The sequence below is a fragment of the Mauremys mutica genome, chromosome 3, assembly GCF_020497125.1.
Source record: "Mauremys mutica isolate MM-2020 ecotype Southern chromosome 3, ASM2049712v1, whole genome shotgun sequence".
Classification (NCBI taxonomy): domain Eukaryota; kingdom Metazoa; phylum Chordata; order Testudines; family Geoemydidae; genus Mauremys; species Mauremys mutica.
The window spans coordinates 194,988,003-195,128,985 of record NC_059074.1 but is presented as its reverse complement, the minus strand read 5'-3'; the positions used below and the strand labels follow the sequence as shown (position 1 = coordinate 195,128,985).

Genomic DNA, 140,983 nt, shown 5'->3' with positions numbered 1-140,983 from the left:
AAAATAAGGAAGCTAGCTAAACAGAAATTAAAAGGTACAGTCCCAAAGGTGAAATGCCTGCAAGCCGCATGGAAACTTTTTAAAGACACCATAACAGAAGCTGAACTTAAATGTATACTCCAAATAAAAAAAACATAGTAAGAGGACCGAAAAGGAGCCACTGTGGCCAAACAACAAAGTTCAAGATGTGGTTAGAGGCAAAAAGGCATCCTTTACAAATGAATGTAAAAGCCTTATTTAATGCTTTACATTTCAAATGCCTTAACTTTCCCCTTTTCTGTATCTTTAATAAAAGATTAAAAGGATTTTTAATAGTGTGTTTGCCATGGTACTAAAGAGTCTGAAGACTCGGTGTACCAAACCCCCAACCTCATTTAAAACTGTTTAACGTTGGCCAATGACTGGGTTACGTTAACACCTTTAGGGCATATATTACATCTAAATCAATACAACAGACTCAACTCACCCTCAAACCCCAGCTTTCCACTGTGGTTGAAAGACCACACAGTAGCATACCTTGCTCGTCCTATGTAGTCCCAAAATGACACCACTTCCAGGAAGCCAACCACCCCATCTTCTCTCCTTATACAGAGAAGAAACCCCCATATATCTTCAATATTCTCTGAGACCCTGATCCTCTGGATACAAATTACACATCTATTTCTACTGAGTCCACTACACACGGAGTTAGGCCTCAGCCCACAGAGTCCTCTTCATTACATCAGACCAGGATATTACTGTCTCTCTTGGAAAAGAGAAGGAAGTGGCCATATTTGTACAAATATATTATGCTCTCGTTTGTAGTCAATGTTTTAAAAAATTCCTGAAGTTGTAGGCGTTTCAGTATGAATGTATGACTGGTAGGGGCTGGTGGGAAGGATCAGGTTATGAGTGGAGCTTCTACTCTGAATTTCTTCAGTTTCAAATGTTTGCGGGTTTTATAAGTAGGGTAGAGCAGTGGTTCTCAAACTTGTATACTGGGGACCCCTCTCACATAGCAAGCCTATGAGTGTGACCCCCCCCTTATAAATTAAAAACAATTTTTATATATTTAACACCTTGATAAATGCTGGAGGCAAAGCGGGATTTGGGGTGGAGGTTGACAGCTCGCGACCCCCCCATGTAGTAACCTCGCGACCCCTTGAAGGGTCCCGACCCCCAGTTTGAGAACCCCTAGAGTATAGTAATAATGCTTTAAATTAAGGAACAATACAACCTTAACTCTAATTTATGAGGGGTTTTGGCTGGCACTATAATCAAAATATATTATAGTATTTGATCTTAATGAGATCATTTACCTTGAAAGTTTACAGGTTCTTCAAATGGTGGTCATAAGTATGGGCTTTCAGTTTTAGGGCCAAATTTTCAGTGGTGTGCACAATAGGTGCACCCACCAAAAGTTTGTACTCGTATTTGTCCCCAGAATGGGAAAATGCACACATTAGAGTGGGTTTCTGCATGCAAATAAGGAGGATCTTTTTTGCAGGCATCTTCCTTTAACATGTGACCTCCAGTGAAGATCCCTGGCTCACCATTATATTTGTTATATTAGTGTTGTGTCTATAAGGGATTATTCTGGATGGCCTAATCAGCCTGGAAACCTATTAAGGCTTCCATGGGTAAGGCAGTTATTAAGATTCTAATGAACTTAAGTCTCTGAGGGATGTTTACTCAGTCACACCTTGCATGATCATATGAAAAAGATCAAAGAGTCTTGGAAATGGGTCAGCACTCTGTGATATGACTGGAATCAAATTAGGAGAAAAATGAAAACAGTGTACCTTTCTAGAGAAAGGATAACAATACATTTTAGTCTGAAAAATGCAGTTGTGATTGTTCGCTGCCAGGGAGGTAAGGTGCGACATGCTTTTGCAATGCAATTGCGGTTGCACGGTACTGGGGAAGTAATGACCAACGTGCTAAGGAAAATGTTTGACTTCTGAATACAAAACCCAGAAAGGAATGCAAACGAAAGCTCTGTGTACTTATATGGAGGGCTAACAATCACTCACTGACCCTCTGTGTAACTCAATGAGCCAGTAGACAAAATCAGCTGGCTACCTGGACAGGCTTACCGGAGGGGCGGGGGGGGGAAGGGGGGGCGTAGAGCAAAGGCAAACTAACTCCCTAAGATATTAATATAAATATTGAAAATCCTGTGTGCTTACATAATAAACGGTCACTGAAAACATCTGGCCTAGTTATCTAAGCTTACTACAGTGCTAGGCTAGCTGGGTTCTAGGCAAAGAAAGATGATTTTGTGCCTAATGCACTGGACTGGGACTCAGGATCTACACAGACACCCTGTGTGACCTTGGGTAAGTCACTTAGCTCTTTGGGTGACAGTTTCATATCTGTAAAATGGGATAATAATACTTTCTGTCTTGGCTTGGCTATTTAGACTGTAACTTCTTCAGTACAGGGTTGTTCCTTTACAATCTGGCCCAATGGGATCCTGAACTCAGATGAGGTCGCTACATGTTACTGTAATAAAAATAACAATTGGCAGCATTGTATTCAGTGTTGTTGCAGCCATGTTGGTCCCAGGATACTAGAGAGACAAGTGGGTGAGGGCCAGGGGCGGCTCCAGGCCCCAGCACGCCAAGCGCGTGCTTGGGGCGGCGTGCCGCGGGGGGCGCTCTGCCGGTCGCCGGCAGGGCGGCAGGCGGCTCCAGTCGACCTCCCGCAGGCACACCACCCTGCTTGGGGCAGCGAAATGTCTAGAGCCGCCCCTGGTGAGGGCATAGTTTTTGCTGGACCACCTTCTGTTGGTGAGAGAGAGACAAGCTTTCGAGACACACACAGCTCTTCTTCAGGTCTGTGTAAGCTCCACAGCTTTGTCTTTCACCAACAAAAGTTGGTCCAATAAAATATATTGTTTCACCTACCTTGTCTCTCTAATTACCAGCATCGGTTTTCTAATTTCATCTGTTTTACTTTAACAATACTCCCCTCCCCCCCCCGGGCCATACGCATTTCTGTAACAGCCCAAAATTCTTAGCTGCTTTTCCGATTCTGCTCTAGGATGCTTTTCCACTTGTAGACTAGACCTTGGGTTTACACGTAAACAAAGCTGTACATGAATAGCCCATTTGCTGACATTCTCTGGTGCAATAAATGAGTTGATGCAAAGTAACCAGAGCATTGGAATAAAAGCTTTTTGTAGCATTGTGGTTATTTTACATTGATGCATAATGTCCACAGGCGCTGTCATTATATTTCATTTTGGTATAGTCCATTCACTTCATGTTACTGCTTTTAGACATAACTGATGGATACATATAAATTACTTTTTAGTAGGGCTGCCAAGTGATTAAAAAAATTAATTGTGATTAATCGCAGTTTTAATCGCACTGTTAAACAATAATAGAATACCATTAATATAAATATTTTTGGATGTTTTCCACATTTTCAAATGTATTGATTTTAATTACACCACAGAATACAAAGTGTATAGTGCTCACTTTATATTTATTTTTATTATAAATATTTGCACTGTAAAAACAAAATAAATTGTATTTTTCAATTCACTGAATACAAGTACTGTAATGCAACCTCTTTATCATGAAAGTTGAACTTACAAATGTAGAGTTATGTACAAAAAATAACTGCATTCAAAAATAAAACAATGTAAAACTTTAGAGCCTACAAATCCACTCAGTCCTACTTCTTGTTCAGCCAATCACTCAGAGAAACAAGGCTGGTTACATCTGCAGGACATAATGCTGCCTGCTTCTTGTTTACAACGTTATCTGAAAGTGAGAACAGGCGTTCACATGGCATTATTGTAGTCGGTGTTGCAAGATATTTACATGCCAGATGCACTAAAGATTCATATGTCTCCTCCATGCTTCAACCACCATTCCAGGGGACATGCTTCCATACTGATGATGGGTTCTGCTCTATAACGATCCAAAACAGTGCAGACTGACGCATGTTCACTTTCATCATCTGTGTCAGATGCCACCAGCAGAAGGTTGATTTTCTTTTTTTGGTGGTTCAGGTTCTGTAGTTTCCACATTAAGACTTCTGAAAGCATGATCCACACCCCTCCTCAGATTTTGGAAGGCACTTCAGATTCTTAAAACTTGGGTCGAGTTCTATAGCTATCTTTAGAAATCTCGCATTGGTACCTTCTTTACGTTTTGTCAAATCTGCAGTGAAAGTGTTCTTAAAATGAACAACATGCTAGGTCATCATCCGAGACTATTATAACATGAAATATATGGCAGAATGGAGGTAAAACACAGAGCAGGGGACATACTATTCTCCCCCAAGGAGTTCAGTCAGAAATTTAATTAACACATTTTTTTAACAAGTGTCATCAGCATGGAAGCATGTCCTCTGAAATGGTGGCCAAAGTGTGAAGGGGTGTATGAATGTTTAGCATATCTGGCATGTAAATACCTTGCAATGCTGGCTACAAAAGTAAATGTAAATGTAAACACGTTTGTTTCTCTTCGCGATTGGCTGAACAAGAAGTAGGACTGAGTGGACCTGTAGGCTCTAAAGTTTTACATTGTTTTGATTTTGAGTGCAGTTATATAACAAAAAAAATCTACAACTGTAAGTTACGCTTTCATGATAGAGATTGCACTACAGTACTTGTATGAAGTGAATTGAAAAATACTATTTCTTTTATCATTTTTACAGTGCAAATATTTATAATAAACATGAATATGAAGTGAGCACTGTAGACTTTGAATTCTGTGTTGTAACTGAAATCAATATATTTGAAAATGTAGAAAAACTTCCAAAATATTTAATAAGTTTCAATTGGTATTCTATTGTTTAACAGTGCAATTAAAACTGTGATTAATTGCGATTAATTTTTCTGAGTTAATCGTGTGAGTTAACAAGCCCTACTTTTTGGCAAGAAAATTGGAGCCACTGTAGCAACCGAAGCAAGCAACATAAAGCCATATCTGCTTCAGGATCGGTCACACCTTACGGGCCCAAACCTGATAATCAGCCCATGGATTCTGGGATGATTTGCAGCTTTGGCTTTGTGTGTGTCTGGAAATATTAGTTCTTTTGCAGATGATTTGATCAGCAGTGTTATGTTTAAAATATGCACTGACTCTCTAGGAGCATGCACACTGGTATAAACTGACTGACACACGACTGTTGCACCATAGGGCCAGAACTCCATGCTGAGTCATTGTGCTTTAGGCACAGACCACACAGGGCATTATGCTTAAAGATAAGTAAGTCAGGGCAGAGTTTCATTTGGAACAACCTACCAGAGCAAAAGACCCTTGCTATGGGAGCCTATCTCCAGAGTGCAAGCTACAGGACGAGGCTGGCCGTCATCAGAAGAACATGTCCTAAGCCTAGAGAAAAGAGGTGGGGAGGCTAAGGCATTGCAAAGGAAACTGGGACAGCAGGAAGTTGGAAGGGGCAAGTGAAAGAGATGGGCGAGACTCACAGATGGGATCTGATGGAGAACCTGCCTTGTTTACTTAGGGATGTGGGAGTCAACAAAGCAGGTTCTCCATCTGTGGCAATTATTTGCCCAAGGCACAAACACATTAGAACTGGCCCCGTTCTGAGTTATGTGCAGTAAGTTGTGTTAGACTCTGCCCTTCCCTTTGAAGACTTCTCTGGATACTCTTTCCTTTCTACGGATAAATTGGGCAGCCCTTTCCCTGCACTTCCATGCTATTTTTCAAGGATATAATGGGAGAGGAAGAAGCCTGCCTTGCCATCAGACGGTTTTAAATTGACAGACACTCTAAAAATTACTTGACTGCTCAAAAAGCGGATGCCCCTATTACCAGCTCCACAATGAACAGAGTTATGGTTTTAGAAAAAACTATAACTTAAGAGCTATGTTCTGTTGAGAAAGAAATTCGGGTACATTTTGTTCACAGCACCCCGTCCTTTACTTTTGTGTGTGGTCATTATTCCCTGGCCTGAGGAAATATATTGATAATGGATGTGTAGGTCCTGTGGATTTACAAAAGGACCCAAAGATCTATGATTTCCAATAACCAGCCTTCTGAATGGAGTCCCACATTCCTGATGAGTGATCTTCTTCTATGAATGTGTTGTAACAACGTAGCCAGGATTTGCTTTCTTAGGCGGTTAATCGCTTTCATTTGAGAACCTCTCTGAAGTCCCACTGCATCCTGCGGGGGGGGGAGGGGGGGGAATGACTTTGTCTGGCAAAACTCTTGCCTGTGACTCGATTGTGATGCAGCCCTAACGCTCAAATTGGTGTTTAGTGGTTTTGAAGAGGCAGCATTTTTCAGTGCTTAGAGAAAGAGGCTAAGAGCCTGGGCACTTGATTTCTCTGCTGGGCCCTGCCATCGACTTACAGGTTGACCTCACACAAATCCCATAACTTCTCTGTGCCTCTGTCTTCCCATCTGTAAAACTGGAATAATAATGCTCGTCTTTGAAATCCTCCTATCAATGATCGTGCCTCTGGGCCCCACCACAACATTAATATTAAATACCATAATGATAGAGATGCTGCTGTTAGCATATAGAGTGCATGATATGAAGGGCACAATGCAACACAATATTTAAAATATAAAGAAGAAAAGTGTTTTCAGATCACATGGTGTAGCTGTAATTATTAATTTGAGTGGCAAATATATTATACATGTCTGTTCCCAGCTATTGCAGTACTCGCACATACGATAAAGAGCCTGCAGTGTTTGCCAGTAATACTAATTTGCATTGCTATAGTGCCTTTCATCTGAGGATCTAAGAAAGCTTCATGGGTGTTAATTTATTTAATCCTCACAGCACCTACATGAGAATGCTGTTCCCATTTCATTGATTGTTAAGTTGAGCTACCACAAGGGTGCTTAAGGTCATAGCGAGTCCGGGGCAAAGCTAGATGCAGGAGAATACAATGCACTGATTACTTTGTATCAACCCACTCATTGCACCAGAGAATGTCAGCAAATGGGGTATTCGTATACAGCTTTGTTTACATATAAAGCCAAAGCCTAGTCTATCACACTGCCTACAGCACAAAAAATATCAGGTCCAATAAGATTAGGGTGACCAGACAGCAAGTGTGAAAAATCAGGATGGGGGTGGAGGGTAATAGGAGCCTATACAAGAAAAAGACCCCAAAATCGGGACCGTTCCTATAAAATCGGGACATCTGGTCACCCTAAATAAGATGGTTAGTGAATGTTTCTTGTGTGAGTAAGCATGGACTGAGAAGACATATAAATTATCCTCCTTGCCTAGGCCTGGCAAAACAACCCACCCCCACCCCAAATTCAACATTTTATTTGACTCACAGTCCCCTGCTCTAACCATTAGACTTCACTCCCTGAATAGCCAGGATGAAGAGAATTTGCTTGAACTGTTACATTATTCTTATTAATTACTATCATCATCATCATCCGTATTGCAAGTACTTCCAAATCTAACAGTAAAATATTCTGATTCTCTTGTGGTGCATCGTTCCTTTAAGAGACATTTCAGGGTTAATATGCAAACATGTCCCTGCCCTGCTATCCAATTCTTAATACACTTGTTTGAGGAGATAAGCGAAAATGACAGGTGATGCATTTTAAAGTTAATGAAAAAATTATGCTGCGATACATTTCAAAGCAATTACCAGGAACACTCAATACTGCTCACAAACACGTATGGACAAACACGTTCCCTGTGTCCTAATGACATGGGCTCCACTGTTGCAAATGATAAGCATGGGATGACTGCTGAAAATGTGCCCTATCAATTGCAGGACTGGGTGCTTGGCGGTTCTTTTAGGAATATTTGGCTAAATTGGCTTTCTGGGTGTAGTGCAGGGAGAACCCCATTAGCCACTGGGAATGAAACCCCAAAGCTGCCATCTGTGTTCCAACTCCATTAGTCTTCTGGGTGGGAGTGACCCTCAAATCTAAGCAATGCACAATGGAACCAATACGTTCAACAGAAGATTCCTAAACACTCTAATAATGTTTTTTATCCCAAGCCGTAGTATAGTCAAGGGTAAACATTACCCACTTCTCATTTAGGGAATATGGAGTTTAGTTTTAGTTAGTTTACCCTCTTTTTTTTTTTTAAACCACTCCATGAGGAATTCCCAGACACATTTTATAAGCCATATATCTAGGGATCTCTCGCCCACTGGAGAAATAAATGCCTCTCACTGAGATCTAATTTAGTCAGTAAACACTCTCAGTGATCCATCATCCTGCCCCTGCTGACCCAGTAGTTCAATCTGTCTCTGGTGGGGTTGAGGTGGCCAGCATATGGCTTCATGAGCCAGGGGAGCAAGGGGCAGGCTGGGTCCCCCAGAATCACTACTGACATTTCAGCATTGCCAATGGTAAAGTGTCGCTCAGAGAAGAATCTTCCCACTTGCAGCTTTTGGAAAAGTTCTGAGTTCTTAAAAACATGCATGGTCATGCACCATCCCCACCCAGTGCACATGGATATCAGCAGTGGGATAGTCCTACATCCATTCTCAAGGCTACCAGAATGGCAAGGGTGGAGCACCGTCCTCTGCAAAATGGCATCCTCCGTGCAGTGCATGTGAACTGCTACTTTGGCAACCTTCTGAAATAGTACTGGAGTGGCATTCCAGGCTGTTCCCACTCCACTTCACCACTGGTATCAGTGAAGCACCCACAGTGATCAACTTGGCCTGCTGGGTGACCTTGAGCAAGTCACTTTACCTCTCAGAGCCTCTGTTTCCCCATCTGCAAAATGGGGATAATGCTACTGACCCCCTTTGTAAAGCACTTTGAGATCTACTGATGGAAAGTGCTGTATAATAGCTAGGTAGTATTGTTATAAGTGGATCATATGTTTCTGTGTTGCTGCCTTTTCTTCTTTGTTTACTCTTATCAGAAAAATGTGAAAACCAAAAAAATTTTTAAGCCTAAGGTGAGATAAGGCTGTAACACTACATTATTGAAGGAAAATAAAAGAATTCAATACCAAAAACCTATGTTAAAATACAGAGAAACCTGTTTTACACAGTCACCGGTAAATCCAGCAATACTCAGTTTCTTAACAGATGTGGGCCCAGTTCCTCAGCCCTGCTCCAATGCTTTGCGAGCCTGATCCAAAGCCCACTGAAATCAGTAGAAAGACTCCCATTGTCTTCAGTGGGCTTTCCACCAGGCCATGGAATCCCCTGGCTTCATTGGCAGGGAATCCTCAGGTTACTTGTGAAAACGTGGCACTTTTGTACCCAACGTACACACTCCCCGTGTGCCAGCAGAGCCACAGCTGCCATCTTCCATGACTCAGTGAAATTGTTACTGTGCCTTCATTCCTGCTAGCCTTGCAGATCCTAGGAAGATAAGAGAAGCAGTGGGTTTGCACAGCTGCAACTGAAGGGAGAATTTGCCCTACAGAACCTTTATTACGGATGATGATGTGCAAGACGTAAAGATCCAGCTTGACTCCCAGATTCCAGGTTGAATTTGCAGGGCTGGCCATCACAGGGAAAAAAGCACATTGGCACTGGAGTCTCTGAGACAATAAACATGGAATCCCAGGATGTTATTTCTATGCTCATTTTTCAGAGCAGAACCACACTTAGACCAGGGCTTGTATCTGAGGTAGCACTATGATGCATTGTCAACAGGAACGGTGGTCAACAGAGGCCGTAGTGGTGGCCTGTAAAGCTGAGGAGGAGGTTAAAAGTTGGGGGGAATTTTCAGATGCATCAAAGTGAGTTAGGAGAACAAGGCCCAGCCTCAGACTCCAGCTGAGTTTCCATCCACTCTAGACAAAGCCCCCCTAGCTGTGAAGCATCGCACATTTTTCAGTTGCAACCTCCAGAGCCATTTAAAGATATGAAGGGTGAGGAAGAATTAAAATGAGGAATTCTTGGAGCTCCATATTTTTGTATTATGCACAAAGGCCACTGGACATCCCACAAAATGTAACTAAAAACCTGACAAACATTTTTAAAAGGCCTCATTGTCCGAACCTAGCACAACAACAAATAACCCAGCTTCCAGTATCTATTAATAAAATAACCACCCGCCCAGCTAAAGCTCAATGGTAACAAAAAAGTACTGAGGCTTGTTCAGGAAGATGTCACTAGACATGGACCTGAAAAGCCCTGAACGGTGGGGAAATTCACAGCCAGATGCAGCTCCAAACCTCACAGCTGGAGCCTAGCTCCAGATGCCATAAATATGCACTATTTATTGGTGAGGAGAAGATTCTACACACATGGGTCTTCAATGGAGAAGCGGCTACAATACTCTTGAGCTTATGTTGGGGGGCTGCCAAGAGCTTCAGTCCTGCCATTTCCAATTATTGTAAAGGAACACAGAAAGCAACAGGTTGTCTCTCTCAGGCAGAGTGGTCCTAGAGTAATTTATGATGTCCATATTGAGAAGTACAAGGACCTTTTTGTGCACACTCATTAGACAAAAGGCAGCCAAGGAGAGTTGTGGAGCATGGGCTTCACTGACACTCATGGGCAAAAGCTTGTTAGCAGGCATGCTTCCAAGTGCTACAGTAGCTGCAATGCAACTGCCAAGCCCAGGCATTCAAAATTCATGAGTCAGGCCACAACAATTTATGAGATTGGCTTAAAAATCATGAAAAAAAAAGAGTTCTTTTTATTTGCCTTCTGGTTTCTGTCCCATTCAGGAGTCACATTTTCAAGCTTTTCTCCACACCTATGAGGGCCAAAAACTTACATTAAAATATAAAAGCTGAGAGTCTCGTGAAATAACATGACTCCAGGAGATGAGGCTTAAGAAAAGAGATCAAATACCATGAGACTAATGATAAAATCGTGAGAGATGGCACCACAGTGTTTTTCAAAGTAAGCCCCAAATAAAACACAGTACAATAAATCTGCCTTGAGGGCACAAAGACATGGTCCACCACCTATGGATCTCCTGATTCCTATCAGATCTTTGCAACTATCACTTCTGCCCACCCTATGCATTTGGAAGTTATGGATGTGGCTGCGGGAGGACTTTGAAGATCCAAAAGCCTCCTGCCCATGACTGCTATTCAACCAATAGCTAATCCCATATCTGACTTACATTTATGCACATGTTCTCAGTTCAAGGTGCCTTCTTCTATTTATCAAACACGCTGCAGGATCTATAAATATTCTGCAATACAAATGGACACCAAAGAGTATCCTAACTGGGGATTAACAGTGTGTGTGGTTAAATGACTCATTCATCTGACCCATCTCTTCATATAGGTGTTTGTTTGGTCCCAGTCAGTGAGAGCTTCGGAGGGCTGATTTCTCCACCACGCACATGAGGAAAATGTGAACCACGAGGCGATACTCATACCAAAACATTTCAGTGAGCAACAAGAAAAGGTTCATAGCGTGAAATAAATGATCCTTTTAATCTGAAATTATAAAACACTTTGTATAAATAATATGTCAGCCAATGATGAAAAACAAACAGCTGGTGCTGGGGTGGATCCTGGACTCCTTCATCAGTCTGTCAGAAAGGAACACAATTAACGCACGACAATACACAGTCATGTTAAATACCCGTCCTGTTCTGTTTGTTCTGCTGCTCCGTCAATTGCATGGCTTGGGGTGAGTGTGGGAGGGTGTGTCTATGAACACACCAAATGGTATGTGATGTGTGGAGAGGTCACTTACCCAATTCACCTCAACCATGACACGCAGAAGGGAGAGGCTAGGGAACCCAGCACTGTCCTGAGGAAGAGTAGTTCCACTCACATCCAAGCTCTTACAATGCTGCCTACATTTATACACAACTTTTATCTAAGCAAACAGCGTTTTCTCTGAAGCTGCTGGTACTGGACACTGTAGGAGACAGGCTGGACCATGGGCCTGACTGCAATTCATATTGGGTGCGCCTCATTATCATCCAGCTTTACACCTTGGAAGTAAATTCAACTAAATTGAATGAAGGCCACTTTAATTCTGAATGACAGTATCCACACGGGGATTTAATGCAGTTTAACTAATCCACTGTAAATTCACACCTTTAGTTAATGCAGATTAACTTTCCTGAGTATCCCCTGTAAACAAACCCTAATATAACAGCAACAGCAGTGAAGGGAAAGGAGAATCAGGCCCCGTATAACACTACACCAGGATTGCTCATTCCAGTACACTCCACTGAGGTACCAGTACAACAGGAAAAACCCAAGGCAATGAGCTAGGTTCCGGGCCCCTTCGGCTGCACACATTCTCCTTCTGTAGCAACATCTTGATGCTATTCAGCTCCAGTGGAAAACAGAAACGTTGAGGCCACTTTACAACAATGTACAGTCCCACACACACACCACCACCCCTCCATCACCTCCTGTGTCGTGAATACATGTGAATAAGAACTGAAGGCAAATTTTCTGCTCAATAATGATATAAATGCATATAGTTTTGATGTCTTCCATACCTATCATACCAGTACACAGTGGGTTCTCCATCTCCTGAAGTCTTCAAAATCAAGACTGGATGCCTTTCTGAAAGATATGCTTTAGTCAAACACAAGTTGTTGGGTTCAGTACAGGAGTAAGTGAATGAAATGATATGGCCTGTGTTATACAGCAAATCAGACTAGATGATCTAATGGTCATCAAACTCACCTATAATCTACACTAGCTACAACAGACCAGAAACCCTACCAAAAAGGAACTTAGGACTTTTTGTAATCATAAGAACAGCCATATTGGGTCAGACCAAAGGTCCATCTAGCCCAGTATTCTGTCTTCCGACAATGGCCAATGCCAGGTGCCCCAGAGGTAATGAACAGAACAGGGAATCATCAAGTGATCCATTCTCTGTCTCCCATTCCCAGCTTCTCGCAAACAGAGGCTAGGGATACCATCCCTGCCCATCCTGGCTATTAGCCATTGGGATGGACATATCCTCCATGAACTTATCTAGTTCTTTTTTTAACCCTGTTATAGTCTTGACCTTCACAACATCCTCTGGCAAGGTGTTCCACAGGTTGATTGTGCGTTTGTGAAGATCCAGGCAAGAAGTTTTCACTGACCATTGTGAACACAGCAAATGCATCACCAATGAATGCTGACTCAGTAGCTCATTAGAAATAAATCTCTTACTTACCCATGCCACATTGCGTACTCAGGTACTCTCCTGTTCATCCTAATACATGAAAGTCTATTACAGCCCAAGCCCCTGAGGGAGATGCAATATCTTCCACTCTTCTCTCAAAGCCAGTTGCTGCCCTTCCTTAATTATCCCACTGTTTTGGAGTGTATGTGGGTAGATGAATGAGTAATGACAGGAGTTAGCCTCAGCTGGCAATAAAGACATCCCATGAGATCCAAATGCATGACAGGTGGCAACAGCCTCCTCAATAAGTACTGTGCAAGAGGACAGCTTCAGTATTGGAGCAGCACTTTGACGGGTGCATAAGAACTGGTGGGGGTTTGCACTGCCATGGTAGGGCCTACAGAGGGTTGTGTCCTCTACGGACTGTGACGACTTTCTGCATACAGGTGTGACAGGCATTTTCCTGTGGTTGCAGATCGCTTGAGACATCTCAATAGACTTATGTGTAGTACTGGGGAGGAGCTGGTAGCCATGGTACATGTAGGTACCAGTGACATAGGAAGCGAGGTCCTGGAGGCCAAATTTACGTTGCTAGGTAAGAGATTGAAGTCCAGGACCTCCATAGTAGCATTCTCTGAAATGCTTCCAGTTCCATGCGCAGGGCCAGTTAGACAGGCAGAACTGCAGGGTCTCAATGCATGGATGAGACAATGTTGTAGGAAGAAGGGGGTGAGATTTATTAGGAACTGGGGAAACTTTTGGGAAAGGGGGAGCCTATACAGGAAGGATGGGCTCCACTTAAACCAAAATGGAACCAGACTGCTGGCACTTACAATTAAAATGGTCAGAGAGCAGTTTTTAAACTAAGGGCTGGGCGAAAGCCAACAGGTGCGGAGGAGCATGTACTTCGGACAGAGACATCCCTTAGGGGAGAATCTATTAATGGAGATTCTCTATGTCCTAGTACGGAGGAGAGGATGGAAGATGATAAAATACAGGTAGGATCTGATGAGAACCAGTCAAATGAAAGAGAGTCCTATTCAATCACATCATGTAATGGCAGACAGGTAAAAAGTGACAAGTTTTTAAAGTGCTTATATACAAATGCTAGAAGTCTAAATAATAAGATGGGTGAGCTAGAATGTCTCGTATTAAATGAGGATACTGATATAACAGGCTTCACAGAAACTTGGTGGAATGAGGATAATCAACGGGACACAGTAATACCAGGGTACAAAATATACTGGAAGGATGGAAGAAATCGTGCTGGTTGGGGAGTGGCACTATATGTGAAAGATATCGTAGAATCAAATGAAGTAAAATCTTAAATGAACCAAACTGTACCATAGCAACTCTATGGATAGTAATTCCATTCTCTAATCATAAGAATATAGCAGTAGGGATATATTACTGACTACCTGACCAGGATGCTGATAGTGACTGTGACATGCTCAGGGAGTTTAGAGAGGCTATCAAAATAAAAAACTCAATAATAATGGGAGATTTCAACTATCCCCATATTGACTGGGTACACGTCATCTCAGGATGGGATGCAGAAATAAGGTTTCTTGACACCTTAAATGACTGCTTCTTGGAGCAGCTAGTCCCAGAACTCAAAAGAGGAGAAGCAATTCTTGATTTAGTCCTAAGTGAAGCACAGGATCTGGTCCAAGGGGTGAATATACCTAGACCGCTTGGTAATAGTGACCATAATATAATTAAATATAACATCCCTGTGGTGAGGAAAACACCACAGCAGCCCAACACTGTAGCATTTAATTTCAGAAAAGGGGACTACACAAAAAGGAGGAGGTTAGTTAAACAGAAATTAAAAGATACAGTGCCAAAAGTGAAATCACTGCAAACTGCATGGAAAGTTTTTAAAGACACCATAATAGAGGCAGAACTTAAATGTACACCCCAAATTAATAAAACATAGTAAGAGAACCAAAAAAGTGCTACTGTGGCTAAACAACAAAGTAAAAGAAGCACTGAGAGGCAAAAAGGCATCCTTTAAAAAGTAGAAATTAAATCCTAATGAGGAAAATAGAAAAGAGCATAAACTCTGGCAAATGAAGTGTAAAAATATAATTAGGAAGGCCAAAAAAGAATTTGAAGAACAGCTAGTCAAACACTCAAAAAGAAATAGCAAAAAATTTATTAAGTATATCAGAAGCAGGAAGTCTGCTAAACAACCAGTGAGGCCACTGAATGATCAAGATGCTAAAGGAGCACTCAAGGACAATAAGGCCATTGCGGAGAAACAAAATGAATTCTTTGCATTCATTTTCACGGCTGAGGATGTGAGCGAGATTCCCACACCTGAGCCATTCCTTTTAGGTGACAAATCTGAGGGACTGTTCCAGACTGAGGTGTCATTAGACGAGGTTTTGGAACAAATTGATAAACTAAACAGTAACAAGTCACCAGGACCAGATGGTATTCACCCAAGAGTTCTGAAGGAATTCAAATGTGAAATTGCAGAACTACTACTGTAATTTAAATCAGCTTCTATACCAAATGACTGGAGGATAGCTACTGTGATGCCAATTTTTAAAACGGGCTCAAGAGAAATTACAGGCCAGTGAGCCTGACTTCAGTACCGGGCAAACTGGTTGAAACTATAGTAAAAAAACAAAATTTTCAGACACGTAGATGAATACAATTTGTTGGGGAAGAGTCAACATGGTTTTTGTAAAGGGAAATCATGCCTCACCAATCTACTAGAATTCTTTGAGGGGGTCAAGAAGCATGTGGACAAGGGGGATCCAGCAGATATATTGTACTTAGATTTTCAGAGAGCCTTCAACAAGGTCGCTCACCAAAGGCTCTTAAGCAAAGTAAGCTATCATGAGATAAGAGGGAAGGTCCTCTCATGGATCGGTAACTGGTTAAAAGATAGGAAACAAAGGGTAGGAATAAATGGTCAGTTTTGTTCTGGGACCAATCCTATTCAACATATTCATAAATGATCTGGAAAAAGGGGTAAATAGTGAGGTGGCAAAATGTGCAGATGATACAAAAATACTCAAGATAGTTAAGTCCCAGGCAGACTGTGAGGCGCTACAAAAGGATCTCACAAAACTAGGTGACTGGGCAACAAAATAGCAGATGAAATTCGATGTTGATAAATGCAAAGTAATGCACATTGGAAAACATAATCCCAACTATACATATAAAATAATAGGGTCTAAATTAGCTGTTACCACTCAAGAAAGATCTTGGAGTCATTATGGATAGTTCTCTGAAAGCATCCACTCAATGTGCAGCGGCAGTCAAAAAAGCAAACAGCATGTTGGGAATCATTAAGAAAGGGATAGATAATAAGACAGAAAATATCTATATAAATCCATGGTATGCCCACATCTTGAATACTGCGTGCAGATGTGGCCGTCTCATCTCAAAAAATATATATTGGAATTGGAAAAGGTTCAGAAAAGGGAAACAAAAATGATTAGGGGTATGGAACGACTGCCATATGAGGAGAGATTAATAAAACTTGAACTTTTTATCTTGGAAAAGAGACGACTAAGGGGGGATATGACTGAGGTCTATAAAATCATGACTGGTGTGGAGGAAGTAAATAAAGAAGTGTTATTTACTCTCCTTCATAACACAAGAACTAGGGGTGACCAAATGAAATTAATAGGCAGCAGGTTTAAAACAAACAAAAAGAAGTATTTTTTCATACAACACACAGTTGGTCTGTGGAACTCTTTGCCAGAGGGTATTGTGAACGCCAAGACTATAACAGGGTTAAAAAAGGAACTAGACAAATTTCTGGAGGACAGGTCCATCAATGGCTATTAGCCAGGATGGGCAGGGATGATGTCCCTAGCCTCTGTTTGCCAGAAGCTGGAAATGGGCAACAGGGGATGGATTACTTGATGATTACCTGTTCTGTTCATTCCCTTTGGGATACCTGGCATTGGCCATTGTCAAAAGACAGGATACTGGGCTAAATGGACCATTGGTCTGACCCAGTATGGCCATTCTTATAGTGCAGCCAGGATTAATGGGAATATATTTTCCCCAGCAATGATCACCACATAGTATGGAAAAGTTGGGACCCATATCCTCTAGGAAAAGCCAGTCTTGGCATGATATCCTGCATTATTAGAAGGCAAGACCAAAGACTCATCCCCAACAAACCCCTCCCACTTTTGGAAGTCTAGCACTGCTAGCAATGCTAGCACTATGGACTCCTTGTACATCCTGCGCACAGGAGCTGGGACTGGTCCCAATCCGTGCACAAAGAGAAAGGAAAGTACCTTTTACCCTTCCCCCAACTGGCACACCAGCACAGACAAATTACACAGAATTATAGACGGTCTGTCAAACCTCCGTCAGGTAGCAGGTTCCAGCCCCATATGATTTACAACGGCTGAGTTACAAAGCTGGGGATGAAAAGCCAGGGACCCTGACAGATATATAATGATACCGTGAGAGCCTTACTGTCATTCGTCTGAACTCGTTCACATGCAAAACATGATTAAAAGATTTGGCTCCAGTCAGTTTGCTTATATGAGTAGAACTTGTTGCTATACTTTCTCCTGCATCTGCTTACTCATTGCTCAGGCACTCCAGGTTGCTACTAAATATGGACCCTAGTTCCTTTCCACCCTGAAACCAGGCGAAGCTTCCATGAAACCGGCAAACACCTCACATCTTGACAGCAAATTCATAAACCCACGGCGGCAAGACCAGTCAGTCTATAAACCTGTAAATGAACACAGCCATGTCAGATGTAATGAGGTGAGAAACGCAGGGTAATTATGCCACACCAAAACTGTAATCATGCTGCATTCCTTTCCAGTGAAGGACAACTAAAAATGAGATACACCTCTTGAATCCCCCAGGGGAGTAGCGCTTGAGATGTGCGGGGTTTACAGGCCCCCAGCAATGGCCTTGTTGCCTGGGTGAAGGGATGAGAAATGTTCCTCAGTTTTGTTCCCACCATACCACTTCCTGCCTGGCTTTCATGCCTACTGGTGAAGGAGGATTCAATATTCACTTCTCCGTGCAGTAGCTAGTTTGGGGCCACATACCGCTCACCTAGCCCCCGGTTTGCAGTCAGGTTTGCGAGGTCAGACCCTTGTGTCTGCGCAGAGCTTCACTGACTCCAGTGGGGCTGCACACAGTCACAAGGGTCTGTCCACACATCTGCCAGGGTCCTTTTCCGCAGAGGAGTTAATGGAGCTGCTCATGTAAGGGGAGCAGACTCGGCTCAGAGTTCTCTTTACTGAGGAACATTGTGGGCTCGACTGCAGTGTCTGCATCACAGCCCTGTGTAGAGGGGGAACTACATGATTCCAGAATGAGCTGCAGGGAGGTCATTTCTCAAGCAACCACGCTGGACTGTAGGACTTTTTTGTGTGCACAAGTGGATCACAAGCCTGGAGCATATAGCTTCTCTGCTGGGCCAGCTACAGCGGCTGGTGTAGAGGGTGAGGCTAAGCCAGAATCCTGCCTCCTCCCTGCTCCATCTGGTGTCTTGCTCCCCAGAGGGAGGAACAGGAGCGAACCTTCCCTCAGCAGTGGAAGGGGGTGAGGTTTTCGTGTGGCTCCCTCACCTGGCACAGTCCCACGCTGGCCCTGTGTGTAGCATGAAGCATGCCTTTCAGCGTTCGCATGGGCCACTGTGTAGGGGAGGAGAACGTGGGAGAGAAAGCAAAAGGCACAGACTGTCGTGTCCTTTCCTTCCACCTAAAAACGTAAGGAATTTGCTCCTTCATTACCACAGTGCACGTTGTTTAAACCAAATCCTTCCAGGCCCGAGAGAACAAATGCGACATTTATTCTAGCTTCTGTAAACAAGCCAAAACAAATGTAGCGCAAAGAAGCTAGAGGGGCCACGTTTTTATTATTTAATTATACCGGAATGAAAGATTTAATTTATTTTTTTTAAAAGTTGTAATAATGACCATACTTCCTGCTAGAGCTGACCTCTTTCAACGTTTGGCCTGAAGGATTTGCCTATATGATTTTAAGTCAGCTACCTCAAATCTTTTTTAAAGGGTTTCCCTCTACAATGGGAGCAAGATGGAAGGAGGTGAAATATTCCACAGAAGAGCTTCTCATGCACAGTGTATTGCTGAATACGAGTCCCTGCTCCGTTAAACAAAATTAAAACCCTCAGAGCAAATTCTGCTCTTAGTTAGACTGGTACAAAACCTAACGGAGTCAGTGTGGCTGCATCAGCATAACAGAGCACAGACTGGCGTCGTAGATGGACTGACAAAACCATAAAACTACCTCCCACTTAGAAAATCCTCTTTGTGATTATCTTCTGATTATTCAAATGCACTAAACTTACCACAAAGCCAATAATTTTTAATATATGATGGCACCATGTTACTGAACTGTTTACGAGTTCAGTTTCCTAACATGATTTGAGGAAAGTGTTTTTCCAAGCGGTCAATGCCCATAGCTGAACAAACCGGCCCAGATTTGCTCCTGCACTGAGATTTGGCCCGTTATGACTTCCTGATTCTTTACCCCAATTTGTGCCAGCCCCACTCGGGAAACCGTGAGTATGAAGTTCAGCAGTGCTGAGTGCCTGCTGTTGACTGCAGGTGCTAAGGATGTCTGAAAATCAAGCCCAAGATGTCTGAAACTGGGCATTCAGAAAGTAAAGCACCCCCAAATCATCAGCCATTATTGAAAAATTTGGTTCAATAATTTAATATTTTCACAACATTTGCTTGTGCCTAACAGAATCTTGATATCCTGATGTGAATGAAGATTTAGACAGAGTGAATATTATTATCCAGCCACTTTATTTCCTAGGTGCCTCTCATTACGGTATCTAAAACCCAGATAATAGTACAACTACGTGCTCACTCAGCACTTCACAAACTGCAACTAATTAATCTTAATAACACCTTTGTGAGGAGGAGAGGGAGGTAAGTGCTATCAACCCAGTTTTACAGATGGGAAAGCTGAAGCACAGAGAAGTGAAGTGACTTGCCCAAAGCCACAAAGCACAGCCAGAATCAGAAGTCAGGTCTCCTGATCCCAAGTCAGGCACTCTGAGACCATGATAATGGGAGTGGCATAAGAACCTGAACAGAACAGGAAAAAGTCCCATCCTCAGCCCACTATACCACGCTGCTCATTATGGTCCCTGCAGAAATTATGTTCATCTGTCCACATTCATGTCACCAAATCCTAGCAGCGGGGGCGGGGGAGGGGGGGGGCTCTTTAAATCCAAGTAGAACACTGAGCTCATGAATAATGCAGTTACCACACTGTCCCAAATAGAAAATCAATCATTCTATGATAAATACAGTGAATTCAAACAGTCACAAGGCACTAAGAGCTGTGATTTCCTTAGTCAGAGGTGGCTTTGTAATTCTCTCATTCACACGGGTGCAGCATCATTAAGGTGTCCTTGACTTCAGCAGATTTGTACTAGTGTAACTGAGAGCAGAATGGGTTCAAGAGATTTTATTTTGTGGAGCTAGGATTCCCTATTGCACCACCTTCTGTAAGCAAGAACTCTCCACGTGAGTAGGTGTTAGCTAGGGTTTGGGCCTCTGTAATGAGCAATAAACACCCTATTGATTCACTCAGTTAGCTTATGTCATTAGAAAGTTTGTAGGGAAGAATTCAAAACACTTGCTATATGACATGGGCAAGAGACTACTAATATATAGGTATATATTACCTAATACCTTGTAGCATCAAATACATACTGAGGGCCTGATGCTGCAGATCTCATTACCATTCAATGAGAGTTTTGCTTTAGTAAGACCTGAAAGATCAGGCCCTTAATATATGAAATTACTTAAAGCCATTGACTGTAAAATGTAAATAAATGTAGCAATAGACATTTGTTTTTCAGGGATGCACCTTTACATAGGCACAGTAGATCTCAGACTAACTCTGAATCAAGTAGAAAAATACCACCCTCAAAAAATCAGTAACAAAGAAAATAAACGTAAACAAAATAAACATAAATCTGTATCAGAAAAAGGCCTAATGTACTTACCTGTAGCAGTGTCAAAACCAGTTCTTGCTCCCACTAAAGTCAACGGCTTAAACTCTGACTTCCATGGAAGCAAGACTGGTGCCAAAAATGTGGGATGGTAAAAAAGGCAGGGAGGTGTCTGTCACCTCCATTACAATATCCCTCTCTGCAGAAACAGATATTTAGAGGGCCAGGGTTCTGCCCCTGGATAGGGAGTGGGACCATTAGACGTGTCTGATGACTCCGTGACCTCCTTTCTTTCCCCACCCCAAGCCACTCAACTGTGAAGGCAACAATTTTAAAATAAAATGAATCAAACTGTTCAAACAAAATGAACAGCTCTCCAGCTCAACTGCTCCTGATTTTCAGAAACCTCATCTTCAAATCCCCCTGCCCTGACACCTTGGGAGCTGATTCAGGGCCCAGCTCTAAGTACAAGCAAAGCAAGAAAGAAGCAAGCACTTGGGGTCTTGTTGTCTTCAAAGCTCTACAGCCAGGCACAAAGCCTATCTCCTCCTTCAGCAGCATGACCAGATGGAGAGAGAACAGCTGGTCACTCACCAGAACCTCTTCTGCTAGGGCATGGGTGGGCAAACTATAGTCCGAGGGCCGGATTCGGCCCACCGGCCATTTTAATCCAATCCTCAAGCTCCCACTGGGGAGCCGGGTCTGGGGTTTGCCCCACTCCAGCGTTCAAGCTGGGGAGCAGGGTTGTGGGCCGCTCCGCGTGGCTCCCAGAAGCAATGGCATGTCCTCCTTCTGGCTCCTACATGTAAGGGGGCTGCCAGGGGGCTCTGCTCCACACACTGCCCCTGCAGCTCCCATTGGCCGGGAACTGCAGCCAATGGGAGCTGCAGGGGCAGTGCCTGTGGACAGGGCAACGCTCAGCAGAGCCACCTGACTGCGCCTCTGCATAGGAGCCAAAGAAGGGAGATGCCGTTGCTTCCAGGAGCCGCTTGAGGTAAGTGCAGCCTGGAGCCTGCATCCCTGAGCCCCTCTCGCACCCCAATCCCTTACCCCAGCCCTGATCCAAGCCCAGAGCACCCTCTTGCACCCCAAACCCCTCATCCTCAGCCCCACCCCAGAGCCTGCACCCCCAGCCGGAGCACTCACCCCCTGCCTCAGCCCTGAGCCCCCTCCTGCCCTCCAAACCCCTCAGTCTCAGCCTGGAGCACCCTCCTACACTCCAAACCCCTCATCCCCACCCCCAGCCCAGAGTCTACACCCCCAGAGTCCTCACTCCCTCCCGCACCCCAATATCATGAGCATTCATGGCCAGCCATACAATTTCGATACCCAGATGTGGTCCTTGGGCCAAAAAGTTTGCCCACCCCGTGCTAAGGGAACCAGAAAGGGGCCAGCTCATGACTCAGTTCACCCTCCTCGGGAAGCTTGGGGTCTAGCAAATGAAGAGCTGGCTCTTGGCGTCTCTCTGGAGCAGAGAACTCTTGGCTTGGGGGAATATGATGGAAGCAGAGCTGCGTCTCCAGCAGGAAGGAGCAGAGATCTACGGGGTGGCAGAAGCCACAACATCTGAATCCCAGCTTCCAAGACCTCGAAGCTCGAGGGGCATTTGGGACTGGGCTTTGGATCTGTCCCCATTATAAACACAGGGGCTGTTTGCAAACGTCTGGTCCAAGCCCCGGCTGAGAGAGGTGGCACACAGCAGGGTGGAGGGTGTTCAGAGTCGGGGTCTCGGTTTGGGAGAAGCCCAGGTGACAGAGGAGACGTTTCGGGGCCCCCATCCCTGACCGCGCTGGAGTGTGTGAAATCCACCCCCCCCCCCTTCCTAAGGCGCTGAGCCAAGCGCCCCTTCTCCGTGGGACCCTCATCCTAGGCGGGAGGCCTGGGAATCGCCGCCCCCCGGAGCCTGGCGTTGGCTCTCAGCTGCTCGCCTCCCCTTCCCGGTTGGCGGCGCTGCCCCGGCCCCCTCCTCTCCCCGCCTCACAGGAGCTGCAAGTGGAACACGCTGCAACCGCCTCGCCGAGCCGCGCCGCCACCCGGCCCCTGCCCCTGCCCCGGGCTGCCCACGGCCGGGGCAGGGCTTTATATGCCGCCTGCCTGGCGAGGCGGCGCAGCCTTCGCTGCTGCCACCTCCCCTGCCACTGCCGCTGCGGCGGCCCCAGCCTGCCGGGGTGCACGCGAGCCGGCGGGCTCCGGGTCCAGCGCCGAGCCCCCGCCCCCTCTCCCGGCCGGGTCAGCGCCCAGCCCCGCGTCCCGCTCCCTCCCGCCTTCCCGCTCCAGCTGATCCAGCCCCGCGCCGGCCGCCTGCGCCTCCACCACTGCACCGATTCAACAAGATGGCGGGATCGGTGGCGAAGAGGGACGCGCTGGTAAGTGGCCCGTTTCCTGCCTGCTGCCGGGGACGACACGGCCCTGCTCCCGGGGCCATGCAGAGCCCCCACCCCCGGGGCTGAGCCGCTGGGCGTCTAGCGCCGCTCCGAGCACCGGCCGCCGCGCCTCCCGCAGACCTGTTAGCAGCACCGGCGGCTGCAGCAGCAGCAAACCCCCCGGCCGTGAATCGGCCCGGCTGGCTGCGGCTTATGGGTGTGTTACGGTCAGGGAGGATGCGGCGGCGGAATGGGGGGAGGCAACTCATCCCCTTGTGTGGCTCTCCCCCTCCCCCGCCAGGTGGAAGATACTGGCGTGTCTGTGAATGCTCCTGCATGCAGCTGGACAGTGGTAGGGGCGGGGAGCGGGGTCGGGGGACGGATTGTGCATAGCTAAATATTGCCTGGACTCGACGGCTGGTTTTTTAATTGGAGCCCGAACACTTCCCGGGAAGTTAAGAGAAGCACCCTCGGAGAGCAGGAAACACCCTTTGTTTTGCAAAGGAGTTCGGAATATGGACCATATCGAGGAGGTGACTTGAAATTAAATTGGCAAGCGGCAGAGAGACCTCCCCGAGCTGTTATGTGCTGCAAACCGTCCCAGTCGCAGGCAGGCTCGGTCATAAACGCACAGAAGGAGCGGTGGTTTCTCTGTCTCAGTGTGTGTTTGTTTTGTCTTTAGAAAATAGAGGATGGGCATTTAAACAACTCCTTGGGATCGCCAGTGCAAGCAGATGTGTATTTTCCACGGCTGGTAAATGATTTTGACTTGCTACCCCTCCCTTTCCTATAATTGTGCTTGTGGTCTGGATTTGGCCCAGTCTGTCTCCAGCTTGAGGGTTCCTCCCTCTGATTCCCTGCTGTTCTTTTCCAGATCGTCCCATTTTGTGGACACATCAAAGGAGGAATGAGGCCAGGAAAGAAGATCTTAGTTATGGGCATGGTGGATCTCAATCCCGAGAGGTAATAACACAGAGGCAGAGCTTGCTTCTGGTTGGCAGGGCTGCTCCAGTCCTGTCTGCATTTTCCCAATGAAGAGCTCCAAGAAAGTACTATGTTCCCATGACAAGAATTTGCCCGAAAACATCCATCATTTCTGAAGACAGCTATTTTTATCAGAGATTCTAGAGTGCTGATTTCTCCTTTGACCCATAGAGGGGGGCATTTCTTAAAAGGATCGTTGTTTCCCAACATTTTAAAGGAGGCCACAATTTAATATAAGAGAGTGTATATTGTGTCACGGTCCCTTTCTCAACTTTGGGGACTAGCCATTTCCCATTACCAGGTCAGATTTGCTTGTTGAATAAGCTTAGAAATCAGGCATGCTGCATTTTGGATTTGTTTGCTTCTTTCTTGCCAAGTGAGAGCAGCTTTATTCCTATTTCAGCTTTGACATCAGTCTGACATGTGGAGAATCAGAAGATCCTCCTGCGGATGTAGCCATTGAACTGAAAGCTGTCTTTACAGACAAACAGTTCCTCAGAAACTCTTGTGTATCTGGCGAATGGGGCGAAGAACAATCATCAATTCCTTACTTTCCATTTATTCCAGACCAGCCATTTAGGGTGAGTACCACCAGCAGAAGAATATACCTCATATTTGACAAGGTGTTACTTGATGCATGTGCATGTTCAGAAATCACATTAAGGTACAAGAATTTCTTCTGTTGCGGTAACAACTAACAGACCTAAAGGCATTAAGGTATTGCTCAGCAGTTGTGTGTATTCATGCATATGCTCATTGTAGACATGCAGACTCACCCCTGTGGCGCCTCCTGCTGGTTGTCCTCGGGAATTAGCTCTTTTTCCAGCCAGGAGCACCCTCTGTGGGCTGGTGATCTGCCTATCCTCTTGGCCCCGTCTCTCTCCCTGGACCCCGGTGCCCTTTTAACTGGGGTGCTGCTCCCTGGCAGTACCCCACCAATCTGGGTTTCCCCTCCCTGGGGAACCCCCAACCCACTATCCCCACTTTGCCTCAATTTTGGCTACTGCCCAGTCTCCATCTAGCCCCCGTTCACTGGGGCAGACTGCAGTATCAGCCACTCATCATAGGCAAAGGGGTTTGGACCTGCTGCCTTTGCCTACCCCTGGGCTGCTTTCTGCAACCCCCAGTACCTGATGCCTTCTACTAGGCCGCAGCCTGGGGCTTTCCAGGCCGGAGCTCCCCAGCTCCTCTGCCTTTCCCCAGCCCTGCTCCACTCAGGTATCCTGCCCCTAGCTCCCTGCAGCTAGGCCCTTCTCTCTCTACAGGCAGAGAGAGACTGTTTGGGCTCCTGGCTCCCAGCCTCTTTATACAGGCCAGCTGTGGCCTGATTGGGGCGTGGCCCAGCTGCGGCTGTTTCCCCAATCAGCCCAGCTTTTAGAGCTGCAGCCCTCTCCAGGGCTGCTTTTAAACCCCTCAGGGCAGAAGCGGGTAACCAACCCGCTACACTCATACTTGCAGCTATAGAATATTTTCCCATACAGGCTATAAAATCATAGTGGACATAGTATTTGTAAGTTTTATAGTTAAAGAGGGCTTTATTCCGCCTTGTTGTAACTGTTTGTCCCCAATGGAGTTACTCCAGGGTTGATTGTGTTAATAGATTAAATATATATATACGCTACTACCTCGGTATAACGCCATCTGATATAACACAAATTTGGATATAACGCAGTAAAGCAGTGCTCCGGGGTGGGGTGGAGCTGCGCACTGCAGTGGGTCAAAGCAAGTTCAATATAACACGGTTTCACCTATAACGTGGTAAGATTTTTTGGCTCCCAAGGACAGCGTTATATCGAGGTAGAGGGGTGTGTGTGTGTGTATCATTAGTAATTCTGTACCCTGGAGTTAAATCTTATACAATGTAAAGATGTAGCAGTTTGAAAGTGATATCTAAGGAACAATCTTGCACTGGCAGGGAGATGGACTGGATTGACCTAATATACTTTCCCGTCTCTAATTTTTATGATTATATGAAGACGTCTTCGCTAATCACGGCCAACAAAGGGTGCCTCTGCACAGGGCCTTGCTCTCAGCAACCTCAAAGTGCACAGAGAAGGCAGGCAGGCGGTCTTCTCCATGCAGCTAACCCAGAAAACGCCTCACCTCTCTCTCTAGTAATAAAGCCTCTCTGACCCCCATAACAAATCCTCCTAAACCATCCTGCCCTAAGATAATCCTCCTCCAATCCGAAAAGCTAACAGTCTTCCACACAGGGTAGGCTATGGAAGCATGCTTCAGGCACTGCCTGTCTGATTTTGCACAAGGCCCCAGAAAGCCTGAGGGTGCTTTGTTTGCTCCTATTAACCTTTAAAAATCACGATTAGACCATATCTCTAGGATCTCCAGGGATCTTTGATGGCCAGGATCATATGGACCCACTCTGTGCCCCCAGCAATCTCACATCCCTGCATCCTGGCAATATGGCTCTGATGGAGCTTAGTTACCGGTGACTCCAGCTAGATTAGGGATTCCCTTAAATGTGAGTAGTCACCATGGACAATGCTGTGCAGAACAGATGATACAGCACTAGGCTACAGCACTTTTCCAAGGTGTCTCCATAGGGCAGTAGGGGGAGATGATGTGCATCCTTCCCTGACCCCAGGCACACCCAGTGTGGTACCATCCTCTACCTGCTCCAGCTTAAGCAGTCCCTAATTTCTTCCCCTATCATGAATTTCAACACCCAGAGAGTCCTTCGAAGGGAGGGGCAGTGCTGTGGAAGCAACTACCCTTCTTATTCTGCACAGAAGGGAGTAGAAATCCACACATGACCTTGGAGGTATCATCCATCCCTCTGTAATTACAGGTTACTTAGCATATGGGGCCTGTTTTTTGCCATTATTCCGAACTGGGAACTCCCATTGAACTCAGTGGAACTTTTGTGTGCAGAACAATAGGACTGGGATCCAATATGCTTCTGACTGTACTACTGTACATCTAGAGTAACCTCAAGGATCTCTGTGAAGTAACTCCAGATCTCTGAGAGTAATGGAAGGCAGAATTTGGCCACGATGCCCTCACTGGTACATGGTACTTCGGTAATAAAATGGCCAACAGTTATCATGTAAAGAATAATTGAGTGACGTCTTGTGCCCTGGGAAATGAAGCACTCCAGTTACCCTGTGAACCTGGTTCATCATTTTTATTTTTTACAGGTTGAAATACTTTGTGAGCACCCACGTTTTAGAGTATTTGTGGATGGACATCAGCTTTTTGATTTTTACCATCGTATTGAAACACTGTCAGCAATTGACACAATAAAGATAAATGGAGATCTTCGTCTTACTAAACTTGGCTGACCTGGTGAAAACTGTAGATTCCAAACTGGCTCAGGTGCCATCTTCTATCTGGAAGATCAGTGACAGCTGCGTTTGGACACAACTATCATAGGCAAGCTTCACTGTTTCTTTCCTGTGTGCAGTAAAGAATATGTTGATGAATTGAACTGATCTTTATCCTACTGAAGAAAGCTGTTGATTTATAGACACTGAGCCATTTTTCTTCAGACTGACTAGCCCCTCCATGCAGGATAATCAAATTAGAATGGATTCAGAAAGATTTACAGTCTTGTCATAAGTTGCAGCAGCTATTAACCTTCTCAGAGAGAGGCAATTTCTGAAACAAGTGCTAAAGCCAGCGATTGATCCACGATTTAAAAAAAAAATTTTTTTTTTTTTTTTTGCAAATAGTTTCTGCACTGAAGTGGATTAGTGTAGCACAGCACAGCGCCAAATGCTGACATCCTTATCCAGGGCCTGATCCTGTCTCCATTTAAATCAATGGCAAAACTCCCATTGACTTCAATGGGCCATGACTCATGATCAAACTTTCAGTCCTTCAGTTGAGCACAATTCTCATTGATTGATTTCTATGAGTTTTGCTGAAGAAAGGGGCAGATCCTCAGCTGATGTTAATCAGCATAGTTCCATTAACTTCAGTGGAATTAGGCTGATTTATGCCAGCGGAAGAGTTCACCCACGGACTGTGCAAAAATTGAGTAAGGGCTTCAGGATTTGGCTTGTATATTTTAGTCAGGGTATTTGTATAGAATGTAGATTGTTACAAGTTTTTGCACAATGGAACGTTAATACAGACTTTGACGCTTACTCGTAGTTTATTTATTTATACTCATCTCTGTATGTATTCTTAGTAAAAACGAACGATTTTACTGACAGTTAAGAACAGCAAAGTATAAGTATTTTGAATGTACAAATGTCTTAGATTCTTTGGGTAAACTTGACATATCAGTATTGAAGCACTACAGGTGTCTTGCTGAACGATCGGTTACATTCTAATTGTGCCCTCTAGACCCAGAAAGGTAGGGGGTCTGCTCGTGTATTCACTATAGACTGTTTTTCAGGACTTTATAACTTTGCTGTAAATGTTAAGTCTGAGCTAAAGCGATTTTAAAAAAAAATCTTATATAGAAGGTTTGTAGGTTTAATTGTGCTTTTTGAAACTTAGCCTGCAGAATTTAATTCTGTTCTCATCCGTTCATAATGGGCGCTAGCCTTTTTGGGGGTAAGTGGGAAATTCTCTGCTCGCATTGAAGGGCAGAATTTGGTCTTTGGTATTAAAATTTAAAATAGTGTGTGGACAGCCAAGTTATTAGCACTTGAAAATCAGCTACTGCACATGAATAATTTTTCCAAAGCTTTTTAAATAATAGGTATAGCTCTCTAAACACTGTAGCTGCTCTACACTACGAATGAACACGGTAACTTTTCATAGTTTCTTTAGGACTTCATACACTTTTCCTTGGATGTACACAATGGACTACAACAAGTCTTTTTGAGATGTTCTAGTCTGTGAAATAAACGTTTATTTAGACAGTTTATAAAAATGTATTATAGGGACTTTTTAAGACATGTATTTTGAAGCCTTTTTTTGTAGTACAACATTAAAAAAAAAAAGAAAAAAAGGAAGAATAATCTCTGAACTGTGTTAAATTTATGATAAAGATCTGGTTTAAGCCAACCAAAACTGAAACATCCAGAGTTAAGGCTAGAACACCAATTGTCAGTCAGTTCATTTTGTCCTCACTTTGAGCTAATCTGGCCCTGAATCAGGAAGCCTTAGACAGTGAGCTAAAATTCCAACTATGGCCCTGATCCAGAGCTTATTAAAATCAGTGGGAGTCCTTCTGTTGACTTCAGTGGCCTCTGGATGAGGCTCCATATAAGCTAAAAACATAGAGGCCTGATTTGTATCTCACTTACACTAATATAAATGAAAAGTAGCTCTATTAAAGTCTGTGGAGTTTTGCTGATGCAAATGAGATGAGGATTGGGCCCCTAACCCAACAGTGCAAATTAAAGATGGAGTTTTAGCCTTATCTTTGAATTTCTGTGATTTCTCCCCTCCCCGCACCCACCGCCCCTTTAAACCAGAGCCTAAATGTTATTTTCAGGTGATTTTTCTGGTGTGTGACTTTATATGTAAATTGGACTCTGTTTGTACTGCAGGTTGATTCTTGATATGAAATGTTCCTGTCTTGCTTTGTTTTTATCAATTTTACATGATACATAAGTAATGAAATGACTGTGTCATTTTCAAATGTGTTAAGAATGCTGGCCGTGTTTCAGTACAAAAATATATTCTTAAAAATAAAATCCTAGGAAAAGATGCATTTCCATGAAACCTCTGGATTATTCCCCAGCTTTGAAACTGTTTACAGTTGCAAGGCAGATGCAGGTAGAAGATGAATTATGCTTAGGAAGATACATTAGTAGCCATCTGGTCCAGCATTTTCTCAATCTTGAACATTTAGGGGCAGGCTCTTGGGTGTGGTGCTACTTCTTTGTGTCCTGTCACCAGCAGAATCCAGTCATATTGCTCATGTAACTGGCCCAAGGAGGCTATCGCCGAAGAAAGAACAATCCTCTGCTAGCACAGAGCCAGTGTAGGTGCTCTTAGGCCGCTTCCTGTCCCCACTGTTCGCATAGCTGGGGCCCAGAGGTTTGGCTGGGCTGTCACTGTGCTAAGCTGATCTCTGACTGCGTTTTCTGCCCCTTGGGACTGCCTGCAGCTGGTATAAGTTATAGCAGCCCCCAGACTGCTGTGACCCAGCACTAGCCCTGTACAGAGCAGCAGCAGGACCAGAGAGTGCAAAGGTGAACTTCAAGCACATGCCCCTGCCAGGTGCTCTGTGTGGATCAGCAGACCCCAGGATGTGGCCCATCCAATTCCCCTGCCCTTATATGGCTCTTAGTGCTGTACCAGTCCCTTTAAGCTGCTGTTTTATGGCTCTCAACTGCATTCAGGTCCCTCTTTACAACATATAATACGTTTCTGTCCCGGGAAAAGGCGTATAGGGCCTGATTCCAGTCTTGCCTAGTATAATTCCATTGACTTCAATGGATAGCCTCCTAATTGACACTGGTATGAGTTTAGAAGCAGGCCCGGAGAGAGGGAAGATCATAAACACATTTCTAGTATGTTTGGACTTAGCTTAACATAAAGATCTGCAGCCTTTGATGCTGAGGAAACCTGCAGAAAGTTTCAGCTTCCATGCCCATTAGTCTCTCCAGTAGATTCTTGGAAGCCTTTTCATGTTTTGTCATTAAGCAGTTCCAGGCTATAAAGAATCAAGATGGCGTGTAATTAAGGGCCAGATTCTGATTTCCTGGACTCTGGATTTATACCAGCTAACTCCGTTGAGGAGCTACTCTTAACTAATTGATGTGTGGTATAAGTCAGACAAGAATCAGGCCCTACATGTTTCTATTCAGTAAGCTTTAGAACCAAATCCATCACCAGGCCCTTATGTGATTTGATGGGAAAATGCAGAGTATTAATTAGAGATGGGACTATGCTGCAAAGCTTGGGTCTGGATTCAAGTTTCCCTGGAATTTGGGGAGTATTCAGCTCTGGGAGTTTTGTTTAAACCTATCTTTAGTATTAGTCCACTGATGTGCTGGATGATCTAGCGTGCAGCCTCTGTGGGTCTGACTCTCAAAAACCTGACCCACTGGGAGGTTTTCCAAAGAGTTCCACTGCAAGCAGCTTGTATTGTTCTCAATAGGAGCTCCTGGGTGCTGAGCTGACCCACTTGGGGTGAGCAGGTTAATAATCTACTAGAGAAACATTTTGCTGTAATGTATCTTGTAAATTTCTGCCTAGTGCCATCAGTTATGATGAGAGGAACCTCATGTTGAATGACTAAAGCCCCATGTGATTAAATACCAGTAGGAGTAGATGCTATCCTCTTAACTAGTATAGCTTTAAAATCCACACTGTTATGTTTGGAATTGGCAGTGATAAAACACAACATGATTTCATTACTGTTTTTTAAATCCGAGAATGTTGCCTACTCAGAAACAGCCTTGGAATAATTCAGCATTATGTAGAGATAGTGTTTCTCTGAAAATACTTCATGGAAATGTTTTTTCTTGGCTAAGCTACTTAAAATGTTGCAGTATGTCTTCTTACGTTTGTCTGTCACAGTTAGAGATATTTGCACTAAACTAGAAGAACATTTTGTACTAAATATTCTCACGTTGTATAAGTGAACCTCCAAATTGTGTGTGAGATGTTGAATTTCCTCTCGTTTCCATGGCCAGCTTGTAAAAAATATGCAGTCACTAAACCAATTCAGTGTAAAGTCTGCTTCAAGCAAACGTCTTGCTTGAGGGCTGTTTTGAACATAGTGTGTGTGACATGAGCGAGGGCCTGATTCTCCATTCCACTAGGCCAGTTTGAGGCCGTTGTAATGCCACTGATATCAGTGAAGCTGGTGCAACCGAATGGAGAGGCAGGCCCAGAGGTTTTGGTGATTACCGTTAATGTGTAGGAGCAGGGTTAGATTTCATCTTCCATTATTTAAAATTGTGCGCAAGGAGGAAATGAGAACCAGGGAGCCATCACACTGGCTTTCTAGTGGCACAGTGGTAGCACGCGGTGTTGAAATGCTAATGGAGTGTGAGCTCAAAGGCAGAGTTCAAGTTCTGTCCCACAGCCCACCAAAGCATAAGAGAGTGAGTGAAGCTGAGTTTTCTGAGAAGGTATGTTTGCCACATGCTGTAAGTCCTACATCTCCCCCATGCGCAGATGTCCCTGAGGCTAGTTTTGGAATTTAAGTGTGGAAGACCTGACCTTACTTAAATTCCTAGCTTCCTTGTTTGAAACGGGGACTGAGGGTAAATAAGAAGATAACTTAGGGGGAAAAAGCATGGTAGCCATTCTATTGCAGTAGTCTGTGATGCTGACAGTCATATGGTACATCTGACATGGGCCTGTAGCTGCCACGTGCCAAATGGCTCTAGGAGCAGACCCATAGTGCACTGTACCTTGATCACTTAGGTCAGTGACGCTGACTTTTCTATATAGAGAACTGCAGCACCATGGGGCCTGAGTCTGCTCTCACCTAGGTGGAAATCAAGAGGAACTTTCCTGAAATCAGTGGTATTTCACCAGTGTAAGTGACATCAGAATCAGGCTGATGGTGACTGCAGGCCAAATTCTGACCTTGGATACCTAGGCTGTGCTCAGCTCCTTAAAATATATGAACTAGATCCGCAGCTGGTACATGTAGGCATGACTTCAATAGAGCTTCACCAATTACACCAGCTGAGGATCTGGCCCTATAGGTCAATTTGCATACACACGTCCCAAGGCAGAATCTAGGTATCTCCTCCCCTGCCGCTTTTTGAAGATTGCAAACAAATATTTCAAACTCGGTCTTAAACTAAACTGAACTCTACTAATGGATTCCCTGCTTTTTGCAGAAAAAGTAAAGATTACTCCTTGGTGCGAGGTGCATATTTTTCTGTTTGTGTTAAACTATTTTCAGGGATGTGTTTGAAAATTGAGCTGTGTAGCTTGTGTGATGTGCTAAAGGAAAAGGTCCAGATTCTGATCTCAGCTACACAATTAATTAGAAAAGTTGTATCTGCATTCATAACTAGGGCCAACCCAAATGAGGAAAAAATTAGCTATAGACACTTTGTCTTGCTTTGATACACCCTTTCAGCTCCTCCCAGCAACCAGTGATTTATATGAAAAATACAATTAGTACAACTAGGGATTGCCTGCTGTATGATAATCAAAACTGTGTGCAACATCAAAATAAAGACGCCCACGTTACTACACATCTTCCCTAGTTTCTATTGCTAGACCTATTGGATCTGTCTGTTAGCACAGAGCTGTATCATCCTCCTTTTGAAGTCAATGACAAAATTCTCTTTGACTTCAGTGGGAGTAGGCCCATAGGAATGAGGATATTTCTATCTTCTGCACCACAGTCCTATTATTCTGACCCGAAACGTACAAAGTTTGAGCATCAGTTTATAAATATATTTTATTCTTCTAAATGTACTTTGAAATATGAGTAGGGGAATATTTCTTGCCTGCAGTATGTATTTGAATAGAACCATTAGAAAGCACAGCCTTTCCGTTCTGCGGTAATACTGGTTTGGAGGTGAACACAGTGGAAAGCTTCACGTAAGTTACATTCTGAGTTTAAAAAGAGGTGTGCATGAGATGATCTGGCAATAATAATATGTATTGTTCACCACAAATCTATTTTTATGTGTTGTGCCAATTTGATAATGAACTTTTAATAAAAATAAAACATGAAACTGTTAATTATAATTGGTGGTGTCATTTGCCTGGATGGTTTATTCTAAGTACACAGCCTCTTCATTTCTTTCAAACATCATCCTCGGACAATTTTCTAGATTCTTCCCCTAATAAAACAGCAATGTGGGTTTTTGAAATGAGACTTGCTCCAGATTGCAGCTTTGATAGCGGCTTGGGTGAAATGACTTTTCGGTTCAAATGCACCATCCTGGACAGTCAGGTAACATTCTTAAGGGCAAATCCCACTTGCCTTACTCATGCAAAATTCCCATTGACATCGAGCAATGCAAGATGAGCATGACTCAGCTCTTAATGCCAGGACAGCAGGTTTTCTATATGGATGTTTGGCTGTAAGATTTAGGGGTCTGAGTCTGTAAAGCATCACCCAAATGAGCAGTCCTTACTCATGCATGTCGTCCTGTGGACTTCAGTGGGAATACGTTCATGCATAAGGATTAATTCTGTGAGTAAAGCCTGCAGGATTGAGCCCTGGGTCTATGCCAGAAAAGTGACACTACAATATTTCAGCTTTTGACATGAATGATGCTGATTAAAAGCTTGTTTCAGTGCCCACTGAACTCCATTAGGCATCTTCATATTGACCCAAATGGGCCCAGACCAGGCCCGAAGGTCTCATACTGTTACTATTAAAGTTATTGTCAAAACTCCAGTTGACTTCAAGGGGAGAAGGATTGGGCCCTATAGCAAACTGTGTGCTGTAAAAGGTAGAAATGGGTCCAAGTCAAAACCCCAGATCCAAACAGCATTGAACAGCTGGGGAATTTGCATTCAGACGTAGCCATTGTAACCCTTTTCCAATAAAATGTTACATTTTGGCATGGAAAGGAGGTTTTGGAACTGGGAGATTATTTGCCTTTCCTGACCTTTTTGCAGCTGTGGACCAATTTTACCCCTGGCATAAGTCATTGCAATCAAAGGGGCTACCAGCTTGCCCCCACTTTGAAGCTGGCCCTATCTTTTCCCCCACTGTTCTAAACAGAATTTGTATAGTATGAAACCCCAGCAAGCCAGGTGAAAGGGGCACTGGCAAATAGTCTTGGTGCACAAATTAGCCTTTGTTAATAAATAAGTACGTTTCTCTCACATATGGTGGCCTGACACTTTGTACTGCACTGAATTATTCTACCACTGGGGCCCGAAGCTAATGGGAAGCTCTCCCTTGACTGGTGGGCTTTGGATCTGGCCTTAAATGCCAAGGTTCACATTGTGGACCAAGTGCACTTCCTGAGTAAATTAGCTCTGTGCTGGCACGGGAGGGAAAGTAGCCCTTTCAGAGTGCAGAGCAGCAGCAGACTTAGGGTTTCATTAGCCCCTGGGGCTGCCACACCCTTATGTGTAAGACAGGGTGGGGGTGACAAAGTTGGCTGGTAGATCTGCATAGGTGTGGGTTCACCTTTCCTTTCCCCAGACCTGTCAGGACGCAGAGAGCCCCTGCAGAGCACTAGTTCGTAGGCAGTACAAACCTCATGGGCCATCTCCCTATGTCCACCATCCTCACACCAGTGCAGTGGGACTATTGTAGCTCTGCTGTATTGAGGGCCCTCAGCACTTGAGAGGGGAGCAAGGATTTCACTAGATGAAAACGCCATATTCTATCCATCTGTGCTCTTCAGCATATGTCTCAAATGCTGCCCCTGAGAGCTGGATTTTGCATTTAGCTCTCTGATTTAATTGAAAGGCACATCAAATTATATGTAGCCAGCCAGTTTCTGCGCATTGATTATTCCAGCAAAAGTACAGTATAAATTACACTTAAGACATTTGTTCCTGATCAGTTTGTATTATACAGATAGGGGGAATATAGATGCTAAACCTCCCACGTCAGGTCAATCCACACCCCGTTTTTGTTGTCTTCAGGCACAGACATTTTAGAAATGTGTCTCTGTCTTAGCACACTATTTGGAGAATGCCAATATCTTGGCGGCAGCCCCCAACCGATGCCACAGCAGTGAGTGTGATATAAGTGCCCGGAGGGGGAAATTTTCAAAAAGCAGGAATGGGAATTAGATGTCTAACTTCCAATGATTCTCGATGATAGTTGAGTGTCTAACTCCCACGTCAGCCTTGGAAAGTCTCCCGTCTCGATCTAAAGCAGTGGTTCTCAACCTTTCCAGACTACTGTACCCCTTTCAGGAATCTGATTTGTGTTGCCTGCCCCAAATTTCACTTCACTTAAAAATTCAGGCTTCGGCTTTAGTCACGCATGGCAGGGCTCAGACTTCGGCTTTCTGCCCTGGGCCCCAGCAAGTTAACACTGGCCCTGGTGAACCCCATTAAAACAAACTCACCCACAGTTTGAGAACCACTGATATAGTATATAGAGTAGTATAAACAAGTCTTTATATGAAATTTTAGTTTGTACTGACTTCACTAGTGCTTTTCATGTCACCTGTCGTAAAACTAGGCAAATATGTAGACGGGTTGATGTACCTGCTGGAAGATCTATGGCGTCCCCCCAGGGGTACATGTACCCCTGGTTGAGAACCAGTGATCTAGAGAATTGATTATGTTAGTCCATGTTTTGTTGGAGTGCATCTGAAGCCCATTCATGTGGAGGGATTTACATGCAGAAATACCATTAATGCAGCTACTTACTGCAAATACAGCAACAGGTTTTTTTTAAAGTATGAAATCTGTTCACCGCTCATCTAAATCTGGCTCTGAAATTTCATGTACAGATCCTCAAAAGGGTTCTAAATTCTTCTCTTATGCAGGGATTTAGGTAGGAGTTCAATTCCCAGACAGGGCTTGTTGGCACAGATAGAGAATTCTGTGTGGAGGCAGCCACCTCAGACTCTGAGTAGGAGGGTGTACCTCAACAAATGCCCCTGAAGCTAACTAAAGATCTTGAGGAGGAGGAGGAGGTGTGTTGCAGCAACAATCCTGGCTAATTAAAGACCTGTGTCGATGTGACAAAAAGAATCCCCATCCTGTTCCCTGGGCTGACCAATGGTAATGTTGAAATAGAGATTCAAGAGTGGCGTAGCAGTAAAGGTTTGGGACTTCTCAGGATTTAGAATATGGCATGAAGGAATTGGCTTGCCCCAGTAGAATGAAGGTTGGGTTAATTAAAGAAAACTTTCTGTGAGGCTGAATAGTATCGCCTTTTGGTTGCAGCAATTTAAGTGGAACAGAGAGGCCTTCAGTACTAGATTATAATGTATCAATGACATAGGGCCATACCCTGCTTGGTTCCCTCCTCTTGTGCACAGTATCCAAAAGGCAGCACAACAGAAGTGGTTCTGCTGTACTGAAAGTGGGTGTGTGGGCCAAGATCAGCCCCTGGTGGGTGATCCTCACCCCCTGTGTACCAGGGAAACAATGTTTTGCAGGGACCTGATCAGAGTTATTGTACAGGAGATTTCAGAGACATGCCCAGCAGCTCTGTGACTGCACAGATCCATTGGCCAAAAGCCACTATGTATGGGGAACAACCAGTATTATAATCCATGACAAGTTTAGTAGCAGCTGCAAAGTTGCTGCATGGTTGATTCATAGCCTGGGATAGAGGATTCTCTCTCTTCCCCACACTCACTCTCTCTCTCCTCCCTCCCCCGAGAAACTTCCCATTTACTCTGCCTTTATGCGTCATGAACCCTATTCAAAGTCCACAGACTGGAGCCCATGAGGATATTTCACCCATAGTAAAAAAGGAATTTTTTAAAAAGCCAATAGGTTCATTACTTACTAGAGATGAAAACAAGATATTTGAATTAAAGAAACACAAAGGTAGCATAGATGATGGTGCAGACGGGTCTCCTTTTACCTCCCAGCACATGGCGAAAAAGTCACAGGGGGCTGCACAAAGTAAACAATAGCCCAGCTATACAGATTTTGGGTTTGCGGGGCTGGTGCTCCAGTGCTAATAATAGCAATGCAGATATTCCCATTTGCACTGGAGCTTGGGCCTTGAGCCCTATCCCCCTCGCCAGATTTCAGAGCCAGAGTGGGAATGTCTACACTACTATTATTAGCACCATAGTGCAAGCCCTGCGCGCCTGAGGCCGTAGACGTAGGCTCCGAGACTCATTGCTGTGGAGGGGGTTTTTGTTTTGTTTTGTTTTTTAGCAGTGTATGCAAATGCACAGTCAGAGAAAGCCAACCCAGGAGTGATTAGGTATCATTGTACTGAAAGCATCAATAGAAATGTGAGACTTTTCTTCATTCATCACCACTCACCTTCACATACTTTTCTCAATGGTGACAGATAATCTGCACCAGAGACAGACCTGGATGGAAAATCCTGGCTCCAAAGGAGTTCAGATCTGGATCTGGATCCCAACTTGGAGACACAGACCCGTCTCTTTTCTCCACACAGCATCTGAGGCACTTACAACTTCATTCATACCTGAATATGTATATAACAGTGTTCACTTACATAGCACCTCTCACAGATGAATCTCAAAACACTTTACAAACCCTTAATAAGTTTCACAAAATATCATTTGATTTTTATTGTGTCATTTTACAGTCAGGAAAACTTAGGAATTAGGTTATATGTGGCTTTCACAGCCATCAGTCACAGAGCTGGAATAGATCTATTTATCTAGCTATATTTTAGCACACCCATCACTGAGTGAACCTCTGAATGCAGGCTCCAATCACCAGACAACACTGTTCATTAGGATGATAAATATTTAGGGCCAGATTCTTCCGCCCTTATTCCTACTGAGTAGTAAGATACTCTGCAAGTACTTCCGTTAAAACGAAGGAGACCATTTGCGGAGTAAAGCGCTGCTCACAATGAGAACAGAAGTTGGCCCTCAGCCAGTGTGGTCTCTATAGACTCAGTCTCAAGGTTCCATAGTATGGAAATGCACATTTTAGTATTAGAATTCTGCAAAAATGCTGGCATTTGGTGCAAACATTTTATCCTTTAATTCTGGGCCATTTTGTGACCCCACATTTTTGTTTCTTGTCATGAAATGGCCTTTTATCACATCAAACACATTTAACGTTCCACATATTTTTATTCTAATTGAATTTTGTTCAAAAGAAAATGTCAGTTCAAAATTATGAAATATTTGTGTATGTCATACCTAAATAGAGCCAACCAGAACCTTCTTTTTCGTTCAAAAATAGTCCACAATGAAAAAAACAAAATTTCAAAGGCACTTTTTCTCCCTCCCTCAAAATCAGCCTGTTTTAGAAAAAATAAATAGACAATGATAAAACCTTGCAAACAGAGGTTTTTGACATTATGTTAAAAGTGTTTGCATACCACTACTGAAGCACGTTTTAAAATACAATATAAAGAATACAGAATTAAAGATAGAGCATGGAAAATCAGGCCCAAGAACAAGCAGTAGTTTGCTGCACCTGTCTTTCAGAAGCTGATGCAGCCAACATAGACGCACAGTCCCACAGACAAAATGATTGGCTAGATCCTCAGCTGGTACAAACTGGCATAGCTCCATTGATTTCAATGGAGGGACACCGATTTATACCAGTTGATGATCTGATCTAATATGAGTTTGTTTAGGGACTCACAATAAAACTAATTACTTTATACTGTTCAGAAATGCTCTCAGGCAAAAAAACTAAAAAGATTCTAATCAGCATATGCAAAGAGAACCATGTGAGAATTTTAATTCATTGTGTGAGTAAGGGTGTTATACTGCAGGATAAATGACGATGGGTTTCTTTAAGGCGGAAGCAAAAGGAAAATCAGCTACAATTACTATTGTTTTTTATGTTAACAGCTGTATTGATTAGTTTCATCCTGTATGTCACTGGTAACTAAGAAACATGACACATTATCTTTTGCTATTGTTGGAAGGTAACAGAGACTGCAATATTTTTAGAAACAGAGTCCCACAATGTAATTGTAGCAACTGGATGATCATGTACTCGCATATTAAAACACCAGTGGAAGAATTCATGGGCAACACCACCAACAGTTCTATTTGGAGAGGCGCTGGATAGCTCAGAAGCTTCACAATTGGCGAGGACAAAGCTGTTACCTCTAGGTCTCCAGTTTGAAACTGCACTGATCCTGCACTGGCCAGTATGGAAAAGATGTGGGAGCCAATGGTCCTTACTTGCCACAGCAAAGAGATGACCCATATGCAGTCTTGCCAATCTGCTCCCAACATTCCTCAGTTTGCACCGTAACACATCAAAAAATACATCATGGTGTTGGTGGAGAATAATGGTGGTCATGTGATACCCTCCTTACACAGGTGGCCATCAAACTCTGGAAGGTAATAGCTATTAGGGGCAAACATAGATACTTGGGTACACTCGCAGGAGTAACAAGAGATACATGCTTGAGGCAACCGCAGTCGTTAGAGTGAGGAGTCAGACTGTCACTTGTGTATCTTCCATTTCTACATCCTGGCATCTTCTTCAGCCGCTGCATGGTCTGGCCACAGGTCAGTAGACTCAACGGAAAGCCATTACTCTCTGAAGTAAAGGAGATGACAATCTCAGTCCATCTTAGGAACCTATGAGTTGCTATGTTGGATCCAGCCATTGGTCCTACTAATCCAATATCATTTCTGGCAGGGGCCACTACCAGCTGCTTCAGAGGATGGGGTAGGCAGTGAGTAGACAGTTATGGGATAACCCACCCCCAGGGAAAGTTTTCTCCTAATCCCCGTTAATTAGAGGTTAGTTTCTGCCCTAAAGCATGTGGGTTTATATCCTATTCAGAACTCCTGAGTTTTATGTATTTAGGCTTGGTCTACACTACGAGTTTATTTCAAATTTAGCAGCATTAAACCGAATTAATGCTGCACCCGTCCACACAACGAAGCCCTTTATTTTGATATAAAGGGCTTTTAATATCGATATCTGTACTCCTCCCCGACGAGGGGAGTAGTGCTGAAATCGGTATTGCCATTTCAGATTAGGGTTAGTGTGGCCGCAATTCGACGGTATTGGCCTCCAGGCAGTATCCCACAGTGCACCATTGTGACTGCTCTGGACAGCATTCTGAACTCGGATGCACTGGCCAGGTAGACAGGAAAAGCCCCGCGAACTTTTGAATTTCATTTCCTGTTTGCCCATCATGGAGCGCTGATCAGCACAGGTGACCATGCAATCCCAGAATCAAAAAAGAGCTCCAGCATGGACTGTACGGAAGATACTGAATCTGATCTCTGTATGGGGAGATGAATCTGTTCTATCAGAACTTCGTTCCAATAGACGAAATGCCAAAACATTTGAAAAAATCTCCAAGGCCATGATGGACAGAGGCCACAACAGGGACTCAACACAGTGCTGCGTGAAACTTAAGGAGCTGAGACAAGCATACCAGAAAGCCAAAGAATGAAATGGATGCTCACGGAGGGAGGGGCGACTGAGGACTGTAGCTATCCCACAGTTCCCGCACTCTCTGAAAACTATTTGAATTCTTGGCTGAGCTATCAAAGCCGGAAGGGTCAAAAACATTGTCGCGGGTGGTTCGGAGTATATGTCATCAGTCCCCGCCCTCCCTCCCTCCCTCTGTGAAACCAAAGGGAAAAAAATCGTTTTTCACCTTTTTTCAATGTCACCTTATGTCTACTGGATGTTACTGGCAGACGCGGTGCTGCAGCGCTACACAGCAGCATCCCCTTCCCTTCCCTTCCCTTGCGGACAGCAGACAGTGAAGTATGACTGATATTCATCATCATCGTCCCGTGAGTGCTCCTGGCCGGCCTCGGTGAGGTCGGCCGGGGGCGCCTGGGCAAAAATGGGAATGACTCCCGGTCGTTCTCTTCTTTAAGTTTTGTCTCCTGGAGATTCACTCCTGCCTGGAATATCATAGCAGCTGGAGGCTGCCCTCCCCTCCCCACTTTGAGCTCTACTTGCAGAGGCAATAAAGTCAGTGTTGTTTCTTATTCATGCATTCTTTATTACTTCATCACACAAATGGGGGGACACTGCCACGGTAGCCCAGGAGGGGTGGGGGAGGAGGGAAGCAATGGGTGGGGTTGTTGCAGGGGCACCCCTAGAATGGCATGCAGCTCATCATTTCTGCGGGATGTCTGCGGCTCTGACCCGGAGTGGCTGTTTGCCTGTCTGGTTCTTTAGTAGGCTTGCCTGATACTCTAGGCAGGACTGACTCTCTCTTTAGACAAAAGTTAAAGAAGAGAATGACCTGGGGAGTCATTCCCATTTTTGTCCATGTGCCCCCGGCCAACCTCACCGAGCTGGCCAGGAGCACCCATGACAGCAGCAGACAGAACAATATGACTGGTAACTGTCATTGTCAACTTGCAAAGCAGCAGACGGTACAGTAGAGTTGGTAACCGTCTTTGCTAACTTGCAAAAGGCAAGGGGATGCTGCTGTGTAGCACTGCAGTACTGCGTCTGTCAACAGCATCCAGTAGACATACGGTGACGGTGAAAAAAGGCTAAACGGCTACATAGTTGCTGTGCTATGGCATCTGCCTGGGCAATCCAGGGAAAAGGGCACGAAATGATTGTCTGCCTGTAGTGAGGCGGCCTGGCTCCCAGCCGCCCCAGAGAGGGACGAGCCCTTACGGATGCCAAAGTGGGCGGAGCCGCAGGAGCCTGTGCCTGCCCCTCAGAGGTCACAGCGCAGGGCAGGAAGTATAAAAGTCCAGCCCCAGGGCTCAGAAGCTGCCTGGCCGCCGGAGAGGCCAGACACTGGTGCCCTAGCTCCCGCTGGGGAGACTCCCGCCGCCTGCGACCGACCTGAGGACTGGCCGTACCTGCGGAGCCTGGACGCCGACCAGGCGCTGGAAGAGTCCCTAAGCCGACCGGTACAAAGGGACCCCAAGGAGCTGCCCAGTTTACCCCTCGCTCAGTATCCCGAGGAGCCCATGGTGTAGGACGCTGAGACACAGGTACCGGTAGAGGGGGAGGTCAGAAGTAGCCTGGGGGGAGGGATAGCTCAGTGGTTTGAGCATTGGCCTGCTAAACCCAGGGTTGTGAGTTCAATCCTTGAGGGGGCCACTTAGGAATCTGGGGCAAAAATTGGTCCTGCTAGTGAAGGCAGGGGGCTGGACACAATGACCTTTCAAGGTCCCTTCCAGTTCTAGGAGATTGGTGTATCTCCAATTATTCCCTTTTTTTTTTTCTTTTTTTTTTCAACAAGGACAAGTGCAGAGTCCTGCACTTAGGACGGAAGAATCCCATGCACTGCTACAGACTAGGGACCGAATGGCTGGGCAGCAGTTCTGCAGAAAAGGACCTAGGGTTACGGTGGACGAAAAGCTGAATATGAGTCAACAGTGTGCCCTTGTTGCCAAGAAGGCTAATGGCATTTTGGGTTGTATAAGTAGGGGCATTTCCAGCAGATCAAGGGATGTGATCATTCCCCTCTACTCAGCACTGGTGAGGCCTCATTTGGAGTACTGTGTCCAGTTTTGGGCCCCACACTACAAGAAGGATGTGGATAAATTGGAGAGAGTCCAGCGGAGGGCAACAAAAATGATTAGGGGGCTGGAGCACATGACTTATGAGGAGAGGCTGAGGGAACTGGGATTGTTTAGTCTGCAGAAGAGAAGAATGAGGGGGGATTTGATAGCTGCTTTCAACTACCTGAAAGGGGGTTCCAAAGAGATGGATCTAGACTGTTCTCAGTGGTAGAAGATGACAGAACAAGGAGTAATGGTCTCAAGTTGCAGAGGGGGAGGTTTAGGCTGGATATTAGGAAAAACTTTTTCACTAGTAGGGTGGTGAAGAGCTGGAATGGGTTACCTAGGGAGGTAGCGGAATCTCCTTCCTTAGAGGTTTTTAAGGTCAGGCTTGACAAAGCCCTGGCTGGGATGATTTAGTTGGGTTTGATCCTGCTTTGAGCAGGGGGTTGGACTAGACGACCTCCTGAGGTCCCTTCCAACCCTGAGATTCTATGATTCTATGACCCTAGTCTGGCTGCAGCACACCCAGAGCCAATGTCAGTGTGTTGCGGCCAGGATCCCCACTGACACAGCAGCAGGCTGCCTGCCGCTGTTAGGGCCCCGGGCTGGGACGCAGTGGAGCGAGTGGGCCTGCGCCCCCTCTGCCACCCCACTCACGGGTGGCAGCCTTCCCCTCGCCCCGATGCTCAGGCCCAGGGGCCTGGGTTTCTTAAACTACTAAACTGTTTGGTCAGCCCCTGCCTGAGGGTCTGAGCCCTGAACTGTCGTTTGTTGCCCCGTGTAGTGAGGAGGCCTGGCTCCCAGCCCCAGAGAGGGGCGAGCCCCAACAGTGGACGTTTACACTGCCGTTGCTTTCACGGAGGATGGATTGAGTGACGACATTTACCCAGACTCACCCGCGACACTGTTTTTGCCCCATCATGCATTGGTATCTCAACCCAGAATTCCAATGGGCGGGGGAGACTGCGGGAACTATGGGATAGCTATAGGATAGCTACCCACAGTGCAATGCTCCAGAAATAGTCGCTAGCCTCGGTACATGGACGCACACCACCGAATTAGTGTGGCCACATGCACTCGACTTTATACAATCTGTTTCCTAAAATCGGTTTCTGTAAAATCAGAATAATTCCGTAGTGTAGACATACCCTTAATGTTATAACTCTGGATATTCTTGTTTCATTTAAAAGTCTAATTCACTTTGGAATCCTGCTGCACTTTCGGCACAATGATGTCTTGTGGCAATGAAACTAATCTGCACTGTGTGAAAAAGTATTTTCTTTGATCAGTTTTGAATTTGCCACCTTTCAGTTTCGCTGAATGCTCCTTTACACTTTATTAGAGGACGGGGTAAATAGAAGATCCCAATCTACTTTCTTTTTGCATACATTTATCATGTGCCCTCTTATTCATCTCCTCTCTGAGGTAAATCATCCCAATCTTTTTTATCTCTCTTCATCTGAGATTTTTCATAATCCCCAGCAGCACCCTTTTCAGCAGTCTCAGCAAAGGACGGGATGGACATGGATACTGAATGACTGCCTGCTACCCTAATCAGCAGTCCTTCCTGGTCACAGCTGAGACACTCTGCTGGACACTGTCCTGTTAATGTCCCCCTCAAACACTCTTACTGACTTTATTACCTATTATTATTATTTGCATTACTACCATAGTCCCAAGGAGCCCTAGTCCTGGATGAGGCCCCCACTGTGCTATGCATTGTACAAACACAGAACAAATAGATGGTCCTGCCGAAAAGAGCTTCCAATCGAAAACGCCAGTGGATTTTAATCAGGACCTGAATGCAATCTCATTCCTGTTCTGTTTTCACTTTTTTTCTTTAACCTGGTGGCTTCACTGGTTCTTTCTGCCTCTTACGTCTCCCTCAGTCAGTAAGGTTCTGTGGTCAGAACTTGGCTGACAATTCTATTTGAGTGAGGCAGACCAGATTCCAGCTCAGTCTTCTACACCTGGACTGGCTCTGATCTGCTAACAGTTTTGTCAGATAAGCAAGCAGCTGTGACTCAAACACACACAGGAAGCATGTACACCTCTACCCCGATAACACGACCCAATATAACATGAATTCGGATATAATGCGGTAAAGCAGTGCTCTGGGGGGGGGGGGGTGGAGCTGCACACTCCAGCGGATCAAATCAAGTTCGATATAACACGGTTTCACCTATAACGCGGTAAGATTTTTTGGCTCCTGAGGACAGCGTTATATCGGGGTAGAGGTGTATGTGGAGTCAAAAATTGCCATTTTTATATAGTTGCCTTTCTGCCACAATCACACTTCAACTCCTTGCAAGGGAACCACACTTCACTAACCCACAAACCACAACACTCCCCGCAAAAATCAGTTTGATCTAATTTCCCAGCAAAGACTTAACAGCAGAGTCATATTGCTAGGACTCATTACCTGTACATCATATCTTAAAGCCAATTTACCAGAGGATATTATCATAAATAACTTAAGCTATATTCAGTAAAATAAGTGAACAAAATATACTGAGTTTTTATGCCTATGTTCCCTTACTAATTTGAAAAATTTAATCATTTGCAGTGGGTCTCCTATTCTTTACTGTGAGCTAGCGATAGCCAGATCCTTTGTAAAGGACTCTGAGACACATTGAGTATGGAAGCTCTTACCATAGACTCCTGTTCTATTTTGTTCTATTCCTGATGACCTATACATAGATATTGACTCATGTTATCACTGGAGTTATTTGAGAATCTACGGAATGATGTTGTGTGACATGAAATGTGTATCCATGACAGCAAACTTTTTTTTTTTTAATAAAATAATAGAGATATCCTGTCTTCTAGAACTGGAAGGGACCTTGAAAGGTCATAAAGTCCAGCCCCCTGCCTTCACTAGCAGGACCAAGTACTGATTTTTGCCCCAGATCCCTAAGTGGCCCCCTCAAGGATTGGGCTCTCAACCCGGGGTTTAGCAGGCCAATGCTCAAACCACTGAGCTATCCCTCCCCCTTGAGTTAAATCATGTTTAAATCAAGTTAAATCATGTCCATGCAAACCGCACAATTCGAGTTAACTGGCAAAAGAACAAAGTGTCTCTCGGACCAAGAAAGGTGAATTTCAAGAGATTAAACACTAACACCCACCTCAGATATGTAAATGTAAGATGAAGACGCACCTATTGAGGCAAATCCTGATCACCTGTGTAAAGCCCAAGGAAACTAATTTGGCCCAGGAAGTGTCTGGCCCCAACTTAGGCCAATTTAAACAACAGTAGGCATGTGCTTAAGAGCTTTTCTGAATCAGGGCCTTTGTGGGAAAACAGGGAATGGAATCCCTACAGTTACTACTGCAGCCAATGGATTTTACTAGTGGCTCCCGTCCTTGCCTTCTACGTACATGAGGGATTTTAAACAGTGGGTCCTTGTAGTCATGGTATTGGACCTTAACTGTCCTGCATCTCCTCAGCTAGCTCTGACCTGCCTCCAACCATTCCTACTGTGTGAACTCTCCAAAGCCTGCTCCCCTGTGTACAGTAAACCATTGTTACTTCCTCTGTATTGAGGCCAGATTTTTAGCCCACAATGCTGGAGTGGCGTGGCAAGATTTGGCCAATGGTTTTACTGCTATTTTTTAAGTGTTTGACTGCCAGAGCATAGCACAAAAAAGTCCATTCCATTCCTGGGAGAGTTTGAAACGAAGACATATAATTCATGACTTTCATGAGAATGTGGGGCAGAGCGATGTGAGAGCTGACAACTCCTCACCTAGAGATTGCAACAGATGTTGAACACACGTCAGGTGTGTTTACCTTTACCTGAGCTATTCATCCGATTCGTCAAGCCTGTCCAAAGGGAAACTCTGGATACCTTCACAGGTGAGTTTCCATTTATGGTCATGGAGCCACTGGCTGTGATGTTTGGCAAACAGATATAAACAGTGTGCCAACACTTCCTTCCGTGAGCAGCAACATGTAACTAAGGCATATAAACAAAACTACATGTGCATTTATTGGGAAAAGATAGCACCCTGACTCGAACATGTGTCAACAGCTTCCCAAGGCCAGGGCTTCAAAGAGCAACTCTGACTATTCAGTGTAGTGAAGTCTGATGCTTAAGCCCCAAATTCTCCATTTCAGATTATACCAAGTGGCTGCCTAAATTAGTGAGCAAAGTTGAGAATCTTGTTTGAGTGACTCCTACTAGCCAAAACCTTGTGTCCAAGATTCACAGAAGAATAAAACCAAGCATGCCATAACTAGTGGTGGATGTATGACTCTGAGATACACCTCCTTAAATACCTAAGGGGAAAAAAAACACCACATGAGTGTAAGCAATAGAATCAGCTTTTGGCTGCCAAAGGCAAATGAGAATACATCATTCACATAATGTATTCCACAGAGGACCACCTGTTCTGACAATATGGTGGCTCTGAATGGAAAAAAACCCTGGAATTAATGGATGGACAGCCTACCTGTGCAATATATACATAAACTACCTCCTTTTCAATCTGACAGAGAGATGCAAAGACCTTTTACTAGGGTTACCATATTTCATGTCCCAAAGAGAAGACACTGCCAGGGGCAGCGGGAGGGGTAACTGGGAGGGGGGTACAGTTGGAAAGTGCTGGAGGGGGCATTTGGGGGGTGCTGGATGGGAGAGGGTATTGGGGGGCACTTGAGGGTTGTGTGTGTACTGGGAGGAGGTATTTGGGGGTACTGGAGTGGTGTACTGGGAGGGAGTTTTAGGGGTGCTGGATGGGTGTGTACTGGGAGGTGGTATTTGGGGGGTGCTGGAGTGGTGTACTGGGAGTGGGGATATGGGGGTGCTGGAGTGGTGTGTGTGTACTGGGAGGGGGGTATTTGGTAGTGCTGGAGGGGATATTTGAAGGGCGGGGGGGTACATGAGGCCCTCAGTCACACTCGAGGTGGAGGGCAGTGTTGTACTCCCTGTCACGGTGGCAGGGAGGCTGCTGCAGGCCAGGGACACAGCACCAGCCCATCAGTCAGCACCTCCCTGCGGTCCTCTCCCCCTTCCCAAGGTGGGGACCTAGGGCCTGGCCGTGTCACCCCTCCCGACTGGGCTCTGAGGCCCCACGACGGGGCAGGTGACCTGGCCGAGAGGCACTTGACAGCTTCACTTACCTGGCAGGCCAGATCCAGCAGCTGCAGACACAGGGAAGGGGCCAATCATGGTGTGGAGACTGCTCTTTCTGAGCTGCAATGTCTGCTCGGCAACGAAAAATCCCGGACAATTCCTCTTATTTAAAAAATCTGCCTGGACGGAGAGAGGAGAACCTAAAAAGAGGTCAGGTCGGGGAAAACCCAGACAGATGGTAATCCTTCCTTTTACACATAAAGAATACAACCAACTCTATTAACTAGAATCTCCATATGATGTGGAAAGAACTTAAAGCATGTAGGGTTTACTTCAGAACTTCTGTTTCATTGCTTTTTGGAACAGAGGTCTCTAAGAACCTGATCCAACACCCACTGAGGTTAATGGGAATCTTTCCATTGACTTCAATGGGTGTTAAATCAGGCCCTAAATTATTAAAAAGAGGTAGACCTCAGAAGAGGCAAGGGGAAATTTTCAACCCCAAAGGTCTGGCTCATCTTTGTAAAGAAAGATAAAGCAGAATTGTATCTACAGAGACTGCATAGCTCACTTCAGACTGAGCTCAGACTGGAGAAATTTTTAACTATACCCATTTCTAACTGACCACTGTCTTTCTCCTGTCTCTGAAAGGAGGAAAAGAGAAACAGATCTCAGAATGCTAGATATTCTGGAAAGCGGTGAAAGTCGGTCCATGGCACCACTTGCAAGAACAGGTGTTTTAGCTCCTGGATGTCCCATCTAAATACCAATTGGGTAACTGAATTACAACCTCCTGTGCTAAATTCCCTGGCAGTTTATATGTAATAAGACAAAGTCAAATACACCCCTTGCATAAGTGTGGGGGGAGAGATAGCTCAGTGGTGTGAGCATTGGTTTATTAAACCCAGACTCTGGGAGTTCAATCCTTAAGGGGGCTATTTAGGGACCTGGGGCAAAAGTCTATCTGGGGATGGCCCTGCTCTGAGCAGCAGGTTGGAGTAGATGACCTTCTGAGGTCTTTTCCAACCCTGAGATTCTATGATTCCATTGAAGTTGGTGGGTTTACACAGGGGATGAATTTTGCCCACAGTCTTTCTTTTTTGTTCTGAACTGTTTTGGGTGCAGCATTCTTGGATGCTGTTTAAAGCCTGCCACCTTTTCACTCAGAAGTGGCTTAACATCAGTGATGAGTGAAGCGATCCCTGTATATAACTCTGTTTGTCTAACTCTTGGGAATGTTTAGCTAAAAAGTATAAATATCAGTTACTATTATTAGATGGACACCTCAGGGGTGAATGTACATCACAGGAGCAATGTGCAGGTCACATTCTCATAATAATCAACCAGCATCAACCCTGACTGGCTCTGCCATGATTCCCTGGCAAGTTACTCACAACAGCCTCTCTACTAAAAAGAAAAAGCAAAAAACCTACAGTGCCTCTGAAAAATAAAGGGGAAAGGACCACGGTTTCAGTGAAGAGTAACAGCTACTCCAATTGCTTACTCAGCCTTTAGTCTGTGCATTATTACATTGAGTGCATTTGCCACCACCCAGGGAAAAGCATGAGCATGAACTCTATTACTCAGCAGATCGGGAATGCAGGCTTTTCATTTTCTTACAGCTGTGTTCTTTATATAGACATGTTAAGCCAAATCCAGAAGTCCTGCTGTGTTCTTACTCAAGCAAATCTCTCACTGACTTCAATGAGAGCTTTGTGCAAGTAAAGACTGAGCAAAGCCTTCAGGATAAAGGCTGTGAGAGTCGTGAATACGGGTGTAATGATCACCTAATAGGGCTTGTTAAACTGAGGAACTTCAAATAGACACTACTTCCTGGTTCTAGTCTTTCCTGGGCATATGCTGCCAAGGTGATGGTGGAGGGGCAGGACAGAGCTTAGAAATTCAGTGCCTGATTCTCTTCCCACTTTGACCCATTTCATATCACTGTAACTCCATCACTGCCAGTGGAACTATTTTTGATTTATACTAGTATCTGTGAGGGGAAAAAATCAAGCCCTCAAATTCCTGCTTAGATTAGGTTTGGATTACACCATCTAAAGGCACAAAAGTGAAGATGATTGTTTTGACAGACAGACAGTTTTATTCATATTAGAAGTGCAGTTTAAAGAGAAAGCCCCCACTTTTAGGATGGGTCAGGGAAGGGCTTGATGTTGCCCTTCTGAGTTGGAGAGGTACATGGTCCCCTCTGGAGTAAAGTTATAAAGACATTTCATATAAAAATAGCCAGTTAATTTTAACCCCTGACACACAACAATCTGAACAACAGCTTGGAGATAGAATTTTCATACAGACAAACAAAATTAGTCACAAAGAGTATGCTACGCACTCCATATTTGGCTAAATGTATATACATATATCTGCATGTTTTATGTGTGTGTGTGTACACACCCACACATCTCTGACATTTGAAATGTTTTGACTTTTAATCAATACAATAGGACAAGAGTGTATGTGAGGTGAGTTAGATGTTGCCGCATAGGCATGATGAGTTGCTGAGTTCTTTGATCATGGAATAATATTTTGGTAATGATCTCCTTGGAGGCCTCTCTTCTAGCAGTCATCTCCTGGTTAAGAGTCACCTTCTTTTCCGGTAGTCAAATGATAACAGGCAGTGATAAATGCAAACAGCACCTCTGTGTGCTGGTGGTGATGTTCACTTCATAGGAACTGAAATGGTCAAATTCAAGAATAATTTATCAGCCCAAATAAACAGAAGTGCAGGAATAAAACAGGATTCAAAATCTCAGGCAAATAGAATGCATTTTCTGTGGGTAGTGCTAGCCTGTTAGGATTACAGAGACTATCTGCTCCTTTCCAGATTACATACTCACTCCCCATAGCATCACTAGGAGGAGCTTCCCCAACAACCTGCTACAATTTGCCATAGCACTTTGTAGAGCCCCATCTGTGCTAGGAGTGAGCTCTGGATCTAACACAGGTGGAACCTTCTGCCCTTTTCTTAGGATTGATATGAGGAGTTAGATGGAAGAGCAGGCAGGGACCACACCAGCTACAGGCAAACTAGGCAGCTGCCAAGGGCAGCAGGTTTTGTGGAACTGGGAGGCCATAGGGGCTAGCACCCCTGCAATGGAAATATTCTGGGGGCTGATCTATGTCTCCACCCTGCAATATTTCCTCTGTGTGAGTTGAGAGATGAGAGCGCCTAGGTTCTGCTCCTCCTCCAGCCCGAGAGCTTGAAGGGAGGGGGTGGGCAGGGAAGAGGCAGCTGGGTGGAGCTGCATCATTTTGGGGATGGAGGGAAAGTTGTTCCCACTCCAGGGCAGGAGAAGCTGCCAGTTGTGCAAAAGCAGCAGTGGGGGCAGGGAGCTGGGCAGGCAGCTGCTGTGGGTGCGGAAGCGGGGACACTATGCGGCTGCTGCCACCCTGACCAGGCCACTGCCTCAGCCTGCTGCTTGTCTCCGAGACCAACATGAGTGCCTGCCCTGCCACCCTCTGCCATTGCCCTGGGTGCTGCCTGAACTCCCTCAGCACCACACCCCCAGCCCCAAACCTCAGCCCCCCCCATCAAGGTGAGCTTCTGCCGCCCCTGGGGAAAAGCGTTTGGTTTTTTATTTTATTTTATTTTTAAGATCAACACGATGAAAGATACCCTTGGCGATTCTCTTGGGTGACAAGGCTGTTAGGAACACATGAAGAACAAAGTAAGACAGTGACCACAAACACAGCCACAGACAAGTAAGGAATCTTGTCTGTATTATAAGTTTCACTAAAGCTAAGCAGATGATGAAGGCTACAATCACAAACAAGTCCACAAAACCTGAAAGAGCCAATGCAATAGCCAACGCTGTTGTCGTACTCACATACCCAAAGAGACCCTGGCATAGAGTCTGCTGGAACAGGTTGTCATTGATAGAGGAGTGATTCCTGCTGGAGTCTTCCCACCCTATCCATCCCAGGGGACCCTTTTTATCCTGTGTCATGACCCTATCATATGCATGAGGGTTCCAATCTCCTTTTCCTTATCTGTATTTCCACAACCCCATAAACTTTCAGGTGGGCCTTGTTTTTATAGGATGTTCTCTTAATTCCCCTTATTCTCATTAGCATCTTATTAGTATTTACGTAAATATGTTCCCATGATAACCTGCCGTGAAAGCAGAAATGTCCATGATGTTACAATCAGGGGTCTTGCGGTCTCTATGGGTACACTGCAGCATATTTTCCCAAACATCACCTATTGGCACATTCTTTACAGTAATCTTGTAACTTTGCTGGCAGGGGGTTACTTCTGGGTCACCTACATATGTCAACCTCCTTAGGCCTGAGACCTAGTATGGCTAAGCTGAAATTTTACAGGTCTTAGTTGTAGGCCTTGTATTACAGTCTTACTTTACTTATATACCTAATACACACTCATCACTTCTAAATACTTGTTAACCTCTGATCCTATCTTACTTTTATCTACAGCTTAACTTTATGCATCACACATTAATTACATATGAAATAACGTATGAGTTAACCACAACAATAGACAGCACAATTAAATGATAAAATGAACTAATTGGCTACACATTGTTGGTAGGAGACACTCTGCTTTCTAGTTGCAGCAAAACTGCAGCTTTGTCTGCCTTAATATGTATTGATCTGAGAGGATGAGCTTCCAAGGGGATTGCCATGCTGTAAGCAAGCACTGCAGTATGAACAGTCAGCCGAGTCAGGAGACGTGTAAATGACGCAGGTGTCTCTGAAGTTTTATAAGGGATTTTATCCACATCTTAATGGTGAAATAACCACAGAATAGAAAAAATCTCTTCAACATGCCTTTATGCAGTGCTGCCTCTGAAGATGCTGATATGGAAAAAGACAAAAAGAGTTCACCCCTCTTTCAGCCATGGAGAGGTTATAAGTATATTCCAAGTTGCCTGAGCATAGGGGCAATGGGTTAGAACAGGTGGTACTTTTTCCTGAAGTGGTCCAATACAGGGATCTCTAAAGGATTCATAACAAAAAAATAATTTTATTTCAGTTCTAATTCAGGCCCCATCATCTCCTCTGCTGGGCAGTGCACATGGAATCAAATGAGTGTAATTTCTGCCAGACGTACTCCAAAAGGACAGCCAATGAGGCATTATCTCCCTAGTCCTCAAGCCTCCAGAAACACCCACCCACCCCGCTGAACAGCTCCCAGTAGGAGTTCCTTCTAGTTTAGGGGGCATGTCAGGTTGGAGGAGTCATCGTTCCCTGCTATTTCCATCTGATTTCTCATCAGTGCTATACAGAGAAGCATTAATTCTTTCCATGCAGGTAGCCCACAAATAACAACATGGTTCCTAAGTGAGCTGTGCTGTCAGGATGGGTTTTACCTGTGGATCTTGGGCATAACTGTGTGGGTGGAGGGCCAAGCATCTTGATTCTTCTGTGGGGGAACAAACTCCATTTGAGAAGATGAAGCACAGTGAACTTCACAAATTTTCACGAGTACATTCCCTCCTCCATGGGGCTTTCTATGGGAAGAGACAATAGGGTCCTTCACATCTAAATGGTTTTGTGGATACACTCATTCCAGCACTTCTAAAATCAAATTGCACAATTATGCAAATAGCACCAATACAATTTACATATAAATTGCTCATCAGAAGCAATTAGTACTTCATTAAATGCACAGAACTGCTGATTTGGGCATTGACCAAGCAAACAGTAAAGACCATATTGCCAAAATATATAGCAGTTGTAAATAATTCCTTAAACACATATGGAGAAATAAATACAAAGCTACTCTTTGAAAAATGTATGTGTAACACAATATGTAATACATAAGTGTATGTTCTTCAGGGCTTTTGTCACCATGCCTGTGCCTTCATCACACATAAGAAATGTGCATATTGACTGATGAACCAATAGTGTGTTATTGTAATTATCAAATAGTTATTGATTTTTAAAAATTAAATAGTTAATATAAATAAAAAACCTGATCTAATGTGGTTTCAGAGTAGCAGCCGTGTTAGTCTGTATCCGCAAAAAGAACAGGAGTACTTGTGGCACCTTAAAGACTAACAAATTTATTTTAGCATAAAAATATGGAACGCTTCACAAATTTGCATTGACTTCAATAGAATTACACCAGAGAGGATATCATGGGGCAGGGCTGCTCTGTAGCAACCCCTACTGGTCAAATGAGGCACTACAGGTATTCCCTGCCTGAGTTTCCTTCCCTGGGGTAAGGTGACCAGACAGCAAATGTGAAAAATTGGGACAGGGGGTGGGGGGCAATAGGAGCCTATATAAGAAAAAGACCCAAAAATCGGGACTGTCCCTTTAAAATCAGGACATCTGGTCACCCTACCCCGGGGTGGGTCTCATCGGTTCTCCACACATGCCAGTCTGTGCTGCAGATGTGACTTAGCCCTCTGGCCAAGTCACAAGCAAAACTTAGCTGCTTCTAGGGTAGTAAAAGTCCAGCTAAAAGTCCCAACAAACAAAAAGGTTCTTTTTCCCTTTGAGGGCTTCTCTTCAGCTGTACCTCTGGGCCCTATTCCCAGGCCTTTTCTGTGCTACCTTTAAAAGTCTATATTTCTGGGATAGAGTACTCAGCCTCCAGATTCGTTCTCTTGGAGCACTGTTCTCAGCCTCCGCTGGGCTCTGTTACTTGTGTCCTTCCCTGCGCCAGTATAGAGCACACAGTCCCTAAACTCAGGGCCTTCCACAGGAGCCTGTCCGCTCCCTGTGGTTCCAGTGTGGAAACTGATCTCTCTCAGCCCTTTCATAAGGCCCACCTCTCCCTTAAGCTAACATCTGACCCTCCTTAGTCTCCTGCCCTCCTCAGAATGGGAAGCAGCTAATTAATTATGGCATGAGTGCAGCTGACTCTATTTCCCATTAAAGGGGTCAGCCGCCCTGTGACAGCTGGATTTGGCTCATCGTTTTTGTGATGCATACATGTCTTAAAAAAAAGTAGTCCCTCTTTAAATCGTATGGGCGCTGTTTTGGCTCTGCTATGGATCCAGAGCTTTGCTGGGAATGCTCAGCACTGCCTGAGTGGGGGTCCCTAGAGACTGGGGGCCAAATGAACAGCCTCATCTAAGTCAAAAGAACTGCTCTGTGATGGGGCAGCTGCCACTCACTGGTATATAAGGAGTTAAAGCAACCCTGGAGAGGCTGCGAGGGAGGCAGCCAATAAGGAAAAGGCTTGTAGTGGCAGCTAATTAGGGGAAGGTTTATTGGAGGAGCCAATCAGGGCCAGGCTGGCCCATATAAGAAGGGGCTGCTGAGCAAAGCAGAGGTAGTCACTCCTTGGAGTTTGAGGGAGGAGGATCATAGATAGAGCTGTGCTGTGCAGGGTCAGCAGAGTATGAGGAAGCTCTAGGCTGACAACTGCCAAACTGAGGCTCTGATTCAAGGGCTGAGGAGGTGCTGGGGCTGTGGGGAAGTGGCTCAGGGAAGGAGATGGCGGAGTTGGAGGAGGGGCTGTATTATATGGCGGCCAGCTATAGGGTGCCTGGGTTGGGACCCAGAGTAGTGAGCGGGTCTTTCCTCCTCCCGCCCCCTTTAGCCTCCACTTGCCACTGAGGGAAGTGGCCAGTGCATGGACTGCAATCTGCCACTGAGATGAGTGGCTAGAACATGGACTGCAGATTGCCGCTGAGGCAAGTGGTTGGACTGAGAACTGTTGATCCCGTGGAAGGGGGGAAAAACCGAGTGGGGCACAGCTGGAGGACTGTGTCCATAAGAGTATGATGTGGTCCGGGGAGCGACATGGGTCCTGGATGAGGAGACAGGAGTGATGACAGGTGAGGCACCACCTGAGGAGGGTGCACTGGCAACCCTGAGCTAATTCCCAGGATGGCCAGCAGGAGGTGCCGCGGTGGAGAGTTGAATGCCCCTGTCACAGGCTCCCAATTACAATAGTTGAGGATCTGGCCCATTATGCCTGCCCAGAGAAGAGAACAGGTGTAATGTTGCAGGGGTGCTGAGGTGAGCATGCTTAGGAGTGGTAGTTGCTACATCAGTTCTACAGATATAGCCTGTGCTGGCCTTCAGTACTGCTCTGCAGCTGCAAGTGAGTGTGTAAGGAGAACTAGGGTTGTGATCATACCCTAAAATGTTCTCTCTAGGGCCTGGAACACTGCCATAAGCACTGGCTGACTTCTTGTTCCTCCCACCAAGCACGAACAGCCAAACCTCATGCAGCAGCATGTGCTTTCTCTTCCCTCTAGTACCCAGATGGAGTCCTACAACTTAGTGCAATACTGATTAGTTAAAACAGAATTTGAAAATGTTTGGAATGCTTGGTTCAGCTGCCTCTCATCTTTTCTAGTTACCCCAGCAGCAAGTGATTCTGCCACTCCATGGGAATTGTTGATTGATCATGTACATTAAGTGTGGGGGAAGCTTTCAGCTCAGGACTTCCCCCACTGCTTCATCATTCTCAGCCCCAGAACCTCTGTTCTAGTGTCGCTTTGATTGTCCTGCTTGTTCCTTGCTCCATCTTCTTTGTTCAATCCTCTCCTCCTTCCACTGCTGCTCCATTCTCCTCATTTATTCCCAAGCCCTTCCTCTACAAATTGGGCTGATCTTGCTCCCATTTACTTGACCTAACTCAATAATATGTTACCTTTACTGCCATTTCTAGGTTAGTATGCAGTGTTGTTGTAGCTGTGTTGGTCCCAGGATATGAGAGAGACAAGGGGAGTGAGGCAATATCTTTTCTTGGACCAACTCCTGTTGGTGAGAGAAAGAGAAGCTTTGGAGCTTACGCAGAGCTCTTTTTCAGGTCAAGGAAATGTGTTCAGGTTTCTAAGTCAGGGCAGTGGTCTTTGCTAGGGATGTGACTCCACAACAGCTGGAGTAGATGGCATATTCCCAGATGAGATGTATTGATATTTACAAGGCTAAGTTACACAATGCTAACTGATGTGGGGGAAAATGTCCAGAAGCTCCTACATCAATATTAATATTCTTGTGAATCAACATCAAAGCAGAGCATTTTAGTCTCCAAAGGCAGATTATGCTTTGAAAATGTATACACTCTTAAAGTTCAGAAAATGAATGGATGATGGTGCCAGCATTACTGTGTATTGTTGAAATTCAAATAAGCTTCTAAATAGTTGAAATATCTGCAGTTTACACAGTCACTTTTAGCAATTTCAGCTCTTCCATGTCTTCAGAATGCTCATAGCACATAAAGGTCAGCTGTGAAAACTGCTGACACTTTTCTCCATTGCCTCAAAACCCAGGAAGAACTGATTGTTGCAGCCACAGAATTCTCCTTCTGTGACAAGAGAATACTCATGAACTAAGGAAAATGAATGTCTAGAAAATGTACAATGTAATGGTTGATCACCTATTTCTGTGCATGCTGATGCATTTATCTGATTGCCTGACGCAGATAAACTAAAACTATCACTACAAAGCCCAGATGTATACACTCCCCTCTATTTTTCAGTGTGGAGAGCAGCAATTTGAAGTAAATTACTCCACCAATAGGTAGGCATCCCACTGTACAAGCGAGTTTTGTCTAAGCGTCTTGCCGTCATTAGGAGTTCTCCTGACAGCAAAAGAGGATGCATGATTAGAACTGGGGCCAACCTCCTGTTAATACATATAACTCAGTATCTGTGGGTGTAATGGTTAGAAACTTATTACAAGTTATTGCTGCACATTGGCCTCTGTGCCATGAATCAGGTGTCTGGATAGGTTCATGTGGTGCCCAATCAGAAAAGGAATAGGTGTCCCGCTTGTCAGTCTGAGACTGTGGATGGATATTCATTGAGGATATTCATTGAGGATATTCATATAGCTCCTATAATTCCTCCACGTTTAGTTGCTCTGTCCTACATGTCTATAAATCCTAGTGTCAGGATAGATTGCTTCCAAAAGGCTTTTTAGCAGTGATCTTTCGTCTCTGCATCCGGGTGCTGTACCAGGCCATGTTGCTTCCTCATCGTCTGCTGATCTGTCTGTTCAGTAAGGAGGTATCTCGACCCTATTGACCACGTTTATAATGGGAGACCTGATGGGATCACAACACAATGTGATTTGGCTGCTGACTAATTTTTCTTTTTTAATGTTTAAAAGGAAAATAAACCAGTTCAAAAACTCAATATTAAATGGCTGCTGCACCTATGCAGAAAGTCTAATTTCTAGGATGTGAAGATGCCTATTAAAATAAATGTTAATGAAGATTAATGGGGTTTGTATTACTATTCAAAGCAGCTCAGTTTGAAGGAAACCATTATAATACTTATCACTTACACATGTATAGTACTTTACATCTTTAGAGTTCTATACAAACCTTAATTGTGAGGTATTTAGGTATTATCCCCAATTTACAGATAAAGAAACCAAGGCATAAAGAAGGAGAATGATGGTTGAAATTTGTTGTGTTTTGTTTAATAAGTAAAATAAGAAAACTAAAACTAAAACAGAACAATTGTCTTCCCACATTTTCAGTATTGCCAACCCCAAGTGTTCAAAAATCATCAGCCAAGCCCCATAAATTATGAGATTGGCTTAAAAATAATAAATGTTGAGTTCTCTTTTTGTCTTGTGGATTTTGAGCCTTTAGAGTAATCTCGGTTACATCTTCAAGCTTTTCTCTGCAGCCTAGAAACGTGCTGTTTTCTTAATGAAAGCTGAGATTCTCACTATCCCATCTCTCTAGGAGTTGGGGCTTTAGGAAAAACAGCAAATTATGGTGAGACTCAGGAGAAAATAGCAAGAGTTAGCAACATTGCGGTAGGTTTAGCTATACGTTTCTTGATCAACTGAACATCCACTAACCTGCATTTTGCATGTGATGCTTAACAGATGAAGTATGCACTGGGGCCAAATTCATCTGTAGTGTAACTCCTCTGAAATCAACAACTACTACCTCTTTGTGTATGTGGAAAGGGAGAATGGGTCTCTTACTTTTTTTTATCCTTTTGTGCTGGCTCCAAGATGGTTATTCCACTGGGCTGCCCCCTGGTGGTCAGCTTGAACTGACGGTTCAGTGGAGGCTCTGACAGATGATTGATATTCAGAAAGAAGCTCACAAATATTAATGCAACCCGTTTCAGTTAACTTTTCCCCATCCTGGCAAAATCAATCTGAGCCAAAATCAAGGAAGCCACAGGCCTGCAGCCCTCAATAACTTCTGGGTTCCGTATAAAATAATGGCAGGACCATAAGTATCACTGGATATTTATGGGAAATGATGACGGACTTTCAACTCGAGCGGCTGGTTTACATTTTGAAGATTATCTTTGCAATTAAAACTACTAGATTTACTTGCTTTCTAAGTGCCAACTGCAATTAACTGTGACATTTTTAAAGGATCCCCAAAACAAGGAGAACAATGCTTGGTGGCTCTGCGGGCCCAAAGGATCAGGTCATCTGATTGGAGGCTGCAGTGTTGCAGAACAAAACATTTTGACATTAGTGAAATGAAACCATTCAACATTACCGAAGCAAAACAATTAGATGGTTCTGAATTGAATTTTTTGGAACTTTCATTCCAGGAAAGTTTCAGCTTTTTGTTCCAATTAGGACAAAATTTCCTGCAGAACAAAAATTCTGGTTTTTGACCAGTCCTATTTGCAGCCTTCGCAGAGAGGCCAATGAAGGGCGATAAAGAATGATCTATCCTTCAATTAGAGGTGGTTTCTTCAAGTCAGGGTTAAGACACATGGGGGGGATGTGAGGAGAAGCTGATGTGCCACATCTATTCTATAATAATGAAAGAGAAGACTGCAGTATCCAGGGCTGTCAAGCCATCGTCTTTCATGAACACTAAATTCACACCAGAACGTTACAGGCTCCAAAGTGGGCATCAATTAAACTGCAGGATTTTTATATAAAATTGCCATTTTCTTAAGACTGACAAATGGTTGGGTTTTATGACAGCTAGGCAAGTGAATCATGATGGTTTGTCCTTGCCATTTCCAATTCCATTTTCACAGGCAGCGCCTGACAGACAGATTTTATAGTTTCAGAATTACTGGGGACAAACTTTCTAGGCCTCCAGATATCCAAATACCAACAGCTGCAAAAGATACTTTTGACTCTGGCTGGTAAGGAGACTAAGGTCTCTCCTGTCAGGTTAGGATTTAAATACAATGATCCATGAATTCAAGACCTCCAGGCTTCATTATTGTGCTTCTCTTCACCTAGGTATGAAAACACATACCTCAAAAAAGCTATAAACCTTTAACAACACAGCAGTACATGCACTTAGCAACCCAGGTCACTGGCCGCATGTTACCTTAGTCCTCCGCTGTCTTGCCTGGCAATTCATGACATATCATGTCAAAAATCAAGCTTCCAATTCTCATCTTCAAAGCTTTCATGGGATTAGGCTAAATTACATGAGGAACCATCTCACCCTCCATGCTCATGTGCTTCCACAATAGCTATATTCTACTGGAACAACTGAATTATTATCCTCAAGAACAAAACTCACATATGCAGGAATCAGAGCTTTCTCAGCAATCAGCCCACAAAATCTGGAACTCCACCCCAGAAGATATCAGGATGACCACAAAGTTCTGAGACTTTAGAGAAAATTGCACACTTTGTCTAGGTATCCTTCTAACACAAAGACCACACAACAAACAAACAAAAGTAAACAAAGTCCAGTCCCTGCTGGTCAGAGAGAAGAAAGATAGAGCAATATATCTTTATATTAATACTTTATAATTCAGCGATGCACAGAGGTTCTGTCTGTGCCATAGTATTTTCATACTGCCAGAGCTGTGGCAACCCCCTAGCAAGTCTCTAACATATTTTGAGTCCACTCACAACAGTGCCTACAACAGCATACAATAGATCAACCAACTGTTATGACGGTACATGCTCTGAGCCAGGCTAAGCAATGTTGTATCCATCATCATGTCATTCTGAACTGTTACAATGAGAGTGCAGACAGCACGTGCTAGTGCAGCAGCTGCAATGGTGCAATTAGTCCTCCTAATGCAATCCCACAATGCTCCTGTCCAGCCTTCAGTGACAGTTATGAGAGCACAGAGCACTAGTTTCATTACCTGTGAAGATTCCCCCCTCACTGCTACATGCAGCCCCAAGAAGAGCAGAGGTGGTCTTTGGCTGATCCTGATTCTGCCCTCTCCGACCCTGAGGGGCACATCTAAACAGCCAACTAGATTTTTTTCAAAATGGAAAAACAATGTTCCCAATTTAAAAAAAAATAAATCTTTATTGATGGAGTCTCCCATTGAGTTTGAAGGATGAGCTACAGTCACTTCTTGTGCATCCTGAGCTGAGACCAAAGACCAGTTTCATACCTGCAGCCCCATCCATGAGTGCCACAGGTGAAGACCATTGTAGGTGAATGTGTACTGCTTTTAGCTTTATGCCTTACATATCTATCCTTGATTGCAGCAATCTGAGAACTCTCAAAATCTCTGTCCAAGCTGGCAGAGCTGCCTCTATCAGATCTTGTCATGGGATAAGAGCTCCCGGTGTTTGAGGTCAACAGTGCAAAATCAGAGGTTGGGCTGGAGAGTGTCTTTGTAATTGCTTTATTGGTCTGAGCCTAAATGAGCTCCAGGCTGCAATTCTCCATAAAAGACAGCCTTGGGTATTCTACTGTCAGACATACAGATCTCATGACCACACCATCTCAGCTGTGGTCGCACTATAAAAGCTTCAGTAACTGTGATGTTGCAGCACTCAAGGACCTCGACGTTTGGAACCAAATCTTGCCATTTAATTTCCATTTTTCACTATAGGTGGAATTGGATCAAGTGTTTTATGTGGCACTGATAAGTAGTCCATGTTGTGTATTTGGTTGTCATGGGTTTTGTTACTATGGCAACTGAGTTAGACTATTAAGGGATAGCTCGGCCGGTTTCAACCGGCTGAGTGAGCTCTCTGTGTCTGTAAATAAAATGGAGGTTTTGGTTAGCTGTCTGCTCTCTGGCCTCAAGTGATTGCTTCCTACACCGGCTGCCCCTAGGACTTAACAGTCCAGGTATTGCAGTCATAGAGGAATGTGAAACAAATATAGACATAACTACTTTATAGAACAGACTTTGCATTTTTTAAGTAAATACTTTTAACAGTATAACCCATTTTTTTTCTTTTCTTTTAACCTTGGTATATTAAAAAAAAAAGAGAGGAAAACAAAAGGTTAGAAAACAGTACAACACTGTAGGCCTGAGTTTGAAAGTGAAGCACAGCTGAAATAAATGTCTGTCCCTTGCTATGGGCTTAATCCTGATTCATGGTTCTGATCGTGTGAGCTGTGAAACACTACCAACTCCCATTGACTTGGAGGCCCTCCGCACCTCATAGGCTCAGGCCCATACCTATGGAAGTCATGGGCATGGCATATTATCAATACATATAGTTCCTACAGTAAGTTTAAAAGATTATTGGATTTTTTTTTTTAGATTAGCACCTGTAGTTATACTAGCTAGAATTAAATTATTATAAGAACTATCAACACTTATGGCTGAGGCCATAAACTGATCACAGCTGGAGTCAGAACTGAACCAGTCATGGTACACTGCTGTGCAATTAGGTACATTATGGAGCCTTTAAGACTTTAATAGCCATTGTCAGATATGGGAAGAGATGGGCTGCTTGTCTGTTTGCTTACAACCATTTGCGTTTTCCTGTTCTTAAAAGATTTTTTCCTTCCTTGCTTCCAAACAGAATAATCTAAAATGTTTTACCCAACCTTTTGTAGAGTGTTAAATTATCCTGCTTCCTGTTCTCCTCCTCCCCCAATTTCATTATTTTCTTCCTTTCAGATCAACAGACACTTTATACGTGATTTTAGACAGCTAGCTGAAAAAACTAGAATAGCCACCAGGGGGCAAAATATAATAGCAATAAAACAGCAAATGAATCACATATTAGTGACTCCAGCTACAATAACAACATTCCTAACCTAACTGAGAATGTAATTTATCATATTTTTACAATGATTTTATATTATTTATTACATTTAGTAGATTAATTAGGATTACTTTTAAATTCATTTTATCATTTTTTTTATTCTACATATGGGCCCCAAACCTACAAAAACTTATGCATATGCTTATTTTTAAGCATGTGAGTTCAATGGGATTACTTTCATACTTGAAATTAACCACATGCTTAGGTCTTTCCAAGATCAGGGCCATAATAGTCCAAATTAATCTTTTTTTATGATTATGAGTTTGTATAGCAGGGAAACTGTGCTAGGTGCTATACAATATATAGTTAGTTCACTGAAGTCAAAAGAGTCGCAGCAGGGAAGAACTGATCTCCCATTATACTTTACTTAGAGTCAGACTATGCAGTTGAAATAACTTTAAGTACTTTAAACTAGGAGAATATTTACTAATACTATGTGCAGATTTGCAATTTTAAAAATCTGAATATATTAATTTTATTGCTACTTACATAGTGTGAATACTTACTGTTTTTTCATCAGTGTTCTTTCATGTATTACCTCTTTGACTCATTTTCCAAGGGTTGTTCTCTCTCCATCTCTCTCTCAATCTGAAAGAGAAAATAGAAGATTTTAAAGTAAAATAGCCTAGAATCCTCTCTCCCTGACTCTTTATCCTCCGCAAAACACACTTCTCCACAGAGGTTTCAGTATTCTTTCTGAACAACAAATAAATAAATAAATAACATTGTAAAACTGAAACTCTGAACAAGCATGGATTACTCAACTAAACTACAGCCTGATTACAGCATGATTACTGTAGTCACTCTTGTACTCCCAGCTGGGTGTTTGTACCCTTTCTCTTCTTCTCCTTAACCTCTAGACATATCCTGAAAACTCTTGTGCATTTTTTGTAATTTCACATTTCAATCTTCTCTCCTCCTCATCCAAATAGCATGCTTGCATCCATTTATTCTTTGACACTGGCAGCTCCAGCAGATTCTATTGCTTGTGAGGTGTATGGACCTAAATCCTGTTGTGAGCTCTGTGTGCATAGGCCTATGGGGATTCAGCTGGGCTGAGCTCTTTGCAATACTGGAGCCTAAGTATTGTGCCTAAAGTCACAAAGGGTCCAAGTGGAAAGTGGAGTCCTGGATCCTTTCCTTGAATAGATTTAGAAACACAGGAATATAAAAATTGACATACTGGACCATACCAGTAGTTCATCTAATCCAGTAACCTGTCTCTGACATTGTCCAGAACACTTTTCCCTGCACCTCCTAATTCTTGCACACCCCATCTGTGGTCTCACAGATTCACAGAATGTCCTCGTCAACCTCCTCTTGATGCTGGCCAAGATGGCCATGCATCACTCCCAGAGGAAGCTGGACAGGGGGAGTGGCTCTGGCAGACCAGGTGCCAGCTTATATCAAGGCTCCAGACCTCACTGAACACTTACAAATATATACTGGTAACTGGAAACCAGTCTTGTTTACCTGTCTGTTAGCCCTATCAAAATCAATATTAGATGTTAAGTTGATAAGAATGTGTTTAGTGTTTTATAAAATGCTTGTAGGATGCTGCATACCGTATATTTTTCTCACTCAACTATACACCATATAACAGCAGACATACGCATTGTATATACCCCTGTCAATACGACCCATCAAACAAGAAAAAAGCCTTGTGTAATGCAAATTATGGTCTTTTACAAGAAGTTGTTAAATCCTGTTCATTAAACACAAATGTGTCATCCTGCGAGATCAAGCATCAGACTTTAAGTGCATTCCTCCTCTCCCGCAGCCGCTCCATGAAGAAAGGACCTTCATGGGAACTGTTGCTGTCCGCTTGGGTTCTGTGAGAAGAAGCTATAAATATGGACACAAGGAAAATTCTCTCTCTCTGGACTGTTTGGGTTCTAACAGGGTAGAATAACCAAACAAGACAGAGGTCCCTCAAGTTACTCTGGGTAGCCCTAAAAGACTTTTAGGAAACTGGCAGATTAATCTCTAGCATGGGTGGCAAGTTTGTAGAAATTTGGGTGGTGCCCAGAACCCGCCCCCCCAACTCCACCCCCACCAAACTCCACCCGCACCTGCCTAAGGCTCTGGGAGGAGGTTTCGGGTGAGGGGGAAGTCTGGGGTGCAGGTCCTGGTCTGGGGATTAGGGTGCAGGAGGGGTGCAGGGGTGCAGGCTTTGGGATGGAGTTTGGGTGCTGGGTGCAGGCTCCAGGCTGGGGCACGGTGTGGGTGTGCAGGAGGGGGTGCAGGGTGCAGGCTTTGGGACGGAGTTTGGGTGCAGGCTCTGGGCTGGGGGTATAGGAAGGGGTGAGGGGTGCAGGTTCTGGGAGGGAGTTTGGGGGTAGGAGGGAGTGCAGGAGTGAGGGCTGTAGGGCTGAGGATGAGGGATTCATGATGCAGGAGGGGGATCAGGGCTGGGGCAGAGGATTAGGGTGTGGGGGAGATAAAGGCTCTGGCTGGTGCTGAGGGGTTCATAATGCAGGAGGGGGCTCAGGGCTAGGGCAGAGGGTTGGGGTTGGGGTGAGGGCTGTGAGGCTGAGGATGAGGGGTTCATGATGAGGGGGGGCTCAGAGCTGGAGCAGAGGATTAGGGTGTGGGAGGATGAGGGTTAGGGCTGATGATGAGGGGTCATGATGTGGGGGGGCTCAGGGCTGAGGCAGAGGATTAGGGTGCAGGGGGATGAGGGCTCTGGCTGGGGCTGAGGGGTTTGGGGTGTTGGGGAGGCTCAGGGCTAGGGCGGAAGGACAGGGTAAGGGCAGCCTGCCTTGCCATTAGTGAATGGCAGGCACTAGGACCCTGGGGCAGCAGACAGCACTTCTGCCAGGAGCCGCTCGGCAGGGGAGAGGCATGCGCTGCTTTCGTTCAGGCAGGGACACGGCGGGGAGGGGACACTCAGGAGGAGGGGTGGCAGGCAGGGGCCAGGGCCCGATCCAGGCAGGGCCGGGGGAGAGACCCAGCTCCAAATATTGCTGGAGCAGGGCCCCCAGAATATTCCTGGTGCCCGAGCACCACAAACGTATATAACCTGCCGCCTATGATCTCTAGTACCACCTGATCGGCCTCCAAGAAGATGGGAAGATGACATTGTAAAATGTTTCGGACGAACGTGGAGAAGAAAGGTAAGAATGCGAGAAGAATGGCGGACGTGTTGTGATCGGTGGAGTATTAACGACGGCTGAAGATCTACTGCACCGATCACAACACGTCCGCCATTCTTCTCGCATTCTTACCTTTCTTCTCCACGTTCGTCCGAAACATTTTACAATGTCATCTTCCCATCTTCTTGGAGGCCAATCAGGTGGTCTTTTCTGTTCTCACAGGTATCACTCAGTAATGATTGCGGTCCACCTATTGTCCGTGAACCGAGCTATGTGGCCCGCCCATCGTATCTTATTATATCTGCTTTCCACAATAATATCTTTCACACCACTGCATTCTCTAGTCATTTCATTTGGGATATGATCCAGAAGGGAAATTCCCAACTTAGCTCGTTCCATTGCCCTTTCAGCTACCGACAGCCGCTGTTCTTCTCTCTTCGTCAGTGCCCACGTTTCACTGCCATACAGCATGGTTGGCAGCACTGTTGAATTGTAGATATTTGTACGTGTGGTTTTGTCAATTTTTCCTTTGCGGATGTCCTTGATGGAATTAAACGCACACCGTTATGCCCGAATCCTTCATGAGAGTTCTCCGTTCATGTCTTGGTGCATATTAACTTCTTGGCCCAAATATATTTACTGTTCCACTTCTTCAATTTCTTCTTCTGTTACCATTATTCGGGCTTTTCGTAAGATGTCAGATTGCATGTATTTCGTTTTGCAACGGTTCATTTTCAGACCGACCTGACTGCTTTTCTTGTCGAGTCTTCGTAGCATGCTCTGCAGTTGGTTGGTGCTTTCAGCAATTAGTACGATGTCGTCCGCGAATCTGAGATGAGATAATCATTCTCCATTTATGTTAACACCACTCCTCCAACTGATCTTGTTCATAACCATTTCAAGGCAGGCGGTAAATAGTTTCAGTGAAATCGTATCTCCTTGCTTTACGCCTTTCTCAGTTGGGATACAGAGGGGAGTTTTGAGGAGAGTAATGTCTGTTGTACATCCAGTATTCACTTCCTTCAACAAACTGATGTACTGCGTGTTAATGCCCTGTTCTGCGAGCGCCTTTAATATTACATTGAACTTGACGCTATCAAAGGCCTTTTCATAGTCGACGAAAGCAATGCACAGCGGGAATTTGTATTCCCTCACTCTTTCTAGGAGCTGGCTAAGGGTAAATATATGGTCAATCATGCTGAAATTTCTTCGAAACCCCGCTTGCTCTCTCAGCTGTTGTTCATCCAGACTCTGCAAGAGTCAGTTCGTTATCACCTTTGTAAAGAGTTTATAGATATGAGAGAGCAGGCATATAGGGCAATAGTTCTTAAGATTTTCTCGATCCCCCTTCTTATACAGCAAGATGGTATTTTTCCTTCTTCGGGATATCGACTGAATCTTAAAGCGAGGGCCTTCCAGAGTTTTTCGCCTCCTGCAGAAATCATTTCTGACGTTATTCCATCTTTGCCTGGAGCTTTTCCCTTTTTCATCTGGTGTAGTGCGCTTCGGCCTTCACTGACGATTATTGGGGGGACGCGTTCTTCTGACTCTTGGAGCGTTGGGAGAGGGACGTTGATTCTTGATTTGAACAGTTCTGTATAGAAGTCCTTGCAGACCTCCTCCATTCCTGCTCTGTGAATTACTGTCTCTCCGTCCTTGTTCTTCAGTGCTGTTATGCTCAATCTATACTGCGCCAATTCCCACTTGCATGTCCTGAGGCTCTTGCATGATTCAGCTGTTTTAAGGAGCTTTTCTTTCCGGAAGTTCTCAAAGTCATCCTTCAGTTTTTGCCGTATAAGCTTGCACAGAATGGAGTACTCGAGGTTGTTATCTGAGCTCCTTTACATATTTCTCCACTTCCCTAACAAGCTTTTAGTTTCGTTCAAGATTCTTCCCTTTGCCTTCTTCATCTTTTCAATTTCAGCTGCTTTTATGCAATGTATCAGCTTGTCAGCAAAGATACTATAGTCCTCATCACACTTTTCCGCCTGGCTCCAGTCAAACCCAGAAGTCGCTTTCTTCATCAACTGTCTTCAAGCACTGTTTCCTGTTTGCCATTTGTAAAGCTTTCTTTTCCACTGCTTCATCGAAAATCAACTTCGCTCTAAACAGCCGATGGTCACTGCCGGTGTTGAAGGGCTGTACCACAGAGACGTCTTGAACGATGCACCATTTATTGACTAAAATATAGTTGATTTCATTCTTACTCTTCGCGTTTGGCGCGATCCACGTCCACCTTTTTGCAATCTTTTTGTACCAGGAGTTTGCCACGTACAGTTCTTTCGTTTCTGCCATAGTTACCAGCCTTTCTCCTCTTTCATTTCTTTCGCCGCTGCCATATCTCCCTATGAACTTTTCACCAGCTTTCCCTCACCCGACCTTAGCATTGAAATCTCCCATCGTGACAATGTAAGTGGACCTTTGCATGAGGGCTCTTTTGAGCTCTTGGTAGAATTCTTCCACTTCTTCATCCTCACTTGCACTTGTGGGAGCGTAGGCCTGGATGACCTTGAGGATAGCTTTTGACTCCATCTGAAGATGCAGCACACCAATATGTGATGATATTAGCTGGCATGATATGACTTTCAAAACCCAATCCTTACTGACGATAAATCCGACTCCTCCAACATTTCTAGTGCCATCTCCCTTTCCGAGCCTCACAGTGCTTCTATCCCTCCAAAAAAAAACAGGAGTACTTGTGGCACCTTAAAGACTAACAAATTTATTTTAGCATGAGCTTTCGTGAGCTAAAGCTCACTTCTTCGGATGCATAGAATGGAACACACAGACAGGAGATATTTATACATACAGAGAACATGAAAAGGTGGAAGTATGCATACCAACAGGCAGAGTCTAATCAATTGAGATGAGCTATCGTTAGCAGGAGGCAAAAAAACTTTTTGAAGTGATAATTAAGATGGCCCATAGAAGGTGTGAGGAGAACTTAACATAGGGAAATAGATTCAATTGGTGTAATGACCCAACCATTCCCAGTCTTTATTTAGACCACAGTTAATGGTATCTAGTTTGCATATTAATTCAAGTTCAGCAGTCTCTCTTTGGAGTCTGTTTTTGAAGTTTTTTTGTTGCAAAATTGCCACCTTCAAGTCTGTCACTGAGTGGTTAGAAAGGTTGAAGTGTTCTCCCACTGGTTTTTGAATGTTATGATTCCTGATGTCAGATTTGTGTCCATTTATTCTTTTGCGTAGAGACTGTCCGGTTTGGCCAATGTACATGGCAGAGGGGCATTGCTGGCACATGATGGCATATATCACATTGGTAGATGTGCAGGTGTACGAGCCCCTGATGGTGTGTCTGATGTGATTAGGTCCTGTGATGGTGTCACTTGAATGGATATGTGGACAGAGCTGGCATCGGGCTTTATTGCAAGGATAGGTTCCTGGGTTAGTGTTTATGTTGTATGGTGTGCGGTTGCTGGTGAGTATTTGCTTCAGGTTGGGAGGCTGTCTATAAGCGAGGACTGGCCTGTCTCCCAAGATCTGTGAGAGTGAGGGATCATCTTTAAGGATAGGTTGTAAATCTTTGATGATGCGCTGGAGAGGTTTTAGTTGGGGGCTGTAGGTGATGGCTAATGGTGTTCTGTTATTTTCTTTCTGCCAGCAATGCCCCTCTGCCATGTACATTGGCCAAACCGGACAGTCTCTACGCAAAAGAATAAATGGACACAAATCTGACATCAGGAATCATAACATTCAAAAACCAGTGGGAGAACACTTCAACCTTTCTAACCACTCAGTGACAGACTTGAAGGTGGCAATTTTGCAACAAAAAAACTTCAAAAACAGACTCCAAAGAGAGACTGCTGAACTTGAATTAATATGCAAACTAGATACCATTAACTGTGGTCTAAATAAAGACTGGGAATGGTTGGGTCATTACACCAATTGAATCTATTTCCCTATGTTAAGTTCTCCTCACACCTTCTATGGGCCATCTTAATTATCACTTCAAAAAGTTTTTTTGCCTCCTGCTAACGATAGCTCATCTCAATTGATTAGACTCTGCCTGTTGGTATGCATACTTCCACCTTTTCATGTTCTCTGTATGTATAAATATCTCCTGTCTGTGTGTTCCATTCTATGCATCCGAAGAAGTGAGCTTTAGCTCACGAAAGCTCATGCTAAAATAAATTTGTTAGTCTTTAAGGTGCCACAAGTACTCCTGTTTTTTTTTGCGGATACAGACTAACACGGCTGCTACTCTGAAATCTATCCCTCCAGTTGACTTCCAACTCCTTCTTTGGTCGGGTTTTGCAGATACCGAGTTTATCGCATCTTATTCTTTTCTTCTCCTCCATCAGATGGTTTAACGTTTCCTCTCTTGCCAGCAACCTCAAATTGTAAGTACATACAGCGAGGGTTGTCCTTTTCCATGTTGGCCTAGCACCTGACATTTTTAGCAACCTCTCATCACTCAATTTCCACTCCACCACCGAAGAATGGTTTGATGACACGCAGGGAACTAAGACCCATTTATTCGTGTTGTTTTAGCCGTTAACTTTAAGCCATCCCACTGGCTAGGCGTGCAGGCATACGTACCTCCTCAAGCTTAGCTAGCCTTCAACCTCTAAGGAGAAGGAAAAATGTTCTTTCCTCTGATAGAGCAATCCCTTCCCTTGTATTGGATAGTCCAACACCTTTGTAGCATGGTTAGACCTACCAGGGCATAGGCCCCGCTACCATAGTTGTCAGACGGCCAGGGTCACCGCTGCACCACGATGAGGCACTGAGGTAGGATTTTGCAGCATACCTTTTGAACATATATCTGTGACTCACATGTACATATATTTTTATCTGCTTTGACCTCTTAATAACTCTCATTCCTTTTTCTTAGGTAATGAACCTTTAGTTAGTTTACTATAGAATTGGCTACCAGCATTGTCTTTGGTGTGAGACCTAAGATGGAGATCAACCTGGTGAGTGACTGGTCTCTTGTGAATATTTTGTGATTTTTTCAGTGTAAGTGACCATTTATTACATAGTCCATCCAGCTTGCCTGGGTGACAAGATATACTGGCATGTCTAAGGGGACTGTCTGTGACTCCAGTATAAGACTATGGTAGTACTTCGGGAGTTCACATTTGGTTCTGAGTTGGTGAAATCTAGCTATAGAACATACCACTGCCCCCACTCATGGTTGTGAGCCACTGCAGACAGTGTGACAGGGTTACTTCTGTGAGTGTGGGGCCTATTTTGGTCCCTCATCTGATCATGTCTCTGGGCAGTATCCATTGACTCGTTAGATGCCTTTGAGGAGTAGTGGGCTCTGTCCTGTGTTCTTTGCTCAGTGTCCCCTTCTGGTTCCCTGATTTTTAACCTTTAACCTCATCCCCTTTCCTGTTTTCTCCTTCATTGTCTCATGTAGTCACTTGTGGACTGAGTTTAGTGGTTCCTCTCCCTTAGCTGAGGGAGTGAGCCTTTAATAGAGGGAGGCCTAGAACCCCTTGTCTCAGTACCCACAAATAGGACATTGGCCATAACCTGATGTTCCAGAGGAAAGTGCAAGAAACCTGACAGAAAACAACCATGGAATAGCTTACCCACAAGGAAATTTCAATCTAACTCCCAAAAGTTAGAGGTTGGGTTATACCATGAAATACGAGGGTTTATAATTCTGGATGTTCTTGTTACTTGTATCTACATCCAGTCCTTTGTGACTCCTGATAAGCTTTGGACCTCAATGGTATTTTGGGGCAGTGAGTTCCACAGGCTAATCATGAATTATGTAAACAAGTACTGTATCTTTTGTTATTGGTTTTGAATTTGCCACCCTCCAATTTCATTGTCTCCGCTTGTCCTTGCATTATGAGACAAGTAGAACAGAAGATTCCAATCTACCTTCTCCATACCAAATAAAAAAAATTTATACTTTTATCATGTCTCCTCTTTTCCACCTCCTCTCTAAGGTAAGGAATCTCCATCTTTTCAGACTCTCTTTATAAGAGTCTTTCCACGTCCCTACTCAATTTTGTTGGTCCCATCTCTGACCCCTCTCCATTACAACTACATATACATTTTTTTCTGCAAGCAGCAGCATAGATCTGGGGAAAGAGAAACATAGTACAAACTCTTCTCCCGCATAACACACTTGGCCTTAAATTTCATGATAGCAAGCCCATAGCCACAAAGTGTTAATTTTCCTTCATTTTTAATTCCTGGGGAGACCACTGGCCTATTACTGTGGCAGAGGCTGATAAGTGCCTAGAAAGGCTGAACAAGGGCCGGAGATTTGCCCTGCCTCTGCATGAGCTGGGGTGAGCCACCTGCTCTCTGCACCTCACTCCTGTGCCAGTGGGTATGTTACAGCACCAGCTCTTAGAGTCACGTGATTACAGGGGAATCTCAGATTTTATTTTTTAAAAAGATACACTCTCCCATCCTCGTGGCTGGAGTCGAGAAAAACTTGAAAAGGGGAGCATAAAGGCTAAGCCACCCAAAGGCAAATAAAATACCCCCAAATTAGTATTTGTGAAAGGCTGGTGATTTTAAAGCTGATCTTGTGATTCCTTGAAGCCTCACTGGGTTTTTCCGAATGCACGGCGCTGCCACCAGGGCCTTCGGCCTCCTGCTCTGCGAGGGGGCTAAGGGCAGGGCGACGGGCTGGGAGTGCGGGGGCAGTCACCGGCTGTGCCAGGTCCCAAGACTGTGCAGGGATGGGGCTGACTGAGGGGCCATCACCCCCCACCCCAGCTTCAGCCCCTCCCAGCTGCAGGCGCAGCCAGACTCCCCTGGGGTGGGGCTCTCCGTCTCCTTCTCTAGGGCCCAGCCTGACCCGTGAGTTCACCGTTGCCCTCTCAGGGAAAGGGCAAAGTGCCCAACTTCAGCATGGCCGCTCGGGCTTCCCTATCGCTTCATAGAGGCACGTCACAGGCAAACGGACCGCTCTGCCCTAATCTAAGATGGCTCCTACCGCTACCATAAGGAAAAAGGCCAGTTTGCCCGGGTCCAAGATGGCCGTTGAATCCTCTACCCTCTATAAGGCGACGCGCGATTTGCCCGGGTCCAAGATGGCCGCAGGGCGTCGCGCGCGTGCCTGGAAGCCGCTAGGCTACAAGCTGGGGCTTCCGAGCGGCTCCAGCGCCGAGCGCCAGCCGCTGCCGGAAGTGGCGTGTCCGCGGTTGTTAGTCGCGTTGCATCCTGGGAGAAATGGCCTAAGTGGGCGGCGGTGGGGGGGAGGGGGCTGGGTCGGACCGAGGCGGGTCCTGTTGCTGCGGGCTTTGACATGGGTTCCCCCTGATGGCGGCCGCCCCGGGAGGCCCCAGATAACACCGGCCTGGTCCCTGTGCGGAGCCACCCTCTGCCCGGCCATGCCAGGCCCAGCCGCCCCTGCAGGAGGCCGGAGGTAAGAGACGGGGCCGGGCCGGGCCGCGGCGCTCGGGTGACAGCGGGCAGGCGGCCGGGTCAGGGCGGAAAGGTGAGACCCTGCTCGCCCCTGGGGAGAGCGTCCCGCTGCGTTGACTCAGGAGCCACCCGCCCCCGCTTCCCCCCTGTGCCATAGCTCCCTCTCCCCACCACACACAGACTGGGGGGCACAGGCACTGCTGTGAGGCGGCAGCCTGGGGGGGCAAGAAACCCCCCATCTGAGATCGCAGGAGCCCCCCCCCCTCATCGCCCTTGGAGGGCCCAGAGCCTGCTCCTCTGGTCCTGTGTTAGGTGTGGGTCCGGTTTCTCCTGGGACCGGTGCCAGGTTCTTATCTTCTGACCCAGCGGCTGGTGTGTGAGTGAGTCTGACCAGGGCCTGTAGGTTCCTCAATCGTTTCTTTCCCCACTCCTGTGCCTGGCTGTTAATGGTAAAGATGGGGAAGGCGGTTTGAAGGGCTGGTTTTTATTTTAGATGTCTCCTGCCCTCCCCCCTAACCCCCAGTGGTGCTGGGAACCTTCTGAATATCACTTTGCTCCCACAGATGAGTTAAGGCTGCTGCAACACTGAGGTAGTGTAGTGGTAAGTGCTGTAGAAAATCTTAAGTGAAACAGATTGTCTCCCTTGATGGCTGTCCTTTGGGTCAATAGATCGCCTTTATTAGAGGCAACTGTCACGTAGATTCCTGCTATCTGTTTAGTTCTCACTCTACTCTAATGAAGCCATACATCAACAAAACGCAATTGTTTGTTGGACGTGTGTCTCTAACTAAAGGTCAGACAAAACTCTTCCACCTATCTTGGAAGATATTCCAAAGTCGTTGCTTAAAATAGAGGTTTCCTGTTAGAAATGGGATTTTTAGTGCACATTTTAATTCCATTAAGTGTTATGGTTGGAGGATTGGGTAGAGTTGTGTATGATATGCTATTGAAAATTTGAATTGTGCTGTGTTGTTCACCACCCAAACTTTTCTTTTTGTCTTTGTATGCCAAGGAGTGCTAGACACAATGTTTTAATATTCCGCAAACAAATTAAGTAGTACTAAAAGTAATGTTATGCTGTTGTTTTTCAAGCAGAGGAATTCTGAAGTGGGCCAAAACAAAATTATCAAAATGCTGTAATGATTCTGCTTATTATATTTCAGCATATACCTATTTTCAGTATCATATGTGGCTATCTAACACACTTAAAAAAAGTTCTTTTCTTATTAGAGATGGTATCTAAAGAGTAAACACAGTAATGCTGTAGTTATTTTAAAGTGGTCACTGAAGACCAGTGGTTGGCTGCTTGTTACTGGTGGCCCTGCCTGAATGTTTCACTCTTGGCAGTTTCAGTTTAATTTCAGTGTACTGCAATATAAAGCTCCTGCCACAGTGAACTTCTGCTCATAAGTTGTTCTGTAGAAAATAAATCATTAAAGGAGGATCCCACTGTATTACTAAGTAAGTAATTTGTTTCTCCTATGGTTTAAATAGAGAACTGCATTTCATTTGAGCTACTTTTTAGAAGTTGAGCTCATTTTAAAGTGGTCTTGTTGAGTTCTGATTAAAAAATGCTATTGGACTTCTTCTGAGAGGTTAAACTTAATTATTTCATTTTCGCTTATTCAATAGCCATACTATTATGAAGTAGACTTTTGGAAATCTCAGCCTACTTAAGCATAGGAAAAAATGCTGGGTTATATGCTATGTGAGCGTGTGTATATGCACACAAACTTGCATTTAGGATGGATTGTTTTAAAAAACCTTTTGTTTTAATTCCGCAATATAACAACTCCTGTACCGGAAACCAGAGATGTAACTTAAAGAATACAGTATTCACAATTTTTGGGTGGGAAATGGGGAAGTCACTTTGCTTTTTGTTTTAAGTAGACATCTTCCTCATGTGTGGTTGAAAGTAAATAAAATGCAGCTAAGAACTTTAAGCAGATTTAAACCGCATTAACTTTCATCTGCAGAAAAACTTTGAACTTAAGTAACTAAGCAAACATACGCCCAAAACAATACATGTATATTTGTTTCTTTGACTGACGTTAAAAAAAAAAAAATAGCAGTTCCACACAAACTACAGTGCTCAGCTGCTCCTGTAAAGGAGGAGGTGCTTGAACAGTGTCTTGTTTTTAAGTGAACTTCTTTGTTATAGTAGTTTCCTCTAGAAATATTTTTTTCTAAATTTAAAGGTTTGGGTTGGTGCTACATGGAACAATTATGTATTGGCAAGGATATTTGCAAGGTGACCTAATAGGTCTTTCCATTTCTATGATTCTAATATTTATTAAATGATTTGAATAATTTGTTTAAAACCTAAGAATCCTTTTCTGAATGAACAGAAGGAAGGTAATTGACTCCATTCACATTGACATTAGTGTGTTAGGAAGCAGGTAGCTGGGAAAGGAAATGTGAAACCTGAAGTTCATGTTTTCATTAGAAGACAATGGAAAAGAGAGTGTGTTGTTTCAAGCCCTGGATTTATGCAAGTACTACGTTGTTCTTAATATACCAGCTATATAGATAACATCATCTGATAAATGATGAATGATGTAAGTCTACTCTTGCTAAGCCAGCATAGCACAAGACAGCCTTGTGGTTTTTTTTCTTGTTATCCGGTGAATACATGTTTTTGTATGTTGAAGGTAATGTTTATTTGCTTTAAAACTGGTGAGCTGTAGCAACAATAAAGCGGATGCAGCAGTGACTCTTCTGCCTATTGGAGCAGTACTCCACGTACCAAACTTTGAGTGAACCTTACAAATGAGAATTCACCTTTGGGGCTGTTGTCATCTGCTTCTTGCTTTAGTGCATATTAAGTTTGAAGGGTTTGTTATATGTAGTTCAGAGCATATTGTTCTGAAATATATCTGTAAGAAAAGTTGACCCAGAGTAACATAATTCTAATGGGGTGTAATCGAGCACCTAAAATTTATACTTAAATACTGAGTTTCATGCCGAAAAATATTGCTGACTTAGTTGAAAACCGTTCTAAAGTGAAATTTCAGAAGCAGTTAATGCTAAAATTTGAGTCATCTTGTAATATTTATGTATATTATGGATTAGTAGTTTACTCTGTATGCAACAATACAATGTGTATTACTGCAAATCTAGACCTTAAATTGATTCACAGTCATTGGCTGTAGATGGCTATATGAATTATAGAAATACTCATTCTCTGGTAGTGAAGTTTTAGAAGATATAGCAACTGAAACTCGGTTATAGATTATTAGGGAAAAGTACTGAATCTGATTTTGTTAAGGGGACACTGTCAATTCACATTGGGCCAAAAATTTACATTGTATATTTAAAAGTTTCCAAAATCTGCTAGGACTAGAAACATTAATTTAAGTGAAATTATTTTATTGTTTTTAAAAATTCCTCAGCCCAACATAATGATAGTTCCTAAAAACTTTAAAGTAAAATTCTAGTCTTGTTTCATTGCCCAGTTTGAATGAAATATAAAAAGTAAAACAGCAAAAATTAAATGTATTAACCATGAAACAATTTAAAATCTTAGATTAGATTTTAAATTATTATTAGTAACCCAGGAAAGGACTTTAGAAAAAAGTTTAAACAACTGAATCTCTTGAGTTTTGTTTTATTTTATTTTTACAATCTAGCACTTGCTAATGGAAGGCTTTGCAGGATATTTGAGAGCTTACTGGACCACAGAGAATTGATGTAAAATGTTTATAAAGGGATTCAAGAGAAAATGGTATTGATTATTTAAAAATGTTGTGTACATTGTTTTGAAATACAAGCAGAGATTAATATGGTTCATATTTTTAGACAAAATGACCATATTGGATCTAGAAAACAGCTGTTCTCCTCAACTGTTCAGTGTGTCCAAGCACTAATGGTGTTCTGGAACTCCTGCTGCAGAAAATCTTACTGTTGTGACAGAGATAGAATCGAAAACATTGATTTATTTTTCAGGGTTATCAAAGGTAAATCTTCTTGTGGACTTTACTGTTAAATTGTAACACTGAAAAGATAATTAGGCTTAGTAATTAAATTTAGAAACAAATATTCATTTATTCCAGTTTTATCAGTAACTCTCTTCCTAGGATGGGTTTTTTGGTAAGTAGGAGTGTTGGGAATCAGAAGATGTTTTTTTCTCCCTGTCCACTCCAATTGTTCTAGAACAAAGAGTGGGTTTATATATTGCATCTCTGATTTTTTTAAATAATTTTTTTCTTTCATTATTAGCACATCACCAATGCATTGTCTAATGTTCTGAAGTTATTATTTAGAGGATTAGAAGTAAATATTCAAGGCCATGGCTCTCCTCTCTATTCCTATTCTCAAATGCATCACTTTGGTAATGTTTGTTCTGCTGTTGACCCAGGTGCAGTTGATCATTGCATTACTTGAAATTAGTGCTGGTTCAAGGCTTCCACCATATCTTCAGGGTCATGGGGGAAAAATGAGGATTTAGCTTGATAGGCGAGTAATGAGTAGCATTATAAGAGAGGAAGATGACTTTCAGTAGAAAACAACACTTTGATGCCCTGAGGCTCACAAATCTCATTCTTGTTGAGGTGGTCTTTGTTCCCATTTAAAAAAAAAATCCCTGCAAAGGCAGAAATAAAATGCTGTTGAGGAAGGGGAGATAACAGAAGTTAGTGACTGAGTCCCTTTCCCTGTCAATGCAGGTTTTTTCTCCTAAAGCACTTAAATATTTTAGTGATTGGTGCTAAAGAAATTTCTAACAGCACATTTTTTAATAGTTTTTTTTTTTCCTAATCTGCTTTCAGGTGTCTCAAGTGATAGGCTTTCTTCCCTTCCCCCAGGGAGTCTCAAATATGTTACAACATTTTATTGTTGGAATGTCTTGCTAATCACCTTCAGTTTTTCACTTAACTTCTTCCAGCTACTTGTAATTAAACTTTTTTACCATTTTAAATAGTTATCTCCTTCCTTGATATTTACACCTTTAAATATTTCTCCCCTTTAGCTCTTTTCTTTCCTTATTAGTCAATCCCTGGCCTCCTAATTTTGTAGGTCTTCTACAGCCTGCCTCTGAAATTGGATGCTCAGAACTGAGCATGCTATTTGGGTATTGTTTCAAGAGCTACATAGAAAAGGAGGTAAACCCTTGCTGCCTCTGTGTACATTTCCCAAAATTACATTGGTCTTTTTTTCCTGCCATGTCACATTACAAACTAGCTGTAGCTGTGTAGTTGACAAAGCCGGGCTGTCACGGGGCAGGTGTGGGGCTCCAGCTAGAGTCTGTTGCCTGTCTGGACTCCCCATTCCCAGCCATGCTGCATCCACCCCACTCAGAGTCTGGCTGCTCCCTGGCTCCCAGCCCAGCTGCTGCCTGGGCTCCCGGCTCTGAGCTGGGCTGCACTTGCACCATGGGGAGCCTTGGTGCTGCCCAGAGGCTCTGGGCTCCCCACTGCGGGGAGTCCTTGGTGCTGCCTGGAAGCTCCTGCTCCCCACCGCAGCTGGGCTCCCTGCAGGGAGCCAGGAGCTTTAGAGTAGTCGCTGAGCTCCCCACCAGCTGTCTGGAGGTTGCTGGCTCCACACAGGGAGCCCAGTGGCTTCAGAAGCTCCCAGGAGCCACCCGGACTCCAGGCACGGAGCTCGCAGCTGGGAGCCCAACTGTGACAGGGAGCCGAGAGCTCCAGGAGGCAGCTGGGTTTCCGGTGGTGGGGAGCAGTATGTGGTGTTGAGAGCCCAGGCTCTCTGCCCCCATACTGCCCCTCTTAAGTTGGTGGAAGAACTCCTGGTGAGAGACGCACCACCAACAAAAGGAGGGTAAAGTGCAGTGTTCCCTCTAATTTTTTATGTCTATGTGCGGAATAAATTTTGTTGTGCGCACCAATCTGGAGGTGATGGGTGACATATTGGTGCACATAACAAAATTTCATGTGGTTCAGGGGTGGTGAGGGGTTCAGAGTGTGGGAGAGGGCTGAGGGTTGGGGTGCAGGGGTGTGTGGGCTCTGAGGTGTGTCGGGATGAGGGGTTTGAGGTGTGGGAGGGGGCTGGGGCAGAGGTTTGGGGTGTGGGCTCTGGGGTGGGGCTGGGGATGAGGGGTTTGGGGTGTAGGGTGCCCTGGGGCTGCGCTGGGGAGAGAGGACTCCCCCCAGCCCTCTCTCACTGCAGCAGCTCGGGGCAGGGGGAGAGGTGCTTTTCTGCGGCAGCCCCAGGAGGGCTGCGGTGGGCTGAGGGAGGGGCTCCTCTCCCCGGCAGCTCTGGTGGGCCTAGGCCGGGCTGAGGGAGGGGCTCTTGTCCCCCAGCTGCAGCAAGTACATGGCAGGTCTGTGCTGTACTGCGTTGGTTGTAAGTCGACCTAACATAGGTCATCTTAGTTTCTAATATAGACATGCCCTTAGAAGGAGGTCTGTGGAAGTTGATGTTGATGTAACTTATGCTTTGTTTTCCAGCCTGCCCAATGTGTATACTGCACCCACCTGCCTCCTTCACATTGCCTATGAATTTGGTCCACTGTTTAAATATAAAGGTGTCTAAATTGGTGTAACTCTCAAACCAAGGAACGAGAAGTAACTAAGGGAACAGTATATGAATGTGTAAATTTAAAGCAAGGGATGGTCTACTTTAATTTACACTTTCTTCATTTCCAAGTAGTTGGTAGAACATGTAAATTACACAAACTCCCACTCCCTTTATGCTCACACAGTGTTAAGTGCTTCTAGAATGGTTGGAGGTATCTAAGGATGTCTGTCTTATACCATCTTAAAAATCACCTCTGAATTTGGCTCTTAGAGTTTGTGAATTATCTGAGGGTATGTCTACACTACAGTCTGTCCGCAAAATTTGTCACTCAGGGATGTGAATATTCTACCCCCCGAGAGACAGTCGCTGGCAGAACTGAATTTGGAAATGGGACTTCCCAAACCCATGCTTAGGGCTGGTCCCCACTACAGGGAGACTGACACTGCTGCAGTCGATGCAGCAGGGATTGATTTAGCGGGTCTAGTGAAGACCCACTAAATTGATGGCAGAGCACTCTCCGGTCGACTCTGGTACTCCAGCTCTCCGAGAAGAGTAAAGGAAGTCGACTGGAGAGCGTCTCCTGTCGACACAGCGCAGTGAAGACACTAGGGTAAGTCAACCTAAGCTACGTCGACTCCAGCTACGTTATTCACATAGCTGGAATAGTGTAATTTAGGTTGATTTTACCCCGGTAGTGAAGACAAGCCTTTAGTCCATTGAATCACTCAGACCTGTCATCTGTCACTCTCTGGCCTCTTTCAGCATTATTGCTTTCCAGTTTTCACTCTCCCATTGAATATTTGTATTTCAGATTAAATTTCTTGAGATGTATATACTTTTGTATTTTTTATTTAGAAACTGATGAAACTAAGAGCTGGTATAACATAACTCACCTTAATCAAAATTAAATATTCAGAATTATTGCTCTTGTTTGCCTTTAAAATAAAATACGAATGTTCATTTGCATAGTGTTGTCAGTGAATCCTTTCAATAGCAGTAAGTTTGTCAGTAGTTCCATTGCCTTTATAATTGATAGACATTGAAATATAAAGTTACAAGTTGAAAACTTGAAACCAGTTTGCAACAAGTCATGTAACAAGAAAGTAAGCTTGGCATAAAAATTATTTTGAATGATAGGTGAAAGACAGTAATGGACCTGCCTAAGAGGTAAGTTTGCAGGTTTTAATGGTCCTCATGGAAAACGAGCTCTTTGTACAGGTTCTCCAAACATATATTCTTGCACTTCATGCAGCAATAGTGGAGTCTGTCTGTCTGTCTGTCTGTCTGTCTGATGAGGAGTCCTAGTTCTCCCTTCTCAACAACCACAGCTTGTGTGTTAAAAGAAGAGGACTGTATTTCCATTTGAATTATACATATATAAAGCAAAACATTACAGACTATACTGAATATGGCCCAAACCAATTTTGTTTTTAAAACTTAGCTTAGGTGTGTGGTCAGCTCTGGGAGAAACTGTGACTTTCATCACTCAACACTGATCTTTGTGGATCAGAATAAGCTTTATGTAATTCAAATGGAAATACAGTCCTCTTCTTTTAACACAGAAGCTGTGGTTGTTGAGAAGGGAGAACTAGGACTCCTCATCATAGTCCAAACAGTCCGCTCTTCTTAGGCTATGGTTACACTACAGAGCTTACAGTGGCGCAGCTGTGCCACTGTAGCGCTGTTAGTGCAGATGCTGTGAGCAGAAGGGAGAGAGCTCTCCTGTCGACTTATTTCCTCCAGCCCCTGCTAGCAGCAGTAGCTATGTCCGTGGGAGAAGCTCTGTCCACACTGGCGCTTAAGTAACTTACGTCGCTCAGGGAGTTGCGTGTGTACATAGGGAAGTCAGTTGCCTCTTCTTGTTGGAGACTGAGATAAGACTTAGAACAAAAATGTATTGTATGCATGATGCTTGTGATATAACCACTGCTTTTTATAATCATATGGATATGGAAAGATCACTAATGACAGTTAATGTTTTTCTTCAGTATATGTCTGAATAGGCATTGGAAGATAAAATTCACACTCTATAGGGGAGGATAGGAGTGTGACTCTTCAATCCAGTTCACTTACTGTAGCAATATTGGGCATGATCTTTCAATTTTTCTGACTTTGAGTACAAAAAAAGAATTGGAGCTGCTCAGGAGGAGAACTATTGTTGAAGATACATTTTGTATTGAGAAGAACCTGATCTCTCTGATATATCTAAGTATCATTCCACAAACTCACTTTTAGAAGTGTCCAAGCAAACAGTTTAGAGGTGAACAGTCAAGGGCACATTCCATTACCTCACATTAAAAAAAAAAAATTAACTCTACTGCCAGAAATCCAGGTTAGTACAAGCTTCAACCCATGGAAATAATTGCCTCCCTTACATTCTCTCTCACACAGTGGTACACAGAAAATAATCCATCCTTATTTTAAACCAATTGCAGTAAAGCTCTGTTCATGAGTTCATGTTTCCAGAATTTTCAAATTATTGGATCTTGGAAAAAGCTCTTCTAAACTTCTGTTTCAGAGCCATCTTCTCTAAGGGTAGGGTGGGATAATTTTATATATTTCTCTCAAGGAGTTAACCAAGGCACGTGTGTGTCTAAATGGCTCTAATTGGGTGGACACAAACCCCACAGAAAGATAGATGGAATACCTGTTTTGCCAGATTGTATAGGTAGTAGTTTTCAACCAGGGGTATGCAGAGGTCTTCCATGCAGCACATCAACTCATCTAGATATTTGCCTAGTTTTACAACAGGCTACATAAAAAGCACTAGAGAAGTCAGTACAAGCTAAAATGGGACACAGACAACGATTTGTTTATACTGCTTTATATATTAAATTTGGAAACGTAAGTACAATATTCCAGTTGATTCATTTTATAATTGTACGGTAAAAAAGAAAGTAATCAATTTTTCAGTAATAGTGTGCTGTGACACTTTTGTATTTGTATGTCCGATTTTGTAAGCAAGTAGTTTTTAAAGGGAGGTGAAACTTGGGAGCACACAACACAAATCAGACCCCTGAAAGGGGTACAGTAGTCTGGAAAGATTGAGAGCCACTGTCCTAGAGTGTGACTCAGAAGATGTTTAAACTGAGAATAGAATTCGCTATCACAAAAGATAAACCCACAATTCTAGCTCTTAGACTCCATTTGAGATGTCAGACAAAAGCAGGGATTAACAGCTAAAGGAATTAATGAAGAAAGCTGTCATGCTGAAAAGCCACAGATTTTACAGAATGTTAATGTCTGAATGAATGACAGTAGATTCACTTCAATAGTTTATGGCTTGGGAGGGGAAAGCTGTCACTATAAATCATCCTCTCTTTTAGATTCTGATTTTTTAAAGAAATTTAGCCTATGGGCTGAAAATTCTAATGCTTGTTTCCATTTCATAGTGAGAGTTGATAGTATTGCCATCTCTTAAATTGAAAAGTGTAATCAGATTCAATTTTTGCCATTTGAGTTAGCCAACCTTAGAAAAAAATGGCATGATTTTTCCACTGAGTTTTTAATTTAATATACTTTGTCTTCAAATTCTTGAAAAAAACTGATTTATCCTTTTATGTATAGTGATGCACCTTTCTTATGCCCCTGTGCATTAGTATATACTATGTATGTATGTAGCTCTACTTAGGGTTACCATATTTCACATTCTCAAAAAGAGGACACTGCCGGAGGTGGGAGGGTGGGAGGAGTTGGAGGGAGGGGGAGAAGAGAACAGTCGGGAGGTACCTGCATCAGGGGTACTTACTAGAGGGTGGGGGATAGTTTCACTCCCTGTAACAGTTGCAGGGTGGCTGGCATAAGCCCAAGACACAGTGACAGCCGTCCCTCAGTGCCTCCATGCAAGACCCCCTCCCATGGGTTGGGAGCTGGGGCCTGGGTAGGCGGGATCCGGCAGCTGTGGCTGCAAGGAATGGACAAATGAGCTGCCAATGCAGGGGAGGGGCCAGTCAGAAAGTGGACCAGTCAGGGCTCTTTCTGAGCTCCAGCGTCTGCTCTGAAAAAAATCTCGGACATTGCCTGTTATTTGAAAAATCCACCCGGATAGAGGCTTAATAAAGAGGCAATATCCGGGGAAAAACGGACGTATGGTAACCTTAGCTCTTCTCTGTTTGTTACAATTGAAACACATATGTGTGATCTCAAACATCAGAGCTTCCAAATAAGTCACATGATATACATGTATGTAGTTGAATATGCAGTTAGATTATTTTTTAAAATACATTTATTTTACATGGGGCTAGATTATAAAGTTAAACATACAAACACTAAGGCAAGATGCAAATTGGCAAAGTTATGATTGCACCGTAACGACATTTCTCAAGCCTTGACCATTTAAAATCATTTGCAGATCCTGTTGAAGGATCTATGCTTTAAACAGTTATATTGTGTTGCTGTGTACTAATTACTAAACAGTTGATCTATTTTATTCCATTTTAGTGGTGGATTAAGTGATCCCTGTTTCGTTTTTTAAAAGCTTTGAGATAAACACTATATATACACGTAAAATCATCTTTGGTAGGGACATTATCTAGAAATAAGAACTGTTTCTTTTAAATTCATTGGTTTTTGCTGTTCATTTCTCACCTGAAATCCTAATCCTTGGTGTTTGACATCACAGTTTTACTAGCTGTGGAGATAAATGTGGTTTTTGAAAGGATTGAATTCATATGATGTATAAGCAGCAGGAACAGTGAATCTGATTTCATGCAATTCCCCGAATTTAAAAAAGGCAAATTCTCCACATATGGTGATAGTGCAAAATAGATATACTCTAGGCAGAATGTTTTCTAAACAAAAAGCTTTCAAGTTTAAGCAAGGCTTCTGACTCTAATCTTTTGAGGATTAATTTTGGTGCATCTTTCAATTAACATAGAAAATTTGAAATAGCAGCACAAGGGTTTTAACCTTTTGCTACTGAAAATGTAGTTGTCTCAGGCTCAGATTGTGTACAGTCAATGTTTTGTGGAATCTCTGGACTTTTTTTTTAAATGTCACCAAATTGACTAAAGTTTGCAGGAAAAACGTTAGCAAGACATTGGCCCATATCTTGCATAAACTAGAAGGTTTCTCTAATTACCTTTCTCCCCCAGTCATTTATTTTCCCTCCCTTTGTTTATATCCATGTACCCGATGATGCAGATGGTACCCACTTCTCAGCCCTTTGCTGCTTCTCTGCCAACCCGATGGGCCATTGAATTGTATAAGGTACTGTTTTCTTGGGACCTTTACAGCTCTTTAAAAACTTGATGGCCTCTTGAATGAGAAGAGCAAACCAGACTTTTGTTTTATTACTGAACTAACATAGCTACCTACACTTCACAATACACCACATGCTTGTTAGGGCTATCAATATCTATTCTAATGTATTTTATTAAATTTTGGGGGGAAAAATAAATTTTGTCCCATCCCCTCCCATCTCCATCTCTCCTGCCTCCCACTTCCCTTTTCAGTCAGAGCTGAACATTTCTAATCCTTTTGTTATTCAAAAACATAGTGATTTGGTCACATACAACATTACTGAAGGTAGCACCACTCTGGGGGTTATGTTCTGTTAAAGGTGAAATGTAAAGAAATAAGTTAGGGGTTTGTATGCCCTTTTATTACTACTTTCTGATTAAAAGGAAAGACAAAATACACATTTATCAAAGAAATGTTTAAAGAATTGTCTGCTTGGATTTTTTTTTAACTTGCAGAAATATCAGGAATTGCAAATCTTGTTTTCGCTGGAGGTCAGAAATCCAAAAAAGTAAACTTAAGGCTACAAAGTTATTTATGTATTTAAAAAAAAAAATCAAACTTTCTCCACCTTTTTAAGGTCATTTTTAACTGCTACTTCAGATCCACAACCAGAGGTGAAAAACTGTTTGTTCTTATGGTATAAAAAGCTAGTGGCTGTTTGTTTAGTGGTAGATATTATCTAAATCAGTGTTTTTCAAACCATGGGTCACGACCCAGTACAGTACTGGGTCATGGCATGTAAGGCACTGGGTCGCCTTGCTCTGGTCAGCACTGCCGACCGGGAGGTTAAAAGTCCTGTCGGCAGTGCTAAGGTAGGCTAGAGCCTACCTTTTCTGACACCATACTCACCCCGGAAGCGGCCAGCAGTGGGTCCAGCTTCTAGGCGGGGGGAGGTGGGGGGTCACGGAGCTCCACACGCTGCCCAAGCACCGGCTCCACACTCCCATTGGCCAGTTACTGCCCAATGGGAGCTGGGGAGGGCAGTGCCTGCAGGTGAGAGTCACATGAAGCCATTTGCGCACCTCCTCCTAAGAGCCAGGCCTGTTGCTGGCCGTTTCTGGGGCGCAGTGCGATCTACGGTGTCAAGACAGGCAGGAAGCCTGCCTCTGCACCCCAGCTGCACTGCTGACCAGGAGCCGCTGGACGCAAGTCTGCACCCCAATCCCCTGCCCCAGCCCTGAACCCCCCAAACTTGGAACCCCTTCCTGCACCCCAAACCTCTCATCCCTGGCCCAAGCCCAGAGCCTGCACCCAGAGCCCTGACCCCCTCCTGCACCCCTGCCCCAGCTCTGAGCCCCCCAAACCCAGAGCCCCTCCTGCACCCCAAGCCCCTCATCCCTGGCCCCACCCCAGAGCTCTGACCCCCCCACACCCCAGCCCAGAGCCCCCTCCCACACCCTGAACCTCTCATTCCTGGCCCCACCCGCAGCCCTCCCCCCCCACACCCCAACCCTATGCCCCAGCCCCGAGCCCCTCCCATACCCCAAACCTTTCATCCCCAGCTCCGTTGGGTCATGGGCATCAACAATTCTTAGGGTGACCAGATGTCCCTATTTTATAGGGACAGTCCTGATATTTGGGGCTTTTTCTTATATAGGCTCCTATTATCCCCCACTTCCTGTCCCGATTTTTCACACTTGCTGTCTGTTCACCCTAACAATTCTCTTCAACTGGGTCCCCAGAAAAAAAACATTTGAAAACCACTGATCTAAATGACTGTAAGACTGTCTTCACTGTTTGCTTTCATAACCTTTTAAGTCTCCCTTGAGTTTGTAATCTTAAGGTAGAGCAAAATTCAGGTCTGAAATGACACTCAAGGCTTTAATTTATTGCGGAGAAGGGTTATGAAGCCAAATAGCTATTCTTAAAAACCGTGTGTAGAAAATGCCATATTTTAAAATACTCAGAATTGTATTTTTTACATTACATTGCCTTTAGAAGAGACAAGAACTAATGAATATCAGTTATTGTTCTGTTTTTAAAGAAAAGTGTGAAACATATGACGTTAAATGTTCTTATGTGGCTTTTTAGAAACTTGTCTTTACTAAAAACTGAATATTTAATTAAAATATTTTGTGCGCTTTTCCTTCCAGTTTGAGTCCAGTGGTTGGTTGGGCCAAGAGAGGGATGGCAGCCCTCGGATCACTCAGGCTTGGTCTACATTACAAAGTTAGGTCAATGTAAGGCAGCTTATGTCAACCTAATTATGTCAGTGTACACGCTACAGCCTTCCTCCCACCCATGTAAGTGCCTTACTACATCAGCATAAGTCGTCCACCTCCACAAGAGGCGTAGGCTTGTGTCGGTGTAGTTAGGTCAAAGCAGTATCTGTGTAGACACTGCAGGTTACTTACATGGTCTGTTGGCTATCATTCATCCATGCTGGAGCCCTGAAATTGAAAAGAAAGTGGTCTGGCACCCCAAGGTGGGTAGGGGGCTCCCCACTGTGAGCCAAGCTGTGCACAGTGGGCTCCCTGCTCTGAGCTGGGCTGCGCACACCGCGCTCCCCACTCCAAACTCCCAGTGCAGTGGGGAGCTGAGAATCCAGACAGCTGCCAGGCTCCCAGCGGGGAGCTGCGTGTGGAACTGACAGCCCTGGCTCTCAGGCTCCCACACTGCCCCTCTTAAGTCAGTGGAAGTGCTCCTGGTGAGCACGTGCACCACTGACAGAAAGAGGGCAGTGTGGACATGAACCAGTAATTGTTGCGGTGGCTGTAAGTTGACCTGTATAGGACTTAAGTTTGTAGTGTAGACTTGCCCTCAGCAGTTGTTCTCCTATGTATTTTAAACCTTACTTAAAACCAGGGGCTTGTCTACACTACAGAGTTAGGTTGACCTACAGCCACTGCAGTAATTCAATCAGCTGTTGGTGTCCACGCTACCCTCCTTCTGCCAGTGGTGCATGTCCTCACCAGAAGCACTTGCACAGACTGAAGTGGAACATTGTGGGATACTGACAGCTGGTTGTGGGACACTGACAGCTGTGTGGGGCCCACAGCTGGAGCCCTCCACCCCCCTGGTGTGACAGCCTGAGCTGTGAACCCCACCTGGGGTTGAGTTTTACATCAGGAAGCCTACCTGTCATGGAAGTTAACATTCTTGTCAGTTTCACGGCTCCAGCTGTAAGTGAGGGGCTGTGGAGGAGAGGCAGTGACAGCTGTGAAACTGATAAGAATGACAGCCAACAGCCAGTGTAAGTAACAGTGTCTACAAAGGCAATGCATCTATCCCTAACTCCACCGACATTAACTCCACCTCCGTGAGAGAGACAGCACTTATAGACTCATAGACTTTAAGGTCAGAAGGGACCATTATGATCATCTATTCTGACCTCCTGCACAATGCAGGCCACAGAATCTCACCCATCCACTCCTGTAACAAACCCCTAACCTATGTCTGAGTTATTGAAGTCCTCAAATTGTGGTTTGAAGACCTCAAGCTGCAGAGAATCCTCCAGCAAGTGATCCATGCCCCATGCTGCAGAGGGAGGCGAAAAACCTCCAGGGCCTCTGCCAATCTGCCCTGGAGGAAAATTCCTTCCTGACCCCGAATATGGCGATCAGTTAAACCCTGAGCATGTGGGCAAGATTCACCAGCCAGACACCCAGGAAAGAATTCCCTGTAGTAACTCAGATCCCATCCCATCTAACATCCCATCACAGACCACTGGGCATACTTACCTGCTGATAATCAAAGATCAATTGCCAAATTAATTGCCAAAATTAGGCTATCCCATCATACCATCCCCTCCATAAACTTATCAAGCTTAGTCTTAAAGCCAGATATGTCTTTTGCCCCCACTACTCCCCTTGGAAGGCTGTTCCAGAACTTCACTCCTCTAATGGTTAGAAACCTTCGTCTAATTTCAAGTCTAAACTTATGCAGTGTAGCAGGCCACTTACTTTGGCAGAAGCAGCACTCTAGTGTAGACACTGACATAATTAGGTCGGCGTAAGCTGCTTTAGGTCAACCTAACTGTAGTGCAGGCCAAACCTTTGTAAGTGGTTAAAGTAAGTGGCCTGCTACAGCCACATAACTACCGGCAGTGAAATTGTCAGTTTCACGCTCCAGCTGTGAGCGCCAGGTTGCTGGGAGCAGGGACAGCCGTGACATTGAGAAGCCTGCTGGTAGGCTCCATGCTGTGAAATTGAGCTGGTGCCGGGCTCACAGCTCAGGCTGTCGCCCTGGGGTGGGTGAGGGGCTCAAGCTGTGAGCCCCGTGGGACTGTCAGTGCCCCACAGTGCTACACTTCAGTCCATGCAAGTGCTCTTGGTGAGGAGAGTAGTGTAGACACCAACAGCTGATTGAATTATTGCGGTGGCTGTAGGTTGACCTAAATAGTGTAAACCTAATTTTGTAGTGTAGATAAGTCCTTTGTCTCTGAGGGTATTAGGGGACAGCATCCTATAGGTTTTCCTTCAGACAGTATGTTCAATGCTTCTTTAATCAGTGGAGGTTATATTTATGAGCGACTGTACCCCTCTCCCATCCATCCCCCATGCTGAGCATGCTTCTGCAGACTCTAACTTCCAGTTTCTACCTATTTAGAGAGGAAAGTTTGAAAAATCTAACAGAGTTTCCCACAGCATACTGACTTTCTTAAAAAACAAAAAAACCCACACCAATTTCTGTATAATAATGGCATTTTCCCCCGCCTGCATCAGAGGACTGAAATATGTCCTGCTGAGTGAGATGATGTGAGTTTCTTCCTTTTAAGAAAGAGCCACCCCATATTGGGGCCAGATAAATCAAATCCATACTGTGGATTTTCCTACAAAATATAAACTTCAGCACTTCAACTATCTTCCATGCTCTAGCAGTTTTATTCCTGTTTTGCTAGTTGGGATAAAAATGTATGAAAGGCACAGTGGTACGTACACATCTAACTCTTTCCGGTTACAGATGTTCTAACTTGATGGACTGACTTTGCTGTATTGTACTGTCAAGGGATTTAGCTGCTTACTGAAAATTCAGTGAGCAGAAAGCATGAAGTGATAAAACTGTGCCAGAATTGCCATTGGTCTGTTTCATAAAACTTGTTTCAATGACTTTAATAATACGCTTTCTTGACCTGATGATTATTCCTTTTTAGAAACAATTTTAGTACAATCTGATTATCCAGAATGGATTCAGAAAAGTGGAGAAATAGCTAGTAAACTAGCTTTTTAAAAACAGTTGTTTACTGAAAACCTAGGGATCTCCTAGGGCTAGGGCACTTCAGTTTCAAGATAACTGAAAGATAGAATGTCAGCATGGTGTATGCCAATCTACATTACAATATCTAATTTAAAAAAAATGTTTTGCAGAACTGTTTGGGTGGTATTTTTAAAGCTTAACATAAATATTTTAAGAGTATTTTTTACTTCAGTAAATCCTTGGATCCTTGAAACTGATGTTGTAAATGTTCTTTGTTGCAGTCATGCCATTTTGGTAGTCATTTTGGGTGTTGGTTTTTTTTTTTAAAGAAAGCGTGACATTACAGATCTGTCTCTGGATGACTTGGCGTGGAGGGGGAAGGAGAACATACAGTACACATGGGAAGCATTGGGTTTAGTTTGCTGCTGCTCCAATAACTTTTGTAACAAATATTAAACCCTGAAATAATGTGATGGAAAATTACTATTGAGGTTTGCAGTGTTGTGTCAAATTTTCAGGCTAATGGCACCTGTGTGTTCCCCTTGAGGGGACCCACTTAAAGATTTCTGACTCCCAGCCATCACCTCTACTGCATGGAGGCCTGCATCTCACTCCCTTTTAACTGAGGGTTTTAAGGCTGCACAGCTCCCCGACCTATACTCTGATATCTCCAGCAAACCAGTCTTCCTAAAAGGCCAATGCTTGTGCTTTGCTTTCTCTCCGAGGGCCATGGCCAGTGTATTGCTGGCAGTTACAAGTTGCCATGCACATTTATTCTTAAGGTAAAACATTACAGAGAAAGCATATAAAAAAATAAAATCTACACGCATGCTCAACAGCTCATGAGAGGTCACCCCCAGCTCCAACATAGGGTTCTAGTAGGCCTCAGTCCTTCAGACCCCACAACTGGGTTTTTCCTGTGGTTACCAAGTTCACATCAGTCTTAAGATCAGGAACCAGACCCAAGGCTGGGCAGGTCTACCATTTGATTATATAGTTTGGGCCTTTGGTCTCCAGTCTCCAGAAACGTGTAATCACCAGGTGATGGCCCTCTCCTCATGATGTAGCTTCAGAATGCTGTGTTTTGATTTCATAACCAAAGTCAGGGCATTACCCATTCCCCAGGAATTGGATTTAACACATATTGGCCCAAAAGTCCATTCTTGTCTGGCACATTTCAATATAGCCATTTTTGTACAGGAAATAAATATTACGGTGTATGTACAGCTCCAGTACCTACGTTGAACAATGGTCATGATTTGTGAATAGTAAATGTTGCACTTCATGAGTACTCCTATTTTGTAAAGTGTAAAGACTGCTTTGAAACTTGCATTCTAAAGGAAGAGCCCTGTCTCCCACCAAATTAAATGGCATATACAGCTAACCATGTGTAAATAGCAATAAACGCAGTGGGAACTTGCAGCTTATGCAATATTGAATTTTTTAAAAACCATTTAAAGGTAAAGATTGAGATTTTCTTTCAAAATAACTTACTGAAGTAGTTTACAGTTTAAGATTAAATGACAAATCTATTTTAAGGTATTTATAAAGCACCCAATCACCATAGTACCTAGGCACTGAAAACACTAAAATGTGGAGTACAAGACTTCTAAAAAAAAATTGGACCTTTCTGTGGTTTAGTGGCTTTCAGTTGAATATTTTAAAGATCATCCTAGCTTCTGCTTTTGTGGATAAACTTGAATGAAAAGATTACTTTTGCATTAGGCTTTAATGGTACCTATAGCAGCAGTTCTCAGCTGATGGATTGTGACCTGAAAATGAGTTGGAGCAGTTGCTTAGTAAGTGGTGCACGCTGGCTGAGAACTATAAAATCCTATGGGCTGTAGAATCCAACTGAAGCCTGGATTTGAGGAGAAGGAACTCTAGGTTCCCACTCATTATCCAGTCAGCTCCTCTCCCCCTTTCCCCTACCATTCCAAAGCTAGGAGCCTGTGGAGCTATCTTTGTGAGGCGAGTGCCATGCAAGAGGGGAGAATTCCCCATTTTTTTTGATGTACAACCCATAAAATGGCTTAATATTTTCCCATAATCCTCTACACACCCAAAAGATTGTGAGGTGTGATGAGTCAAGTGTATTTTTGGACATCTTGTGAGTCACAGGCCAAGTTAACAGGAATTCTTAACTGTGTGGTGACTTTTGTGACAATATATTTAAAAAAAAAAAGGGCACTAGAAAGTTTCACTCATGCTATTTTTACTCCCTTTATAAAGTCCTTCACAGCCATCAAAGGTCTACATTGTGGCCATTCCTCTCAATAATTGGTTTGTTAAAGCTACATTAGACACTTCCTGTCTAAAGCACTGAGATAAATGTGATGCAATCTGTAGCACATTTTGTGAATACGTTATCTGATGGCAGGATACAACTGTTTCCCTGTTCTAATGTTGCCCATGCCCTGCTCATATCATTTTTTCTTTACATGAAATGTGAAACAGAATAAAATATTACACACTAACAATCTCACGTTTTTACAGTATAACTATAAAACTGCATAATAAATTTCAGGGTTTTTATGTCAGAAAAGTAATAATGTCCTTTTTTCCTCTGTAGGTATAAATTAACCTTCTAAAAGGAATTAAACAATGGAACCAGACATAATTCGGATGTACTCTTCTTCCCCTCCTCCACTAGACAATGGTGCTGATGAGGATGACGATGATGAATTTGGGGAATTTGGTGGATTCTCTGGTGTTGGCACTTCTGGCGTAGGTTTTGCTGATTTTGATGCACCAGACTACAGTAATTCAAAGGAGGAATTTATACCCACAAACCATTTTATGCCAATTCATGATTACTCTGACAATGGAGATAGCCTTGCAACCTTTAACTCTGTTAAAAATGGTAAAGATAAAGACTGCATTGCAGAACATCCTAAACCCACTAAAGAACTCTCTGATATATCAACTAAAACCAGCAAAGAAAAATGTAAATCTAGAACTTCAGGTACGTCCTTTGATGTTAATCTGGAAGATGTAAAGAGAATAGGGGAACAAAAAGAGAACATGGGAAAAGCAGAGGGTTTCTCCTCTGAAGGCGTTAGAACTGATATGAAAGTTACAGGCCAGGACCAGCAAATAGACACTTGTAATGGTGAGAAACTCCCATGTCTAGAGATTCTAACAAATGGTTTTGCAGCATTGGATTCTGTAAATCCTCAGGGAATAGAAGATCTGGACAGCGTCAGTGACTCAAAGGGACTAAAAACTACTAGCACTCATAGCACTGAGTTAAGTTTAGACTCTGTGCCCAGCCCAGCTGAGGATTTTGCAGATTTTGCTGCATTCTCAGACAATGAAACAATCCATTTAGAAGAACCAGGACATAAAATATGCAAAGTTTTTAATGAAAGAGAAGCACTGAATGTACTGGAAAACCATATAATAAATAGAGTGGCTGAACAAAGTATTATGAAGGAAGAGTCTTCAGATAGAAGCTACGAATATGAAGGAGAGACTTGCACTGAAGATGAGCAGGCTTGCATTTCAGAAACCAATTTAGTAGATAATGAAGTCAGTAGTAATTGTGAGCAGGACTCTACAGCACTGGAACATAATGACTTCATCATTTGTAGCACACCTCAAACAACTGAGATTTCAATAGGCACTACTGAAAATGCAGAAAACACTGGAAGGCGAAAATATTGTGACAGTGGGAACAGCAAAGAACTTGATTTTTCTAGGGCTGATGATTCTTCAGAAACAGAAAGTATCAACTTTACTAAAATTCAAAACCCCACCAGTGATCCGGCAGAAGAAACTGATTTGGGTGATTTTGAAGATGTAAAGAATGGTGAAAGTAGCACTGAATTTCTGTCTTGTAGTGATACAAATGAAGATGATTTTGGTGATTTTGGCACAGTCAGTGGTGCATCTCCTGCTTTTATTAGTGATACTCAAGAGTCAGTGAATGATTTAAGTTTAGAAGACTCTTCTGAACAATCTGCACACTTCAGTGAGCCAAGTGGTAAATTTGGTGAGTTTAGGGATATAAATATTGTGTTAACTGTTGACAAACAAAAATTAGATCAGTCTGAACTAAATCAGACATTAGAATATAGAGCTACCAATACGCTTTCTGACTTGGAAGTCCCACCTCTTGCTGAGTTGGAAAATGGAAAGAATAGTGAATTTGGAGAGTTTGATTCAGTGCCAACACCTCAAGATGAGTGCAGTGCTTTTCAGGACTCTGACGATTTTGCAGACTTTAGTTCAGCTGGTTGTAACCAAGCTGCAGAGTGGAATGCTTTTGAAGATGAACAGAAAGAAAGCTGTTGTTGGGCTGCTTTTGGAGATGAACAAGCTGCTGAATCTCATTATAGAAAAGAGACATGGCAGTCACATAGGACAGATCCATCTCTTAGTATTGACAGCCCGGTGACCCGTCAGACTGATGATGTTGCTTTGGCATCTTTCCAGGAAGCTGCTAGTAGGCGAGAATCAGCACCTTCAATTCAGGTAACTTTCTATATTTTGTCCCTTTAGGAGATTTTTTAAAATTGCTTTATAAGGCTTACATCACTCAAAAGTGTACTTTTTATCTTAGAATCCATTGTGCATGCAATTCTTTCCCAGTGCACATTTTTGAATGTGTAAAGCAGTAGCTTTTGTGTATTTCACAAAGAATACTTGTTACGAGAATTTGTATTTGGTTCTTGGAAAATGTATTCCTTCCACAGATGTATTCCTCTGACAGATGTAGAACTCCTTTGAAGTTTCCATTATGAGATGCCCTTACAGACTTGCCAACATGTCATCTTTCAGCTGTTTCATAGATTTACTTACTATTTTGGGGTATAGAAACAGCTTCAGTGGTTTTCATTATCATTTGATGCCCAGATGCAAAATAATACAATGGTGTTCTTTTTAAATCAATACTTTTTAAAAAAAATTGTTTTAAAGAGAGTAATTGAAAGCGGATAGGTCTCCTACTCCTTGAAATGTAGTCTAAGATAAGTGACCGATAAACTGATCACCAATCTTAATCTTTTTTTAAAAATCTGATAAAAATGTAAAATGTTTTCCTAAGACTTTTACTTGTCACTTAGTTCCTGTTCATGCTGTCCACTCTGACTTCCTTCTCATGCACAGTCAGTCTGTTACAAAATTGTTCCTGATCTAGTAGTAAAATATGAAATTCTTTCCCTAATGCTTCAAATCTTAAGGTCACACTAATTAGAAAATTAAAGAGTCAATTGTTACGAAAACTCCTATGTAAGACGCTAATTTTGGGGGGAGGCTAAACATATTAATATTCAAGGTATTAATATTCAAGAGTGATTTCTTTTGATCACTGCTATACCTGAGCAAGAATATGGGGATAGATGACTGTTCAAAAGATGCTGGTTATTGAATAACTAAATACTAATTTCTAACTTACTAGCTGGGCTTTTTCTTCAGTCATCTGATTCTCTTGCACCAGGGTAGATGTTTGACTGTAGTTGTACATTCTTGACTTCAAAACAACTGAATCTCCATTAGCTGAGCATGTGCAGTGTAGTTGTAGCTGTGTTGGTCCCAGGATATTAGAAAGACAAGGTGGGCGAGGTAATTTTTTTAATCAGACCAACTTCTATTGGTGAGAGAGACAAGCTTTTGAGACACACAGTTCTTCTTCAGGTCTGGGGAAGGTACTCCGAGCATCACAGTTAATTGCAAGGTGGAGCAGACTGCTTATGCTAAAGAATTTGTTCCATCTTGCATTTAGCTGTGCTGCTAAGTATTTCCTTATCTAATTGATAGCATTCTGTATTTGTGTGTTCATTCAACGTGATTACTGTTTAAATGCAGAAACTATGCCAGTACTGTGTAGTGGCATGGTGGAGATCCTTTCATGAAGGGGAAAACTAGTTATTTACCAGTAGCTGGAGTTTTCCAAATGTTGATTTCACCAATCGTCCTTCACTCCTTTTTCTCTCTGAGGTCCATGTATTCTGGACAGGGAACAGGCAGCAAGGTTGCTGTGTCTTCTGAATGTAGTCTTAGAGCCATAAGGTGCATGAATCAAGGGATGTAGCACTGATCTCTGCTAACTGCTTTAATGATTCTGGGGTCAGTTTTGTTGTTGGCTTAACTAGGGAAGCTGGCTTGAGTGAGCATTGTGTATGTAGAGGAATGATAAGTAACCCAGTTTTGCCAGTAAAATATAGATTATAAATTGGAGTGTGTGGGGGGGGTTGTTGTTAGTGGTAACCTAGTGCAATGCTTTTGTAAACATAACAAGATCACAAAGGCACAACCAGGGTGTTTGAGGACAAAATGAAAATCTCCGCTGTGAACATGTTTGTTTCTGTCAGAAATTTAATGTTTGTAGTATTAAACAGATCAACAATGTCAAGTACTTGAACATTATTTAATTGTTGCTGGAATCAGGGCAGCCTCCCTTTAAAATAAATTGTCTAAGGTTGCAGTTTCTGAAGGGGATTTTCCACGCTTGTTGCAAGTAGACTATGAAGTTGCACAACGTCATCGGTGCATTGCTGAAAACAAATATTTTGACAAATCCTTTTCAATGGGACATAAAAATATTTTCTTCCCCCCCAGACCAAAGGCTGATGGACAAACATTACATAAGCTGTTTAATATTAAAAACTTCAAAGCATCCAGTAACGTCTCATTTCAACTGTGAAGATCCAATAACAGTTGTTGCAGTATAGTGTAGGCCTGCTTTTTTAAGTATAAGGTCCTATTGTGATTAATATATAGGGTTAGACGTGATACTGCCATAGGCTTCTTGGGGCAGAGACTGCCATCTTCCATGTCATGTACGCACTGAGCACGTGGACAGTGCTTCACAGTTAATCTGATTCACTGATTGCTATGCAACAAAACCAATAAATCATTTGTTCCCTGAGTGTTGAGATGTGTGGTGCAGGATATGTCCTATTTCTTTTTAAATTATACAGAAAAATCCGTTACCACGAACATTTAAGATATTTAAGAACAATCCTCCCACTTCCCAGCACCGGTGAAAAATAATGCTAAGAGTTTGGTAGGTGTCTATAGACACCTCCAAAGACAAGCACCCTATCCTGAAAATGCCCTCAGTCTAGGGGCCAGGTCTTGCAAGCCTGTACACAGATAATTCCACTGACTTCAGTGAAGTTATTCAGATGAGTAATGGCTCACAGAATCTGGCACTATATAGAAAGCAGAAAAACAAAGGATGAGGGATGGAATGCAATTTATTATAGGAAGAGCTGGCAGCAACACCTATAATTAAAGTTGGCTAACACTTTGTTACGAGGCCACATAGTCAGTTGCTTGTAATTTGCCAAACTTGAAACATTTGGGGGAGTGGATAAGTGGAGATGGAAGAGGCATAAAAAGGGACAAAGCTGGGTGTTGTGTGTGTTGTTGGGGAGGGACAGAAGGATCTGTATCCACTAGAGTACACTTCTCTCCAGAAACTTCAGTAGAATCCAGAATTCCAAAGTCAGCACCTTCCTTCTGTCTAACAATTATCTGTGAAACCCACTCGCAAAATGTTTTATTTCCTGCCAATGACTGGTCTACATAGAGAATAACAGCTTACTACTGCCACTTGTTCTTCCACTAGCTCAAGTAGGAGAGGTCTGTGCTGTGGATCTAAAGGTGACAACCCCACTGATATCCCGTGGGAGGGTCACTATGGTTTCACAGGATGGAAACCAACACACACAGACCTCCCCCACCACCCAGTGCTCACCAACATACTCCTGCTACCTAGCACCCCAAAACAGACCTTGCCCACTGCTCAGCACTCTCCCACATACCCCTCACAGCCCAACACCCCAAAACACAGACTTCCCAGAGACCCACTCTCCAAGCCCTGCCCTCTGGCTGCACTCACTGGCCCTGCTGAGCCAGCACAGAGCAGGGATCCCCTCTTCCAGTACAATGCTACAGGGCAAGACAGCTGAAGCTCGGGAGCACAGAGCATCCTGGGGGCCCCACCCAGCCCTGCCTACCTGGTGCTGTTGCCTGTGGCGGAGGAGGCATTTCCTTCCAGGGATGGTGCGGGGGGCAGCCACCAACTTCCCCAGCCTGCCACTTCTCCAGAGCGCCAGGGAGAGGTGGGCTCCACCCGCAGGAAACTGGAAGCAGACAGTAGGTCACTGGCCCAGAGCAGTAGCAGCTGAGGGCTCCTCTCTGCTACCGGCGATGGGGGCAGAGAGGAGCCCTTGGCTGGCTGTCCACCAGCTGAGAAGAGCAAGTAGTGGACGGGGGGAGTGGCCAGGGATTGCATGGAGTTGGTGGGCAGGGCCAAGGGGCGGAGAAAAGCCCTGGGCCTGCGGGCCAAGAGGAGCGAGTGATTGGAGAAGGAGACAGGGTGGAGAAGAGCCAGTGGCTCGGGATGCAGTGTGAGTGGAGCAGGCCAGGCTGGGGCCCCTTTTGAGTGTAGGCCTGGCGCCATTGGCACCATTTTAAACCCAGTACTGCATGTTACCGCTTGCTTGCTGCAGACTCTGGCTCTCCTGTCTCAGCCCTGCTGCATGCTGACTCTGGCTCTCTCTCTGTCAGCTTCCCACCAAGCTGACTACTTTGTTTCTCCCTCTCAACCGGGGCACTTCTTTTAACCCTTGAGAGTCTTTTGATATCAGCTCTAGCTTTGGGAAGAGAAAAATATATTTATCTGGATGGTTCCAGCAAGGTAGCTGCTTCCACCCAACTGAGGCCCAGCCATTGTTTGTTTTCTTAAGGCAGGTACCTGAGAGACTGCCTTAATCTGTCATTGTTTTGCCCTTCATGGGTTCCTTAACAACCCCCCTTTACAGCCTTCTTTGGTTTAACTCTCTGCATTCAGTCAGGATACAATATAAAACTGAACAGGGAAACCATGTGGTACAAAATATTCCTAAGAAATGACTCTGATATTGTCCCAGTTTGGGTCACTGAGCACTCATAATTGCAACTAAAGTTGATTCGAGTGGTGCTGTGTAACATAAAGTGCTATAAAATTTCCTAAGTACTCAGGCTTTGGTTACACTTACACTTGCAGCGCTTTGAAGCGCTAAGTGTAGTCAAAGCACCAGCGCTGGGAGAAAGCTCTCCCAGCGCTGTCCGTACTCCACCTCCCTGTGGGGAATAACGGACAGCGCTGGGAGCGCGGCTCCCAGCGCTGGGGCTTTGACTACACTGGCGCTTTGTAGCGCCGCAATTTGCAGCGCTGCAGAGGGTGTGTTTTCACACCCTGCTGCAGCGCTGCAAATTTGTAAGTGTAGCCAAGCTATCAGTAAAAATCAGGCCATAGGCATATTAAGTTGGGCACCCAAAATTAGTGGACACTTGTAACAGTTTTGGATATGACATTGTGGTTCAGTTCTCCATCTGTAAAATGAGGATAATACCACCTAATTTCACAGGAGGTTTATAAAGATAAATTCATTAATATTTGAAACTCTCAGGTGCTTTGTTTCCTAAAAATAGTCCGGGGATAATGAGTAAATCTGAACTGAGTGCTGAATTTGAATGGTGTGCAGTAAATAAAACACGGGGATACAATGAAAGAAAAGGGACTGGAAAGGTGGTGTACATTTTTAACAGTGAGGTGGATTCTCCATCACTGGCCATTTTTAAATCAAATTGATGTTTTTTCTAAGATATGCTGTATATCAAACAAATTATTTTGGAGGCATTCTATGGCCTGTGTTACACAGGCGGTCAGACTAGATGATTACAGTTGTCCTTTCTGGCCTTTAGAATCAATGAATCTCTGAGGATAAAAAGAAATATTGACTAGCTGTCCATTCAGTGAGCACCATCAGTTCTCTGCACTGAATGAAGTGGGGGTTCTATGGAAAAATAGCATGTAATCTTGTCATTGAAGGCTGTATCACAACATACACGGGGATGAATTAAGGTTGCATTGGCACAGTTTTAAGTTCAGATAACTTGTGAAATTTACAATTAGGATGACCAGACAGCAAGGGGCCCATATTTAAAAAAAAGAAAAAGCCCCAAATACTTACAATGTAAGTTGTAACCATACATAACAAGTTGTGCATGTTACTACTGCTTATTGCTTCAGTGAGAAACCTCTGCTGACAGACAACAAAGTTCTAAAGGCTGCTAGTAGTATATCAGCAAATGAGCTGTTAAAGGGCTTCTCTGAATGAAGGAAACTATACTTTAAAAATGAAAGTCAAGTAGGTAATTAAAAATGTTTTACTTTATAACACACACTAGGAGGGACCTGAAAAGGAAGACAAAGTAGGGTTTGTGACCTTTATGGTATCTTGTATAGAAGAGGACCTGGAAAAGAGTATTCAAAAAGTTGGTAAACCTTACAACTAAGTAACAATATCTAAGTCTTATTTATCTGATAGTTGAAATGGTAACATAACTTATTGGGAGGGAAAGTAAATTTTACTCAATGTATTTTTTTAAAAAATTTTGTTTAAATTTTTTTGTTTTTTGTTCAAATAAGTTAAAACTTATGTAACTTAAACAGATGGAAGAGAAGTTTTTTTTGTTAAAGATTCAGTACCCTCTTCTATTAAGGAATAAGAGCTTACAACAAACATGCAAACCAGGAAGACAAGGCTTGACATTCCTGATATTTGGGTTTGTTTTTTTGTTTTGTTTTTTAAAAAGCAGAGAAAAAAGGTTATCCATCCATCCTGTTCCCATTTGTGGGTAACTTTTTACTTAATTTTCAGTTTGCTCAGCAGTTCATTGTAAAAACTTTTTAGTGTCACTTTAAAAATTCCACTTTTTAGAAAAAATATTCCATGCCTCTTTCTAGTAACACCTTATATAATTGAAAAAATTGTATAACTTATATTTGTTGTGATTTATACTAGCCGTTTACTCTTTCAACCTTTGTGCTTTCACAGTGAAAACAGACTAATGTTTTCACTTTCTGATTTGCATGTACCAACGTAGTGTTGCAGTGTTTTGAACAGCAAATGCTCTCTTGGACTGTTTAAAACCAAATAACTGTCTTTGCTGAATCTTTTAAAGAATTCACAAAGACATCTTACGTTTAGGTTTTTCCTTTTAAAATGTTTAAATATGGGACCAGAAAGGGAAAACTAGTTTTCTTGCCTGTAAGTTTGGCTTCTCCTGGTAAGGATATGTTGCTCTGCCATAACCAATGGAAATTTTTGTCTCCGAAGTGCTTCTGTGAAGACTCCCTTCCTTCCAGATGGATTCCACACTGAAGAGAAAGGGGTATATTGTTAGAAGGTGTTTAAAGGGAAGTTTGTTTCTTGGGGTAAAGAATCCTTTGAGCATCTTTTAAATAACAAGTTGCACCGGCTTAACTAAGGTGGTGTTTTAAAAAAATAAATTAGTTAAACGTGTGTAGCTCTGTTTAAACAATTGCATTAAACTGACTTTATGACCTTGTTAAACTGATGCAAGAGTGTGCACATTAGGAGAGCTGCGACAATTTTAAAATCCATTTCTAAACCTATTTAGTTAAGCCAGTGCAAAAACTGTATAGGCCAGTCCTTGCAAAAGGCTGTCTCAGAAAGCTACTCATCTCTTTGGAGGCAAATATATAGGTAACAGTATGGTCAGTTTAGCATAAATCCCAGCACCAGGAGCTTCCAATTTTATTTAACAAAACAACTTCTGCCTTTTGGACAGAAATATTTGTGAATTAGGTCCACTGCACTGGAGAGATGTCTATCATCAGACATATACTTTAACATTCTTTACTTTAATCCAAATTTTCTCTTTCTTGCCTTCAGACCAGGGCCAGCTCCAGGCACCAGTTCAGCAAGCAGGTGCTTGGGGCAGCCAAGGGGAAGGGGCGGCACGTCGGGCTCTTCAGCGGCAATTCGGCAGCGGGTCCCTCTCAGAGGGAAGGACCTGCCGCCGAAGAAGAAAGCAGCGTGGTGGAGTTGCCGCCAACTGCGATCACGTCTTTTTTTTTTTTTTTTTTTTTTTTCCACCCTGCTGCTTGAGGCGGCAAAAACTCTGGAGCCAGCCCTACTTCGGACCATTGCTCCTTGGTCTTCCATCTTCTGAGACCAAATAATTCTCTTCCTTCATTTAACTTGTGAACTTGAAGTTATTATCAGATCATGTCCCCACAAACTTTTCTCTTCTAGACTATAAATGTAGCTGCTTTATTCTCTACATATGCCTTTGCTGTTTTAATCTCTGTAGTCAGCCCTGAATGTGTACCGTATATACTCGTTCATAAGCCAGATTTTTTAGTAAAAAAAAAAAAAGGAAGCACCAGAGATGGGGGTTGATTTTATGAATGGGTATAGAGAGAGAGAGAGGTGGGACACAGCCCCTCCCCCCAGCAGAGGGAGCAAGGAGAGGCAGCAGAGCCAGGTGGGAAGAGGCAGGGCCAGAGGCTCTCCACTTCTGACCACGCTGCTCTCCCCCAGCCTCCAAAGCAGCTGCAGCCCCTGGCTGACAGGCTGCAGCCATGCCGCTCGGCCCCGCCCCACAGAGCAGGCTGTGGCCACGCCGCCCGGGCGCCAGAGCACACTGCGGCCACGCCGCCCGGCCCGCTGGAACATGCTGCGGCCACGCCGCCCAATCTGGCCCACTGGAGCAGGCTGCGGCCGCGCTGCCCAGCCTGACGGAGCAGCTCCAGCCAGGTCAGAGACATCCTCCCCTGGCCCTTATCTGGGGAGGTGGGAAGGGATGGGATGGGGAGAGTTGGGGGGGGGGGGTCCCGGGCTAGGGGTGGGGTCATGTGGGAGGTGGTCACAGGGATTACTCCCCTGACTCCCAGCTTCTCCCCCCAAAAAACTTTCCCCACCAGTTGCTGTCCCGGCCCGTCAGGGTAAGCAGCTGGCGCGCTGGGACACTTTGTTTACTTAGGTTTACCTCCATGCCTGCGACGCTCGAGGTAAACAAACCATCTCGGACCACCAGCGGCTTATCCTGATGGCCTGGGAGCCAAAGGTTTGCTGACCCCTGAATTATAGGGTGGGCTTATGAACAGGTTATAACATTTTTCCATTTTTACTTATCCATGTTGGGGCGGGGGGGTTTGGGTTATAAACAAACCAGTTTATGATCGAGTATATGCGGTAAGTCTTTCAAAAGATTTTTGTGCAGTTAAAGCTAAAACCTTGAATTGCAGTTATTTATCTTAAAAATCCCTCTATTGTTTGGATCTTTTACGTAGGCGGGACTCTCTCTTCCCCGCCTCTCCTTCTGTTATAACATGGCAACTGGGAGGCAGTCTTACACTTTCTATATTTGTACGTCACTGACCTTGTGGCAAGGTGCCCAGTGGAGCGCCCCTCCCCCCACGCCCCCACTCTTTACTTTCAAAGTAACATCTGCCAATGGAGACCAAATTTGTTGCCCTTCAGGGCAAGTTGTAAGGTCTGTTCATTACCCAAGCTTCAAAGGGAAATGGAGGTGTTGAGTGGGAAGATTTTTAATTTATTATCACTGAAACTCCAAGACTGTGGTTTTTGGATTAATTAGTATTGTGTTTTCATTGGGCCAGTGTAGATTTATTATATAAAATGTTTTATTGATAGCCCATGGATAAGGTGCATTGTAAAAAGAGAGAAATTGAAGGGTATACCAGGCCCTTAATTTTTTTAAGAAGTTATGGTCAAGGGCCTAATCCTGTGCTCCTTGCTCATTTCTCATTTGAATAAGGGTATACAATTGAGTCCCGTGTTTGGAATTTGGCTACTATCAGTTGTCTCACCTTCTAATTTTAAAATAAACTGTAATGAGTGGCCACCTTCAGAAGCACTTACACAATATGAACCAAAATCCCTCTCAAGAAACATTGATACTAATGCTAATCAAATAGTAGGTAGCACTTTAATAGACTTTCCAAATAAGAGATGTTATAGAAGTATATTAAACTAATATATAAATACTTTAATAGAATAAAAAATCTTCTACCTTGTAGTGCCTGCATTATTGCAGCAAAATAGCCTTCAATAAGAGGACCTTGAAACAATTAGCCAGCATATATCCCATATGCAGTTAATAGGTACAAAAGGCCTAAGTTATAATGCCCATGACCTTAGAATATATATATAACTGTTTTGACCCTTTTGAAGAGGCACTTATTAACATAATCTTTCACTCTCTTTGATTGCCTGGAATATCATAAAAAGCAACAGAGAGTCCTGTGGCACCTTATAGACTAACATGTATTGCAGCATAAGCTTTTGTGGGTAAATACCCACTTTGTCAGACACATATGGAATATCCTAGTTAACTTTCAGGATGACAAGTTATGGTCTAACTCTTAATACTACTTATTGATTTAAGAACTCCTCTTTTCTCCTCAAATTGTAATGGTGCATGTGTGCAGAACTTTCAGGAGCCATAAATACATCTAGTGCCACAAAAAGTGCAAACAATTTGTTCTATTCAACAAATGTCACATTAAATTTTAGAGAGACAAGGTGGGTGAAGTAATATCTTTTATTATTGCTTCTGTGGGTGAGAGAGTCAAGCTTTTAAGCTACACAGAGCTCGTGAGGACGAGCTTGTCTCTCACCAACAGAATTTGGTCCAATACAAGAGATTACCTCATCCACCTTGTCTCTAATATCCTGGGACCAACACGATTACAACAACAATGCATATTAAATTTTAAGAAGCATACTTGCTGCCCTGTCAAAGCATTATAGGTAATGTTTCATATTGAATAATTAGATTGTGATTTTTTTTTCATCTTTACAGTAAGTTATTGTATAACTAGATCATCCAGGAAGACCTGGTAGTTGGACACAATGTGTATATAAATACTTTCCACTATTTTTTCTCCAGTAAAGCAGTTGGATGGGATTTATGAAACAAAATGGATGTAGTTCTAAAATTAGCAGCAGAATTTTGTAGTGTTTATTTTTTGGTAACTCCCTTTCCACCCAGGAGATGCCAACACAGTGTCATATTTCCAATTAAATGAACAAGTGTAGTTGTTCCCTTTAGAGCTATTGCCATTGTTCCCTTGATATGCTTGGGTTGCATGAGTCCAGGGAGCTGGAATTCTCCCCAGTTCAGATCTCCTGATTTTCGATAGAAACCTGCCTACTTTCCACAGTACATCACCTATAAATAATTGGAGATCCTTCTCAATGTTTCTGTAAGACTTGAATAGATAAAAGCATGTGCCAAGGATGTTTTGATGAAATAATATTGTGCCAAGGCTGCAGTAACTGTCTTCCTCTCTCAAACTTGTATCTGAATTTTTATGTGGGTGCTAGCAATAGCCTGAGATGAGGTTCTGCTATTAAGGGCTCTCTCTATTGTATTCCTTCTCTTGCTGTCATTTGCACTTCCCTAAAATCAAGCCACCAACTTAGACATTGACCTGGTTTTCTGAGTGGCGGCAGGTATTCACAGTGGCAGGCACTTTCCTCTTGTAGATGGCTTGTTACTTAAGCAAACCTATTCTTAGCCATTACACCATGGGATTGAGTATATTCCCAAATCTTGACTCTTTCCAGGGAAACTTGATGGTGTGCTACTTTACCAATACGGCTGGGCACCTCTGCTGCCTTCATAGTGACTATTGCTGTGCATTTCTGATGGACTGTAGCATATATCTTAGGAATGTTAAGTAAACGTCAGTAGTTTGTAAAAGATCATAGGAACGGATGTAGTTTCACACAGAGTATAATACTTAATTTTGAAATAGATTGTTTCTTGTAAAAGCACTAACAGAAAAATTCTAAAAGGAAATAATTAGTTTTACATTATTTTTAAGCCTGTCCATCCTGACTCCCAGACGTATATCAAAAAAGGTTAAGGGTAAAAAATATATGTACGGACACATTGTCTGCCTTGTTCAAATCTTTGTGCCACTGAGGTGCTTCAAAAGGAGTGGAAGTCACTTGCAAGTCCCCTGCTGGGGATTCACTCAATATGGGAGAATCCCCAGTTTGAAGAAAACCCAGCTTTTGCACCTCCCTGCCTCAGCCCTTGGTGCAGAGGAGTGTGTCAGAATCAGGAGAGTGGCTGGAGCATGTTGTGCTCTGGCTATCCTCAGTTGGCATATAGTCCCTTGTGGACTTTAGCCTGATGGTGCAAATTAGAGCTACCTCCAAGCTGCTCTAACCTGGCCTGTGGGAGAGTATCAGGGAGTAATAATTGGTTCTCATCTTCCACTGCCCTGGGTAACTATGTGGTGGAGGGGAGCCATCCTTACTAGGCCCTCCATGAAGCTTGGCCCGTGACTCAAGCGCCTCTTCTGCCCTGCCATGCGGCTCCCACAGCCAAATAGACCATCAGAAATGGAACAGCCAAATGCTAGTCTCTTCCCTGCTGTGCAACGCAGCGGTTGGACGGACAGGGAACGGCAGAGCAGCTGCAACATGGCAAGGGCCGTGTTGGAACTGTAAATGAAATGGTAGTAAGGATTACAAAACCTGAAGGGATAGTTTTTTGTTTTGTTTTTTTAAAAAAGCCCCAAACCTGTCCTTTAAAAATACAAAAATTTGTCATGGTTTAACAATTTTTTCTACATGAAAAAGAGACACTGAAAGTGACTATATAAATGCATAGAGTAAACTGGGAAGTGTATTCTCTGATTTTTCAGTTGCCATAATCTTAGGTGTTCCTTATAATGGTGGCAGATCAGTATACAGAGAAATGTGGGGTTTTGTTGTGTTCTGCCCCTAAATAGGCGTTTCATTGAAGGTAAAACTGTCAGGCTCACTCACTCCAGCACCTTTTAAAGGATGGCCTAAAAATGCCCCCGCTTCTGTAGGAAGGCAAAAGGTATTGTAGAGGAAGCACTCCACTGCCTCACGAGCCAACAGAAATCACCAGATAACCTTTTGGTCAGCTGTTAATGGGAAGAGAAGGGAGTTACCGGGAGGAAGGCCAAGATATAGAGCAGTGATATGGGTTAACTTTTTATAGAAGAGCTAAAAATAGAAAATTGGGCTAACAATTATACAAAAATACACTAATGGGGGGGATAATATAGGCAAAGTTCTTATTTTGAAATTATTATATGTGTAAAAACTCATGTTGCATCCCCCTCTCCCCTCCTTATTTATCTATTTAGATTGAAGCTCTTCAGCTAAATAGGGATTTGTCTCATTTGTAACAAGCCTAGTGCACATTTGGATGCTACTTAAATCTCTAATAATGAATACTCTTTACAAAGCGCACAGTATTTGGGAATATTATGGAAAGAATAAGTGTTGCATAGCAGGTGCCCATATTTATACTATTAGCCTGTTAGATTATAAACTAAACATGGTTGGACCAGGACAGTACTTTGATGGAGACCTGATAAATACCTAGATGATGCAGGAAATAGATCTATTCCCTGTGAATTGATATTGAACCAGTCCCCTGTCATCAGGGTGAACTTTGCTGTTGCCAGTTCTGTATTTCAGAGGACATTCAAAACCAAGGTCTTGACCACTTGTGTTGAGTAAAGATCTTACTGTACCTACCATAAGAATGAGGGACATTAACGCACACCCTAACTAAATATCACTTTGAATACTTGCTGCACGTTTTTCCTACCAACATTCACCTTGCAGTTTCATCTAGACATTGTAATAACTTCTTGTGTCAAACTTGTATAGCAGTACTGTCAGTGGTGGATACATCACTTACCTACCCCTCAGTTGTGATTCTTAGAGTTGCAAAGAGCTTTGTGATCCCCTGACAAAAGTTATTATGTAGAAGTGTATTATAATTTTCTTTGAATGTGAACTGTGTATAATTTCTCATTTGTCACACTCATCAGATTTTTTCTTTATTTTTGGAACAAGCAGTTAAAGAAAACTTGAAATACATTTCTTTGGTGTTTGTTTGTTAGACAACATTGCTAAGCCGTCTGGAGCGAATATTTGAAGTTTGCTTTCCTTCCATACCTGTTCTTGAAATAGAAGAAGAGATAATTTCCTTGAACCTTTTTCTGGAAGCAAGCAACAAACAGATGAGAACAGGGGAGACTTTGGCTAACAGTGGGTAAGAAACATTAATATGGCAAACTTAAAGAAAATCAAGTGAATAAAGCTGCTTTTAGCAAACCTAGGTCTTTACACAGACTATAACTTTAAAAACCATGTAGTGATGTATGTCAAATTCTAATGTTTCTGTAAGTGTTTTTAGAAATTATAGGGTAAAAGTTAATCGTAGTTCAGTAGTCTGTTTCAGTGACCACATGTACTGATAGTATTTCATCTAATTGGTGGTTTTTCCTCTATTTTTAAGTGATGTCTAAATGAGATAGTTAATTAAGATGTAGCTTATTACTTACACTTGCTACAAATTGCTGTATTAATTCATGCATTGAAGTCTAAGTAGGCCCTGTTCTGTCTGCTGTGGGCATAATTTTCCAATTATAAGTCTGAATAATAATTGTTCTGAGAACACTATAGCAATTTTAGCTCCCTTGAGTACTAGTGTTTGGGCACAAGTTTAATTGGAATTTATAACATCAGTCACATTAATAATTAGAATGTGTCTAAAGCTGTTGAGTCATATGATTCTTCCTGTTGATGATTTGATTTTTCATGGGTTGTGTAGGGAACTTATGGAAGTGTGGACAGAGCTGCAGGATATCCATGATTCGTATGGATTGAGATATCAGTGGGGTGGCTCCCACAGCAACAAAAAGCTTTTATGCTCCTTGGGAATTGACACAAGAAATATTGTGAGTTTATCTATAAAACTTTTAACTGTTTCTTTAGGTGAGCTGTAGTAAATTTACTTGTGCATGCCTATGTTTCTTTCTGAATGATCACACTTCTTCATAGAAGACATACATTAAAATGAGTTTTCGTGTCAGTATACTTTAGTACTACAGCTTCACAATTCAGGAGAATTTATATTTCCAGTATAAAGTTGTTTAAAAGAAAATGAAAACCTTGTTTAGTTATAAATTCATATAGTCTTTGCTCTGATATGAATCTCATAAATATAACCCTAATCCATTGACCCATATTTTAAGATACTAATTTTATTTATAATTAAGACAGAATGGGAAAACTTCTTAAGTCATCCATCTTTTTTATTAGCTCTTTACAGGCAACAAGAAGCAGCCTGTTATTGTACCCATGTATGCAGCAGGACTGGTAAGTACTGTAGTATGCTTCCCACAAAAACCGTGTATAATCAAATATATAAAGTGCCACACAAACTGAAAGAGGTTTTTGTAATATGCCCAAATACTTGTTGGGAATCAATAGAGTTGTTAGAGAGAGAGAAGCTTGCAAAACATGTAAATAACTTGCTTTATTTGTTTAGTAAATTATGCTGAATGATCCAATCTCATTTTGGTGAGAAGAAAAGATTATAATGCAATATGTTAAAGTGTGTGTAGGCTGAATAATGACTCTTAGCTTAATCCCATTTTAATATTTAGTGAAAATCCATGAGATTAGAATACAGCTTTTAAAACATTCAAGAAAAAAACCTCAGTTAAGAAGTTTAAAGTGGCAGGGTTAAATCCTCAGTCAGGAAATGGCAATGTGAACATAGGAGTTGCCAGAGTGGATCAGATTATAAATCCATATAGTCCAGTATACTGTTTCTGACTAACTAGTACTAGATGCTGCTGTTCAAGAAAACCTATTGTAGACAATTATGATATTACTAAGCAAAGTTTCTTCACCTATCCCCATCAAACATTACTCTTCTGGCTCATGCAACCATTACCCTGATCCCTAGTACATAAGTCTGAGTACATGATCACGTGCTGTTTCTCAAATACAATATTTTTTCAACATTCTTAGATACCTGTGTATCTTCTTGTATTGCTATGCACTATTCCATGTCTGCCAGTCAATGAAAGTCCTGTATGTACAATATCTGCAGTGATTGAGTCAAGGGCTCCTATGAATTCCTGTCTCATTCAAGGAACACATTGTACAAAGTGGACATCAGGCCATACGTCCTTATAGGATGTGTTCCACAGAGACCATAGACTGCCTTTGCTCTGAAAGTTGCTTTAAAAAATAGCAACAATATATAAAGGAGGGTTTTCCCTTCAGTGTCTTTGAAATCTAAAGTAATGTCTGGTGATCTCATCCATTTTCATTTAAGAATTGCAGTAATTTCTCCATGTTGTCCTGTCTGGCATCGTAGACACCTGGCAATATCTGTAATAAGACAAACATTGACAGACCAAGAATCATAATTTTTCTGATCAGAGTTTTAAAAGCTTTTTCTGTTAATGGGAATTTTATTTTTTTAAATGTTAATAAGTAGTCCTCTTACAGAAGAAATTACAACTGTCTGGTACATGTTATGCACTGTTATTTACCAGGAAACATTTTAATATAAAGATTCACAGCAGTTCCTTCAGACTTGGACTTATTAAGCCCTATTTGTGCACTGCTTTGAATCAGGATCTGCCTATTGTATATTACAGAGGGAGTTTTAAATCTCTTATTAGTAAGTAGTGGCTTATCTTGTGTATATATTTAGGAGCTGGACCATGTAGTGTACCAGTAAGGTATGTACTTGGCCAATAATATACATGATATTAATCACCCATCACATCAGGTCATGCCTCATAGAAATTTTTACAAAATTCTTCTTGAAAATATCATCATAGAAGCCACTCTCCTAAATTTTATTTTTATATAATATACATATGCACATATGAGTTAATTGTTAAATATAAATAAGCAGTATGCAGATGGACTTTTAATGCAAAATGACTTACTGCGTCCTCTTACCACACAGCTTCAGATGTTCCCTCCATTCTGAAACTAAATTTGGTTTCTTTGCTGATCCAGTGAGTTTGGGTCCTGAACATTAATTTCCTCATGTGGTGGAACCACTTGATCATTGGACAAGCTAATTTTGGTGGCTAACTTACACAATTTCAACGATATGTGGAACAAACCCATGGTTTGGACATGCTTCTGTGTGAACAGAAGTCTTTTGTATGTCTGAATGCAAATTATGCCTGTGACTACACCAATTTTTCTCATTTATGTGCAAAAGAGCTTAAGAGTTCAAAGCCCACTCGGATCATTATCCTAGGCCTTGAGTACTTGATTCAGAATGAAAAGCCCTGTCTCATTGACCTCTGAGATTTTAAACTGGATTTACATCCTTGCAGTAGTAATAGCAAATCACTGAGAGTATGGCTACACTTGAGAGTTGCAGCGCTGGGAGTTACAGCGCTGGTCGTACAACTGTGTAGGGAAAGCGCTGGTGTGTGGCCACACTCACAGCTACCAGTGCTGCAGTGTGGCCACATTTGCAGCATTTGCAGCGCTGTTGGGAGTGATGCATTATGGGCAGCTATCCCAGCGTTCAAGTAGCAGCAACGTGCTTTTCAAAAGAGGGGGGTGGGGTGCAGTGTGACAGGGACCGGGGGAGAGAGAGAGAGTGGATTTTTGGAGCCGACACTGTGTATCAGCTCCCTGCCTTGCAAAATCAGAAATTTTTCCCGACCCCTTAGTCTTAACTGCAAACAGCCTGCAGACCAGATAAGCAGCTGCTCCAACAGACTCCCTTTCTCCGCCCTGCCCCCGCTGTTTCTCTCATCAAGCAAACTCTCATCCCCCTGCCTGCCTCATTCACAGCAAGGTAGTGGGTTATCTCATTTGATTGTTCAGTCAGTTACAGATTGATCACGGCAAACAGGAGCTGTGTTTGCTTTTTTAGATAAGCAGCTCCCTGAACCCCAAGTTCACAACAAAACAAAGAGAGGCAGCATAACAAAACAAAGGGAGTAATTTAGTTAAAAGCATTCTGGGATATCTCCTAATACCCTGGAGGCCAATAACAGCGCTGGTGTGTAGCCACACTTTACGACCAGCGCTGCAGCACCAGCGCTGCAATGCTTATACCCCAAGCAGCCCCAGGTGTACAGCCAGCGCTGCAGCCAGGGAGTTGCAGCGCTGGATGTGCCCTGCAGGTGTGGACAGTTACTAATTGCAGCGCTGGAAAGCCTCCACCAGCGCTGCAACTCTCAAGTGTAGCCATACCCACAGAAAATAAGGTATTGGAGACAAAATCATGCTACAAAATGACTCAATTCTTATAAATAACCAATTTATTTTGTGTGGTAAAATGGAGTAAATACTACTATATTACTTTCTCCTGTGGCACTTGATCCTTATGATAGTCCACTTACACCAGGGAGGGAAAATGTCATTTGATTATGGAACAGTATCTTCTAATTTGTGTAATGTTACTGATCGTAATAAGACTTAGTTAAAGGGTTTGGGTCTCCATTGTTTACTGTAAAATGGTCCCTATGATCCACTAAATAGAGCTGGATGAGGTCTTAAAACATTGAATATGAAAATATTCCCAGAAATAACATTTGGGACCCACCTACTTGAGAATATTACTATTTAGTACCATATTTTCTGTCTTTCAATGTCTGTGTAGTTCTTGGCGTATATGTACACATGACTCTTATTTTTTTAGGGTATGCTAGAGCCTACCAAGGAACCTCTGAAACCAATATCTGCTGCAGAAAAAATAGCTTCCATAGGACAGACTACCCCTGTATCACCAGAGATGAGCACATGTACATCTGATCAGTTCCAGGTAAAAAACTGGAAAGCAGGGTTCCTGATCTAGCTTTATAATATTACAGTTCAGGGTTCTGGGGCCAAAGGAATCTGAACATATAAAAGAGTTTTCTCTGCATCACATTAAATCCCACCCTTGGATCCACCCCTTGTGTGTCTGGAAGGAGTCCCGAAGCTGTCTCTGGCTGCCAGCCACTAACAGGGAGACCTGCATCTGCTAAGAGCCCTGATGACCTCTAATGCCTCTAATGGTTAGCTGCTTTCTAACAACTGACAGTGAATGAGCTCCTGCTGTGATTGTGAAGTGTGCCATAGCAGCTGGCCCTCATCTGACTAATGTTTTTCATTCAAAGTTCTCTCTGGGTTTCTTGTACTTCCCCTATCCTTAGTGCCCTTTTCTTCTTGTTTTCATATTTTCTGTATGGAGCCATTTTTACCTGTCTGACAAATGTCTTACATTTTCTAAAGTGTAGTTTTAAACTTGTGCTTGTTGCACTGTTTTTCCTTTCTCCCTTTCCCTTTATTTTATCTTGCAGAATACATAGGAAGCAGCCTGGCCAGTTAGAGAAATACCCTGGGTGTAGTCATAAAATGTCCATTACTGGCACGTGTGACTGTCTCCAACATCTGTCAGTGGAACATTCTGGGGCATCAGAGTCAGTGGGACATACTGAGGCATCTAAATCATGAGCATGTCACCACAGTTATGCTCAGCACAGATTCAGAGAATGAGGTTCAATACAAACATCCCTCAGAGTTCTGATCAAGTCAATTAAACCACTCAGCTCCTTTGATTATGCATCAGGCCCATGACTTCTGATTGAAAAAACATCTATGACTCTAGTTCCAGTGGTTCTGGTGCTTAGTCAAGCCATTGGATCAAGCACTTCACGACTTATTGATCTCCATTAGCAACTTGTTCTACCATGTCGACTTGGGCATAACAGAGCTGCTATGGCCTGCTGGTGGTGGTAGTGTTTTTTCGCTGTTGACTCCATTCAGAACAGTCAGTACCCTGGGTGCTCCAGTGCATCTGTGTTTATGCTTGAATCTAGTTATCTCTGTCTTTTTGTATTCAGCACCATCAGTGTCAATAGTCTCAAAGTGACCAGATTTGTCTCTTGTTTCAGTGATCAATTCATCCCCCATCTAGTTTTGTTTCCAAGCCCTATGGCGAGACTCAGCACCTCAGTTCCCCACTCTCTTCTCCTTCCCTTGACTCCCCTTTAAAAAAAAAAAGTTGTCGTCTAGGGATCTATCTACATTCCTCTCCTTTTCGAGTATATTCTACTTTGTATTATGGACATCGGTTGACTTCTTTGGTGGAGTCTGAAGTTGTTATCCTCCATCTCAGCATTCAGGATAACTTTGTGCTTTCTTAGTTGCTTATTGAGATACCTGGAGAAGTTTTGATTTTCAAGAGTAGAGACCTGCTGTGACCCAGACCTTAAGAGAGAAAATTACCAGCTATTCTTTTCTGAAGGTATTTATCACAGCAGATCCATGCATACACCTCTTACCCACTGTGTTGGAGGTAAAATGTAATGACAATATATTTTATGCCTTTAGCTATTAGCTGGCATTCTGCTTCGATTAAACTCAATGAGATGAGCTCTTTAAAGGTCCTGTTAATTACATGAAAGGCCACTAGAACTGCTGGTGATGACAGATGCATGCTCCCCTGCTATTGGCCACTGGCCAAAGACAGCTATGGAACCCCCTTCAGTAACATACATGTGAATGATCCAAGAATGGGATCTAAGAACAAGAATTACAGGTCAGAAATGTCTTTGAGTAAGCGATGGCAGGGCACTTTATGGAATTTAATTTATTAAGTACAATAAAGTAGCTCTGAAGTAGTAGTCTAGAAAGGAAGGTAGTATTTGAAAAAAACAAAACAAACTTTTGTATAGTAAATTTTTCCAGTGAATATATTTTATGATCTAATGTATGAATTGTACACTGTTGTATAGTAAGTCTTTTCTTCCAGTTTTCCAAACGTCTTGTTTACTGTGCTGTATTTGTGGCAACATTTAAAAGTTGCCAGTATATTTGCATTGCAAGCTTGTTTTGCAGCTTTAAGACAGCAAAAATTCTTTTTGTTCAGACTTAATCTCTTAAGTGGGTTATTTGTGTAGAGACAAATGTTTAAATCTTAAACAGTCTCTTGAATTAAAGTTCCCACACAGTGAAACAACAATAAACTATATTTATAGTGCTCTAGAAGGTAATTGAAAAACAGTTCATATGTTAAACCAGAAAGCTAAATATTGCACAATAAAACTAGGTTTTTCGATTGCCTCTTCCTCACTTCCTTAGCACACCTAAGGATAATTCTCTGACAATTGCACCGACTCAATTGTATCTTTAAACCTCAGCCTACAGTCCTAATCTAAGGCTAAAAAAAAGCCTACTCCTATAATCAGATTTCTCATACTTTTTGTTCGGCACTTCTCATTAGAGTTAAAACCTACTGTTTGGAAAATGGTTGTAAAACATCAGGGCTTCCAAAGGATTTTCTGCTTGTAAGGCTGGCAGAGTTTAAACTCCCACATCTGATACACATTCCTGTTGTTTTTCATCATCTGGGATACCTGTACGGAGCTTTGAATTATCAGTGTTGCTAGAGTCATCCAAGGGCCAAAGCCAAGAGCACCAGGAAATTATTTCTATTTAACTGCATCTGAATCTTTTGTCTCCAGCCCCTTTTCCTTTGATTTTAGCAACTATCTCAGAGACTAGTCATCTTTCATGACACTTTGCGGATGTTGCCAACATTTATCTACAGGTTATATACATTTTTGGCAGCTTGCTGCTCAGAAACTGTCTGAACCAGCAGAATAACTTCCTTGTCCCCAAAAGCAGGACAGTCTGTATTGGAGCCAATTTTTGCACCTAGGGTCCATCTAACACTTTTTCTCAATTTTTGCTAACATTTGAGAGTAAATTCAGTGTTCATGAAAGTGAAAGAGGCTCAGTCCAGGTAGGCACTAGTATAATCTTACCCATACTGCTCTGCCAGTGCTCCTAAATCCTGAACTAAGTTCCCTCTAAGCTGCACAGCTGTCTATTAAGCGCTGCACAGGTGCTCAGGGCGGTGGCTGGGAGAGGGGAAACATGCCCCTCCCCCAGCCCTGACCTGGACCTGCCATGGCCAGGGGAGACCTCCTTTCCTGGCCCCAACCCAGCCCCGGCATGGACCTGCTGCGGCCATGGGAGAGGCGCCTATCCTGTGGCCCTGGAGCTGCCACGGCGGCGAGAGGCACCCCTTCCACCAGGGGCGGCTCTAGACATTCTGCCACCCCAAGCAGGGCGGCATGCCTTGGGAGGCGCTCTGCCAGTCGCCGGTCCCGCGGCTCCGGTGGACCTCCCGCAGGCGTGCCTGCGGAGGGTCCGCTGGTCCCGTGGTTCCACCAAAGCCACGCGGGACCAGCGGACCCTTCGCAGGCATGCCTGTGGGAGGTCTGCTGGAGCTGCCTGCCGCTCTCCCGGCAACCGGCAGAGCGCCCCCCCCATGGCATGCCGCCCCAAGCACGCGCTTGGCATGCTGGGGTCTGGAGCCGCCCCTGCCTTCTCCCCCCAGCTCTCTCTCCCTGCAGCAGCACCTGGGCTGGGGGGATCTCTCTCCTCACCGTAGCCCAAGGGCAACTTGCACCCCAAACTCCTCATCCCCGGCTCGGCCCCAGAGCCCACACCCCAAGCCAGAGCCCTCACCTGCTCACACTCCAACCCTCTGCCCCAGCCCGGAGCCCCCTACCACATCCCAAACCCCTTGGCCCCACATCCGCCATATGCATTTTGTTATGTGCACCAATCTGGAGGTGATGTATTAGATATCACCTCCATATTGGTGCATATAACAAAAATCATTCCGCACATGGGTGGAAAAAATTAGAGGGAGCACTGGTCCTGAATCTAAACATTTTAACAGAGACTTCCAAACTATTTTCAGGGTGATTGTGTGGCTAAATGGGGACTGGTAGGAAACCATTAATCCATGTTTTCACTTGTGATTAAAGCCTGGATTTGAGCTCATTTCTCTCAATGGAAAAATGAGATTGTCATGAGTATTTTTAGTAAAAGTCCTGGACGGGTCATGGGGCCGTGATTTTTGTTTTTTGTTTTTTTGCCTATTACCTGTCCATGACTTTTACCAAAAATACTCATCATTAAACTGTAGCCTTACTCCTAACATACTGGGCATGGCTGTCATAACTGTACCAGCTGCAGTTTCTGCATTGGCACCATTATTTTTCTTTGCCACTAATTTGAGTATTTTCAAATGCTAGTATTTTCACTAAGAGTGAATAAAAATTAGATGTGATTAAATCTTTAGACACCAGGTTGTGAGAGAGTGCTTTAAAACATACTCATCAGTACTGGAAACATTGCAAAGGCATTAGGAAGAAAAGATTTCTCCAGGTAAAGCTTTTACCATAAGTAAATACAGAACTTCCATTCACCTCTTATTTTTTGGTTTCCAATAATAATTTTCAAGAAGCTAGAGGCTTCTTAAAATGTAACTTTTATTGTATGGAGCTGGCTCAAGCCTCTGACCCTCTACTTTGTGAAATTGCACAACCTTTCAACATTAAGTTGTTCCAACTTTTAGAGAAGGAGGCAATAGTTGATTAAAACAAGAGCCCCCTTCTTACTGAAATAGTCAGAATGTGTCTTAACCTCCAAGAACCTGATAATAAAGTTTAACTCCAGTAAGACATTCCATATTGATTACCAAAAGTTACAACCGTTCCTGCTGACTCAAGTATAATGAAACAAAAAAAAAATACAACCTACCAAACTTACCTAGTTCAAGGCAGATCCTTCCCATTGTTTCTAAAAGCTAATTTCACTGCAGAGCAGAAATGTAACAAGCAAGGCCTACCTATACCACGTATTTGTAATGCTGCTTCTGTGGATGTCCTCAGAATACAAATACATGTACAAGTCACACTACAGGTTGCCACTAGTGTGTGCAGAAGGATTGAACAAAAGGAAATGGAAAGCTAAGGATACTTTCCCAGGAGGAGACCCAGTTTCCATTTTGAGTCTTGCCCCTGGATTTTGTGTGTGTGTAGGACAGCATCTCTTTGTCATCAGACAGAAAGTTTGGGACTTAACCTTTATTGGTCAGGATAATAAATCACAGCGTCGTTGTAGGCAGTCCTTTCTTTTCAGAGTGTAGTGTACTCCCCAGGTGTGCTGGGGGGAGCCTCTCTCTAGAAAGGAAACATGAGTTCCTTCATGGTGAGTAACTTTCATTTTTGGATATAATTGTGCCAAAGCATACAGAAGTGGAAAACATACTCTTCTTATTTAAAATAAAGAGCCACCTAAGCTAAACTGTGTGTTCACAACTTTTCATGCACAAAAACTATACTTTGTCCAATTTGAGTAGCAATTTCTTAAATTTTAATGCTGTATTAATGTTTTTTGTTTTCGTTGCCATAATTTAATAAAATTAACAAAAACCCATTGGGGCTAGGGAGGGTATCTCATCTGTTTGATTTATAATTGAACCAGTCTTTGAGGTAGACTTCAGGGTTTTTTTAATGTGTATTAAGAAAATGTATAGCTCACAACATCTGAAGGTTAAAATATTTGTCTTATGTTCAATTGTCCCCTTAATATTTAGGTGCAAAAGAAATTGTGTAATACATTTTACATTGTTATAACCTGAACTGAAATCTGATTTCTGACTTTTCAACTCTAGGAATCTCTACCACCTGTCCAGTTTGACTGGAGTAGCAGTGGCCTTACTAACCCTTTAGATGGTACGTCTCTCCGTAGAGCCTCTAGCACCAGAGCTAGAGTTAAGAAAGCTACAAAGTTCAGACAAACATCTCTCTGCTGATTTTTTTTTTTATTTTATTTTATTTTTTTTAATTATATATTATTTCTTACTCTTAACTTTGGAAATTCAGGCTTTCTTTCTGGTTAGATCCGCCACAAATAAAGCAATCTGTAATGTTAAAACACTAAGAACTAGGTAAGATTTTATTTTCCTGCATTTATGTTGAGCACACAGTGGCAATATTAACACCTCATTATATATTTTCAGATTATAATGAAGATCTGAATAGTTTAGGATTTTGGATTGACATGTTTTACTCTTAAACATGTATTTTTCCCAATGCACAATTATCTGTTTAGACTTCCTTATGAATGGCAAAATTAAGTATGTAGTGGCTACTTCAAAGCACAATTGTTTAACCAAAAACTGTGTGCAAAAGAGACATTTCTTGACCTGGAAGTTTTCAGATTACAAGTATTTTATATATTAAAATGGAAAATATATAATTTAATGCGTAAACACTTTTGCTTAAACTCAGAATCTAAATATTTTCAATTATTAGAGGTAGCTACATACATTAACAAACATAGTTGTCTACATAGTTAAAAATTCACGTAAAAGAATTTTATATACTTTTTTTTTAATGGGGAAGTGAGTTGTCACACTAACTGTGTCTCTTAAATGTAAGCTGGAGGAGAAGGAAAAGTAACAAGTTTAATAAACTTGTTGGGTAGCAGGTTAGAAACCTGTAAAGAACATGCGGTTTCTGCTAGCAACAATTATTTCATAATACACGAGTTGCTAAAAAATTACCTAAAATAAATTACATCTGTAACTACATCAGTGCTATCTAATAGTGTTGTTACCAGGATCTGTGCAAAACAACAGCTTGGATATCAGTACCATGGTGATGAAGGAAAGCCTGGATGGGCCCTTTTGCTATTGTCCGGTGTCTTATTACTTCAGTCAAATCATCCTGCTTTCTTTTAACAAGCAACTTCTTCAAAATGTATCCTGTTTGATTTCTGTTTAAGTGTTAAAGGGGAACAGTATAACTTACCACTGAGAAGCTGGATGTAATCATGGCATTCTTTATGATGTATTTACATTGTTTTACGCTGATATTGACAGTTCATAACCTAAAACTAACTAATATAACTTGTCCAGTTTTCAATTCTGTGCTTTAATTAGAGGGTCAGTTACATCTTCATGCTAGAAGAATGGTTTGTTTTCTTTGACGTTTAAAGCCATTCTACTTCTCCTACAGATTGGCCTAAGAATTGTTTCCCTTTAATTGGGCAGATCTCTCTTGCTGTTTCTACTCCATTTTTAGACTGAAATAAATCTTTCTTTCTTTCTACTTATAAAGTTACTAGTGTTGAATTATTTGCTGCATTGTACATGAGAAAATGTACATTGAATTAAGTTGTTAACCTCTTTAGAAATTACAAACTAATATTGTAAGCCTTGTTTTCATGTCAATTTTTAAATTGTGTAATGAGTACTAATTATAACTTGCATGTTCAAGTGTGTGTCTTACCCCTTTTTACACATAAACCCCTCCCTTGGCTTACCTTCTATATGGCTGCCTACCAACATGGTCACTGAATTTCAAGCTAGTGGAGGTTCCACTCTTCTGAACCTTGATTTCTTTGGGCCCGTGGATGACAGTAGCTCTAGCAGCACGACCACAATGCCAGGTCAGCAGAGTGTTATAACCACAAATACAGTCTTAAATAATTTACTAAAAGCATGAACACATCACTTGACTTTCCTATAAACAAGGATCTTCTATATTGTATTTCTCTAAAATGTCTTTCTAGTACATTTTTTTAATCTGTGTGCTATTTTCTGACATTTTTATTAAGTGCTAAGTATTTAAAAGGTAGTCAGCTCTGTACTGATGCACATTTAAGGAGCGAATGGCTCTTAATTTCTTAAACATCAGATATGTAAAACTTTCAAAATTTCTCATTTGAAACAGTGGGAAAGCTTACTTTTCAGAATAATTAATGTAAAGCAATTAGAACAAAATATAAATATAGTATAAGGTGAGAAGCCTTCCCTCTTTTCAAACAAAAGACTATTACAATACTGTTGATTTGAAATTAATATAGGTATGTGTATATATAGTAACTTGCTGAATGTGTGAACTATATATTTAAGTACTGAGAAATTGTGCATAGCTAACACATGCGGCTATCTAAAAATTGTAATTTTGTTCTTTGACAGTTAATACTAATGCCATGATAAAAGATAAGTGTTTTTAAATAATATTCGTAGTTGAAAACAAGCAGTTCTATGTTTCTAGGACACTGAAAGCTCAACAAATATTAGACCATTGACTGTAAAAGGAAAGCAGTTTCAGCCATGCTTTATGGTTCATTCCCTTGATAAGGGACGAAAGTACCTGTCACTTTCTACTTTGAATAAAATGGGAAAACAATTGAATTCATATTTGTATCAGGGTTGCATTTTCTTTAATGTGGTTTTGACATGCTTCAAATATTTTTGTGAGCTTGTGAAAACCTGTGTCTAGGATTTTAAGTTTTTATGCTTGAAAGTTACACTTAAATTCCTGCAAAATGCATTTATTTTTTCATTTTATGACCATTGCTGTATTTCACTTTACAGCACCTCAGTATTTTCACCTCAGTTCTGAATTCTTTGGTTTTTAATTTTACTCTTGCACTCAAATTCACTCCAACCCCCTCTTCAGGAGCCAAATAATGTAAGCATTGTGCAGAGGTGTTGGAATAATGTGGTAACGGGTTTGCTATAGAGGTGCTGGGAGCCAAAATAGAGAAGTTTAGAGCATGCTATGACATTGGCATAATTCCTTCAGAGAGTTTTTTATAATAGCTAAATTTAAATCCATCAATTAACTTCTCTTTCAGTAGAGTTCACCAGTACTCTACTGGTGAATATCACCAGTAGATATTTTATAAGATGGAATGGTAATATACGTTCTCATTATCCAGCTGTTGTGGACACTTGAAGTGATGCTTTGGTGGCATTTTATTGCTTTTTGGGTTTTGGTTGTTTTTTTTGTTTATAAATGTATCATCCAACGCAGGTATTACCACCTTCCCTGGTATGCCGTATCGCCATTGCCTGCGGTATTTTCCTGACTTGTTTCTGGGAAAGTCATTTGTTTCCTAGCTTACAGCTCTGTGTGTGTTTTGTGTTTAACTTTGTTTAGGGGCTTTATGTAGAATTTGGTCGGCTAATGTTTCTCAGATAATCTCATTAAGGTTTTGTAGTGCTGCCCACAACCATTTTCTGATCATTTAAAAGGAATATAGAAAATGCAAGTTTTTATTTAAAAAAATCCACTTTGACTTATTTTTGAGACAAGTAGCCAATTATTTGTTAAACAAAATTGATGTCAGCAGTAGACGATTACTTCAGCATCTTTTGGTGATTAAATATTGCCTAGACTCCTCTGTCTTGCCATATCTGGATCCAAAATAACTTTATCTATAAAATGAATGTTAACAATAAATTAAGGGGGCTACCATCTCTAATTGATGCATCTGTTATGCTATATATACAGCACTTTTCTTCATTGCACTATGCAAACACATAATTCATTAGGAGCTACCAAGTAGCACAATAAATTGGGCAGTAACTTCAAAAATTGTACTCTGATGCAAGTGAATGCAATAATACTTAAGTTTTTTAGTTGATAAATGATATTGAAGGTTGCAGCTAACAAGTTATATTTGTCACAGAGCTGCATATCAAAGGGCTCATTCTGATCACTTTTTTTAAAAAAGTAACTTTATTATTTACACCTTAATGGGATCTCAAAAGCTTTTGCAAGTCACTCCCCCTACTAGAAATGGACATTCAATGGAGCTGGGTGTTTTTGATCATTTCTGAGTTCTGTAAACATCTGATACTGTTTAAAATGCATGGTATACTGGTCTCAAACTTGGCACATTTTCCCATGTATGTAAATCTGCTAAGACCTCACTTTATGAGAACTTGGAAAAACAAGTACATACTGCCTAGTTTTCTTTCTAATGAACAAGTATCAAAGGCAAATACTTTTTCCCCCCTCTTTCGCTTAACCAAGAGATTATCAGTTCCAATTACTTTGTCATCAGTTTAATTTATTAAGCACATCTCAAGACTGTTTAATTTATGCCAGTGATTGATATGCCGGCCATTTCCTGGGCATTAATGACCCAGCAGTGAGGAGCTTATGCAAGATGCAATTGAGGGCTGTTAATCTCATCCACTTGCACCAAGGTTATGACTATTAGTTACAAAATGAAATTGGAGGAGTAACAGGCGTAGCTGGTTTTTAACTAGGGAAGTTTTGAAGTTTGGTATGTGGAGAGCATTTCTAAAAAATGCCCAGACATTAGCTAATACCTAACATTGCAATCAATTTATAACGGTTAATATTTTTAGATTGTTTATAGGGTTTTCAATTATTGCAGTTAAATCACGCAATTAACTCAAAAACATCAATAACAATAGAATTCCAATTGAAATTTATTACATATTTTTGGATGTTTTTCTACATTTTCAATATTAATTTCAATTACAACACAGGATAGAAAGTGTACAGTGCTCACGTTATATTATTTATTACAATATATGCACTGTAAAAATGATAAAAGAAATAGTATTTTTCAATTCACCTCATACAAGTACTGGAGTGCAATCTCTTTATCGTGAAAGAGTAACTTACAAATGCAGGGGGGGTTTTTTGATTACATAACTGCACTTATAGTAGTTCTTCTACTTCTGCCAACCGCTAAGACAAACAAGTTTGTTTACATTGGTGGGAGATACTGCTGCCTGTTTCTTATTTACAGTGTCACCTGAAAGTGAGAACAGGTGTTGGCTGCAAAAGTGCCATGCGAGCGTTGCATGGTATTTACATGCCAGATATGCTAAACATTCGTATGCCCCTTCATCCCTCAGCCACCATTCCAGAGGACATGCTTCCATGCTGATGATGCTCGTTTAAAAAAAATAGTGCTTGTTAAAAAAAATCCTTGGGGGGAGAATTGTCTCCTGCTCTGTTTTACTTGCATTCTGCATATATTTCATGTTATAGCAGTCTCAGATGATGACCTAGCACGTGTTCATTTTAAGAACATTTTCACAGCAGATTTGACAAAACGCAAAGAAGGTACCAATGTGAAATTTCTAAAAATAGCTACAGCACTCACCCAAGGTTTAAAAATCTGAAATGCCATCCAAAATATGAGAGAAATGAGGTGGAGTATGCTTTTAGAAGTCTTAAAAGAGCAACACTCTGATCCGGAAACTACAGAACCCAAACCACCAAAAAAGAAAATCAACCTTCTGCTGGTGGCATCTGACTTAAATGATGAAAATGAACATGCATCAGTCTGCACTGCTTTGGATCGTTATCAAGCAGAACCCATCATCAGCATGGAAGCATGTCCTCTGGAATGGTGGTTGAAGCATGAAGGGACATATGAATCTTTAGTGCATCTGGCACATAAATATCTTGCAATATCAGTGCCATGCGAACACCTGTTCTCACTTTCAGGTGACATTGTAAACAAGAAGCCGGCAGCATTATCTCCTGCAAATGTAACCAACCTTGTTTGTCTGAGTGATTGGCTGACCAAGGAGTAGGACTGAGTGGATTTGTAGGCCCTAAAGTTTTACATTGTTTTATTTTTGAATGCAGTTTTTTGGTACATAATTCTAAATTTGTAAGTTCAGCTTTCATGATAGAGATTGCACTACAGTACTTGTATAATGTAAATTGAAAAATACAGTTTTTTGGTTTTTAAAGTGCAAATATTTGTAATAAATAAATATAAAGTGAGCGCTGTACACCTTGTATTCTGTTGTAATTGAAATTAATATATTTGAAAATGTAGTAAACATCTAAAAACTTAAAATAATTGGTATTCTGTTTAACAGCACAATTAATCGCGCAATTACGTTTTTTAATCGCTTGACAGCCCTAGTTGTTTAGCTACACAGTACACTGTATAGCTCGGTCTTTAGTTATTTGACATTAATTTTCATTGTAGTTTGAAATACCTTTTCCTTTGTTTAAACCTGACCATATGTTAAACAAGTGATGGATATAAAATTAATAGCACTTTGCATTTTAAATTCCGTGATTATTTTTCCCCTAAATGCACACTATACTACATTTAAAAAAAATAAGCATTCATAGTTCTGGGCAAAGTATATGTAGACTTCAGCAATTGTACAAGAGATGTATTAAAATTATCCAGCTGTACTTGCAATAGTCTTCAGACTAAAATTATTGTATTAGCAGAAAAACATTTTTTACATTTCCCCCTCTTGAAGTATTTTAATAAGTCTTGATTGCCAATGATTTTTAGAAAGAATAAAGGTCATGTGTAAAAGTCCTGTAGCTACTACTTTTGATGACTGTTGTACACCACCACTTAAGAGGCAATCAGCCGAATTTTGCCCAAATCTATGCTGGGTGGTGTTTTTGTTTTGTTTTGTTTTGTTCATTTCATAGAAGGCTTGTTTGTATTTTTATTCTTTGGGATTTAATGGCTTGCTGTTAGAATATAAAATTCATTCATGGTACAATGTGAAAACAGGTATGGCTTAAGATGGTAAAAGCTGGAAGATTAAGACTGAAGAATCCACTTACTTCAATAATTGGTATGCTCTAAACATGTGAGAGAGGAGAAAATAGAATGGGTCAAGGATTTAGGTATAATTATAAATCTATGCTACTTTACAATATGTACTGTAGATCCAGTGAAGTGGAGTTAAGAATGATTGATCTTCCTCACTTTCATCAATTTTAAACCAAGCTCTTATTACTTATATGGTATCATGTGTTTTAATGATGAGTTTGTGCAATACACTACATAATCTTATTTGATTTATTGTCACTATGGAACATTTTTTAAACTTGATTTTGTATTTTTTCTACTTCTAAATGGCAGCTAAGTTGACTTGTTCCAATCAATCACTTGTTAAATTATTTTTTAATTAAAAACTTGTTGTTAAAATGAATAAATGTTAGATATTACACCTACAAAAATGTTAACTGTGCAAGATGCACTCTAATGAGGAAACCAAACTCTTAATGTTGGTTGCCCATAGGCTGAGACCTTTTTATGCCAAATCTAAGTCCACTTTTCTACATTTTTCTAGTGCACTTGTAAACCACTGAAAGGGGGCGAGGAGAGGTTTGGAAACATTGACAAGTTCTGTCATGTTCTCTTACAGTATTTTGTTGAAATTTTAAATCACTCAGATGTTTACAGAAATGAAGCCTTTAGCATCTTGATCTGTTGCTAATTATGATGTATTTGCATCCAACCATCACTGATTATTATTTTATATTGTAAGGTGTGGATCCAGAGTTGTATGAGTTGACAACTTCAAAACTGGAAACCTCCAATACAAGCAGCAAAGTGACTGATGCATTTGCAAGGCTCATGTCCACAGTAGAGAAGGCAAGCACATCTACAAGGTAAATCATGGTGACCAGTTAAGAATTTTAAAAAATAAGGATTGGTCAGTGGCTGAGAAATGAAAGGCCGTGCCTTTAGATTCCAAGTCCTTGAATGAAACACATTTTATGTTAGTAAATACATTAATGAAAACCCATCCACGTCACAAAATCATCATCAAAATAGGGGGAAATCTGTGATGATTTAGTCAAATCAGGAGACAATTAAAATGAGCTAGTGTGTGCATATTAATTTTCTCCATCAGAATTTAATTATTTGTAAAGATACCAAGCATGACTGAACCAGAAAAGGAGAATCTCTCAGGAAAATCATTGGCTGCTAAAAATGAGAGGATAAAGTGAGTCCTGACAAACTTAACTATAGTGCTTACCAGTTAGGTTTCACGTTGATTGAGAGGAGTCAGCTCTAACAGGTCATTGTAGGAGAAGCTCATTTTTGTTGTGCTTACTCTGCTTAATCCTCAGTATGGAGAGTTGTACTTGCTTTCAAGCAAGAGAAGTGGGTGCAAGGGGACAAACGGCACATTTAAAAACCAGCTTTATCTGTGGATCACTCCACAGCACCTGCCAAAAGCAGTGTATTTAGGAATAAGCATGTACTTCATGGACACTGCTTTTTCTTTATGTACGACCCAAATCAGAACCTTTTGGTTACATATGTATCCCTGAAGACTTGTGTATCACATTAGAGCAGAACAAGCACTCCTTATTCATAAGAACTAGTTCACATTTTCATGGCTTATTCAATGATTGTGTATCTTAGCTCTGTCCAGAGAGATCCCATTGCTATCTAAAATTCAAATGTGTAAATTCATGAATTTGCTAGAATCACTTGAAACAATATGTTCTTTCAGAGTGGCCCTTTAAAATCTTCCAGTTGCTGAGACTTCAGTAACTCAGACATAGGTCAGGGGTTTGTTACAGGAGTGAGTGGGTGAGATTCTGTGGCCTGCATTGTGCAGGAGGTCAGACTAGATGATCATAATGGTCCCTTCTGACCTTAAAGTCTATGAGTAGGCATGTATGACGTATGTATTTATAAAATATCTGTTAAACCAGAGGTTCTCAAACCATGGGGTGGCCCTCCCAAGGGAGGCACAGGAATGGTCAAGGAACATGTGAGCTGTGTGCTTTTTTTTTTTTTTTTTTTTTTTTTTAATAAAAGAGCTCTGGCTGTCAGCCCCGGATGACTGGGGCTTGTGCAGAAGGGCCGTGCACATTCAAGGGCAGGGATAAAGGGGACAGCCTATGCCCCGTCACCCCAGCTCGGGATCTCCTCACTGCCCCAATCCCCTCACTGGGAGGAGGCTTGGACTCCCTCCCTCTCCCCAATCCCTCACTGGGAGGCAGCCCAGGCTTGGCCTCTCCTCTCCGCCCCTCCCACCCCAATCCCTCACCAAGAGGCGCAGCCTGGGCTCCAGCTGTCAGCCCCAGGCTGGCAGCAGCAGTGCAGAAGTAAGGGTGGCAATGGGGTGTTAAGTCTGCTGTGAAAAGTGACGGCCACCTTACTACTTGCTGCTGCTGGTGTGTGCTGCCTTCAGAGCTGGGCGTCCAGCCAGCAGCTGCTGCTGCTGCTCCGCTCTGCCTTCCGAGCTGGGTGGTAGTGGTCTGTTAATTCGGGGGGGAAGCATAAACGACCACAGACACACAGTGGGGGCCAATCAAGTAAGCTTGAGAAGCACTGTATAAGCATATTAAGTTTAAAAGGGTAGTAACACAGACTAACTAAGCAACGTTCTGAATAACTTTTTCTAATTTATATTTTTTGCAAAAACCCTTTTATTCTCTGCCTCCACTTAATGACATTTATTGTAGAATTATGCTGTGATATGAATGGTATTACAGTTTAAAATACCCTAGTCTAAACACAATAATCAAAGTATTAAACACCAAACCCTAGATGTTGAAAGCACTCTCTACAGAGGTTTTTCTGAGTCTGGAATATATATTGACTGTTTCTCCACAGTGTGAAAATACCAGAAGCTGATGTTTTAAAAAGAACTTACAGCAGTGGCAGGCAGCCTGCGGCAGTTTGTTTACATTTGCACGGCCGCCTGCAGCTCCCAGTGGCTGCAGTTCACCATTCCCAGCCATTGGGAGCTGCGGGAAGCAGCGCAGGCCGCAAGGATGTGCTGGCCCCCGCTTCCCACAGCTTCCATTGCCCAGGAACGGCGAACCGTGGCCACTGGGAGCTGCAGGCGGCCGTGCCAATGTAAACAAATTGTCTCGCAGCCTGTCAGTGGATTACCCACTGTAAGTCGGTTGCCCACCACCGACTTACAGTGATGAAATTTCAACTGCAAACCATTAGGGGGAGCCCTAAACCTCAGAGTTGTTTTGGTTTATCTGATTTCAGCTTCACTGTTTGACAGTACTGTATATAGCAGGGCTGAAAATCTAGCATCTTCTTGGAAATACAGTAACTTTTTTGAAAGTTTACCTCAAAATGGTCTGAAAGCACTGAATAGAAAAGTAAAAATGTTAGTCTTCCCATGTAAGAGAACAATGCTCGCTTCCTAATAGCTGTAGTGGTTTTCCAGATATTTTAATAAAAGCAGCTGAAAATTCACAGAAAAGCTTGCAAACTCCAAGGTGCATGTAGTGCTCGGAAATGTCTGTTTACGCTAGTAAATCTCTCTAGATTTACACTTGTTTACCTGGCAGGCTTTTCAAAATGTCAGTTCAGTTTTTACAAAGTAGTAAAAGTCTTATTCAAACAATGTCTGTCGGCATACTACATTGTTACATTTGATTGTGGGCTTTTTGGTTCAGCATCCAAAGTATGGTAGGAACTTTGCAAGCAAACAGGTCACCCCAAGTAGTAGCCTCCTGGTGTTTAAGCATAGATAGAGACTAGCAAGGGACATCAGAGTGCCAAAAAATGGAGTAACATGGCCATGCAGTAGTTTTTAATAATACCCACATTGCTTTAGCATTATTTTTTAAATTGTTTCAAGTTTTTGAAGGGAAGGGGATTGATGATGTGGTAAAAGCAAGGAAACAAAGGTGGTGGAAGTAATTTTGGAGGCAAGAAGGTCAAGACAAGGACATGGTAGGATGTATATGAAGAGGATGAGGATAAAGACGAGGAAAAGTAGAGGTATATGAAGAGGCATAAGCAGAGGGGAATGAGGTAGGCCAGCTACAGGTAAGGGGTTGTGATGGAAATGGAAGTTAGTATCCAATCCAAATATTGATTATGGTGACACAAGGAGACTATAATTTCTGGTCTGATGTTTGGGGGCTTTTATGGCCTGCCACAGAAGCTGCACATGCTGATCCAATCAACATACACCTCTACCTCGATATAACGCTGTCCTCGGGAGCCAAAAAATCTTGCTGTGTTATAGGTGAAAATGCATTATATTGACCTCGATTTGAGCCACCAGAGTGTGCAGTTCCCCCCCCCCCCCCCCGGAGCACTGCTTTATATCCGAATTCGTGTTATATTGGGTCACGTTATATCGAGGTAGAGGTGTATGTTGCGAGTAATTTAGGACTGCTGGAGTTTGATGCTCCAGATTAGTGTATGTGGTGGAGAGTAAGGTGTGGGTTGGCAGGCCTTCCCTTTATCCTGTTCCCTGGCTCCTGGAGTTGGTGGCTATGAGAGGAAGCTTCCGGGGGGGGAGGGGGAGGGAAAGAAAGGGACCTTAGAGTTTGTGGGGGAAAAGAAAGGGAACTTAGAGTGCAGTTAATCCTGGGTGCATGGGGGAGGGCTGGTTTGGAGCAGCTGGGATCTGAAGTTTCCAGTCTTAATTTTATTTTGCAACCAAAATTCAACTATTAAATCTGAATTTAATAATTAGCAGTGATCAGCTGCTAGTGTTTTTTTAATTAATCCCATCCCCTCTGAAAAAGAAACATTCTGAATATCCTTTATTTCTTCTGAAATTTGTTTGAACCCAAGATCTGTGGGGGAACAAGTGAGATGGGTAAACGGAAGGTTTAGGAACCTGTTGTGGCAATGTCAAGTGACTTCCTCAAGCCACAAGGCATCCTCATTTGCGTGAAGTAGCACCATTTTCATCCACAGCCTGGTTGCTCACAATTGTACAGTTACTTCCTCAAAAGGGGGGTGGAGGGGGATTGACAAAATAGTTCCTTACGTATTGACATATTAAACTTGAAGATAAACAAGCTAAAATGGAGACTCTGTGATCCTGTAAAGCATACTGCCGAGACTCTGCAATCATGCAGAACACCATAGAATTGTCAGAGTCAAAAGTTTTATCAACTGACTTGATGAAAGAAAATGGAGGGTGGAGATCTTGCCAAGAAATGGCTGAAAATCTCATTCAGGCTTAAAATATTTACTGATGGTCACTGCTGAATGCTGCAGACTAGCTATTTAAAATTAGGGTGTGCCATATATCAGCCCATTGTTGCAGTTGGTGCTGGTATTGTGATAGTATCCACAATGCTTATTCTAAACACACAAGACAGTCAGTGTCTTGGACAATAGCAAAGTCAATAAATACTAAAGGTTGGGAAAAGGGGATGAAACATACAAGCAGAGAGGTCAGGTTGTAGGCTGGAATATGTACTGGTAGATCCATATTTCTTCGGAGGCAATGGGGGTGGTTAAACCACTCTCCAGTTTCCTTCCTCCCTAGCAGTTATTAGCAGGCTAATTTCTTGTTGGGCCTCGCATTTTTAACAATGAAGAGGTAGTGGCCTAGCATATCTGCTTGTGGAAGGTTGTTTGTTCCTTAGGAGGTGCCTTGGAAGAAAATACAGAGATTGTTGTGAGAGAAACAGAATGCGGCATACACATTCTGCAGTTGGCATCTTAAGAAATTCTATCCAGAAGTCAGCCTGCCTTCAGCCATGTCAGGTTTCAGAGATGGTCAGAAATCTTGAGAAGTGCAACCACCACCAAAGATCCATTCACTCATGTCAATCTTATGACTCAAGCTGAAAGGCGTGCATTTTTCCTATAAGGAGAACTGAAGAATGCAGGTACAGAAACACTTCTCCTATTCCCAGGAACACTACCATTTAATGACCAGAATAAAGTCCAGACCAATGAGAGAGAGAGAGAGAGGTGAGATATAGTTATAGATATATATGATGCTTTAAAAGGGACAGTTACACAAAGCTGAAAAAACGAGGAGTCCTTGTGGCACCTTAGACTAACACATTTATTTGGGCATAAGCTTTTGTGGGCTAAAACCCACTTCATCAAATGCACGGAGTGAAAAATACAGTAAGCAAGAAGGGGTGAATATCAAGAGAGGGAAAATTACTTTTGTAGTGCTAACGATGCCAATGCAGTCAAGGTGGACATCGGCCATTTCCAACAATTGATAAGGTGTGAGTATCAGCAGAGGGAAAATTACTTTTACACCCCTTCCTGTCAACTGTTGAGAATAGGCCACTTCCACCTTAATTGAATTGGCCTCGTTAGCACTGTCCCCCCCGCCCCCCCACTTGGTAAGGCAACTCCCATCTTTTCATGTGGGGTGTATCTGTGTGTGTGTTTACTGTATTTTTCACTCCATGCATCTGATTAAATGGATTTTAGCCCATGAAAGCTTGTGCCCAAATAAATGTGTTAGTCTCTAAGGTGCCACAAGGACTCCTCGTTGTTTTTGCTGATACAGACTAACACGGCTGCCACTCTTAAACCTGTCACAAAGCTGAAAACAATTATAAACCAAATCAGTCGGAGAAAGAATTTAATCAGGAAAATGTGACTGATCATTCAGAATTATTTAGGAACACTTTTACTAGATGCCTCAAAAGCCACAATCAAGGAAGAAGGCTCTTAGTTTAAAAAAAAAAAAACCAAAAAAAAAAACCTCATTTAGAGGGGAAGTGAAGGCACCTATAAAAAATTAAAATTAACACATACAAGAAAGGGAAAACTGATAGTAAGGAATATAAATCAGAAGCTAGGAATTGTAGAAAATTGAGGGAAGCAAAGGGACACAAGGAGAAATCTATGGCCAACAGAGTTAAGGACAAGAAGAAGGAATTTATAGGACATATACTAGAAACAAAAAGAATTCAAACAATGGTATTGATTCGTTAGAAAATGGAAATTTTAGACTTATCAATAATAATGCAGAAATGGCAGATGTGTTAAATATTTTGGGGGAAAATAGATAATGTCACATTAAATGGGAACACTCTTTTCATTCCACTGGTATCTCAGGTGATATAAAACAACTACTACTAAAGTTAGATGTGTTTTAAATCAGTGGATCAGAGTAACTTGCATCTAAGAATTTTCAAACAGCTGGCAGAGGAGTTCACTGGACCATTAATGTTGGTTTTCAGTAAGTCTTGGAACACTGAGGAAGTTCCAAAAAACTAGAAGAAAGCTAATGTTGTGCCAATATTTAAAAAGTGTAAACAGGATCATAGAATCATAGAATCTCAGGGTTGGAAGGGACCTCAGGAGGTCATCTAGTCCAACCCCCTGCTCAAAGCAGGACCAAACCCAACTAAATCATCCCAGCCAGGATAACCTGGGTAACAATAGATCTGTCATTCTGATGTCAATGCTGGACAAGATAATGGAGTGGCTGATGAAGAATTAAAGGAGGATAATATAATTATACCAATCAACATGGGTTTAGGAAAAATAGATCATGTCTAACTAGATACCTTTTTTGATGAGATTACAAGTTTGGTTGATAAAGGTAATAGTATTGATGTAATATACTTAGACTTCTGTAAGGCAGGTGTGCTGCTGTAAGGTCTCCTGTATAGCCGCTCTGTGCCAGGGGGAGAGAGCTTTCCTGATGGCATAATTACACCACCCTCAACGAGTGGCAGTAGCTGTGTCAGTGTGAGAGCGTCTCCCGTTGACATAGGACTGTCCATACCAGCGCTTCTGTGGGTGAAACTTACGTCAGTCAAAGGGGTGGTTCTTTCACACCCCTGACCGACAAAAGTGCTAGTATAGACAAAGCCTACGTATGTAAATGCTTGCAAACTGGGAGGAAAGCAGATTGTTGCATTCATGTAAATGTGTGCACTTGATATTCTGTGGCATTTTGGGGGCGATGTTGCAGGCACTAGGCATTAAAGCTCTAGGTAGTGGCAATGTCCTTTTGCCTAGCATAGTTTGTACTTGTCAGAGACTGAGCACCACCAGTAGATGCATCACCGATCATATTTCTATATGACATTTCTTATATAGTAGAACCTGTTGAGCAGAGAATGAAGCGGATAAATAGCAAGAAGTTTGGGAACTCTGTGTATGCCAGACCAGCATCAATAGCAGTTTCTGTAATTGTGATCTTTGAATCAACCCTCTCCCCGCTTACTTTCTCTTTCAAACTGTCCCTTGTCGGATACAACTGCCAATCTGCTATCACCACTGTAGCACAGGAGTTTGCACCTTGAGTGGGCTGTGGTAATTCATCACTAGATGGTGGTCTAGCAGCCTATTGTATTTGCCAAATACTGATAATATACTGGTTGATGACTACATTTCAACAGCTCAGAGATAAGGTGCCTTCCAAGGCCAAGTAGAGCCCTGAGTGTAAAATAGGAAAGGAAGGAAGGCACATATTGGTTTTTCAGCTCCTTCCTTCACTAAATCTAGTGCACAGCTTTGTTTATCCTCCAGAATTTGGTAATCTGCTTAATCAGTGGCTCATGAAATTCCACTGCAGCAGAGAACAGAAAATCTCACTATTCTAGTGAAGGAAGCTCAAGGTTAGCATCCAGGCTGCCTCACGTAGAGATCTGAAATCAAATGATGCTTTCAGGTGGCAAACCAAAATGACAGCTCAGCGTCAACACAGTCGCTAGGTATGTTGAGGATGAGTTTGAATCCAGAGTCTTGGGCCTCTCTCCTGTTTAAGAAGCCCTGGGGAAACTGCAGAGGCAACACACTAAAACCCTTGCTTTCTCACGAACCTCTGAAGGAGTGGTACTGACAGGTGCTGAAAAGAGCCCAATCTAGCCCATCTCATTGGAAGAATTAATGCTGTAGATATGGGCTCTAAAATTGAGCCTCGGAAAGGACAAACGAGTTATAAGGAAATCTCTAATATTTTCTAGTTAATCTGTCTGATTTCAGGCCTTTGCCTTTCTGTTCTGTCCTCGAAGTTTGAAAGTAAAGCAGGGGTGGCCAGCCTGAGCCTGAGAAGGAGCCAGAATTTACCAATGTACATTGCCAAAGAGCCACAGTAATACATCAGCAGCCCCTCATCAGCTCCCCGCTCCCAGCGCCTTCCACCCACCGGCAGCCCCGCCAATCAGCGCCTCCCCCTCCCTCCCTGTACCTCCAGATCAGCTGTTTCATGCTGTGCAGGAGGCTGGGGGGGGGGGGGGAGCAAGGGCACTTCAGGCTCAGAGGAGGGGGCAGGAAGGGGTGGAGTGTGGGAAGGGTTGAGCAGTGAGCACCCCCTGGCACATTGGAAAGTTGGTGCCTGTAGCTCCAGCCCCGGAGTCGGTGCCTATACAAGGAGCCACATGTGGCCCTGAAGCCACCTCTGAAGTAGAGCTTTCTTGTTGTAGACGTGCTAAATATTCACTGAGAAAGCAGTTCCAGTGTCTTGACAGGGGACATCTCCTACAGTGCTCCATAGTAACATTCAGTTCTTCTATCAGTGGTCAGTGTTCCATAAGATAAAATATCGCTCTGTAAGGGATGTTTTGTAACAATTAGAGTCAAGGTCTCATTCTATTTGAAGAGTAAATTAGGTGTTTGAAGGGAAAATTCTCACAGGGTTATGCCAAATGCCCAGTGACAAAGGAGTGAAGGGACATGGGGCATGATGCCTTTATTCATTTGCATTTAATAACTCTTGTGAACAATGCAGCAGGAAAAGAGTTGAGAACATAATACGAAACGTAAAGGTGATTGCTTAAATTATATTCAACAGTAGAAGCATCTTAATAGTACCTGCTGCCCTCCTACAGAAAAAGGACTTGGTAAAATATTATGGGTTATTATTGGGTGCAGCCACTAATTATGTAGCTGGATTGCATCTAGCAGGCCTCCAAGCCTCCTTTCAGATGTTCCTCTTTTGGATTAAAAGATTTCTCTGTATGTTAATGATAGTACTCCTGCTAGCTTACCCGAAGGCTAAAGTTACAATTATTTCTCACATAAAGGGAACAATCCCATGGTGGTACATCGGAACTTGCAAAAATTTAACGTCGGAGTAGGAAACCAATTTCCTTCATTGCAATAACGTTTGAAACTCTGTGCCAAAGTTCCATGTGAGGTAATGTTGCAATTAGGCAGGATATCATTTGTATCGCTTTACAGAAGTGGTCTTCCCTCAATCAGTGGCTCTTTCTCCAGGAATGTCAAGTAATGGATTAATGCACTCTCTCTCTTCTTAACAGGAAGCCTAAAAAGGAAGAACATCTTAGTGAAGAGGCTGCCAAGGTGATTTCTAGCCTTCCTGACTTAACTTTCATGCATGCCAAGGTGTTGATGTTCCCAGCCACATTAACACCTTCAACACGCTGCCAAGAAAAGGTAGACTAAGTGATGTGAATTGGACACTTTCTATTGATTTTCCCCCCCCCCCCCCGGTCATAAAAAGCAATCTTGCTTTAATTAAAAACTTCAAGTTCAGATGATTTGTTGGTAAGCAGCACTAGAAAGGTATACATAGTAATGTATATTTATTTACATACTGGAATCTAAATTTATATTAGAAAAAAGTGTAAATAATTGGGGGTGAATCTTTTTGAAGATTTATTCTTTTTGTTGTGGGCTGAGATGTATACATTTCTGTCTTTGTGAAATACACTGGTGTCCTTCTTACAAAACTTTTAAAAAATTTAAAAAAAAATTCCAATCTTCACTCTCCGTGAAATCCCCTGTCAGTGTTTTCAGATTGTATCAAGTGTCTTAATTTCTTTTCTGCATATATTAAAATATTTCATTTTAACTGAAAAAGCCTAAAAGGTCACATGGGTTTTGTTTGGGTTTGGGGGTTTTTTTTGTGGGTTTTTTCAGCTGTTTCTTTAAAACAGGCAGTTCCTTCTGTTTGATCAACCTCAATTTTTTTGTGTTTTTCTCTCTTCAAACTTTAACAATATGGCTAAAACTATATAGCCTTTTGAAAGGTATATTGTCAGTACCTTTCTGTGTTAAGTTCTGGATCACTGTCTAAACGCTCTGTCTACATTTAATCAATTTGATTTGGAAAAGAAGGACCAAAACTATGAATGTCTTACAATGAGATTTACCTGTTACAGTTTTTGTTCTGTTGTACCACTATTCCTATGTTTGATTTTGCACAGTGTAAAATGACATAATCATAGATTGCTATGGTTTAGGCTGTATATACAGTAAAAACTATGGGTTGTAAATGTTTGGGGAAATTCCTATGGAAAAATAAAGCTATGTAGAAGAACCTCTAACAAGGTTAATGTGCATGCCCAAGGTCTTTTGAAATTTAAGTGTGTAAATTTCCTTTTAGCTTACACAAAATAAAATAATTTAAAAGATGTGTATAGTCTGATATCTTTTTATGCGGAGTTTGTCACATATGCTTACTCGTTTTTTATAATGCCAAGGGACAATTTGATATGCTACGAGGAGAGCATACAATAAAACCTCCCTTTGGCTTCAGGGCTGCACGGGACCCACAACACACTTTCTTGGGACCTACACAAGGAAAGGCGAAACATGGTTTAATTGTGTCCAGATTAGTCAGTTTTTCTCTCCTGACACAAACTTGCTCTCTGTTAAGGCACTGTGGCATGAAACAAGTTAGTGAGTCCGATTACAAAATGACCTCTTCACAGTATATTGGCAAGGGAAGCCAACTATAGCAGCCAACTTCTGAATAATAATTAAAAATGCTAATGTCGTATTCCCTTAATTTCTCTGACATGTAAACATTGAATGTCATTGTCCTGTTGTAGCTCTTTCAAGAATAATATCTTTGGTGGAGGGGTGAGAAGAGGGAGGTTGTCTGTTCCAGCCCCCACTGATTTCAATGGAATCGGATAGGGCTCAGCGAGCTAACCCATCCTTCAATTGAGAGATGCACCAGGGATGTAAACTGTCCACATCGAACATGTAATCTTGGTTCTTCACTTAACTATTTATAGTACCAGTATTAACCACCAGTTCATCAGTTAATATTCAGCCCAGAGAAATCTCCAACAAATTGTACCTCTTCTTCCTGGGCCTTGTTGTCCGACTGTCCAAAATTTTGGTCATAACCACGTAAATTCATTCTGATGTCATTGGCCAGTAGCTATGTCCTGGAATACATCTTCACAAAATTCAGCTTGTTAAATCTAAATCAGTGGTTCCCAAACTGTGGGTCGGGACTCCAAAGTGGATCACAACCATGTTGTAATGGGATTGCCAGGGCTGGTGTTAGACTTCCTGGGGCTCAGGGCTTAAGCTGACGCCTGAGGGCTTCAGCCCTGGGCGGCAGGACTCAGGTTACATGCACCCACGCCGGAGGTGGGCAAACTACGGTCTGCGGGCCACTTCCAGCCCACGGGACCCTCCTGCCCAGCCCCTGAGCTCCTGGCCCCTCCCCCGCAGCCTCAGCTCACTGCGCTGCCAGCGCAATGCTCTGGGCAGTGGGGCTGCGAGCGCTTGCCGGGCCAAGCAGCGCAGCAGCAGAGCCTCGGCCTGACCCAGTGCTCTGTGCTGCGTGGTGGAGTGGCTGGCTCCTGCCGGGCGGCACGGCTGTAGTGCTGCCAGCCACCGGTGCTCCAGGCAGCGCGGTAAGGGAGTAAGGGGTGTTGGATAGAGGGCAGGGGAGTTCGAGGTGGTGGGTGGGGGTGTGAATAGGGGTCAGGGTGGTCAGAGGGCGGGGAACGGGGGTTGAATGGGGGCAGGGGTTCCAGGCGGGGGGTCATGGTGCAGTAAAGATTGAGAATTGCTGATCTAAATGTTCCTATTTTGTCAAGTGTTCCAAAAAAATTCACCTGAGTTCTACCTCTTGTAATGTGGAAGTTCCAGTTAGTTTGATGGCCACTCAAGGTTTAATTATTAGCCTCACCGCTGCAATAAAGTAAGTTTGCAAAGCCTAAACTGGCTCCTCTGCTCTCTGGCTAGTGTTCCAGTGCACAGTGTCATCATGTAAAGCGACATCCCCGCATAGCTGAAAGGATTGATGTAAAAGCCATCTGCTTTATTGCCTGAAAAACCTCTTTAAATTCCTTCTTCCAGATAATCTTCATTGCAGCATTGTCTTGTACTATACACTTCATCTCAGTGCTAGATTTGGATTCATTCTGAGGTTTAAGCTGTTGTTTTTGCAACATTCACTTAATATAACATTCCGTTCTAACACTGGACTGGTGTCGTTAAAATCAGTGCTTTTGTTTTCATACCTACAAATGTGTCCATTAGAGCCAGGCTGGTGTGATATAGTTGCAGTAGAGAGCTGTGGCTATTGTCTGAGGAGAATGTTTGGGAGCTGACTCATGATCCTAGGCTGAGGGCTAGTGGACTAAGCTGTCGGAGAGAGGTGGGGGTGGGAGTGCCAGCTGCAAGTTGATCTTCAGTCTTCTCACAATTGCCTCTAGTGGCAGCTGCCTGTTTTGTCTCCCAAGCTCAAAGTGCAGGACTGGTGGCCCCGGCAGAAAGAGGGGGAAGGGAGACAATGGGGGAGGTGAATGTCTATTGTAACTAGGGTGACCAGATGTCTCGATTTTATAGGGACAGTCCCGATTTTTGGGTCTCTTATATAGGCTCCTATTACCCCCCCACCCCCTGTCCCGATTTTTCACATTTGCTGTCTGGTTGCCCTAATTGTAACTGATGCTTTAATCCTGGACTTCATGTAAAACCTGGTTGATGGTTTTTGCACAAAATTTTACATTGCTGAAATGTATAAAATGCCGATCTAAATTTATCCATTTAAGTGGTGAGTATCTGAGATGTTTGTGGCTTGCTTTAAAAACAAGCCAAAAAAACACACACAAAACCACATTTCCCCTTCATATTAATCCTTTCTTTCTTTGCAATTATCTTGCCTCTGGCTAGTAGAGTGGACAGATAGTCTTCCCTACAGCTGTCCATAGATTTTTTTCTCAGAAGAAAAAAATGCCTTATGTTTTATGTAGCAACTGTCATTGAGAAGACCTGCACACAAACAGCTGTTTACCCATATAGGGCCTACTGAAATGAAGAGCATATTCTATCTAATTGAAATCTTGCCTGTAATTTCAGTTGGATGGTGACCACTTCTATCTTCTCAAAAACATTGTTAGGTAATGTTACAGGGGCGTGTAAATGTGGACCAGGTTCACTCGAGAGCCTGCTTGGTTTTAATAGTTGAAGTGCTTGTGTGCATACCCAACTGAAACTGCAACAGATGTTTTTGTTGGAAACCCATTGTCTGAATGGGGTTCATGGCCAAACTCCAAATCTAACACACCTACTGTGAAAAGTGCCCCAGGCTCTTCAGTGCTACCAAAAGAGCTGGACTTTCATTTGGATAAGACACGAGAGGACAACAGGCCCCGTAGCACGTTGTCGTTCCCTACTGATTCGTAGGGAACAGTGCCACCTGCTGCATTCCTGACACCAGACTTCCCACAACACCTGAGGTTTCATCGAAAAATGGATTATAACTTACCTCAATTAGCTTTGAGTTCACTAAAGGAAAGTTCACAAATACCTTCAAGTGAATCTATGAACACTTTAATTTATGCAGCATCTCATGTTTAGGATTTTAGGGGGTTTCAGGTGGTGCAAAGGATATTATTGGGGCTGGGCGGGCAAGTGTAAAGCAGATCAAGCCAAGCCACATGTCAGATGTTGATCCATTCGCTCACTTGTCTTTAAACAGAAACCCTTTTGCCTGATTCTGTCCCTTTGTGACTTTGGAGGTTCTCTTTATTTACATTGCAGAATACTGTCAAGGTTCAAGATAGTTGCAAAAACAATTTGCCTCACGTAAATCTCACACAACTTCCAGATACATACTGCATAGTGACAATTGTGTGGAGCTCTGCGGGTGTTTCGCCTAGAGAAGCAGAGATGCTTCTCTGGTTTCACTAATTGCTGCGGGAGCATTTCCTTTATGCAAAGCTCACTACTACTTTTTTTAAAAGGTCTGAAGTTCTATTGTGTAGCTTATTTTTCCTCTGCCTTTCAGGAGCTGCAGTTCCTGTATGTGAAAATACTTCTCAACTGCTTGATAATCCAGTATATCAGATTTTGTCAGTGTCAGATTCTGATCTCAGTTCTATCACAGTCCCTTGCTGAAGCGAATGGAGTTACTTGGGGCTTACCCTGGTATAAATTCAATGCAGATCTGTCCCAGTGTGTTTATTAATATTGATGTCTTAGCTTTCCTGGTTACTAATAATCAGCAAGTCGAATTCCTGGTTACTAATAATCAGCAATCTAAAACCTTTCACAACAGGAGTTTGTCTGTTTGCTTGGAAATTCTGTACAGCCTGCCAAATATTCTCGATATTCACGTTTACAGAACAAAGCCAAAAACAAATTTCTTTATCAGCTAGGGCTGGCTGTGTCTCTGGCAGATGTCAGTAAAGCTACGGAGCACCAGCAGTTATTCCTTCTGCAACACAGTTAAAATGTGAGTGCTGGTCTCTTCACTGTCTATAAACCCCTCTGCATTTACAATTGCCAGTATAAGTAAAACTATACACTTGTTCCATTCAGCTATCTAACACCTTTTCTGTAAGATTATGGTCTTTTCCCACTCCCCTTTTTTAGTCAAAAATCGGACATGCTGTCCTGTCCTTCTGTGTGAAATTCTAAGGACTTGTCCTGGCTTCCTCCCCCCCCCCCCCCCGATTTTGCACCAGTCCAACTCTAGTGGTTGGAGCACTAGTGTAGTTCGTCCTGGGTTGTGATAGGATCGTTTCAACAGCCACCTGCTGGCCAGGGGGTGCATGTTCTGTAAGACAGCGGTTCTCACCCAGGGGTCCATG

At 42.8% G+C, this 140,983-nt stretch overlaps 2 protein-coding genes and 1 long non-coding RNA gene across 6 annotated transcripts; 2 read left to right on the top strand and 1 right to left on the bottom strand.

Annotated features, from left to right (window-relative positions):
* The first annotated feature begins 23,015 nt into the window (after window positions 1-23,015).
* On the top strand, window positions 23,016-33,822 carry LGALSL (galectin like). Its single transcript, XM_045011648.1, has 5 exons — window positions 23,016-23,275; window positions 23,955-24,026; window positions 24,147-24,235; window positions 24,660-24,837; window positions 27,412-33,822. The coding sequence occupies exons 1-5, from the start codon at window positions 23,243-23,245 to the stop codon at window positions 27,553-27,555; spliced, it is 516 nt and encodes a 171-aa protein (XP_044867583.1). The 5' UTR covers window positions 23,016-23,242; the 3' UTR covers window positions 27,556-33,822.
* A 13,419-nt stretch (window positions 33,823-47,241) lies between these two features.
* Window positions 47,242-73,146, bottom strand: LOC123367032. 3 transcript variants are annotated; one of them, XR_006578271.1, is made up of 5 exons: window positions 72,763-73,146; window positions 63,635-63,716; window positions 53,594-53,734; window positions 48,296-48,448; window positions 47,242-47,452 (listed from the first exon to the last, which is right to left on the bottom strand). It is a non-coding gene; the product is annotated as an uncharacterized LOC123367032 (long non-coding RNA). The 3 variants fall into 3 exon arrangements; XR_006578269.1 differs by lacking the exons at window positions 47,242-47,452; window positions 48,296-48,448 and adding an exon at window positions 50,087-50,936; XR_006578270.1 differs by lacking the exons at window positions 47,242-47,452; window positions 48,296-48,448 and adding an exon at window positions 53,054-53,219.
* Window positions 73,147-73,425: 279 nt separating this feature from the next.
* AFTPH (aftiphilin) lies at window positions 73,426-136,552 on the top strand. 2 transcript variants are annotated; one of them, XM_045010045.1, is made up of 10 exons: window positions 73,426-73,585; window positions 93,005-94,908; window positions 108,167-108,318; window positions 108,880-109,006; window positions 109,371-109,427; window positions 112,747-112,869; window positions 118,567-118,627; window positions 120,264-120,347; window positions 125,998-126,121; window positions 135,437-136,552. In XM_045010045.1, the coding sequence occupies exons 2-10, from the start codon at window positions 93,037-93,039 to the stop codon at window positions 135,579-135,581; spliced, it is 2,745 nt and encodes a 914-aa protein (XP_044865980.1). In that variant the 5' UTR covers window positions 73,426-73,585; window positions 93,005-93,036; the 3' UTR covers window positions 135,582-136,552. The 2 variants fall into 2 exon arrangements, with proteins under 2 accessions (XP_044865980.1, XP_044865981.1); XM_045010046.1 differs by lacking the exon at window positions 120,264-120,347 and having other exon boundaries at window positions 73,427-73,585.
* Window positions 136,553-140,983: the final 4,431 nt, after the last annotated feature.

Bases quoted from the DNA above. Each gene is read 5' to 3' on its own strand.
- LGALSL (XM_045011648.1), top strand. From the start codon at position 23,243: ATGGCGGGATCGGTGGCGAAGAGGGACGCGCTG. The intron at 23,276-23,954 runs GTAAGTGGCCCG...TTTTGTCTTTAG, and splicing joins TGGCGAAGAGGGACGCGCTG to AAAATAGAGGATGGGCATTT. The intron at 24,236-24,659 runs GTAATAACACAG...TTCCTATTTCAG, and splicing joins GTGGATCTCAATCCCGAGAG to CTTTGACATCAGTCTGACAT.
- AFTPH (XM_045010045.1), top strand. From the start codon at position 93,037: ATGGAACCAGACATAATTCGGATGTACTCTTCTTCCCCTCCTCCACTA. The intron at 109,007-109,370 runs GTGAGTTTATCT...CTTTTTTATTAG, and splicing joins GAATTGACACAAGAAATATT to CTCTTTACAGGCAACAAGAA. The intron at 112,870-118,566 runs GTAAAAAACTGG...TTTCAACTCTAG, and splicing joins GTACATCTGATCAGTTCCAG to GAATCTCTACCACCTGTCCA.